Source organism: Adiantum capillus-veneris, chromosome 29 (assembly GCF_014529385.1).
Source record: "Adiantum capillus-veneris isolate H3 chromosome 29, ASM1452938v2, whole genome shotgun sequence".
In the NCBI taxonomy this organism is placed as follows: Eukaryota; Viridiplantae; Streptophyta; class Polypodiopsida; order Polypodiales; family Pteridaceae; genus Adiantum; species Adiantum capillus-veneris.
Genome location: NC_140959.1, coordinates 53,480,672 through 53,612,389, shown reverse-complemented (window position 1 = coordinate 53,612,389; position 131,718 = coordinate 53,480,672). Strand labels below are relative to the sequence as shown.

At 43.5% G+C, this 131,718-nt stretch overlaps 1 protein-coding gene and 1 pseudogene across 2 annotated transcripts; one reads left to right on the top strand and one right to left on the bottom strand.

Moving 5' to 3' along the window:
• Positions 1 to 44,032: 44,032 nt before the first annotated feature.
• Positions 44,033 to 121,064, bottom strand: LOC147419205 (ribonuclease III domain-containing protein RNC1, chloroplastic-like). 2 transcript variants are annotated; one of them, XM_086506039.1, is made up of 5 exons: positions 120,325 to 121,064; positions 119,075 to 119,279; positions 118,781 to 118,984; positions 45,023 to 45,109; positions 44,033 to 44,692 (listed from the first exon to the last, which is right to left on the bottom strand). In XM_086506039.1, exons 1-5 carry the CDS (start codon positions 120,993 to 120,995, stop codon positions 44,372 to 44,374), a joined length of 1,488 nt encoding a protein of 495 aa, XP_086362165.1. In that variant the 5' UTR covers positions 120,996 to 121,064; the 3' UTR covers positions 44,033 to 44,371. The 2 variants fall into 2 exon arrangements, with proteins under 2 accessions (XP_086362165.1, XP_086362166.1); XM_086506040.1 differs by having other exon boundaries at positions 44,036 to 44,692; positions 118,781 to 118,981; positions 120,325 to 121,061.
• On the top strand, positions 110,494 to 111,130 carry LOC147419206 (TLC domain-containing protein At5g14285-like; annotated as a pseudogene).
• Positions 121,065 to 131,718: the final 10,654 nt, after the last annotated feature.

Sequence of the window (131,718 nt, the reverse complement as noted above, 5' to 3'; positions counted from 1 at the left end):
TGTGGTAGAAGATGCAAAGTAGCATATACAAATGTATAGAGGACGACATTGAACTTTGATCCACATAGACCAAGCATGCCCACGTCTTCATACTATCTATAATAGCTTTGTAACTCCTTGCAAAGCGGTCAAGCCCTCTCGATCCTCTACTAATATCCCCATAAGCTTCTTTCTTAGCCACTAATTCCTAACTATTCTTAGATTGCGGGCAAGGTCCTCTTACATTCCTTGAGATTTTGAATACAACACAATATCTAATTCTTTAAAAGCCTCCTAAAAAATGTCTCCATCCAATTGAAGTGATCTAATACAAAGTCATATTACAATACTTTGAATGGTTCCAAAAGTTGCACACCATCATCCACTTCATTTGAGAACTTCCTCCATAATATTATCTTCTATCTTAGAGAAATTTTTTCTATTCTCCCAAATTAGTAAGTTTCATCATAAAAAGATCACACTTTGGAGGCATCCTTTCCCACAACTTCTATTTTGCCCATTTTTTAATGCATAAAGTGAATGCATGCTCTTACATTTCTAGAGTGCTTCCCTGTGTACACACACAACACCCGCACTTATACCACTCAAAAACCCCTCTTATATAGGTGTCATAGTTACTTTGACATTGGCTTGTGTTGTTCTTACGTCCCCTCACGATGTGTCATTACTACTTGTTTTGACTTTGTGGACTCGGGTACGATTACCCATTACATACATAAATGATACAAACCTTTTGGCCAAAGTAGTAAAAATAGTCAATGTTGAAATCTTTTTTGTTGTAGTAATGTTTCAACATTTCCTTTAAAAATTCCTACTTGTTAATGCCCACAAAGCTATTGATCTTCTATTGCATACCCACCTAGGGTCTTAAACTCTTCAATTTTATTGATCTGCTCTACCAAATGACAATAGAGGTTTTTTTGGGTGCGAACCATGTCTTGTCATATTGATCACCAAAATTATTATTCTTTTAAATGTTTCTTTATGAACATCAATTCCAGATGCTCACAAGTGTGGGCCTAGCTATTTGAACAATATTATTTTGAATTTGTGGTTGGGTTTTTTATTGGCCTCATGAGTCATGACTAATTCACACATCATGCCCACCGTCATGGTTTCTTTATCGTAAGATTCTAATTGGATCCTCTTTTATTTGTATTTGAACGTGTTTAGCTCTCAACAACTTCTCCTTCAATTTTTGTGCGCGCTACAAGTATGTATCATGCGCCATAAAGCTATACATTTGTGCTAGCCTCATAAAAGAGTGCATAATCTAAGGTAGCACTCACATAGCACAATGTGAACCTCACCACATCCATGTGTGGCTTCCTGGGAACTTACATAAATTAACTCTCAAGCCCACCATTGAATTCCAATCTAGTCGTGAGATTGTCAAGTAAATGAGGCTACTTGCAATCGTTTTATACATGGTAGCATTCTCAAATACATCACGCTATCATTGTCCATTTGTCCCCAAAGCTCATATACATGATGTATAGGGTATGTAGATGTCTATCATGGCTTCAGATTTGAAAAAAATGCATCTTTGGCTAGGGGTTTGACCTTTTTTATATATATATATAAATCCTTAGCTTGTATTCTCTATTCGTAGCCTCCTCACAAAGTTTGGGTTGATTTAAACTTGTATTTGACACTTTTTGGATTTTAGTCTCGAAAATGATTGATGGGCATCTCTGGCACCTTCAGGCTGCCAAACTCATGTAGAACCAATGATGATAATCAAAATTTTGCTTGACCCCTGGTTGCTCCTTCAGACATCTATCACAATAGATGACTGAACTGTCATTTCTGCCCTTTGGTTCTTGTCAGTACTATTAGTCCCTTTCGTTTGTTAGGCTTCATTAAGTCACATACAAGGTAGAAGATTTACAATATAAAGATCTACTTCCTATATATGGCCTTGTAGTCACATGAAGTGTCTGGTAGACAGCTTTACACTTGATGGGTGTTTTTGTTTAATCGCATCACCAAATTTCTTTGTCCTTGAAGGCCATCCTGGAGTTTTATGACCATTCTCAATCATTTTTGGCCTCATATTGTTGTCGAAGGTTGATCGGCGTTCTTTTCTTACCTTTGATATTATAGCCTTGTGCATATGACTTTGGAGACATACCTCGTGAAGGTTTGTCATTTTCCTGTACCTTCTTCTCTTTGTACTGCTCAAGCATCTCTTCAGTGTTTTCTTCATCTGGATTATGGATTTTTTTCATATTTATATATATCTATATAAAAGAAAATCTCAAAAAATAACTTAACAAAAACCAAAAATCAACTCAACAAAAAGAAAAAATTATTCAAATAGAATTTCAAACGCTATGTACATTGTACACATGTCCCTAGGGGCTCATATATGGATTTTGTTCCCATACTCCTCCTATAACACTATTCTGAGTGCATATACTCTGGATTTTGTCAAAAAATTATCACAATCAAACACAAAAATTCAATGTAGCTTACAAAACATTGCTCTCTAATATTCATAATATTAGGTTCGCACTTAAAATGCCTCCCCCCTCCTAGTTGGAGTCCTCCTAGACGGCAGGGTATCGCGAAGGGTGTGTGTTGTGCTTGAGCAATTAAAAATTCTGCATATGCAAGCCTTCTAATGTAACCCTTTTATGCATACACAGTCAATGCATGGAAAACATTTATGTTGTGCAAGATGTGGGTATAAGCGATTTTCTTATTAGCATTTGCTGGAGAGGCTTCCTATTCTAAGCAACTTGATGTTCTTTGAAGCTCCTATGCGGTTTAATTGATTGAAGGTTGTAGAGATTTTGGACTTCCTCTTTGGTTGCCATTAGTTATTTTGCTTTTGAGATTTTCCCGTGCATTCAGTTCATCTCTTGATCCGTAAGCCTTGTGCAACATGTAGTGGTGAAGTGAGCAACGTGATCTCTTCTAACTGTATTGTAACCGTAGGAGGAATTGAAAGAACTCAACCGGCACTGCAGTGACAGGAGTTGTTTTGTTGATGATACTCGTTTAGGAACCCATACTTGTCCCTGCTTTGTGCGTATTTCAAGAGACTTTTTAGGGATCCACCTTGTCTTTGTGTGAGTCAGCAACGACCTTTGCTTCAGTCCTTCTACGCTTGGTTGAGGACGAGATTCAGACTTTGAAAGTTCATACTTGAACTGTTTTGGAATCCAAATAAACTCTTGACCTCTTTGTGCTTGAATCAACTTCTCTGGAACCCAAATCTGATTTGTGAAAGCTTGCGACTTTGTGATTTTCTTAGTTGTTCTTGCACACTTCAACGATTTTTTTCGTTTTGGCGTTTCTTGTGATCTCTTATCAGAGATCTTCGTCTTGTTGATCCATAACTGTTTTTGGCCGAGCTGACTCTTTGCTATCCAGATTTGTTGAACTTTTTGGCTCTGACTTGTTGTTCTTTTCTTTTGGCCTTCCTTGGTTGTTACGGAAGCTGCTAGCGAGCGTGATGACCTGAGTTCTTGGTAGGGGATGTCACGAGAATCATCATTGTCACTACTATCATCAACAAGGTTGATATTTGGCACTTTTCCTTGGTAGTTTGGCTGGTTAGGGAAAGTTACTATTTGTTTGCTTTTGGATTGCAATTTTTGGGAGGACTTTTCTAGCCAATTGATTAGAGCATTGTCAGCTCGTTGACATGGCCTTCTTCTTCTTGGTTGAGCCTTTTCTTCATGTATAGGATCCACGTATGAGGATGCTTGTTGCAGTTGTGTCACCATCGAGGATTTTGAAACCCGCTTCTGATGCACTTTATTCTTGTAGCAGTGACATTGATTCCTGGGTCTTTGATCTGGACAATCATACAACCGTGCATTAGTTAGAGTGTCGTTCATGTCACCTATTGGGTTGTTTCGATTTCCATTGTCGACATCTTCTTGAAGCTTCAAGTGTTCTATGGAGTCATAAAACTCGTCTTCTTCTTCTTCTTCGTCTTCGTTTTCTTGGATCACACTCACTGCAAAGTAAGGAACAACATCAAAGCCATTTTCATCACAAAATTTTGTTGTTGGACAGTCTTGAATAGCACACACATCCAGAGTAGCCAAGATGTGTTCCCATTTGAGTGGTTCTAAAGCTTTTTCAAGAAATGGTTTTGGGATATAATCCTTATCTTCAATTGCCATTTCTAGCATACATTCCTCTCAATTTAAGCTTCCACATTGTGAAGCTCCACACATCCACAGTTCTTTAGGCTTACCCAACCATGCTGGAAATTCTGATCCTGCTATTGTAGCGGAATCAAACTCCTCCATAGGGTTTCGATTCACATCCTAGTAACTATGGTCCTTAAGATTTATTCTTGTCATGGTTTCCATATGTCTCACGTAGATATGGTCAAAACCCCAATCCTGGACCATTTTCAATTGCCTCATGAATGGTCTTCTTAGAATGATGTCATACTTGTTCTTCTTGCCAAAGTCAACAATAGCAAAGGTGTGCTCATACTCAATGCCACAAGAAGTAACTACTTTTTCTAGCATTCCTATGGGCCTTTCTGTGTATCCGTCTGGAAGCTGCAATTTCATACTAGTAGCCCTCACTACTGGTTTTTTTCATTTTTTCCAGATCTCTTTTTTTGTGATGGAAACGCCAGATCCGTTGTTAAGGATTGCCATGGTTTTTATGCTTTGGAATTCTACAGGAAGAGTGGTATTCCCATCTTCTCCCGCATAGTATTTGCCTACCTTGTTTAATGGCATTGGCCTAGTGTTTAGCTGAGGCATTTCAAACTCTTTGATCCCTTCCTCGATTTGAGTCATTGGTTTTCTTACATCAAATTTCCCTAGGCATTTTTCCATAGTAGTCCACATGTTTGGTCTTATTCTGAGCAACTTGGCTAGTAACGTTATCGTACAAGTGACTGGTGTTGACAACTATCAATCCCCCCTTTTGAATCAATGACCTTGTTGGAAGACGGTCTTTGTGATAGGATTGCAATAACATCTGACTTGGTCTCGTGCTCTCCCATATAGGATGGTAGTGTTCTTAGAAAATGGGATTGACTGTCCATAGAGTGTACATATCCTTTGTCTACCAAATACGATTGCACTTCTAGATTCATTTGAGATCCAATCTCAATTTTCTTTATTGGTGGAAGAGACACTCCTCTTTCATCACCAGTCTGGTTTACTCGTCTGCTTAGCTCACTTGCTTCATTGGCCTCTCTAACTTGTTTCCACAATTTGTCAAGACCATCTATTTCTTTACAACTCTTGGATATAGCTAGGTGAATCCCCTTGGAAGATTTATCCATGGTATTCAACACTATCCTTGATTCTAATGTTGGGTCTCGGGGGAGTCCCTATATATAAAACGTATATATCAGGTGCGTTCAAGGACTATTTATTAAACCCCTTGGCTATGATTTTTTCTCTGATAAAAGAGACCCTTTTCCTATACAATCTGTTAAAAAAAAATCACGATCATGTTTTCAACACCCTTTTTATGTGAAGATGTGAGAACATATAGAATAAAATAATCCCTAATGTTGAACGCACGTGATAGGCAATTTTATTGTAGTGAACCCGCCGAGTGTTGGATCCTTGAGCTTTGGTACGTTCTCGTGACTGGATCTGGCTCTTTTCGTTCCTGGTTTGGTGAGATTACTTGTGTAGGTGGGACAATGATCACATCCTCAGGATTTTCAACTAGTGGTTCCATTAAAGCTTCGGTTGTTTGAATGATTTTCTTGCATATTTCAAGCCTTTGCTTTTCTAGTTCCTCATAGAGATATGTTATCAGGCCTTCTACTATGGCTAGGTTTTTCTTCGAAGGGATTGGTCGTTCTCTTGGAGATTGGTCTATTAGGGAGATTCACTTGAAGAGGCACGTCTGCCATCTTTGTGATCATTTCATCTCTCGTTATTGCTCTAGAAGGAAATCCAGGTGGCTCCCTTTTTGGAATTCTCATAGGAATTCTCGTGTTTGATGGAGGTATCTGTGGCCCTTCATTGACCAAATATCCACCTATTTCTAATGCAATCTATGGATTTGTGCTTTCTACAGCTCTGTATTCTTATCAATAACCATAGATTTTCATTGACAATCGACTCCGTATGTATAGACATATACGAGCTTGTAATTCGTCAACTCTTCTGGGTAGGGCTCTGGGCACCTAAAAGGGTTGACCTCAATAACATCAACGTATCTATACAATCCTTCACTCTGATGATCTGTCATCCAAACTCTCTCAACAAAATTGGTCTTTATCAACTGCAAGTTTGGCAGATGCATTATGGGCGGATTCCTCTATCGTTGGGATCTTGGAGTCTGTGTAAGCTGAGTTTGAATCTAAAATAGACATGATCTCTGGGTTTAACAAATCTAGCTTGATGTAAAAAAACTTATATCAATGTGTTCAAGTGCTTTGGTTAGGGAAAAGTCGAAACTATGCCCAAAACCGCGACCATTTTCTCACAATTCTCTCAAATTGTCAGTTTTAGACACTCCTAACTTCTGGATGCATTTTGAGGCCTTAAATGACATTTTTTTGAGCGCTAACCAACAATGAATGACCCATAAGGTCTTTGATTGTTGTTTAGGGATTACACTAAATCTTGTAGAGCTACTCTGGAGCTTCATTTTGATAATATAAAAAAAGTTTTTGAATCCAATATCGGGAGCTCAAGTTATGCCAAAACAATCAACCTGTGCCTGGAGACTTCATATGTGTATGATGTCTACTAACTCAGAATTTCTCCAAACTTTAATTGTAGACTCTCCTTGATGTACTTTAACCACTCCAAGTCTTAGTTTGTGATTCTGACACTTTTAGTCAGGTATATCACTCCTTTTTCTGTTTGGTTGCTTGCAACTTCCCAGGGAGATTACATAAGCCAGAAGTGATTCAAATTAAATGAAACTTGGTGTCTAGGCCTATTTTGTGATGGTAAACACTTCTGTGAGCTCAGATTTAAGTTTTGACCTCTGATTTGGCACTTGAGACATCATACACGATGTCTTTTGTGGCAAATAAAGTGACTTTTATTCCAAACACTCTTTATCACTTAAACAACTCTCAGCAACTTTCAAAATTCAACTTGAGCACTTTTTGTGCAAGTTATGCTCAATACAAGCATGAACCTTGCCCAATTTCCATCTTTTGGAACTTTTTCGCTCAAATGTGCTCCAAATGCAATGAAATTTTGGTTGGGAACTTCTTTTATGCTTTAGTATATTCAAATGTTTAATTTGACCCAAATCTGACCTCTAAGACATCATACACGTATGATGTCTTTTGGCTCAAATTTCACTTAAATTTCTACCCAAGGTACTCCTTGATGCATACAACAAGAATATATGATCACATCAAATTTTGGATGTCAAAATTGCTCAAAATCACTACTTTTTCACCTTTACCTTCTTGCATCTGCAAAAATCTCCTTAGATTCAAACTTATGTGTCCAAATGAGATGAAACTTTGCAAACAAGCTTAACACATCATTTCCAAACTTCCTATGTGGTCAGAAGTGATTAGACTTTCAGATCTTGACTTGAGACATCGTACGCGTATGATGTCTATGTGCTTAGAATTAGCCAAATTTGGTCTCTAAGCTTTTTTTGATGTGCTTAATACCTTGATATGCTCTGATTTCAACTTTGGGCCCTAAAATTTTCCTTTAGACATCATACACGTATGATGTCTAGCTAGTCAAATTGAAGTGAAACTCACTCCAGAGGTCCCTCACTACATTGGTAACCCACAACAACTTTCAGAATTCAAATCCAACACTTTTTTTGCTAGATATGATCACTTCAAGCATCAATTTTTTAGATCTGTTTCATGGCCTTTACAAGCCCAAAAATGCTTCAAATTCAATGGAATTTCACGTATATGCTTCCTAAATGCTCTAGATCACAAGGGTGCACTTAGATGTATCTTTTGACCTCAGATCTTGCCTTTAGGATGATGATGTGTATCTTGCCTTTAGGATGATGATGATGTATCTTTTGACCTCAGATCAGAATGGACCTCTGTTTCTACCCTAAGTGCCCCTTGGTATGGACAACATGCACATATGCTCACAGCAATTTTTGGAAAACAAAATTGGACAAAAACACCACATTTTTTATAAGGAAATTCCCCAAAAGAGTAAGATCCTCTCAATACTCAATCTATATGCCCAAATGAAATGAAATTTGGTGTATGTGCTCAACACAACATGCAAAACATGGGTGTAAAGTCAAAAGTTAATTTCGGCTGCCAGAATTACCCTTCAAACATCATACGTGTATGATGTCTATTGATAAATTTTTTGTCGGAATTCATTCACAAGCATCCCTGAGTCTCTAGCATTAGTTTTCATCAAACACTTTTACCAATTTTCATGCAATAATACGCCCAGAATCACAATTTTCTCTTCTTTTTTTTTCGACACTCTGTCCTTTGTCTTTTGGGTGTCAAGTGTTGGTCAAAACTCTAGTGTCAGTGTGTACTTGTGGTAAAGCACTCCTTCTGAACACTCTGGTATATTCAAATTTGTCAAATTTGGTCTGCATATGCCTCTTGAGACATCATATGTATGATATCCAAGTTTTTAGAATTTCATTCTTCATAGAACCCTTGCACATGCTCTCTTATATGCACAACACCAACCAATCATGCAAAAATGTCAACAAAAATTTGTTTATTATATTTTTTCCTCAAAAGTAGACTTTTTTGTAATTTTAAATGCAACAAGCACTTCAATAAATTAACTAGTGATGAATAGCTCTAGATCAAAATCAAATCACTTACCTAAAGCTACTCCTACACATCATATGGGATTTTGCATTTATGAGTAGAAAAACGCTCCACTACCACACACACGCACTAGCAAACGCTTTTATCACCTACAAATTACTCGACCACCAACAACTGCTCTAGTCTAAAACTAATACTACAAATCTTAACTAAATCTATCTAGTCGTAGACCCTCGGCAAGGAACACACTTCCTAGTTGTCCACTTGATCTTGAAATAACCTCTTTCGGATCCACTTAAGAAAAATGCTCTCTTTAGCCGAAACTAAAGCAAGCAACCATAACATGAGTGTTAGTAAGATCACCTATTGAAGTCCTTGTGTCCCCGGCAACGGTGCCAATGTTGCGGGAGCAAATCACACCACCTATAAAGTGCATGCAACACTACCTAGATCAACACAATATCAATCAAGGACACAAATGACACGATGGGCGCATGGAGGCAATCTCTTTAGCTTGTCAGACTGAGATCATCCCACACATACAACACTCTGGAAGGCCAATTAAACCACAATCAAGAATCTCCCTACTCTCAACTACACCACCCAATCCACATACACACAAACGGAAGGAAACTCACCAAATCGTACCAAAATAGTATGAAACTTAAGGAACACCATCCCCTCACTAAGATATACCTGTCCCAAAGCCTCTACACTCAAAACCCTCACTCCAGACCCATCTGCAAAAAATGTGTATCAAGATAGAGCAGCATTTTGAAAGTTCCCAAAATTGGAATTTATGAGTATCTATGTGTATCTTATGTCGCCAAGATTCTAATGACTACTTAATGCAGAATACAAACATCGTTTGATACACTTATGGCCACAAATAGCTCGAAAATGCATTAGCATGTGTACTCCATTTTTTGAGGAATGCATGGCGTGTTACGTAGCTCTTGCTGAGCCTAACACAATGGTGCAATCATGTCTCTTGAAAAACCTCTTCAGATTCATTTGTCCATTGTAGAGGATCCAACCTTGCTACTTGTTGTAGAGGATAAAGAAGTTGAGAGGACAAAGGAATGAACCTTGCCATATACTTTAACTTTTGAATGAAAGTACAAATGTTGAATTTCTACTAGTCCGTGCAGTTGTTGAACTTGATTTTGTACATTGTTTTTTTAAAGTATTTGAACCACAAACAAAGCTCTGGCTATTTGACATATTGGTTACTTCAGTTATGCTCTATGGGGTACAAAATATGGGGACCATCAGTAGACCGCCATAGCCAAGCGGGAAAGACTGATGGATGGAGATGTATGGAGAGGCCTCTGGTCTCTATGATTTCTTGAATGATTAAGGCAAAGGCCTCTGTACCGCAAAGGAGTTGCGTCAAGATGAAGCTCACGCTCTCTCTCTCTCTCTCTCTCTCTCTCTTCTCTCTCTCTCTCTCTCTCTCTCTCTCTCTCTCTCTCTCTCTTCTTTGTGGCCCGATGGCTAAAGGTGGACCATTGTGGTCTTTTTCTCTCAAATTGGATGGGGAAGCACTGTTGAACATACATGCATCCTCTACGAAGAATGTTGCTATTATGAAGGTGATGAAGCGGCTTGAGGAGTGGTATCCCGGAGATGCAAACATGGAAAGGAAAACTCAATCTGTATTGCAAGAATCGTCATCAGTCCTCTCAATGGAGAAGGTGATTGACGTAGACCAACTACTTGTGAGCTACTTCTTGGATTGGGAACACGCACAATGTTGCTGCATTGGTGTATAGGAGAGAATGTAAGCTACTCTCCATACATACTATTTTTAAGTAATGCTCTTCTCCACACACACATATGCAAACGCAAGTGTGCACGTGCGTGCATGCACACACACACACATGTTTGTGTGTATACCTGTTCAAAAACTATGTCTCTTGGGCTCAAGTCAATGTTGCAACAATTGGAGCTTAGTTTTCACTCATAAGCATGAAGCTTGTTTTTTGGTGCCTTGCCATGGGCATTCAAAATCAATTATTTTTATGTTTGCTTTAGGTGTTTTTTGTTATGGGCTTAAGCATCTCGTTGAGACACGTCGATGGAGGATAAGCTCTCTCTCTCTCTCTCTCTCTCTCTCTCTCTCTCTCTCTCTCTCTCTCTCTCTCTCTCTCTCTCTCTCTCTCTCTCTCTCTCTCTCTCTTAGTACGAGCACTTGTTCAAGTGGATGTATAAGGCGCATTGTTATATCTTATTCCAAATTTCCTAAGGACATGTAAGTTTGGAGTTATCATTTTGGAGGATCTGCTTTGATGTTTGCGAGTCAAGATAACCAGATGTTTGTTTGCTTGCTAATTTGGTACAATGTGATGATTGAAAAATGCCAGAGGATCGAGAGCATTAGTTGTGGCTTGAGGAGTTACTAGTGAGTTCATGCACAGTTGTGTGTATACGATGAGTGCACATAAAGAGATGAAATTTTCATCTAAATCCGCAGCTCCGCTCTGGTTGAAAATAGCCTAGAGATTCCTGGCCTTATCCATGTTGGACCCACCTTGCAATAATGTGGAGCCGAAGAGAGGACGATGGCATTGGTTGCACTAATAGTAGGTACTGTAAGTAGTGGGGTACGACAATGATGAGATCACTTTGTTAAATGGTTCCTCACAGACTTTCTCTATGCTAAACAAGGTGAAAGTTCACTAAGGCCTACATAATGCTATTGAGAGGAATTTTATAATAAGAAGGTTCTTTGTGAGAGGAAAAATGCGAAAGTGGCACTACCATTTATTTATTTATTGTCACAATAGAGTATTACACATTTTGGAAACAAGTGTAACAATGACTTATTTATATTACAATATATTCCAAAAGCATAAAAAATAATGACTAAACCAATTTTTAATGTCCTCTTTAAAGAGAGAGGTACACAAATGTCAACACCTCTCACAAAGACCTAGAAGAAATATTTTTTTAAAAAAGTTTTTTGCCATGTGGTACTAATTCAGAAGCTTTATCCAATGGTCCAAAATTGCCCCAAAATTCCAACGCTTTCCTAAGGACTCCTTATGTAGTCCAAAAATATCAAATCCAGCTTCTCATTCCCTTGAGTGTGCGAGAGTGCCAATGATTGCAATAGCAACTCCCCCCGTTGTCAAGGAAAGCTACAAGAGATATATCATAGATATAAAAGTTATGCAAGCAATAGGATATATTATAGATATCAAAGATATCATATATATCAAAGGAGTTTTCTCTAAGCCAAAAAAAATATAGAGCTATAGATTCCTCTTTAGTTAGTATGTATACCAAGTGCATTCCACGTAAAAGCTTTTTGTCTGGAATGTCGTCTCTTATTTAGGACTCACTGATTACACAACGTGTGGCACTATACAAGATGTTGATATAGTCCAAAAAAATCACAATGATATTGGTACTCAGGGGCTAGTTAGTATGTATGCCAAGTGCATTCCACGTACAAGTTGACAACCTTTTTGTCTAGAATGTCGTCTCTTAGGACTCACTGATTGCATGACGTGTGGCACTATACAAGATGTTGATATATTCCAAAAAAATCACAATGATATTGTTACTCAGGGGCGATTGTTACTCAGGGGCTATTGAGAAAAACATCGTGCTTGGCATTGCCTTGGTCATCAATGTGCATGCCAAATGTGGTGTACTTTAGAAAGCACAGAAAGTGCTTGGGGACATTCTTCTCTTGAATGATGTGTCTTGGGGGTGCATTGCTTGCATAATATTCTCAACATGGCTAGCCATCTTCTCATGCCCTTGAGTGTGGAATAATTCCAATGATTGCAATATCTAGTGGATCATGAGCATTGGTTGTGAATCAAGGAGTTATTGGTAGGTTCCTACTGGTACTTTCTCTTAGTTTCAATGCTCATTGAAGAGCTCACAAGATCACGATGCTAAATATACTTTCTTGTTCGATATTACCATGCAAATCCCCCCATTGTCAAGAAAAGGTACAAGAGATATATCATAGATATCAAAGATATGCAAGAATTAAAATATATTATAGATATCACAGATATCTTCAATGTTACAGGTATCAAAGATAGCATATATATCAACGTAGTCCATTATATCAAAGTAATCAAATATATCAAATAAGTTTTCTCTAAGCCAAAAAATATAGTGCTATAGCTTTCCCTTTAGTTACTATGTATGCCCAGTGCTTTCCACCTACTAGAGCACAAGGTATATATGCAGGCTTTTTGTCTAGAATGTTCTCTTAGGACTCAATGATTCCATGATGTGTGGCACTATGCAAGATATTAGTATAGGCCAAAAAAATCACAATGATATTGGTACTCACGGGCTATTGAGCAAAACATTATGCTTGGCATTGCCTTGGTCATCATATATGTTGACAACCATTCACAAAGGGCTTATCATCTCTTTAATTGTGGTGCTCATCAGATAGAGTCCTAATCTACCAATGCGTTGGTTTACATCCAAGTCTTTCTCTTGGTTTTTTATACCTTGATTGAGTCAATTGAAGCTTTTATTGAGATGGGAGCTTCCTTTGTGTTGATTATAGAACTACATGCACTTTGGGCATCCCTCCTCTCCAAGATGGAAATCGTATAACTAGAGGATGTTTATGAAGATGCATCCTCCTCCTCTGGGTCATTTGCGATATCCATGTTGAGGTCATCATATGACTTTGACACACTTACTTCAAGATATCTCCCCTTCTTTCAAAAGTTAAGGCACATTCTTGGCCAACTTCTCTTGCAAGAGATTACTCAAAAAAAATTACAAACGTCACCAGACATGGACTTCTTTAGCATCCTTGATTGTGAAACAAGGCCAATACCATGATAGTAGAAAAGAACACAATGTGAAATTTTCACAATTGCCACCTTTGAGAGTTCTCCTAAACCCCTTTGGCATCACATTATTTTCCACAATTACTCACACTAACACACTATTTGCATCTATAAAGGAGGCAATATAGAGACAAATTACACAAATTGATGTAGTTTCGGAGTTGCTTCTCTTTCCCACAATCACTAGTAGTCTCACATGATCTTACATGGAGAGATTATAGAATGTACTAGAGTACACATTAAAATATGATGTAGTTCTCGCGGTCATGAGAAGACGGTGTCAAGAAAACAAAAACTAGGGGCACCTATATAGCAATGTCTCCCAATAGTGCTCAGCATACAAATAAAACCACAAACCATATCAAAATAAACTCCCAAAACCCTCAACACAAAAGAATTTGATCTCTTAGGAACTTTACTGGCAAACACCCACCTAAGAGACCACCATGGAAGCAAAAAAGCACCTGCCTTGGCATGGATTTATAGCACACACCAACCAATTCACTTGAAGAAAAGAGCTTCCTCTTCCACAATTCAACACTAAAAGCCCATAAAATCCAACATATATGCCTCAATCTGCATACATAGGCACATGTAATTGCCACAAAGCCACCATAGAATCAACACTACAAAAAAATGACCATATCTAGGGAATCAAAGCTCCAAATGGACCAATTTAAGGCTTGAGAGAAAATTTATAAAAAATCAACAAGACCTTTGCACATTCCCAAAATTAATTCCACCCATAACTACGTGCATAATTGGCGGCAACAGTGAATTGTCCCAAAATGACTACTTATAGAGGGAGGCGGGTGCACAAGAAGCTTGAAAAAACCTAAATCTTTTTTATAAGACCCAATGACCCAAACTTGAAAAAACCTAAATCTTTTTTATAAGAAGCTTTCCTACTTGCTATGTCAAAAAATTCATGTAATCATAATGGATAGAAGTTTGTTTCTCATACATTTCAGGTTGGTATAGGTTTGATACACCCTTAGTTTTGACGTAGATACTTACTAATCTGGACCTCGCTAGAGAAAAATCTATTGAAAAGGTCTCCCCATCTCTTAAAGAGGAAGGACCAAAAGGAATTCGACTGTACAAGTACAGTCCCAAAGACCCAAAGGTACAATGTCCAAAACTAGCCAATTAGCTAGTATAGAAGGAACGGCTTGCCTTGCATGTACAAATGCATGAAAAAAGAGTTTCCAAGCCCATCAAAATAGAGACCATGTACCATGACATCATAGGTAAACAATAAATTTCCACAATCATTGTTGCATCTACCAAGTACTCCCCATGATTCCCTCTTTAACTATGCATACTTGCATTGGCGATAACTTAGAACCTTAGCCCCAAATCTCACCACATGTAAGTTCCCTTCTTCATCATCTTGTCATATTGCTCACATATACCTTATATAAAGAAGTCAAGGTTTTTTGAAATGCACCCAACATAGTTTTACAACCCCAAAGCCTGCTAGAATATTCATGCTCAGTAGTAACCATGTGACAAGAGATTTTCTCCAACATGTACACCATGCATAAATTCTTCAAAACATACTTCGATTGATGAGCTTGAATCCATAGAAATTATGCTTGATATATCACATCCTAATAAGCCTCCTAATTGAGTCTCATCGGCTCATCAAGAGGAGTTTATGAGGCAAGTGAATGAGCTTGTGAAAAAGGGGATGGTTAGGCTAGTTCATCTCCATTTTGTTTACCCGTTCTACTGGTCTAAACAAAATATGGTACTTATAGAATGTGTGTGGACTATTGGACATTGAATTAGATAACCATAAAGATCTCAAAAGTGGTTATTAGCAGATAAGGATAGTGTCCCAAAATATTCATAAGACGGCCTTTCAAATAATTTTTTGTCTATATGAATTCTTGGTAGTCCCTTTTGGACTTACCAATGCACCAGCTATCTTTAATAAAATGATGGAAAGGCTATCATAATAATCAATATCTAATTCTCCTAAATGATTTTCTCATATTAAACTGATCATTTAATGTGGGGAAGTGCCAAGGGAGAAAAAGCTAGAATATTGGTTAAGCTAGCAGACCGGCCACAGTAGGGATCCAAAGGAGGGAAAATAGGGATCCAAAGGGGGGGCCATCTGCAAAAGAGCCATGTGCAACAATGGGCTAAAAAGACCCTAAGGTTCAGCCCATTAAGACTTCCAAAATGCTAAGGTTCCAAAATTCAAAGGTTGTGTCCAAAGGTAAACCCTAGGGAAAATTGGATGCTTTGTGTGTGCCCTAAAAGTCTTTGCACATCCCTACATGGGAGGGGGCGAGCCCCAAAGGTAGGGGATGAGAGAGAAAGCCACACACACACACTCAGGCTCCCTTTACACAAAGGGAATGAGGGACACATGTCAGCTCCCTAGGTCAGATGCCCACGAGGTGTGCCCAATTCCTATTGGAAGACCCTTGAAGTGGACCAATGAGAATTAAGCTAGAGTAAATGTAGTTTAATTAATTTAAAAACATTTAATAAAAGAAACCAATGAGAATTAAGTCTCCTAGAAGACTATTGGGCAGTCTCCCAAAGGGTCCAATGAGCATTCAGAAGCCCCATGGCTTGCCTGATTTCTATTGGCCAGGAGACAAAGGGGTCCAATGAGAGTTTAGTTTAATTATTTAATTACCTAAAGCTCTCACAAAAGGGAAAAGGGAGACACATGTCAGAAGGCTATCACTTATGCTGCTTAATACCTATTGGCTTGACTTGGGGAGGTCCAATAAGGCAAAAGCCAGACCAAATTAGCAGCTAGGGCTCGCCCAAGAGAGAGAGGGGGCTGATTTTTGCTTGGCATGGACACACACACACTCACACTTGACCATGTGTGAAGGAAGAATACTCTATCTCCTCCCAAGCTTTAATGGAGAGCTCATCACCTACTCCAAGCTTGTGAGATAGAAGCCTACATCAACACTCTCTTGGCATGTGGATGCAAATCCAACCAAGAGCCAAGCTTCAATGCATGCTCATCTCCTCTACCAAGATAATTACTAAGCTAAGCTATGCTAATATGAGTGATTATGTGAGGAGATGTACATCTTTCTCGTAAGATACTCCTTCTTCCTCTCAATCTACTCTCATACCCTGCTAGCTCTCACCATCTTCGAAGGTGTGTGAGGTCTTGGGTCTGAGAACGGGGATAATTCAAGTTGTGTTTGATTAAGTGTTTTGCTTGGTGTATGAAGCTTCCATCTTCATTGCACTAGCTAGTCTTGAAGGAACACAAAGAATTGTATTGTACAATGTCTCTCTTGATGGGAGAAACCATAATACAAAGCCTTTTGGAGGGGGGACCGGCTCCATGCAAATCCGGTCCTCAACTGTTGTCAATAGCTTAATTTCTCTCTCTTTTGAAAGTATTGTCGATGCTACCTAACTAGGTGTTATGCTTTTTGTTGCTCTCTCCACCCAAGCACTCTTGTAATTCTCATTAGGAATCTATTCTAATGAAATGCCCACTATGTTCATGCTAATTTCCGCTACACATAAGTTATTAGGCCATTAAATGTTACATTGGTATCATAGCACAAGGTTTCTCTTTTCTTGCTCAAGAATGGAGGTCCTCAAGCTAGCTACAAATGGTTGGTATTATTAATTTCCTGTGAGTAAGTAGAATAGGGATTTTTCAGCCTTGCATTGCGCCTGCCTTTGTGCAGTTAACGGGGCATCACCGTCGAGAGCTATGGTCTTAATAGTGGAGTCCTATGGGGCTTGCCTACGGCTTAACCACTATTGAGCTATTAGAAGCTTGACAGGAGCCGGTGCTGTTTTGGTGTCGAAAGACCCTCTCTTCTATTCCTTGCAATTAATGGTATTCGAGCCGCGTGTACTGTAGCTTGAGTGCTTTTTCTAAAGGGGTAAAGAGGAGTAGCAACTAGGGCTTGAAGTGCCAAAGTATACCTAAAAATTTTACACCTAAAATTTGTTAGAATGGCTGACAATAGTAAAGAGAGTGAAATTAATGTTGATAACTTTGATTTTGCTCATGAGCAAGCTATTAATGATGCTTCAATGCTTGTTAACTATCTTGTTTCTAGGCTTCAACAAGCCATGGGCAATCCATCTCTCCAAAGTGAAGTGCAACAGCAGCTCCGTGCTCACGGGATTCTCCAAGCTCATCACCATGACGAGAGAACACCTAGGAAGCCTCCTTGTGAGACTACCAAAAGAGGTCTCTCTCCGATTCGGGAAGAAGAAGAGAATCCATATGAAGGGCTCAAGAATTTACTTCTTGATGATGCATCTCCTTCCCAAAGGAGAACTCAAGAGCCTCCACCAAAGGAATGAGAAAGAAGCGAGTCTCCCGCCACCTCGGCGGAGATGGCTCCACGAAGACGGCGGGCTAAACGCTCTCCATCACCACCAAAGCGGAGAAGACCATCGTATTCTTCTCCTCACCACAATTCAAAGAGGGATGATAAAAAGCAAGAGAAGAAAAAGGCGAGAAAGAGGACACCCTCTTCTCCATCTTCTTCATCCTCTTCCTCTTCTGAAAGCTATGGTGAAGACGACAAAGATCAAGACAAGAAAAAGGCGAGAAAGAGGTCACCCTCTTCTCCACCTTCTTCAAATTCTTCACCTTCTGAAGAAAGTGATGGTGCAACTTTTGAACCATCAAAAAGAAGAGGCCATAGGAAATCCTATGCCGCATGGAAGAGGTTATCCAAGCTGAAGAAATTCAAAGAGGGAGGGAAGAGCATCTCTTTCCTTACCTATGATGGCACCTTCGGTGCTACGGACAAAGTCTTGGCCTTTATCCAGCAATTCGATGCGGCGTTTGGAGATGAGGGCTTCACGGAGTCCTCTAAGCTACGCCATGTAGCTATGCACTTTCAAAAGTCCGCCAGACAATGGTGGTCTAGCCTACGAGCCAACGGTGAAGCTCCACGAACATGGAAGGCTTTAAGAGCTTCCATTATGAAGCAGTTTTGGCCACCGATGCCAAAGACAAAGTACTCACCGAATGGCGAAGCTTAAAGCTCTCTCCCAATGAATCCATCCACAAATATGTAGACAAGTTTTGGGACCTACAACTCAAAGCCACTGTCTTCAAAAAGTTGGATTTTGGAGAGCAAAAGCAACAATTTTGTGCGGGCTTAACCGAAGAAATGGCGGAGTATGTCAACTCCCAAAGGCCACGTACCATATCGGCGGTAATACACCATACTATGGTGGCCTCTCGAATCAATTTCCAAACGGGGGGTAAAAGAAATAATAAGCCCCCGGAAAACAAGGGTTCCAATGAGCCTAAGGGGAAGGACAATGTCCAAAAGTCTCCTAAGGGCAATTCCAACAAAGCTAAAGAGAAGGGAGTTTACAAAGGAAAGAATAAACTCTCTTCTGAAGAGCTTGAGCGTTATCGTAAAGATAACCGGTGTTTCAAGTGCGGCGAACAAGGGCATGCGTACCACGCTTGTCCCCAAAAGAACAACCGCCAAGATCCTCCTAGAGCTTCTTTGGTTGAAATCCAAGAGGAGGAGATTCACCAAACTCACCACAAAGGATCTCCTCTATGCCATGCTTGGAGAAAGGTAAGAGAACATGATGCTTTTATTCTCTTTGACCCTGGTTCTACTCACAATTTTATATCTATGGAGTTAGCCACCAAGCTAGGCATACAATCATGAGGATGTAATCCTAGGGGCACCATGGTTTGACCGCCTGGCTGCCAATGTTAAATTTCCTGAAAGGAGAATCTCCTTTAAGTTAAGGGAAAAAGACATGTATATAGATGCTAAGGAGATGGGTAACACCATCCCCATTGTACATACACCAGCTTTCAACAAGTCAATAAAGAGCTCTATTTCCGTGTACATGATTTTTGTTAAAGATTCTCAAAATGAACCTAATGCTTTAGCAAAAGAAAATAAAAGCAACCAAAAGGAATTAGAGTTATCCAATTTTCTCAAGGGGTTTCAAGATGTTTTTATTGACGACATCCCTTGTGAGCTACCTCCTAAACGAGGTAATGATGACCATGCAATTGAACTTCTTCCAGGAAGTTCACCGCCTAACAAACCTCCTTATAGAGTTTCTCAAGCTCAACAAGAGGAGATTATGCGGCAAGTGCATGAGTTAGTTGAGAAGGGCATGGTTAGGCCTAGCTCATCTCCATTTTGCTCACCTGTGCTATTAGTGCAAAAGAAAGACGGCACATATCGTATGTGTGTCGACTATAGAGCACTAAATAGGATCACTATCAAGAATAGGTTTCCCGTTCCACGGGTAGAAGACCTATTTGATAAGCTACAAGGATTGACCTAAAAAGTGGCTATCATCAAATAAGGATAGTTGATCAAGACATTGTAAAGACCGCATTTCGTACTACATTTGGTCTTTACGAATACATTGTCATGTCTTTTGGCTTGACCAATGCACCAGCCACATTCAACCGCTTGATGGAGAAGCTGTTTAGGCCTCATCGAACCTTCACTGGAGTGTTCTTTGATGATATTATCATCTACTCTAATTCATTGGAGGAACACAAGCAACACCTCTAGGTAATATTTCAAGTTTTAAGAGAGAATAAACTTTATGTTAATCGAAAGAAAAGTGAATTTTTCTTGCAAGAGATTCAGTATTTAGGTCACATTATCTCTCAAGATGGCATCCAAATGGATCCATCCAAGTTAGAGGTAATAAAAGGATGGCCTAAACCAAGGAATCTTCATGAACTAAGAAGCTTTATAGGTATGTGTGCATACTATAGACGCTTCATAGAAAAGTTCTCACAAATTGCGGGACCATTACATGACCTAACAAAGAAAAGTGTTAGGTATACATGGTCTGCTAAGGAGAACAATGCTTTCGAAAAGCTTATCTCTCAACCTGTGCGTACACTACCAGATCTCTCAAAACCATTTGAGGTCCAATGTGATGCTTGTGGTGATTGCCTTGGGGCTGTTTTGCTCCAAGAAGGGCACGCCATAGGCTATGAGAGTCGAAGGCTCGACCCTGCTGAGCAAGCTCTAGGCATATACGAAAAAGAACTCCTTGCAGTTCTACATGCCTTAGACTCATGGAAGCACTATTTATTGGGGACTCCTTTCATTCTGCGAACGGATCACCAAAGTCTTAAGTACTTCATGACGCAGACCAAGCTCTCCGACAAACAAATGAGGTGGGCAAATTTCCTTTCGCAATTTCATTTTCATATTGCTCACATTGCTGGCAAGCATAATCAAGTAGCCGATGCACTCTCAAGACGACCGAGAGTGAATGCGGTTTCCATAACAACTCACAATGATCTATCTTCAATGATAGATGAGTATGCTATTGATCCCGATTTTAGAGGTGATTTCAGCCCTTGCATTAGGGAAGAAAGAAGAACCATTTACTTTACAAGATGGTTATCTTCTCTATGGCAATAGACTATGCGTTACTAACTCACTACGTGAGAAAGTAATGTATGAATCTCATGCTCCCCCATATGCGGGGCATAGAGGGATTCAGTCTACCTTAAAGGGAATTGAAACATATTTCTATTGGCCTACCATGAAAGTGAACATACAAGAGTATGTTTCCAAATGTCTGGTATGTCAAAAGACAAAATTTGATAGAGGGAAGCAACCTGGATTGCTTCAACCCTTGCCAATCCCTAATTCACCTTGGGAGAGCATATCCATTGATTTTATCTTTGGATTGCCTAAGTCTATCCATGGGAATACGGGGATATGGACGATAGTAGACAGGTTCAGTAAACAAGCTCATTTTATACCTATCAAAAAGACTATCAAAGCCCATCAAATGGCAACCCTCTTCATTTCACAAATTTTCAAGTACCATGGTTTGCCAATGTCCATAGTGTCGGATAGAGATCCTAGAATGACCAGTAATTTCTGGAAGGGTCTCTTTGAGAATTTAGGAACAAGGCTAAACTTCTCTTCAGCCTATCATCCACAAACTGATGGCCAAAGTGAAATAGCTAACCTAACCATTCTCGATCTACTAAAAGCCTATGTAACGGAAGTAGATCAAAGATCCCAATGGGAGAAGTACTTACCCTTAGTAGAGTATGCTTACAATAACATTGTACATACTTCCACAGGAAAAGCGCCTTTCGAGGTAATTGAGGGAAGATCAAAAAGTCCCTTGCTACTTAAGGTACATGGGAAGATCTTCGCTACAGATGAGTATAGCCGAGACCTACAAGAATCTTTCCAAAAGATTAAGGATGCTATCTCTATCTCACAGCAAAGGCAAAAGGTTGCTGCTGACAAGCACAGAAGAGCCCAAGCTTTTAAAGAAAACGATTGGGTCTTGTTAAAGTTCCCCAAGGCTCGATTAAGGCACATGACAGGCAAGAATCCTACGGGCCACCAAAAGTACTATTCTAAACTAGCAAAAAGGTACTATGGTCCCTTCCAGATTCTTAGGCCAATCAATGAGATGGCCTATCAACTTAAGTTGCCCAATCATTGGCTCATACACAATGCTTTTCATGTGAGCCTATTAAAGCCTTACAAAGGAGAGCCACCTCAAGAACCAACCATGTGTGAAGGAAGAATACTCTATCTCCTCCCAAGCTTTAATGGAGAGCTCATCACCTACTCCAAGCTTGTGAGATAGAAGCCTACATCAACACTCTCTTGGCATGTGGATGCAAATCCAACCAAGAGCCAAGCTTCAATGCATGCTCATCTCCTCTACCAAGCTAATTACTAAGCTAAGCTATGCTAATATGAGTGATTATGTGAGGAGATGTACATCTTTCTCGTAAGATACTCCTTCTTCCTCTCAATCTACTCTCATACCCTGCTAGCTCTCACCATCTTCGAAGGTGTGTGAGGTCTTGGGTCTGAGAACGGGGATAATTCAAGTTGTGTTTGATTAAGTGTTTTGCTTGGTGTATGAAGCTTCCATCTTCATTGCACTAGCTAGTCTTGAAGGAACACAAAGAATTGTATTGTACAATGTCTCTCTTGATGGGAGAAACCATAATACAAAGCCTTTTGGAGGGGGGACCGGCTCCATGCAAATCCGGTCCTCAACTGTTGTCAATAGCTTAATTTCTCTCTCTTTTGAAAGTATTATCGATGCTACCTAACTAGGTGTTATGCTTTTTGTTGCTCTCTCCACCCAAGCACTCTTGTAATTCTCATTAGGAATCTATTCTAATGAAATGCCCACTATGTTCATGCTAATTTCCGCTACACATAAGTTATTAGGCCATTAAATGTTACATTGGTATGTCATAATAATCAATATCTAATTCTCCTAAATGATTTTCTCATATTAAACTGATCATTTAATGTGGGGAAGTGCCAAGGGAGAAAAAGCTAGAATATTGGTTAAGCTAGCAGACCGGCCACAGTAGGGATCCAAAGGAGGGAAAATAGGGATCCAAAGGGGGGGCCATCTGCAAAAGAGCCATGTACAACAATGGGCTAAAAAGACCCTAAGGTTCAGCCCATTAAGACTTCCAAAATGCTAAGGTTCCAAAATTCAAAGGTTGTGTCCAAAGGTAAACCCTAGGGAAAATTGGATGCTTTGTGTGTGCCCTAAAAGTCTTTGCACATCCCTACATGGGAGGGGGCGAGCCCCAAAGGTAGGGGATGAGAGAGAAAGCCACACACACACACACACACACACACACACACACACACAGGCTCCCTTTACACAAAGGGAATGAGGGACACATGTCAGCTCCCTAGGTCAGATGCCCACAAGGTGTGCCCAATTCCTATTGGAAGACCCTTGAAGTGGACCAATGAGAATTAAGCTAGAGTAAATGTAGTATAATTAATTTAGAAACATTTAATAAAAGAAACCAATGAGAATTAAGTCTCCTAGAAGACTATTGGGCAGTCTCCCAAAGGGTCCAATGAGCATTCAGAAGCCCCATGGCTTGCCTGATTTCTATTGGCCAGGAGACAAAGGGGTCCAATGAGAGTTTAGTTTAATTATTTAATTACCTAAAGCTCTCACAAAAGGGGAAAGGGGGACACATGTCAGAAGGCTATCACTTATGCTGCTTAATACCTATTGGCTTGACTTGGGGAGGTCCAATTATAAGGCAAAAGCCAGACCAAATTAGCAGCTAGGGCTCGCCCAAGAGAGAGAGGGGGCTGATTTTTTCTTGGCATGGACACTCACACACTCACACTTGACCATGTGTGAAGGAAGAATACTCTATCTCCTCCCAAGCTTTAATGGAGAGCTCATCACCTACTCCAAGCTTGTGAGATAGAAGCCTACATCAACACTCTCTTGGCATGTGGATGCAAATCCAACCAAGAGCCAAGCTTCAATGCATGCTCATCTCCTCTACCAAGCTAATTACTAAGCTAAGCTATGCTAATATGAGTGATTATGTGAGGAGATGTACATCTTTCTCGTAAGATACTCCTTCTTCCTCTCAATCTACTCTCATACCCTGCTAGCTCTCACCATCTTCGAAGGTGTGTGAGGTCTTGGGTCTGAGAACGGAGATAATTCAAGTTGTGTTTGATTAAGTGTTTTGCTTGGTGTATGAAGCTTCCATCTTCATTGCACTAGCTAGTCTTGAAGGAACACAAAGAATTGTATTGTACAATGTCTCTCTTGATGGGAGAAACCATAATACAAAGCCTTTTGGAGGGGGGACCGGCTCCATGCAAATCCGGTCCTCAAATTTTGTCAATAGCTTAATTTCTCTCTCTTTTGAAAGTATTGTCGATGCTATCTAACTAGGTGTTATGCTTTTTGTTGCTCTCTCCACCCAAGCACTCTTGTAATTCTCATTAGGAATCTATTCTAATGAAATGCCCACTATGTTCATGCTAATTTCCGCTACACATAAGTTATTAGGCCATTAAATGTTACATTGGTATGTCATAATAATCAATATCTAATTCTCCTAAATGATTTTCTCATATTAAACTGATCATTTAATGTGGGGAAGTGCCAAGGGAGAAAAAGCTAGAATATTGGTTAAGCTAGCAGACCGGCCACAGTAGGGATCCAAAGGAGGGAAAATAGGGATCCAAAGGGGGGGCCATCTGCAAAAGAGCCATGTACAACAATGGGCTAAAAAGACCCTAAGGTTCAGCCCATTAAGACTTCCAAAATGCTAAGGTTCCAAAATTCAAAGGTTGTGTCCAAAGGTAAACCCTAGGGAAAATTGGATGCTTTGTGTGTGCCCTAAAAGTCTTTGCACATCCCTACATGGGAGGGGGCGAGCCCCAAAGGTAGGGGATGAGAGAGAAAGCCACACACACACACACACACACACACACACACACACACACACACACAGGCTCCCTTTACACAAAGGGAATGAGGGACACATGTCAGCTCCCTAGGTCAGATGCCCACAAGGTGTGCCCAATTCCTATTGGAAGACCCTTGAAGTGGACCAATGAGAATTAAGCTAGAGTAAATGTAGTATAATTAATTTAGAAACATTTAATAAAAGAAACCAATGAGAATTAAGTCTCCTAGAAGACTATTGGGCAGTCTCCCAAAGGGTCCAATGAGCATTCAGAAGCCCCATGGCTTGCCTGATTTCTATTGGCCAGGAGACAAAGGGGTCCAATGAGAGTTTAGTTTAATTATTTAATTACCTAAAGCTCTCACAAAAGGGGAAAGGGGGACACATGTCAGAAGGCTATCACTTATGCTGCTTAATACCTATTGGCTTGACTTGGGGAGGTCCAATTATAAGGCAAAAGCCAGACCAAATTAGCAGCTAGGGCTCGCCCAAGAGAGAGAGGGGGCTGATTTTTGCTTGGCATGGACACTCACACACTCACACTTGACCATGTGTGAAGGAAGAATACTCTATCTCCTCCCAAGCTTTAATGGAGAGCTCATCACCTACTCCAAGCTTGTGAGATAGAAGCCTACATCAACACTCTCTTGGCATGTTGATGCAAATCCAACCAAGAGCCAAGCTTCAATGCATGCTCATCTCCTCTACCAAGCTAAGCTATGCTAATATGAGTGATTATGTGAGGAGATGTACATCTTTCTCGTAAGATACTCCTTCTTCCTCTCAATCTACTCTCATACCCTGCTAGCTCTCACCATCTTCGAAGGTGTGTGAGGTCTTGGGTCTGAGAACGGGGATAATTCAAGTTGTGTTTGATTAAGTGTTTTGCTTGGTGTATGAAGCTTCCATCTTCATTGCACTAGCTAGTCTTGAAGGAACACAAAGAATTGTATTGTACAATGTCTCTCTTGATGGGAGAAACCATAATACAAAGCCTTTTGGAGGGGGGACCGGCTCAATGAAAATCCGGTCCTCAACTGTTGTCAATAGCTTAATTTCTCTCTCTTTTGAAAGTATTGTCGATGCTATCTAACTAGGTGTTATGCTTTTTGTTGCTCTCTCCACCCAAGCACTCTTGTAATTCTCATTAGGAATCTATTCTAATGAAATGCCCACTATGTTCATGCTAATTTCCGCTACACATAAGTTATTAGGCCATTAAATGTTACATTGGTATGTCATAATAATCAATATCTAATTCTCCTAAATGATTTTCTCATATTAAACTGATCATTTAATGTGGGGAAGTGCCAAGGGAGAAAAAGCTAGAATATTGGTTAAGCTAGCAGACCGGCCACAGTAGGGATCCAAAGGAGGGAAAATAGGGATCCAAAGGGGGGGCCATCTGCAAAAGATCCATGTGCAACAATGGGCTAAAAAGACCCTAAGGTTCAGCCCATTAAGACTTCCAAAATGCTAAGGTTCCAAAATTCAAAGGTTGTGTCCAAAGGTAAACCCTAGGGAAAATTGGATGCTTTGTGTGTGCCCTAAAAGTCTTTGCACATCCCTACATGGGAGGGGGCGAGCCCCAAAGGTAGGGGATGAGAGAGAAAGCCACACACACACACACACACACACACACACACACACAGGCTCCCTTTACACAAAGGGAATGAGGGACACATGTCAGCTCCCTAGGTCAGATGCCCACAAGGTGTGCCCAATTCCTATTGGAAGACCCTTGAAGTGGACCAATGAGAATTAAGCTAGAGTAAATGTAGTATAATTAATTTAAAAACATTTAATAAAAGAAACCAATGAGAATTAAGTCTCCTAGAAGACTATTGGGCAGTCTCCCAAAGGGTCCAATGAGCATTCAGAAGCCCCATGGCTTGCCTAATTTCTATTGGCCAGGAGACAAAGGGGTCCAATGAGAGTTTAGTTTAATTATTTAATTACCTAAAGCTCTCACAAAAGGGGAAAGGGGGACACATGTCAGAAGGCTATCACTTATGCTGCTTAATACCCATTGGCTTGACTTGGGGAGGTCCAATAAGGCAAAAGCCAGACCAAATTAGCAGCTAGGGCTCGCCCAAGAGAGAGAGAGGGGGCTGATTTTTGCTTGGCATGGACACTCACACACTCACACTTGACCATGTGTGAAGGAAGAATACTCTATCTCCTCCCAAGCTTTAATGGAGAGCTCATCACCTACTCCAAGCTTGTGAGATAGAAGCCTACATCAACACTCTCTTGGCATGTGGATGCAAATCCAACCAAGAGCCAAGCTTCAATGCATGCTCATCTCCTCTACCAAGCTAATTACTAAGCTAAGCTATGCTAATATGAGTGATTATGTGAGGAGATGTACATCTTTCTCGTAAGATACTCCTTCTTCCTCTCAATCTACTCTCATACGCTGCTAGCTCTCACCATCTTCGAAGGTGTGTGAGGTCTTGGGTCTGAGAACGGGGATAATTCAAGTTGTGTTTGATTAAGTGTTTTGCTTGGTGTATGAAGCTTCCATCTTCATTGCACTAGCTAGTCTTGAAGGAACACAAAGAATTGTATTGTACAATGTCTCTCTTGATGGGAGAAACCATAATACAAAGCCTTTTGGAGGGGGGACCGGCTCCATGCAAATCCGGTCCTCAACTGTTGTCAATAGCTTAATTTCTCTCTCTTTTGAAAGTATTGTCGATGCTATCCAACTAGGTGTTATGCTTTTTGTTGCTCTCTCCACCCAAGCACTCTTGTAATTCTCATTAGGAATCTATTCTAATGAAATGCCCACTATGTTCATGCTAATTTCCGCTACACATAAGTTATTAGGCCATTAAATGTTACATTGGTATCTTAGGTGTTCTCTCGTCATGGTGATGAGCTTGGAGAATCTCGTGAGCACGGAGCTGCCATTGCACTTCACTTTGGAGAGATGGATTGCCCATGGCTTGTTGAAGCCTAGAAACAAGATAGTTAACAAGCATTGAAGCATCATTAGTAGCTTGCTCATGAGCAAAATCAAAGTTATCAACATTAATTTCACTCTCTTTACTATTGTCAGCCATTCTAACAACTTTTAGGTGTAAACTTTTTAGGTATACTTTGGCACTTCAAGCCCTAGTTGCTACTCCTCTTTACCCCTTTAGAAAAAGCACTCAAGCTACTGTACCCGCGGCTCGAATACCATTAATTGCAAGGAATAGAAGAGAGGGTCTTTCGACACCAAAACAGCACCGGCTCCTGTCAAGACATGCTTGGGGAAAGGTAAGAGAACATGATGCTTTTATTCTCTACCCGCTAAGAAAAGGACTCATGAATATGCTTTATCTTCTCTACACCATAGTCGAGGACGACTATGATTTCAAGAGAGAGGTAATGTCATAATAATCAATATCTAATTCTCCTAAATGATTTTCTCATATTAAACTGATCATTTAATGTGGGGAAGTGCCAAGGGAGAAAAAGCTAGAATATTGGTTAAGCTAGCAGACCGGCCACAGTAGGGATCCAAAGGAGGGAAAATAGGGATCCAAAGGGGGGGGCATCTGCAAAAGAGCCATGTGCAACAATGGGCTAAAAAGACCCTAAGGTTCAGCCCATTAAGACTTCCAAAATGCTAAGGTTCCAAAATTCAAAGGTTGTGTCCAAAGGTCAACCCTAGGGAAAATTGGATGCTTTGTGTGTGCCCTAAAAGTCTTTGCACATCCCTACATGGGAGGGGGCGAGCCCCAAAGGTAGGGGATGAGAGAGAAAGCCACACACACACACACACACACACAGGCTCCCTTTACACAAAGGGAATGAGGGACACATGTCAGCTCCCTAGGTCAGATGCCCACAAGGTGTGCCCAATTCCTATTGGAAGACCCTTGAAGTGGACCAATGAGAATTAAGCTAGAGTAAATGTAGTATAATTAATTTAAAAACATTTAATAAAAGAAACCAATGAGAATTAAGTCTCCTAGAAGACTATTGGGCAGTCTCCCAAAGGGTCCAATGAGCATTCAGAAGCCCCATGGCTTGCCTGATTTCTATTGGCCAGGAGACAAAGGGGTCCAATGAGAGTTTAGTTTAATTATTTAATTACCTAAAGCTCTCACAAAAGGGGAAAGGGGGACACATGTCAGAAGGCTATCACTTATGCTGCTTAATACCTATTGGCTTGACTTGGGGAGGTCCAATAAGGCAAAAGTCAGACCAAATTAGCAGCTAGGGCTCGCCCAAGAGAGAGAGGGGGCTGATTTTTGCTTGGCATGGACACACACACACTCACACTTGACCATGTGTGAAGGAAGAATACTCTATCTCCTCCCAAGCTTTAATGGAGAGCTCATCACCTACTCCAAGCTTGTGAGATAGAAGCCTACATCAACACTCTCTTGGCATGTGGATGAAAATCCAACCAAGAGCCAAGCTTCAATGCATGCTCATCTCCTCTACCAAGCTAATTACTAAGCTAAGCTATGCTAATATGAGTGATTATGTGAGGAGATGTACATCTTTCTCGTAAGATACTCCTTCTTCCTCTCAATCTACTCTCATACCCTGCTAGCTCTCACCATCTTCGAAGGTGTGTGAGGTCTTGGGTCTGAGAACGGGGATAATTCAAGTTGTGTTTGATTAAGTGTTTTGCTTGGTGTATGAAGCTTCCATCTTCATTGCACTAGCTAGTATTGAAGGAACACAAAGAATTGTATTGTACAATGTCTCTCTTGATGGGAGAAACCATAATACAAAGCCTTTTGGAGGGGGGACCGGCTCCATGCAAATCCGGTCCTCAACTGTTGTCAATAGCTTAATTTCTCTCTCTTTTGAAAGTATTATCGATGCTACCTAACTAGGTGTTATGCTTTTTGTTGCTCTCTCCACCCAAGCACTCTTGTAATTCTCATTAGGAATCTATTCGAATGAAATGCCCACTATGTTCATGCTAATTTCCGCTACACATAAGTTATTAGGCCATTAAATGTTACAAAGGCTCTTCAGACCTCATGAAATCTTCATGGGAGTGTTCTTTGACGACATTATTATCTAATCAAAGACTAGTGAGAAACACAAGAAGCATCTATAGATAATATTTCATGTTTTGAGAGACAATAAGCTTTACATAAATCAAAAGTAAAGTGAGTTTTCTTTAAAGATATTCAATATTTAGGTCATATTATCTCTCAAGTAGGAATCTGAATGGACCCTGCAAAGTTGAGAGTAATAAAAGAATTGCCTATACCAACAAATATACATGAATTGAGAAGCTTTATAGGAATGTGTGCATATTATTGATGCATCATAGAGAAATTATCATTCATAGCAGGTCCACTGTATGATTTCACTCAGAAGAATGTTAGGTTTTTATGAATTGAAAAATAAAATGAATCTTTTGAAAATTCAAAGGTAAAGCTTATCTCTCGACCCGTTCTAATGTTACTAGACCTTCCAAAGCCGTTTGAAGTCTAGTTTGATGCTTGTGGACAATGCCTTGAAGCTGTTTTGCTTCAAGAAGGGCATGCCATATCATACAAAAGTCAGAGATTGGATGACCAAGAAAATAATCTAGGAATATATGAAAAAGAGATTTTAGCTATCTTACATGCCCTAGATGCTTGAAAGCATTATCTCCTAGGCACTCAAGTTTGTTTTGCACATAGACTATCAAAGTCTTTAATACTTTTTTCACAAACTAAATCGATTGATAAGAAAATGAGATGGATAAATACTCTCTCTCAGTTTAATTTTCATATTTCTCATGTAGCTGGTAAGCACAACCAAGTGGCCAACACTTTCACAAAGGCCAAAAGTGAATGTTGTATCAATAGCTACTCACAAGGATCTATCCACTATGATAGATGAGTACGCTATGGATCCAGACTTTGAAGACGTAATGTCGGCTATTGCACTAGAGAAGAAAGAAGAACCACATAGGTTTTGATTGAATGAATAGATGCTGGAAAGCTCTAGTACTTTATGGAAGTCAGTCTTAGGGCAAGTTCCAACAGAACCATACAATGTGCAAGCTGGTTATCTTCTCTATGGAAATAGGCTATCTGCTACACATAGTCTATGTGAAAAGGTTATATATGAATCTCATGTTCCACCTTATGTACTTAGAAAAAAACTGGCTTCTCCTCATCCAAGAATCGGGGGGGGGGGAACCTTCTTGTCTCCTAAAAGACCTCTCGGATTCCTACGAAAAAGCCCCACTAAATGCTTCCCAATCCTATTTATATTTTTCCAACCATCCACTTGTCTAATGTTTTTTTGCCACCTTTGCATGGGAATATCACTTGGAGGACAAGCTACCGTTTTTCTCCTCTCTCTCTCTCTCTCTCTCTCTCTCTCTCTCTCTCTCTCTCTCTCTCTCTCTCTCTCTCTCTCTCGCTCTCTCTCTCTCTCTCTCTCTCACACACACACACACACACACACACACACATGAGAAAAAATCCCCCCCCCCCCCCCCCCCCCCCCCCCCCCCCCCCCAAATCCCTATCACTAATGATATCGCTAGTGGTGTGGGGTTTCTCTCCAACAAAAGGGGGCACACTTTGGCACCTATGTGAAACGGTCCTAGGTGTGCCGCTTGTCAACACCATCCCAAACAGCGTCACCAATGCCCATCAACTCCAACCATAGCACTCATGATTGTCTGTGTAAAGAGGGAGAGAAAGATGCCATAGCCGATGCTCCCAAGATCTCTCTCTTCCTTTCATACCATAATGGGGGCACCCATTTTGGATTTATATCGTGCTACGTTGGCCTTGCAATGTGAATGTGGGTTTAACCCATCAGCTAGGTGGTGGTGGATTCACAATCCCCACACCCTCAAAGGGTTCAAAAATTCCCCTCAAACCTCAAAAAAAATACTCTTTTTGTGCTGCTTAGAAAGCCCCATATGTTTTGACTCCCTTATCAGGTGAACTTCATGTAAAACACTAGCAAGCCTTCATACTTGGAAATCCCCATATCTTTTGACTCCCTTATCAGACAACTTTGTGTAAAGTCCAAGCAAGCCTTCATATTTCCAACTTCAAAATTCCACATCTCCTTTGCATTTTGTTACTTTTGAGGCCGTGAACAGTCGCTCCAAAGAATGGAAAAAACCATCAAAATCTCCAATTGCCATTATAACTTGTCAACTTCAATCATACATATCTCCTTCCTCAGAACTTTGATCGGCCTTCTGTAACTTGTAGTGTGCTTTACATGCTACAATGATCTACCAAAGGAAGGAGGGAGTACTTACTCACATCAATCATTCACTTGCTTCCCTCTTAACTTTCCTCCCTGACCTCTTAACTTCCAACTCTTAAGGAATGTATATATATATATACACACACATATATATATATGCTTATGCTCAAACCAAAACAAAAACAAAAAGTGAAGGAGCATGAGCCATCTATCAATGAGAGTGATACATACAAGATCCAACCCATAGCCCAAAACTCACAATGTCACATCACCCACAATGAAACAACCTTTATTTTATTTGCAGCCTAACAAAAATATATTTGTGTTCACAGATATGGCTAGTTCACTAGAGTCGTACACTTTTACTTTTGGTGAGAAGTATACTTTTTACTTTCATAAAGTGTTTCACATTATCTACCCTCTACTTACGTCTAAATGGGATCTGATAGCTAAACTAGTGTGTGAGGAAAATTTGAGGAGTAGGAATGGATGAATTGTCTATTGACCATGAATGATCTCTATCTAGTAGAGAACCTCTCCCCAATTACACAGGCTTTTCCTTTTGGGTAAGATGAGTACCTACTACGTCAAGTAATAGGTAGGTTAGTGTTCTCCAATTTGTTTTTAGTTTTTCTTCCATTGAACAAATAAATTCTTTTCACACTAATGTGCCTCCTCAAGGTAAAATTTTTTGTTTGGTTATATTTTTTGCAGAGTATAAGAGCATGGAGACTAGCTTTGCCATCCATTGTCATGCGACTTCTAAGAGGACATTTCCATCCACCCAAGGACATCCTGAGTACACGAACAAGTTTAATTCTTCCATGCCTTGCTTTCTTGTTTGATCTTATTGACATGTCAATCATTTGTCTATGTTACTAACATGGTATGTGTGAGATCATCTTGTTTTGTTTGCATGCTTTGCTAAGTGGACTAGTATAAATTGAGGACCATTAGTAACTCACATGCCATAACTAGATTAGAGTCTAATTGTATTAGTTTTTCCTTTAAAAAATGGTATGATTTTAGGTCAACTTTTGATCTTTGACCAAGTGGTCTTTTGCATGAAATCTATTATTAATGGTAGAGACCTTTGCGATGTTTGGAGGTAGAAGTTGACAGTAGTCTAAAAATAAAAATAGGCTCCAATCTAATGCTAAAGAAATCTGTGGCAGGTTTTCAAGGGTTGTCGCGTCACTTCATGTGTATTCAAGGTCTTGTCAATTTTGCATGTGCATTGATTGAGTGATCGTTGATGATAGCCACACCACATGATTCAAGAGATAAGGATAGCATGTTTTGACCGGTCAAACGTGGGCACCCATATGTGAATGGACGATGCATATAAAAGCCTTGTGACCTATTTTTTCTTCATACTCAAAGTACTAATGTAGTGCTCTTGCTCTCCTTATCTCTCACCTTATCATCTTTTTGTCTATGAGTGTGAGTGTGTGTGAGCACGAAAGAGAGAATATGGGCAATGGTGGTCGTACAGCTATGGCAAGGCGGGTGACAAGCCATCTCCTTGCACATGTATCAACACCAAAAAAAATGGAGGTCAAATCCCCCCATCATTCACATGGATGTGGATGATGAGAGTGCTCTTTCCTTGGTTTTTTTAATACCCAATGGGAGCTTAAGCTCGTATTACAGACTTCAAAGATCTAAAGAAGCTAAAATTCTCAATGGCCTTCATAAGACACACACACACACACACACACACATGTCAAGTGTTCCACCGGATTTATAGTGAAACATGATCCTACTCGCAAGGTTGTCGCAACATCCTTCACCGTTGATGGTGGCACACCAACATGGCATCTTAATTGTTTGCAAACAGTTATGAAATCCAAAAAAAAAGGGGGAGTGGAGCCCTCCATTGTCCACGTCAATGTGGATGATGGTCCCCCTTTTTTTTAATTGGTGTTGAAATCAAGACATTGAAAATACACAAACAATGCTAGACACCCACTTCCAATCAAGTTTGATTATCTTTACTGTCTATTATGCTCCTGTCTATCTTTTCAATAGCTCAAATCTCCATGTGTGAGAGTTTCCACAATCAATTATGCACTTTTAATTTCCAGCACATACTAGCTTTCAAGAACCAAATGAATGCATGTGCCTAAGAAAAATCCTAAAAATGGACTTCTGAAGCTACTTGAGGAAAAAATCGCACTTTTTTTGCTATAATTGCCCAAAAAGACTCTTTTTTTTAATTCGATGGCTCCTTCAAACTCTATTAAGCACAATGAATAGTATTGTATGCTTCTCCTCTAATGTTAAAGGGTCACTTGTTTTTTTTTTTTAATATATTTTTATGTATTGTTTTATTTGAAGCCTTTGTTATGGATATAATCAACTTGCTTCCTTCTTCCTGTAGATTTTAGAATGCTACCAAAGTTTTAGTATGTTGTGTAGTGTGTCTATTAGCTCTTGAATTCAAGAATATTGGATAGATCTTTGAGATATGTTGTGTAATGTGTCTATTAGCTTACTAATTAGATGTATGCCGCAAAGATGCAAAGACCGCATTCCTTTGCGAACAAAGTCATGTGACAGCAACATGAATTGTGAGAGTTAACCTTATATAAGCATTGCACACCTCTTTATGGACTACAACAATCACCTTATCAATAGTTTTCTAAATATAAGAACTATATGTTGTCTCATGGTTGTACACAATTCATTTCAAGTGTGAATGTCTATATTTGTACTCGCAAAGGACTATTATCTCCTCATAGACTTATATCTGAATTACATTACACTAGAGAACACCCCCTTAGGCCATCATAGTGTTTCAACATGGCTAATGCTTTTCATTAACATATGAGAGAGTAAAACCACAACTAGCTCTTCTCAGTAACTCGTATGCTAGCCAAGGCCTTCAAACGATAGGATAAAGCCACTGAATCAGGAAACAAACCCTCATTTTTCATTTGCTCAAAACAATTCCGGGCATGTGGCACTATGCAAGATGCTGATGTGGGCAAAGTAGTTCATGTTGATCTTGTTAGTCAAGGGCTGATGATTAACAGACTTGATTCATTTTCTCTTTAAGCACCACTAGATTTGCGTTCACAGAAAGGAGCAATATCATTTTCTTTTGTGAGCTCACTTAAAGACTATACAAAGAAGAAGGATTTTTACCAACGCAGTAGGATACATACATGATAGTGGGTTACTTCAACATAAATGTACATAGGCAAAAGGTTTGTCAATATGTATGCAAGTGCAATGCACTTCTTCGAGTCCAAAACTTCCTTAACAAGCTTGCTATCTGAAATATCTTTTTTTGGAGTGTACTTATTGTGGGTGTTGAAAAAAGATGTCAAGTTTAAGGTTTCCTGTTCGAAATGTCGTCTTTTGGAACACATTCGTTGTAGGATATGCCTACCAAGATGGAGGTAGGAATCGATGGGCTAGTTTTAGTGGATGTAAAGTGAGGGTATCTCTCTAGATGCAATCATCTACAATTGCATCTTGAAGGCATGTGGCATTGTGCAAGATGTTGATGAGGGCAAAACAATTCATGTTGATATTGTTAGTCAAGGACTGTTGAATAAAGATGTTAAGCATAAGGAGATTCACGTTCACAATTTCATCTCTTGGAGCACACAAATTGTAGGATATGCCGGCCCCAAAAAAATGTAGCACTGGCGAGGGCATCTCTCCTAATCCAATCGCCTACACTTGCATCTTGAAGGCATATGGCACTACACAAGATGCTAATATGGGCACGTAAAGCTTTGCCCTGCGTTGGTTGACATGTATGCAAAATGTGCTTTACTCCAAAAATCACAAGAAGTGCTTAAGGAGCTTCCCATTTCAAATGTCGTCCCTTGGAATGCACTAATTGTAGGATATGCCCATCAAGGCAGAGCTAGGGAGTGTCGCGCTATTTTCAATGGATGCAAAGCATGGACATCTCTCTAGATGCAACCATCTATGCTTGCATCTTGCATCTTAAGGAGCTTCCCACCCAGAATGTCAACTATTGGAACGCACTGATTGTAGGATATACGCTGGGTTGTTTTCAATGGATGCAAGAGTGGGCATCTCTCCAGATGCAATCAGCTATGCTTGCACCTTGAAGGCATGTAGCACTATTCAAGACATGGATATGGGCAAAAAAATTCATGTTGGTATCGTTAGTCAAGGGCTATTGCTATTTTCAGTGGATGCAAAGCGAGTGCATCTCTCCGAATGCAATCATCTGCGGTTGCATTGTGAAGGCATGTGGCACTATGCAAGATGCTGATATGGGCAAAACATTTTATGTTTATATTGTTACTCAAGGCCTATTGAAGAAAGACATCAAGCTTGGCAATGGACATGCATGCCAAATGTGGTGCATTGCTCTTGCTACTAGTATGAAAATAGATTCAAATTACATCTTGGGCTAGAAGATTGTATGGTTATTGATACAGCATGACAAACTTGCAAAAATTTTCTACCTTGTTGTTGCTCGTGGGCTTGCTCCGATTGTGCTCGTCCTAGTGCTAGTGATTGTCGTCATGCTCCTGGTAGTTCTCTTCTATTGCTCTAGTGCTTTTAACTCACACAAGGTCTCTTTGCTTGGGCTTATATTCATGTTGAAAGCACAAGGTTCTGCTCGTGTCAAAAAGCAGTAGATATGGGTGACACGTGGCTCACTCGACTTTTCACCATTCAGCGGAACGCCCTTATAGAATGGTCAAGATCAAGCAAGAACAATGCAACTCAACTAGAAGCAAAAAAAAATCAAGGCTTCAGAAAAATTTGTATCAAACAAAAAAACTCCCTGGAAGCCCATTACCAAAACCAAAATTAAGTACTAAAGTTAAAAAGCTATGTTCAAAGTGAAGGGGATCGGGGAGCACCACAGACGGAGAGTGAGAGAGAGAAGGAGACACACGACACACAGATATGGGTGGGGAGACTCAAAGAGTGAGCAGCCCCCTATACACTTATGCTATGTATAAGGTATACAAGTCAGTGGGCGCCCAGACTCTGGGCGGCCGGGCAAGGCACAGACGCCTATACCCCAACAACCTCCCACTTAAAGGCGACTGTGCCTTTAAGCAAGAGAACCTAGTCTAAAGACTACAAAAGGCGAGAGAAAACCGCTCTCAACCGATGCGCACTGGCTGGCTGTGATCGTGTGCATCCGGCTGTCCTGCTCCCGTGTAAGTCCATACACCACCAGACGTACCGCACACGTACTGCAAGTATGTACGCAATACTTGCATATCTCCCTCGTGCACTATGCCATCATCAGTCAACAAACGACTGACAACCCCAACTGCAAATGCTCCCACTGCAGCTGCGATATCCGGTCTCAAGATCAACATCTCATACATGAGACCACCGAATGCCGATGCAATGCTAGCGGGCCCTGCTAGCTCTACGGAGCATGCATCAACATATATATCCCTGGCAATAGGCATCTCTGACTGACAAGGCATGTCAGCCACATGCATCTCCTGACTGTCCGCAAAAGATGCATCAACCTGTCGTGCAACCTCAGAGCAAACCAGCTGCTCTAGGTGTCTGCTGGAAGACATATCCTGCACAACTATATCCCCATGCTCACTGTCGAGCATAGAAAGGAATGATTGCATAATCGCTGACGTCTCAGCCTCCTCTGCAATCATCCACTGCAAACATGACCACTCAATCTGCTGTGACTCACTAGAGCTCTCATGCTCTAACTCCATATGCATAGACTCTTGCACAACGTCCTCCTATCGTGACTCACTAGAGCAAGACCGCTCTACCTGTTTATCCTGCATAGAAGTATCTCACACAACTGACTCTCTGCTTTGCTCAGTCACTAGCAAAGCATGCATGTCTGACTCTGTCACCTCTCTGTGTGACTGCTCAAGTCGTGCCCCAACTGTGTGCACAACGAGCTCACTACTCTGCACTCCATGCAAAGCATCCTGCAACCCACAAGAAAAAGAGACTCGCCTGCTCTCTCGCTCTCTACCTCGCTGCATGATCACAGAGACAACACCGTCTCTCCCGTGATCCACATGCAATGGGTAACCTGTACCACTCCTGGCACCTCTCGCAATCACTAGCGAACCCAAATGCATCACAAAATCTCGCTCTCGTAGCGAAATGTGACATCCACTATCCCGTAACTGTCTGACTGAGATCAAATCCCATCTCAGATCTGGCACATAACGCACATGACGCAGGGTAAATCTCATACCACTGGGCAAGGACAAACATACGTCTCCTGCACCCTCAATGTCATACACAACACCATCAGCCATGTGCACACAACCAAGTCTCCCACTAGAAAATGTGCTAAACCACTCACGATGCAACGTGACATGGAAAGTAGCATCTGGATCTAGTAACCAATGTGAAGACAATGTGCAATCCGATATGCAATCCGTAGACATAAGATCGTCTGAAGACAAGCTAGATGTAAATGTGACATCACCATCACAAGCATACTCAATAACCACCGTACTGATCTCACTAGCATCTGTCATGCCCAAATCTGCATCACGTATCTGTCGCCTCTGTTGTCTCAAACGCCTGAAACATCGACGCCTAATGTGCCCTCTATGTCCTCAATGCCAACATGTCAAGTCTCTATGCCGTCGAGACTTGCGTGTGGAATCAATCTCTCCCATGGACATAGAAGTGGGACTAAACTCCCCTGTAGACATGGATGTCGCGTACATAGCATGTAAACTCTGCCATAAAGCATGAGTTGTAGTCTCCCTCGAGACCTGCCAGTCAACAGACTCAACCAGATGCAAACGAATCGTAGACATTGCCAACTCATCAAGATCCTGTCAATCATCATCACGCATAGACTTGGGCTTCCCCGATAAACCACGCAAGGGTTTATCCTGCCCCAAATCCGTCAATGCAACAAGCATATGTTCCTTCCAAGCAACAAAATCTACACCATCAAACTATGTCAGACCATAACACTGGAAGTCAAATGAAAAATCAGCCATAATGCTCGCAAAAGAGCAACCAAAAATGAGTAGCAAATGTCAACCAAATCAGCCCTAAACTGGCTCGAATCGCATCAAAAAAAGTCTGCAAATATGGCTGTAAGATATAGCTGCAAATCAGCCCCAAAACAGCCCCAAAATTCAGCTCTTAAACAGTTGCATAAACAAGTCACAAATGTGTCCCAAATCAGCCCACAACTGAGCCATACATGGACACCTGCAAAGAGGAAACAATGGCTGAAAATTCAGCGCCCAAATAAGCCCCCAAACCTGCCTGTAAACTTGTAAACCTGTAGCTGAAACCTGCTGAAAAATCTCAAGCCATTAGTGCTCGAATCCGGCTACCTAGCTCGTAGCCACACAAGCATACATCAGAATACTCACTCCTGTGAGTGTGCCAAGATAACTGTACGCCTGTCAAACCCGTGAGCTAATCACCAAGCCCACACTGTGCGGTATCGATGCATACACACGCACAAATCTCCCACCTGCAGAGAACACCACACGCAAATGCTGAGTGCAACCCGCAATCTCTACCTAGATCGCATAAATGATACGCATAAAACTCCTGGGAAAATTTCGCCAGAGTTTCGTCAGTAAAACGGCTACAAAACCAGTAACCAAACTGACTGCACGCTCAAAACCATGAGCAACCAAAGCACATCAAACCGTACTCCAAATGCATGCACCAATCTCCACACTTTGCATACATCATTGCAAACACCTACAAATCTAGTACACAAATATCTGCTCTACCTGTGACTGCCAAAAAACATGCTCGAGGCATACATTGCCGAGCTCAAAATGCAATCACATTAGTCTCCCTGAGCATCAAACCACATAAGGCATACATCGTATCCTCCCACCTGTGAGAAAACTTGCAGCAAATATCACTCTCACATCTGAGAGCAAACCATGTGTGGAATCCTCAACACACAATAAACAACTACTGCTGCTGCAGAAAATTCAGCATTCAGAATTTTAAAATTCTGATATGACAAGCGCGTCCGGAGAGTGCCAAAACCCCAAGGTAGACTCCTGGATCACATGTATCCGAGTCCGGGTGTGAAAACTATGCCAAAAAACCTCCGTTTCTACCCAAAAACGCAACATAAACTGCCAAAAGAGGGCTGAAAAATGCAGCTCCTCAACCGTAGCTCGAATGAAGTTTTTGATGGCTCTAATGGCTTCGAAAGGGGGATAAAAAACCAGGACGCCTAGTGCAAACGCTCTTGAAAAGCTGAATTTGCCGATGCCGAAGTCGAAACCCTGTTTGCACTCTTGAAAGTGCGCGCGCGGACGCGATTTCGGGAATGAAACTGGCTCTCCGCTGTCGTCGTGACTGTGCACACACGTGCTCCCTCCGCACCTACGCTCTGATACCAATTGAAGGGGATTGGGGAGCACCACAGACGGAGAGTGAGAGAGAGAAGGAGACACGATGTGGGTGGGGAGACTCAAAGAGTGAGCAGCCCCCTATACACTTATGCTATGTATAAGGTATACAAATCAGTGGGCGCCCAGACTCTGGGCGGCCGAGCAAGGCACAGACACCTATATCCCAACACAAAGCTACATGGTAAGCAATAGTCAATCCCCAAGCAAGCCATATGTGCGAGATCAAAGAGTATTGAGGCTATACGTTGATGCGTGGGCAAGAAATTCAGACTCCACCAACAAAAAAATTAGAGAGAAGACCGTGGACAACGACGTTGGCATAAATGGCACTAGATACTTATGAATGTGGAGAATTTGTTCATTTTGCTTGAACTAGGTTGAGCCTTGGCTCCATCATATTGATAATTTTGTTGTTCTGGTTTGATCTAGGCTACACTCAAAGCTGAAGGCACAACTTTAACAGCCTTATGTGCATGCTGTGGATAAGTTTATGCTCTGTGTGTCTAGTTTTTGGACTCACTACTAAAGTAAGGCTATGGTCACACGAGGCTTAGTTTTGCCAACAAGCTGTGACAAGGGCGTGGTGGGCCTCCTCTTCTTTGCCAGAACCCCCAAACCGCTTTATGTGTGCAGCCCGAGAGAGCGTCTCGGTCCAGGAGGCTCGATGCAATCTCTCTCTAGCAATACGAGAGAGAGAGAGAGAGAGAGAGAGAGAGAGAGAGAGAGAGGACTAGGACTAGGAGGCTTTGGCGAGCAAGAGCAATGTTACAAAATCACCGAGTTCTATGTATTTAGCTAGCTGAAATTATAGAATCTTGGTTAGATTTTGAGCTTGTCTAGAAGAAAATCAAGAAATTTAGACAAGTTTTAGTGTAATTGCAGGCAAAAGCTTCAAATTTTGACCTGAAAACCATGAGAATTTCAAGTTAGCCCAAATTTTCACCGGTTAGGAAAAATGTTTTTTTCTAGCCCTGAGCGAGAGAGGGCAAGAGAGAGAAGTGCCACTAAAAGCAAGAATGAGAATTCTTTGACAAACATGCATATGGCTATGATCTTTTCGGCAAGAGCATATTGGCATTAAACCTATGAGGCCATATATTTATCCAACCTACTTCCATGATATCATGCTTATATTCTTGCATCCTAAGTATAGGCTAACATATAAAAAAATAACTAGACAGATTTTTGGTAGTGGAGGGACATGTCCTTCAAGTTCTGAATATACATTTTCCTTTTGAATGTCCACCGTGGTTTAAGAACATCGATTAACTTCATCATATTGGCGAGTGAAGCTCAACATTTAACAAAATGTGTCGGAATTAGATAGAAACACGTGAATTAGATAGAAACACATACTTTCACCCTCATATTATGATTTTTAAAAGTAATGAAAACACCCTCAATGCTCTATATTATTTTTTTTATTTTTTTTGCCATGTTTTGCTCAGTTTAGGGATTGCTCGAGAAAAATCGCTCGGGGTTTGGGTTTCTTCCTATAGACAAAGCTAAAGCTAAAGTGGATTCAAACGGCTATTATAAAAGATACGACATCAAATGCCTCTACATTAAAGAACCCTGCTAGATTAGTTCCCTCAAGCAATTCAAGCTTTAGGAGTTATTTATTGAACCAAACGAAAACTCAATAAAGAACTCTAGAAAAGCAAAGGTATATCAGGCCAAGTACTCATTAAAACATGAGAAAGGCAAAACCGTGATTGTTCCGAGCAGTTTAGTGAAAGCCAACGATCCAATGTGGATTGTAGACGAAAGATCAACACATAAAGATAAACACATGGGTGGAATATCACCACAGTACAGTGTAGAAAAACAAGACAAATATGGGTATACAAACCAAACATTACAAGCGATCAAGATTGAATAAAGCTAACGCTCAAGCTGAAAGAGTTGAGCCTAGCTAAGTGGTGTCTCATGCTAGAAGAAATAAGCATAAGTTGAAGTCTATTAAGTTAAAAAAGGTGAAGTGACGTAGAGTCCTACACTCACGCACAATGCACAATAAGATGGGTGCGCATATCCTAATCCTTCTTAAAGGGGTGCCCAACTTGTAAAGCCATGGCATATGCTTTTATAGCTACACCTAGTTTTTGAAGAACCCCTCAAGAATCTTTCTTGCATAGCATATTGTTTTCCATGAATTTCTATGTATGCATATATGATATCCCATCATTGAACATATGCATAAGCTGCTCTTTTTCCCTTCCACGTATGCACCTTAAGTGGACTACAACCAACAAACCAACCTCCCAAATTACTTCTCTTATATTACTTGTCATCTTGTTTTTATAATGATCAACATATAATCCCTTCAATACTTTATTAATATTCCTCGTGCTAATGATAAGTACTCCAATAATGTGTGCATCCTAAAAGCACTTCTCTGCCAATGGATTTTTTCTTTTGTGGCCATCCAAGTAATAGACCCTAATTTAGATCCTCACTTCTCTTCTACATATTCTCAATAAATAATGAGCAAACCTCGCCATTCTACTGCTACAACGGACAAGGCAACATCATTGACTCACACCAAAGATATCGAAAACACTAAAATTAGAAGGGAAAAATATTCAATGAGCCGATGTCGATTAACATGATCTGCTAAAGGCCCAAGTCTATTGATAAATAAAAGATGAATACAAAGAAACAATGAATATTGGATTTACACAATTTTCCAATATAGCAATAGCTTAAGAGAGTTGAAATTCATAGAATATAACCCATCAACAACCTTCCATCCTCCACAAACACTTCTCAACAATGCCCAAGGACGAGCACTAAAATTAGAAGGGGAAAATGTTCAATGAGCCTATGTCAATTAACAAGATCTGCTAAAGGCCCAAGTCTAGTAACAGATAAAAGATGGAGTGGCATGGATTGTGCACCGACTAGGATTTGAGTTTGTCGATATTTGCATGCTTATTGAGTTACGTCAAACCTCCTAACTCTATCATCTGTGTGGCTTGCCTTGCTTGCCTTACAGATTAGTTTGTTTACGCAAGGACGATAGAGTTAGGCCCCTGTCACACAAGGGCAGCTGGACAAGGCAAAAAGGCCATTTTTGGGCACCCTATGTGGCACGTGAGCGGCGGATAATTAATATATTAGTGTATTTTTCCAAAAATAGTGTCGAATCAAAGTAGCACGGCTATAACAACCTGCACCTATAACCTAGACAATGGAAGTTTGCATCCACTCAGTTGCATTCGCGCGCCTTGTAGTTTGGTTGTCTGTCGCTTTTTTGTTGTGGGCGAGGGGGCAACCCCGGTTATCTTTTGCCTCTGGCGGACAGCACGCTGAACCAATGGAACTCTGCCAACTCAAAGTCGCACACATCCGTCTGGACGTGTGACGAGGACCTTAGTAGGTATGACTTAACTCAAAATGTGGCAACCCCACAACCTGGATGCCTTCGGCAACGTAAACAGCATCGTTGCAACCACCCTCACTGGTCTTTTGATTTTTATTTTTTTTTGGGGGGGGGGGGGGGGGAGTTGCACGTGCACGCGAGCCAGAGAGAGAGAGAGAGAGAGAGAGGTCCAAGTGAGCCATGGAGGCAGCAATGCTCGTCATGGGGCCAACATACAGCCCACATCATTACTGCTACTCGAGCAAACAGAGAAAGAGAGTGAGAGTATGCCGCCTGCCTCCCCAGCTCTAATAACACCATCGAAATAGCACCTTCTATTTTTTCCAAAATAAAAGAATATGCTAAAGCACCGAAATTGGTATCATAAAGAAATATGAAAGATGCGATATAGTTCTACAGAAACTATGGCAAACTCTCTTTACAATTGAAGCAAAATTGTAGATCACTCTTGGTAATGAAGCTATATTACTGCTAGCAAAACTCTACTACTCGGAAAAGCTAGCCCATGTTGTAAAGTTCACAACAAGAAATTCAAGCGAACCGGAACCAAAAGCCTCCGCAACCACCAACATCAACCACAGATGGAAAAACAAAGAAGGCTTGTTTCTCTTGACATAAAATGGCAAGCATCACACTAACTTCAAAAATGTCAGAAAAAAACCTGCTAAAAAATCATCTCTTTCTCTTTGCCCTGTGCCTCTCAAACTTGAAAACTTTGTCCATCAAGCGCAGAACTTCTGCCTTGCCGTATACAACATAGCCAAGTCCATGCAATGCCTGCGACACTCTATTACTTGCAAACTTCTCTGAATTCTTGCCCCTAAAAATTTGTTCCTCCGATGGATCTCTGTATATAATATGAATCTGCAACTTGAACTCCCGGAAGTATAAGCCACAGACTCTGTTGAAGAGAAGCCTCCGATGCTTCTCGTGTAGCCATGAACCAGGTGCATCCAAATGTCTAGTCACCAACCTCTCAGCCATAACAAGATCCTGTAGACAAGGTTCCTTGCAAGATTGGAGTTAATGGCTTAATGCACCTTGTAGTCTTTTATACATCCATCAGTGTACTACCCATCTAAGCTAACACGTAGCTCATCACTAAAATCAATCAAAGTACAAAAGTCCACACAAAGACGCATCAAACCAATAACGTTAATGTATCTTCTTTTGTAGCTATAGAGAACAGGAGCAAAGCAAAAATGCATGAACGCCCATCAAACATATGACTTAACTCTTTGTATGTCTTACAAAAAAGATGCTTCAAAACGAAACCGATTAATTTTTGGAATTTGACAATTACAAGAAGACAGCACCGCTCACCTGAATACGTTGGCCTAGGTACTCAAGCCGCTCATTGCAAAACCGGGGGTGTTCCATCTTGTAGGCTAAAGGATCACAAAAGCAAAGCTGCAACCAAGTTTTCCAAAAATATATGGTTCAGCAAGAGCATGTACATCCCTTGCAAGTTTTTATAAAAAAGAACCCCAAAGCAGCTCACAGTATAAGCATAACCCACACTCCATGTCCCAACTCAACTTTTCAAAAGCGAAGCACCCGAACAACTCCAACCCGCCAGAACTGACAACTACAAGCTCCACTGCTGGTTGTTTATCTACCAAATTAATACTTGACTACTGTTGGAAACCAAATAATCAATTAAGTCATTGCTCAGAAAGAGATAAGTAATGTAGAGTGGCCATCCTGACGCATGGTAAGATTACTGGATAGAAAGGACTTAATGATAAGCTTTCCAATCCTATTTTTTGTCTAAAGCAGATCAATATTCATAAGACTATCTGAAATCAGGTTGCACTGGCTGATTCTTGAATCAAAAGGAGCACCTATGAATGAAACATTTAACTATTTACAGCTTGTGTAAGGCAACCAAGAATATTTTCAAGAGGTATTCATTAGTGACATACTAGTTACAAAACAGAATTGCTGTTTTCACTCCCCTCAGCGTTCTAAGATGCCTTAAACGCCTTTAACTGTTGCGAGCTTTCAGTCATGTGCAGTCTCCTTCTCAATCACCACTTGTTACTTTCTAACACCTTATTTGTATCCCTAGCAACTTTTATGTACAATTCGCTAAGTTTCATCCTTCCCCTTTGAATCCTTTTCTCCATCATAATCACACAACTATGTAGTCATACAATAAATTCAATTTATTGATGATATCTTTAAATGGGAGCACTCTTTAACCATGTCTACTTGCAGATTCCAAATCTAGTCCCAGTTCCCAATCCAATGTTTCTATGGTCTACAAAAATCTGCAGCGCTATTGAGCGGTCCAGTGTGGCGGCTGTTGGCTGGTAGATCATGCGCTGCTAGATCATTCACACTCAGATTTGGTGCTCATTTGGAGTAGTACGGGCTAATTTAGAGCAAGTTTCCTACGAGTATATTCTCTTCACAGAAATATTTCAATTCTAGCTAAAAAAGGTATGAAACGTTGATGATCGCTTGGGGGAACACACCCACATGCATACCCTCTTGCCTGCCTCTCTATAGCTTAGAGCCCACTCTTACTCTAAGTCTTTCATAGGGCACCTTCCCTTCACTCTCTCTCTCACTCTCTCACATAACCAAATGTTATGCCCCACAGGGAGATCTCAAGCTCCCACTCAAAGCAGCTGCATACAATGAGGCTCTACGAGCCGTGACACAATAAAAGGCCGGATCTATAGTGGCCGGCTGTACCTGAAAACTGATACAATAAATATACACCCCCGTACAAAAGCAGTCCGCCTCTGAAATCCCCAAAAAACAACAGCACGTGCTGGCCAGATGGCGATGAGCGCGCCTCCCAAACAGCCCGCTCACGGAACGACCATACTCAAGAGTCAAAACCTGGCTGTACTCTGCTGCATACCAACTCACGGCCCTGCGTAACCAGCTCAACCAAAGGAGAAGCTCTACCACAACTCACTGCGGGCGTCTATACTCACTGCAAAGGAGGGCAAGGGACTGTTGCCCCACGCCTCTGAACCTGCTCAATATCACACAGGTCGCGGCCATTGTGAGGATTAGTGGTGCTAATCCTATAATTAAGACTTAAAACTTCATACTTAAGATCAAACTGAGACTCAAGAGACTGAATGTGTGTTTGATTGACTGAATGATTGCTTGAAAACTGAGTACAATAGGCTCCTTATATAGGAGACGAAGAGACACAAATGAAAAGACACGTCTCATGGTGAAGAGACGCGACTTTAAACGTAAAGACACATCCTTTTGGCGAAGAGCTGCAACCATTGGACGAAGAGTCGCAACCGTAGAGCTAAGGGGTGTGACCAATCGTTGAAGGAGTGTGGCTTTTGGCGAAGAGGCATGTCTCTTCAGAGAAGGGTCGTGACCATCCAAGCGTAGGGGTTCTCCTTGGCATGGCACTTTGCGTATCTGCAACTAGGAGTAGATGTAATAATGCAACATAGTCACAATCATGACATTCTCTCCCATTTAAATGACAGCCCGTGTCAAAGAAATGACTTCTGATGTTGATCAAACTCTGGAAAAGCATTGAATCGTCGAAAATCTTCAGTCTTTGAGTTATCCGAAACCTTTGTCTTGAACCTTTGCTTCTTGCGAAACCTTTTTGCTTTGACTACTAAATCCCATGTCATTGCATCGTTCAAAGACTTTTTAGAGGAATCTGGCATACTCAGGTTGACTGCAACAAGAGATTGATCTTCAAAATCCTTCATGCGATGTAAGATTTTTGGTTCAAAATCTTCCAATGTGAAATATTGAAGAGGAAATCTTCTCAAGGCATTCTTCGAAGGGAGTAACTTCAACTTTACTAATCATTGGAGAGGATTTTGGCTTGAGATTGTAATCATCTTCCAATAATGAATCCCAAAATTCTTTAGAATCATCATCGAAAACTGTCACTTCATGACTTGCGATTGGCATATCATCGTCCAACAAAGAATCAAAGAAAGCATAATCATCTTCTGACTCAGAATCTACAACTATATCCTTGTCTTTGTCTGGTAATGAAGTATCACTTCGAAAAACTTCTTCATCAATAATAATTTCTGCATCCGCATCAAAAATCATATTCGCTTCATAATCCACTGTATTATGCTGTTTGACTTGTACACGTGAAGATTGAATCACTCGATGCATGATAAAGCCCGTGTAAAATTAGTTCACGTCCATTTTTTAACAAATTGATAGTATGTCCTCAAAAGCTAATTGTTGGATCATATTGGAATAGCCAATGCTAACCAAGAATCATGTCGTAATAAGATAAAGGCATTACTTCGAAATCCAGTTGATCTGCATAATCTTGAATATCAAATTGCAACTGTCGAACTGTCTCATCACAAGTTAAAACTGGTCCATCTGCTAATTCCACATCATATAAGTGAGATGTCTTCCGAGGTTGCAAACCAAGCTGTTGAACTATCTGAGTACTGACGAAATTATTCGAGAATCCGCTGTCCACCAAAATGTTGATGGAGCGACCATTGAGAGTTTCAAGAAGGCTCAAAACTTGCTTTGAGAGAGGCTCCAAAACTAAAGAATCACACTGAGCATGCTTCATAAGAATAGTCGTATCTTCTGAGACACGAATTATGTTGAACACTGATTTTCCTTTATCTTGAGCAGCAGTCGGTTGTTCAGAATTCGATGACGTTTCCGCGTTGGAATTTCTTTTCAAATTAGATAGATTTGGTCTCTTTGGACATTGATACCATCTATGGTCACCACCGCAAATTGTACATAAACCATCCTTCTTTGAAGTCGAAGATGCATTTGAGGAAGAGCCTTGCTGAGTATTAGAACGCCGATCTTGAGAAAAATCACGTCCCTTGCCACGATCGAGTGGAGCTGTAACCGGCCTGTACTTTCAAAAAGGGCGGTAGACTTTAGACTTTAACCTTATTTGCTTTCACCCATTTAATTTGTCGCCCACTTTACCTGTACTTTCAAGACACAACAAAGGGAAAGGGATACAGGCTGCTAGATTGCACCTGTATGAGTAGACCGACACCAGATTGGCCCCTAACTTAGGCGCCCCTTTCGGTATTTCTTTATTGTTTAAAAGAGGGAATAAACGTTGTGGTTCCCTACAAGATGCCCCGCACAAACTTGGCTGAATTTCAACTGTTCCGGTCCGATTTCGGCAACATAACTGTACTAGGACCCTTCACAGTCAATATTCCCACGCATTGAATGACTTTCCCGACGCATACGGGCACTTTGCAAAACCTGGCGAGAATCTGCAACGCGCTGAATTCTCTGTTTTCAGCCCCGAAAATGCACCAGATCATCTGTACAACAGTCCCCTCGCATCCCCAAACCTCCTGGGGGTATTAGGGACCGTTTAGGGCCAAAACCCTAAACCTGCAAAAATACACAACAGGCTGTAATTTACTGTTTCGGGCTCCGTTTCACGTGCCGGTCGCATCTGTAGCAAGTCCTCGAGCTCTCGCACCTGTAGGGCTACTTGCCCTTTGAATCGGACAAGATTTTTGGCATGAAACCTCTCCGAATTCACCTGTACCTGGGTGATTAGCCGCTAGCTAATCCAGTACCTGTGCAAGAGGCTCTTGCCTCGGCAATCGCGCATGAACCCACACAACTATACATTGGTCAAATGAAAAGCCCACTAGAGGGGCATAACATACTGCCATAGGGGAGAGAGAGAGGGCAGTGCGTAGCGTGCAGGGCATCACTCCTGGCACCGCACTGTACATAGGAGGGAAAGGAAGCACTCCATAGCTCTTAACCTGTGACAAAATCTACAAATGAGCCTCTTCTCCCTTCAAATTCAGCGCCACTTCTTCATGCATGAAGAAAGTGCACAGAAATGTGCCACTTGGCACATTTACAGCCTATTTCCCGTTTCGGGGTTGCCGCCTAAAAGTCTCCCAACCGGTTGCCCAGTTGACTTCACGGCAGAGTAAGAAAATGTTCCCCTTGTCATTCCGGAGGTAATGACGCAAACACATTTTCAGGTCCCAAAATAGCAGTTCCCTAAATTTTAGGAGATGCTGCCATTGTATCTTTCTAGGTCATCTGACCCACTTTGTACACTGCAGCCACACCCAGAACTGAAATGTAGCCTCTGTAGCAAAGGATTCCACTTTGGCTAGTCAATGACCCCACTTTGGCTAACCATAGTCTTTGTCCAACCTTAGTGCTCTCTTACCCTCAGGCCTGGATTCCCTTTGGACAGTTCCACACCACCTATGCAATGCAAGGCAGTTAGATTTCCCGAGGGGTGTTTCCAAAAAGTGAAAATAAATAAATAATAAGAAAGAAATCAACAAAAAGGATAGATAGTAGTCACACGCTGGTGACATACCCCCCTCTTGAAATCTCAAACGTCCTCGTTTGCATCTATGTCGTACATGCTCACAGTCAACACTGATGTATTCAACACCTGTCGACATATGTACGACACATACATGCTCATTGTCAACCCTCGTGTATTCAACACCTCGTCGACACATGTATTGCCTGCGTGTGAACCCAGTCTCAATGACATAGTGGTAGCTTCGCACTCTGCCATTGCTTTGAGTCACTAACTTTCCAATGACAAAATGGTAGCTACACATTTTGCCACTGTCTTATAGTACACGTTGGATCCAGTAACACTTTCGAGCATACCCAAACCGACAGTTTAAGAATGCAATTACACATGTACCCTTTAATAGAAGCAATTACTGTATCCTTGACAAACTGACAAGAAATACTCACTTCTATAGCACTAACCAAACTTTTGGACATTCCATAAGAGCAATTGCCAAACTGACAATCTATACAACTCTAACATTCATGTAACATGTACTTGATTTGAGCTCACTTTAAATACCATGTACATCATTTGTTTCAGAAGCCATTGTCACACTGACAATCCATGTAGCTTTGAAACTCAAGGGGTCAAGGTAGGTTGCAAATCGAAGGCTTCAAGGTAAAGTGATAACACAGTTGGTGACTCTGCAAGTTCACCTTCTTCCATCCACTTAGCATCCATTGGTGGATAGTTTCTGAACTTTACCAAGTACCGCCTAGCAACCTTGCCTTTAACTTTTCTTTCTTTGTGTGCCAAAATCTGTTCCAAGACCAAGATCTCATCAAGTTCCTCGACTTCCGGATGATCTTCAGCTGGCATATCCTCTGGCACATCACCCACATAGGGTCTGAGAAGACTCACATGAAACGCATTGTGAATCTTCCAACTGTCAAGCAATTTCAGCCAATATGCAACATCACTGATTATGTCGCACACTTGAAAAGGCCCATAGTAACGCATGCCGAGCTTTGGAAATAGTCTTTCCTTGCCCTTCATCTTCTTTAACCTTGCCTTTTCAAAGCGTAAAAGCACCCAATCACCCTTTTCAAAGCGTAAAAGCACCCAATCACCAAGTGAATATACCACTTCACGACGGTGACGATCAGCTGCTTTCTTTTGCTTTGCCCGAGTCTTTTCTAAGGCCACTTTGACCTTCTTGTACATTTCATCTATGTCCTTAACATACTTATCTGCTTCAAATATCTTGTCCTTTGTATGCAGTATGGGAGAAACTTTCTTGCCACCTGCAACTATCTCAAAAGGTGCCTTGCCAGTTGATGAATGCACTATATTATTGTATGCATACTCCACCAATGGCAAATACTGCTCCCACTTTCCTTTATGCTCTGACACATAGCACTTCAGCAGATCTAGGACAGTAGAATTTGCCTCTTCTGACTGCCCATCTGTTTGAGGATGAAATGACGAAGAGAATTTGAGCGTTGTGCCCATATTCTCAAACAAGCCTCTCCAGAACAAACTTGTCATGCGTGGATCACGGTCGCTAACAATCGACTGTGGCATGCCATGATACTTGAAAATATTGCTCATAAACAAGCGTACTATCTGATCTGGCTTTATCTTCTTCCTGACAGGAATGAAATGAGCCTGTTTGCTGAATCTTCAAATGATGGTCCAAATACCATCGTTTCTTGTCTGCGTTCTCGGAAGATCAAAGATAAAATCCATAGCAATACTTTCCCATGGTTTATCTGGAATAGGTAGTGGTTGCAATAACCCTGGTGCCTTTTGCCTGTCAAACTTGACCTTCTGGCAAATTAGGCATTCTCGCACAAAGGCATCCACATCTCTTCTCAATGTAGGCCAGTAGAAGAATGTCTCAACCGCTTTAACTGTAGCATCGATTCCACAATGCCCTGCATACGGTGGGACGTGACTCTCTTCCATAACTTTGCATCGCAATGGCTTTGTGACACAATCTGCCATGCATCATCATGAACCCATCTTTGAGAAGATAGTGTTCATGACGTTGTCCATCCATTAGCTGCTCGAAGACCCTTGCAAAATCTTCATCATTTGCATACTATTCCCTCATATCATCAAGTTCATGATGATAAGGAATTGACACAACTGAAATTTGTGGCTTCCTTGACAAGGCATCAACCACAACGTTCTTCTTGCCTTCCACATGCACAATCTGAAAGTGGAACATGGACAAGATATTTGCCCATCGCATATGCTTCTCAGATAACTTTGCCTATGTCAAGAAGTATCGCAAGGTCTGATGGTCCGTTTGGACAACAAAGTCTGCACCTAGCAGGTAGTGTTTCCAACTTAAGAGCGCATGAATCATGGCCTGCAGTTCTTTTTCATAGACTTGCATAGTCTTTTCTGGCCCTTGCAAAATTCTGCTCTCATAGGCTACTACCCTACCATCTTGCATTAGCACTGCACCAATGCTACTACCGCAGGCGTCACACTGGACCACGAATGACTTACTAAGATCTGGCAACACAATGACTGGATCTGAAGTCATCTTTTCCTTTAAGAGATTAAAACCTGAAATCTCTTTCTGTGTCCATCTAAAGGTGGCTGCCTTCTTTTGAAGAGCATGTAAAGGTGAAGCAATCTCAGCGAAATTTCGAATAAACCTTCTGTAATAGGAGCATAGTCCCAAGAAACTTCGGACATCGTGCACCACCTTCAAATCTGGCCATGACTTGATCCCTTCAACTTTTGCAGGATCCATTATGACACCATCCTTTGAGACAATGTGTCCGAGAAAATGAATCTCTTCCAAAAAAAAATCACTTTTCTTTGCATTGATGAGCAACCTATGACTGCGTAGCTCTTTGAACACAATGGCCAAGTGATGCCTATGCTCCTCTTCATTCTTTGAGTAGACTATCATGTCATCAAAGAATGTACCAACAAACTGCTGGTGTGGATGGAAAATTCTGTCCATCATCCTATTGAACGTAGCAGGAGCATTTGTGAGACCAAAGGGCATCACTAAAAATTCGTAAAGGCCAAACGTCGTTCTAAAAGCAGTTTTGTGCACATCCTCTGATCTAATGCGGATCTGATGGTACCCACTCTTTAAATCTATCCTGCTAAACATAGCTGCTCCTTCTAATTTGTCCAGAATATCATCAATTCTAGGTATAGGGAACCTATTCTTGATGGTATTCTTGTTCAGTGCACGGTAGTGGATGCACATACGCCATGAGCCATCCTTTTTCTGCACCAACAACACTGGAGAACAGAATGGGGATGAACTGGGCTGAATCAGCCCCTTTTCTAACAGCTCATGTACTTGGCTCATTATCTCTTTCTGCTGAGCCGCACTAACCCTGTACGGAGGCTTATTTGGTGGGCTACTGCCTGGCACCAAACCTATCGCATGGTCCTCGGGTCTCTCTGGAGGTAATTGAGACTGTAATGAATCGGAAAAACAGTCACTATACTGTTGTAAAAACATTGACCTTTCTTTATCTAGCACAGATAAATTTGATTCATCACAATCTGACACTTCACGTGCAAAAACCAAGTACGCAGAAAGATGCTTTTTCATTACAGAAGTAATAGCAGAAGCTGATACAATGGGAATAGACTCCCCTTTAAGCTTTACATCCAAAATGTGAGTCTTTCCCCCGCTTTGTACAGTGATCTTTTTGTTGTAGGCATCCATGATTCCCTGTACACGAAATAACCAAGGAATACCTAACAACACATCACATCCGTCCAGTGGCATGATGTAAAATTCTTCAGCATCTACATAGGACTGGATATGTAGGCGCAACTTTCCGATGATGGGTGTCACAGCCTCTGTATGGCCAGGACATGCCAAACCTGCCTCTGTTGTATACCCCATCTCTTCAGGTCTGATTCCCAACTTTGAAGCCAATTCTGGGGAAATGAAGTTGGCTTTGGCACCTGGATCAAAGAAGATAAGCATTGTTTGATCCCTGACCTTTCCCCATGCTCTGCAAAGCTCACTTGCATCTGAATTTGGCTTGTCGCCCACCATATCTGGCACTAGACCAGCCATGGGCTTCTTTCCTTTCCTGTCCTCCTTGTCTTCAGAATCAGCTGGCCTTTTCTTTGTAGGGCAATTGTAAGCAATGTGGCCAGGCTGCTCACAGATGAAGCATTTGTTCTCTGACCTCAGGACCTTCTTTTGCTCTTCCGACTTGCGAGGAAAACGTCTTTTCCATTTCTTCGCTGGTCCCTTTTGTGATTCAGCCGTAGCTTTGTCTTTCCCTGCGTTGGCTGGCTACTGAGTCACTTTAGGAACCTCCTTGGAAACATACTTCTTCGCTGAATTTTTATTGGCTGATCCTTCCTTGACGCCAGTATTGAATTCACAATCTTCTCCCTTGAGCAAACCATTGCCAGTGTTTGCTAGCTTGATGAGCTGTGTCAAAGTAGTGACTTTGGTCTTCGTGCAGTACTTTCTCAATCCTTTAGGTAGGCCACAACAGTATTTTTCAATCTGTTCTGTCAATGGCACAAACCTATAGGAAGTTACTGGAAGTAGAGCTTTCCAAAACTTCCGATTGTAGTCCTGACATCCCTAAACCTGCAAAAATACACAGCAGGCTGTAATTTACTGTTTCGGGCTCCGTTTCGCGTGCCGGTCGCATCTGTAGCAAGTCCTCGAGCTCCCGCACCTGTAGGGCTACTTGCCCTTTGAATCGGACGAGATTTCTAGCGTGAAACCTCTCCGAATTCACCTGTACCTGCGGGGGATTAGCCGCTAGCTAATCCAGTACCTGTGCAAGAGGCTCTTGCCTCGGCAATCGTGCATGAACCCACACAACTGTACATTGGTCAAATGAAAAGCCCACTAGAGGGGCATAACATACTACCATAGGGGAGAGAGAGAGAGGGCAGTGCGTAGCGTGCAGGGCATCACTCCTGGCACCGCACTGTACATAGGAGGGAAAGGAACCCACACAACTGTATATGAACCCACACTACTGTACATTGGTCAAATGAAAAGCCCACTAGAGGGGCATAACATACTGCCATAGGGGAGAGAGAGAGGGCAGTGTGTAGCGTGCAGGGCATCACTCCTCGCACCGCACTGTACATAGGAGGGAAAGGAAGCACTCCATAGCTCTTAACCTGTGACAAAATCTACAAATGAGCCTCTTCTCCCTTCAAATTCAGCGCCACTTCTTCATGCATGAGGAAAGTGCACAGAAATGTGCCACTTGGCACATTTACAGCCTATTTCCCGTTTCGGGGTTGCCGCCTAAAAATCTCCCAACCGGTTGCCCAGTTGACTTCACGGCAGAGTAAGAAAATGTTCCCCTTGTCATTCCGGAGGTAATGACGCAAAAACATTTTCAGGTCCCAAAATAGCAGTTCCCTAAATTTTAGGAGATGCTGCCATTGTATCTTTCTAGGTCATCTGACCCCCTTTGTACACTGCAGCCACACCCAGAACTGAAATGTAGCCTCTATAGCAAAGGATTCCACTTTGTCTAGTCAATGACCCCACTTTGGCTAACCATAGTCTTTGTCCAACCTTAGTGCTCTCTTGCCCTCAGGCCTGGACTCCCTCTGGACAGCTCCACACTAGCTATGCAATGCAGGGCAGTTAGATTTCCCAAGGGGTGTTTCCAAAAAGTGAAAATAAATAAATAATAAGAAAGAGATCAACAAAAAGGATAGATAGTAGTCACACACTGGTGACAGGAGCATTTGAAGAAGATCTCCTTTGAGATTGTCGATCTTGAGAGTAGAACCTTGAAGTTGAATAAGACGTTGTGGCTTGCTGTCTAAACTGAGATTGTTGCTGTTGACTTCAGCTATAGTTTTCTCTACGATCGCGCTGTGAAAAGCAAGCCTATTTGAAGATCTGTCACCAGGGAAAAAAATCCGTATAGGGCGTCGATTATCGCCAAGACGCTCCACATAGGCTATTGCAGCATCCAAGGTGGTAGGGTTGTATTCGTGCACATCGTCCTCCAAGTTGGGTTCGAGTCCGTCGATGAGACTATGAAGTTTATCAGAGGGACTGAGGGTCTCTATCTCCAGAGTTAGCCTTTGGAACTCTGTGATGTACGCGGCCAAGGAACCTGTTTGGTTCAGGCGGCAAAGAGAGGGCCGGGCATGAAAATCCCATTGGCAGGTTCGAACGCCTTGCGAATAGCACGCCAGAATTTATCCCAAGAAGATGTATGTTTACCATCCGCAACCCGTCGTTGCCACCAAAGAAATGTTGTGTCCTTGAGTAGAGAACTAGCAAGGCCAACTCTTTTACTCTCGACCAAATCTGTGTTTGATAAGTAAACCTCCATTTTGAATAGCCATTGGTCCAACACGCGCTTGTCGCGGTGACCATTATAGGGCTCAGGCAATTTAACATCCAATTTCTTCTTCTGTGCAACATTAAAAATTCTATAAAGTAATTGAAGTTCACGATTATCTACCTCATCAATTGAATCTAGTTCATTCAGTTCGTCCACCGAAGCTTCAGACGAAGGTGTTGAATCAGTATGTGTAGACCGAGAAGTTGTAGGATGATTCCGGGAAATGTTTTGCAATCGCATCTGATCCAAGGGAGTGTGAAGTGATGCGAGGCTTGCGGAAAGTGTGGCCATCTGCTCTTTGATGAGAGCGAGGGCGTCTTCCGACTATTCTACACCGTCTTGTGATGTCAGCATGGTGATTCCTCAACAAGAACTTGAACAGGTAAAGGTTCTGCTTCGAGAACAAATTCTGGGACGGGTACAGCTTCTGGGACGAGAGCACCTGCGAGAACTCCATTATAGGGAGAGGATTCGCCGGTACTTCTTCTTCAGGAACTTCGTCTATATACAAAGTTTACGGGAGAGATGCCCACGGGTTCTCGTCGGCTATTGCTAGGAAATGTACCGCGCGCAGGAGATACACAGTAGGCAAATGCTGGGTGACGGGGTGAGAGCAACGTGCAGCAACAATTTGAATCGCTAGCTGGCTGGCATTTTGTTTGTTAACGTAAGTTTTAAGTTTTAAGTTTTAAGGTTTGTTCACATTGGGAATAAGTGAAGCTGGCTGGACACTTTAATTCAGTAAAATTAAAGGGCATAAAACTTATACGTTGCTGCTGCTGGCTGATAGCGGTAAAAAAAACCAGCGAGGAGGTGCAAAGCAGCCAACGCAGCGTTTCAGGGCATGCCTCTTGGGGAAGGGTGCTGCCTGTGTGGCTGTTCGCGTGAAGGGGTGCGAGAGCAGAGGTGCAATTCAGGCCAGCAAATCAGCCAGCGCTAAATTCAGCAATCAGCCCAGCGTTTCCAGAATTCAGGCCAGCGCTGCAAATTTCAGCCCAGCGTTTCCATAATTCAGCCCTTCGGGTTGTGTGGGGAAGGGTGCCGCGAAGAGGCACATTGCCTTGGGAAAAGGTGCGAGCAAGGGAGAGGTGGGTGGCCTTTTGCCGGGTCACTGCCCTTTCGCATGAAAGGGTGGACGAAGTTCTCCGGGTACACCTTGCACACACATCTTTGTTCTATCTTTGAGATATATAATTGCACAGAAAAAAAAAATCAAGTTACCTCATGCTCGTATGCACATGTGTACCACCTTTCTTCTGCTTCCATACAACTCCGGCAAAGGGGGGAGAGGGTAGCGGCGAGGGTGAGAGGCTCACAACCTTCAGGTCCTGGGAAAAAAATTCGCTCTGATACCATTGTGAGGATTAGTGGTGCTAATCCTATAAATAAGACTTAAAACTTCATGCTTAAGATCAAACTGAGACTCAAGAGATTGAATGTGTGTTTGATTGATTGAATGATTGCTTGAAAACTGAGTAAATAGGCTCCTTATATAGGAGACGAAGAGAGACAAATGAAAAGACACGTCTCATGGTGAAGAGACACGACTTAAGACGTAAAGACACATCCTTTTGACAAAGAGTTGCAACCATTGGACAAAGAGTCGCAACCGTAGAGCAAAGGGGTGTGACCAGTCGTCGAAGGAGTGTGGCTTTTGGCGAAAAGGCACGTCTTTGAGCAAAGGGTCGTGACCATCCAAGCGTAGGGGTTCTCCTTGGCATGGCACTTTTGCGTATCTGCAACCAGGAGTAGATGTAATACTGCAACATAGTCACAATCGTGACAGCAACCTCACTGGTTAGCTCGCGGCTTCAACAAGCCCACCCCTGGGTACACTTGAAAAACATCCCCTTGATGAGCGAACTGCATCCCCACAGGGGAGTGGTCTCTGACCAGCGCGCAAAACCCTGCTGCACTGAGAACTCGCGACCTACTCCCTCAACTCCACTTCTCGGCCGCCCCTTTACGTGCCCAGAGATGGCTCCCCTTTTTATATGCCCATGAGCTACCCTCTTTCTCCTTCCCTTTTCCTCGTTCGCTGCTCCTCCACGTGCAAGGAATGGCCTCCCCGTCGTTCCCCCCAATTAGCTTTTCTTTCCCAACACTACTGAATCTCATTTATCCTTGCCAATTTGGCGTACTTCCATGTTGTTCCAACTTGCAGGCTCCATTGTTAAGTCACTTGTGAAAAGGTCCTCTAAGACCTCTTTCCCACAGCTTTATCAAAATGCCTAGTCCGCCCAAAATCACCAACCATGCAAGTGTATTGCTCCTTGTCGGGCATTATTCCTTGTATCTTCCTCATGCTATCCAAAAGCATTTTCCCCTCTTCCACAAGACCCAGGTGATTAGAAGCATTTAGTACACCCACACCAGGGTTGGCCGTTGACGAGGTACCCTCGTGTTGTGCTTGTGCTACGTCCTCTCATTGTGAATATCCTCAAGGAGGACCAAAAGGCATCACACATGGCTTCAAGCTAACAAGTAGCAACTTCGAAGAGCGTACAAAACACTCAGCATCAACGTGATGTTTTTTGGAGGTCATCTCTTAGGGCTCCTCCATGTCTAGATCTAGTAAGTGAGGGCTTCTTTGCGGCTGTGCCTAGCCTTGTGAGGCTTTTCAAAATTCTAGGCATGTGGGGGGTGCCCTATTTTTATGCTTTATCTCCATATTATTGAATGATGGCGTGCTTGGAGGTGGGTCAAACATTTTGTGTAGCCCCCTATATACGGGAGGAGGACCAAAATCTGCCATGGCATTTTCGGAAATCCGTACAACTTGCCACGTCAACAATGTAAGCGCAAATCACGGAATTCCGTACAACTACCACATCAAATATTTTTGGGTTAAATCCTAACCCCTACCAACTTAAAGAACTTATGAGCACTAGCTGACGGTGGACATTGGCTTGTCCATAAGATAGGTCAATGACATACCAAAACCTTGCTTGGCATGTCCCGTAAGCCTTTGAATGGGGCAAGCTTCTTCTGCAGGTAAAATTGACGTCTCTTTGGGTAGACCGCAACCAAATCGCTTAATCTGGTCCTTCAAAGTGATCCTTCGCAACGACGACTGTAACCGGCCCGTAGGGCGGTAGACTTTAACTTTAACTTTACGACACAAAGGAACTTCATGGGTAAACCTATGATTAGAACTTAACACTTCAAACGAACACATGACTTGGCAACTAGAGCGCTTCCAAGCGAACAACGACACCCTGTAGGCCCCAAAGATTGGCGCCCCTTTAGTTATTTCTTTATTCTTATTGCAAATAAACTATCCGAGCACTTTCACCTAACTCTCACAATGCTATCCATGGCTGTAGTTGCAGGTTCTTAACCCAATTTTGCCAACATAACGACGCAAAAATCCCTGTAGGTCAAAAGTACACGTCAAGGACACTTTCCCTTGTGATCTGGAAGCTTTCCATTGAGCTGGAGGTCGATTTCAGTATGCTGTAATTCCCTGTTTTGTCACTGTCAGGTGCCCAAAGCCCTCTTTAAGCATCCCACGGCTTTCCCGAGGCTCCCTTGGCGATGTCCTGCGGTTCAGGTACGAAACCCTAAACCTGCACAAAAACACAGCAGGCTGTATTTCTGTTTTGGATCATTTTAAGCGGAGTGAACACGTCTACGTGTGTCTAAGACGCTTCCGCACGCAACGGGACAGTTCCCCTGTAAATCGCACGAGTTTTCACGCAAGAAACTCTCCATTTTCGCATTCCTTTGCGATGGAATTGTGCGTACCTGAAGGGGATTAGAAATTAGATAATCTAGTTCCTGTACAGAAGGCTCTTGCCTTGGCAAACGCACATAAAACCCACATAACTGTACATGGTCATCTGAGAAGCCGAACTAGAGGGGCATTACCATATGTGCAAAGGAGAGAGACAGATGCGCGAGAGTGAATCATCGCGCTACACAGAGCAAGGGAGAAGGCAAGCTTTCCATTAAAGCTATGATCACCTGCACCCACTACTCACCCACACTGTGTAGCACACTTATGAAGTCCAAATATCAGTCCCCCACTCAAAAATGGGTGCCCCCTCTTGGATGAGGCTTTTGGAAAGTGTATGTTGGCCTGCATGCAGCTTCCCTACTGCCAAGTGTCCATTTGACTCCCTTTGGTTTAAATTCCTAGTACCTACCAACTTAAAAGTCCTGCCGAGGGGCCTAAATGACTTTGAACTAAGCCTAGCCAACCTTTAGGCTTTTACGGCTCGGATTTTAGTGCCGACCGGCCCGACCATCTCGTGGCGACCTACCCTTCCCGAGTGCGGGTGCCATGCAATGTCTGGGCATTTATGATTTCAACAAGAGAGCCCCAAAAATTAAATAAAACTCAAGGGAAAGAAACCAGCAAATATATATAGTGATTGTCACAATCTCGTGGCATACCCCCCTCTTAAAATCGCAAACGTCCTTGATTGCATGCCATATATACATGCCATAAATAATTGAGTGTGGTTAGCACCCTTTTATCATCGCATGTATCCGCAAGAAAGAATGTCAAACATGTGTACAAATGACTTAATGAGACCTTCATACTTTTGTCAGACGATGTACACTACCACTGCACTGAATCCTTACGTACATGTAAAGTGCTAGCTCTATCATCACCCCTCTTTTGAGCACGTGCCAATCCCTTTGACCTTTGCTCTACTGAACTGACGTGAGTTGGGGAATATGTGGGTTGTAAACCAAAAGCTTCAAGGTAACAATGCAATGCGTTTGGTGATTGTACGTGCCATAGATGATTTAGTGTGGTAAGCACCCTTTTATCATTGCACGCATCCGCAAGAAAAACTATCAACCATGTGTACAAATGGCTTAATGAGGCCTTGATAATTTTGTCAAACAATGTACACTTCTATTGCATTGAAACCCTTGCTGGATGCCAATGTTACCATACATGGGGTTTGGCATCATGCCTTGCATATCCCCAAAGACAGTTCCTGTCACAAACTGCTGACGTGGCATCACCCTACAGATAAGCCTTGCTAACGTGGACAACACTGTACGGACAGCATTGTACGGGCAGAGTGCAACATGGCAGACAATACGGCTCTCCACGATTTGCCCTGACTTGCTGACGTGGCAAAATGTATGGACTTCCGCTTTTGACGCTGGCTGCTGACGTGGCCTGGCTGTACGGATTTCCGCAATTGGCGCTGGTGCTTTTGACAGCTTTTGAAGACCAATTGCTTTTGGGATTGAATTGCTTTTGAGCTTCACGCTTTTGGGGTTTTGCTTTTAGCACCCCTAGTAATCTCTATAAGTGACCAAGGGGGCTCACTTCTCAGAGCATCTGGATGCAGAATCTGAGAGGGAGCACCCATGGAAATTTGTATTTTGCTCACAGATTAATATAAAAGAAATACCGAAAGGGACGCGAGTCTTTGGGGCCAATCTCTCTTGACACGGAACTACGTCGGGCCGTGTGGACTCTCTTTATTGTGAATTGTTTTTAAGTGAATCTCTGTTGTGTCGCGACAGAATCTAGACTTGGGGTGTCCAAGTTTGTTACAGTGGTATCAAAGCACGGTCGATTTTTCTTCTACCGGGAAATCCGATCCTTTTCTCGCGATCGCGACGCCTATGGATTCCGAAAAGAACCAATCGACCTCTTCTGCAACCGCTGAGGTGCGAGGAGGCAATATGGCAAATTCAAGCGACTTAGCAGAAGATGAGTACGGGCCACCTCGGCCTACACAGTATGAACTTTTGGAGATGCAACGTCGACAACAGGTTGACGAATGCACAAAGCAGATGCTTCAATTTGCTAAAGATCCCTAGTTTGCAAAACTTTTGACTCAGCAGTCCATGGGTGAAGTGCATACTCGGTGGCAGAAAGCCACCGAACCACCAATCAAACCGGAAATCAAGAAACCTCCTAGTCCGAAGATGTTTACTGAAGAAGAACTTCAAGTGGTGCTCCAGACCCAGATCAGTCAGCTTTTGGACATGAAGAAGCAACTGAAGAAGCGCAAGAAGGGGACTGACTACCCCGATTACTTGGGCTGTCCATCTTCTTTTGCATCTGCAAGAAAGCAAAAGAAGCATGTGCATTTTGAAGGACTACCCAGTTCTTCTTCCTCTTCTCTAACAGTTCTTCTAGCTCTTCCTCTTCCGACTCGAGCGAGGAGGACAGAAAGGGCAAGAAGCGAAGCAAAAAGAAAAGCTTTGGAAAGAACAAGAAAAAGGCAAAGAAGATCAGATTCCGACCAGTTTCTGATAGTTCTACGGAGGAGTCATCCTCTAACATTTCGGACTCCGACGATCACATGTTTTATACGAAGAAGAAGCACTTTTACAAAGCCAACCAATACGATTTCCTCGAAGATAAGAGCAAGAAGACAAAGGAATTTAAAGATGGTGGACAATCAATAAAATTTGAATCCTTTTCTGGATTCCGAGATTCTCCGAGACTTTGGCCTTCATTCAACAATTTGACATAGCCTTCTTTGGAGGGCATTACTCAGAGCACTCCAAGATCAAGAGGGTAGCATTGTTTTTAAAGGAAAATGCTCAAACATGGTGGTCCACTCTTCTTTTGAAAAAAGAAGCCCCGATCAAGTGGTTGAAGTTCAAACGGCTCTTTATTTCTTCTTGGTTGACTCAGAGTACGAACGAGATGTAAGAACCGCTTCGAACCATCTTCGGATGACCAAGGGTAATTCTTTCGACGCATATTGCGAGAGGTTTTGGGATTATTTTCTACCAACCTCTTCGTTTAAGAAGGTCACTTTTAAGGAACAGATTGAGCGGTTTTGTTGCGGACTACCTACAAAGATCCGAGATTACTACCTTGAACAAAAGTCTGAGTCTATACAACAACTAATGGAACATGCAAAATGGGGATTCTCGATACATTGGGAATTTGACCTACCCCAATGATGAGATTTTGACTCAGAGGACCAGACAGACCTCGAACAGTGAATATAGAAAGAAAAGGAATCCCCAAGAAAAGAAAGATACACGACCCCGATTGACTCTTAGAGAGAGAGACAACTATCTCAAAGAGGGGAAGTGGTTTGGTTGCCATAAACAAGGCACATCTCTGCAAAGTGCCCCAAAAAGGCACAACGAGGACAGACTCAAGACAGACTAGAGAATTCTAGAGCAACAGAGGAACACGGCAGAAAAGGCAAGATGAAAGCAGGACTGGTACCAAATTCCATGGGAACCGACCCAAGCCAGATGGATGAAAGTACAAAACTTTGCCGCGCATGGGGCAAAGTAAAAGATCAGAAAGCCCTTATCTTTTTTGATGGAGGAGGCAAGGCCAACTTCATTTCACCTGAATTGGCAGCGCGGCTCGAGATTACGCTCGACAGGATGGGACCACTGGCAGAGGAAGGTCTAGCGACGCACGGACGGGATATAGCCATTATGCCTGTCATTGGCAAAGTTGCAAACTTCGCTTGCATTGTCAGGGGTATTTAGGGCACGAGGACTTTTACATCATGCCTTTGGAATGATGTGACGTCCTCCTAGGAATCCCTTGGTACCATAACAACAATGCCGTGATTGACTATTGGACCGAGAAAGCGACTTTTGACAAATGAGAAGGGCAGGAAAATTATACTTGATGTGAAATTTAAGGCCGAGTCCGTCCTTACTATATCGGCTTCGCCCATCTAAAATTAATGAAATCTACTCTTTTTGTTTACCCCATCTATTTGAAAGAATTAAACGATGAACATCGAACAAACATGTCTGAACTAGACAAAAAACGATAAGATTTTTTGCACACGCATGCTGACTCTTTCTGAGAAGGCATGCCAGGCGAGTTACCCCCATCTCGTCCTAAGGACCATACTATTGATTTGATTTCCGGAACTACACCACCGAACCGGCCACCTTACTGTGTTAGCCGAGCCCAAAATGAAGGAATCATGAACCAAGTGAAAAAGGGTCTCATCCAGCCGAGTACTTTACCCTACTGTTCTCCGGTTTTACTGGTACTAAAGAAAGACGGATCTTGGAGGATGTGCATTGACTATAGAACTCTCAATAAAATCACTATCAAGAACAGATTTCCGATTCCAAGGATCAATGATATTCTTGACCGACTTCATGGATCCTCTTGTTTCAGCAAGATTGATTTGAAAAGCGGATATCACCATATTAGAATCGCTCCGGGAGATGTCTACAAGACGGGCTTTCAGACAAGCTTTGGTTTATACGAATTTTTGGTGATGCCTTTTAGACTTACCAAAGCTCCAGCGACTTTCAACCGAATGATGGATAGGATTTTCCGAGAGCATCGATCTTTTGTGGGCACTTTCTTTGATGATATTATAGTTTTCTCCAAGGATGAAGCGGAGCATCGACACCATCTGCTACATGTCTTTCAAGCACTGTGTGATCACAAATTAGTTATCAATGCCAAAAAGAGCGAGTTTTTCTTGCCGGAGATACACTTTTTGTGACACATCGTCTCAGCAGCAAGAGTACAGATGGGCCCGGCCAAGATTGAGACTATCCACGATTGGCCATACTTGAAAAATGTTCATGAAGTTATAAGCTTTTTCGACTTGTGTTCTTACTACCGGGGTTCATTCGGAAGTTCGCAGAGGTAGCTTGCCCTTTGCACTTGACTCAGAAAGGAGTCCCTTTCTCGTGGGGACCGACAAAGGTGACTGCCTTTTAGACACTTAAGGAAAAACTGACTATTGGACCACTGTTGGCTTTGCCACACTTGCAAAAGCCATTCAAAGTTTATTGTGATGCTTGTGGTCGTAGTCTGGGAGCCGTCTTGATGCAAGAAGGCCATGTGATTGCTTATGAAAGCAGAATGTTTTCAAGGCCAGAATTAATAGCACAGACTTATGAGAAGGAGCTATTGGCAGTGATCCATGCACTTACTCAATGGCGACATTATCAGCTCGGAGCCGATTTCACGGTCTTTATTGATCATCAGAGTGTACGCTACTTCTTGTCACAGAAGCAGCTTTCAGAAAAGAAGATGCGGTGGGACAACCTCTTGTCACAGTTTCACTTCTAGATTGTCCAAGCTCAGGGACAGAACAACTTAGTGGCAGATGCTAAAGCCTCTCATCTTGGCTATTTCCGTGATCCATCATAGAAGCTTCGAGGATATGGTTGATTAGTACGCCACCTGTCACGTGACACATCCAACCCTATGTGTCCGTGGACAAGCTACAGCACGATCAGGGTTTAGTCAGTCAAGTCAATCTACAATAGGAAGTGATCTGGCACTTTTGTGAGTCTGTTCGCAGACCGTGCATGTCTAAACACTTAGAGTAGACGCATATCCTCTGGTTGCACATAGCATGATCATCAGCATTACCATCAGAACCCATCAGGAGCATTTTTATAGTGCATAGACCTATCTTCCCTATTTTTGACATTTTTCACTTATTATTTTTAAGTGACTTTTGTTGGAAAGTAGGTAGGGCAACTTTGCTAAGTTTGTATATAAGCAAACCTAGCGCTAGCACTTTCTGGCAGAAGAGGCAGCAGGACCAGTTTGTTCAACACGCAACTTCTCAGCAAGACTTCCCCCCACGACAACTCTGGCGCTTTCTCTCACCAGAAGGCCTAGCGTTTTTGCATCAGATCAGCCAGCGTTTTTGCACTTGGCACATTCCCGGCGACAGTAGACAGCAGATCAGCCCTAGCGTTAGGAGATTCCCCAGAAGACAACAGATTCCCAACGTTAGCAGATTTCCACCGCAGGAACCAAATCCGCCCTAACGTTTTTTATTTGCAAATCAGCCTCGGCGTTTTGCAATTCCATCGCAACAGATTCAGCCCTAGAACCAGCGTTTCAGTTTTCAGTAGTCAATTACCACAGAAGAAGTCATGAACCTCCCAGATCTCACCTTCCCGCAGCAGATCCTCGCGCATGGTCAGATCTAGCGCAGTTTGCATATTCAGCCCGAAAACACAGATTTCAGCATCTGCGTTTTCAGCGCATCGTCGTCGCATCGTCATCATCGACATTGTCACCGACATAGAGTCAGAATTCAACAGATAAAGATTTGCAAATTTCAGCCCCTTACAGTTTTCATCATTTCAGCCCTGCTCATCGTCGTCCTCGTCGTCGTCGTCGACATTGTCAGCAAGTCCAAGCATTGTAGAGATTTGTGCAATCATAAGTAGACCGCTCTCGCCATAGAGAGTGGGGCCTTCGGATGGTGTCGTATTCTTCTCTCTCTATCTCTCAGTCTCATACAGTCTCATGCACACTGTCCATTCACTTTATTAGTGATCATTGCACTCTCTCATTAAGAACGGAAGGCTTTCCCTTCCCTAAGAACAAAAGAAACCTTGAGCACATTATGGAGCACTCATCTTGAGAAAGAACAACATTCATTCCGCTACACCTTACATTGGTATCAGAGCTTTGGCAGTGTTCGGTATCACTCAAGGAAAGAACCACAAGAATTTTTTTGCTTGTTGCGGTCGCACGTAACCCAAGTCCTCTTGGGCATGTCGATTCCTAATCGTGTTTTTGAAGAGTGACAGGAAACCCAAGAAAGAAGGGCTTGTCAAGCCTCCCCTTGTGCCTCTTTTCACTCATTGAGAGCGGATCGTGCACTTAGCGGCCGGCCAATCGACGTGAGGTGGGAAAAAGCAACCTTGGTGTGAGCGTAAGGCAGCCAAGGGGTGTGCCCGCGGCAAAGAGCAGAACTCGGGTGAAGAGAAGATCCTTCTCTAACACAGATTGCAAGCGAAAGAAGAACCGCAAGAACCTCAAGAACCACAAGAACTCAAGAACCTCAAGACGCCAAGAACCAAGACCCCCAAGAACCCAAGTTCCTCGTGAACTTAAGAACCCAAGACCACAAGAACCCACAACTTCGATGGATGGTCATCGCTCGCAGCGGAATGGATACTTCGCTTGGAGGTGGTGAGCATGGGAGTGGCGAAGAAGAATTGTCCCCACCAGGAGGTTTTTCTGACCCTCCCCCTTCTCCATCTACGCCACGAATTGTACCAAATTCCATGGAGGCGATGGTCAAGTCGATGTTGGACAGAAGCGAATAGCGAAGCCACTCGCCTTGCGCTGGCACAACAAGAAGCGAATCGAGTTGAGTTGGCACAACAAGAAGCGACTCGCATTGCTTTGAAACGCGAGCACGAGAAATGAAACGAAAGAAATGCAATACAACAAGAAGCGACTCGCATTGCTTTGGAACGCGGGCGCGATGAACGAAACGAAAGAAAAGCACAAAGAAAGGAGGAAGCCGAAGCAAGACGAGCGGCCTTGGAGGCCGATCGTGAGGTTCAAAGAGACCTCCGCACTCAAGAATTGGTTCGACAAGTTCTTGCCTCGAAGTCTGAACCAGCCAAAGATGTTGGTAGTTCCTCAAGTGGCGCAAGCCGGGATGCGGACTCCAACAACCCAGCCACAAAGAAGTTGACTTTCAGTAAGTATGATGGTAAGATGGATGCTACGGTTATTCATTCTTGGTTGCATCAATTTAATACTTATTTTGCGACAACTAAGAAGACAAAAAATAGCAAGGTTTTGATGGCAGCTATGTACCTTGCCGGTGATGCCAACAATTGGTACCACGCATGGCAAGAGGCACAGTTAGCAGCGCACCTAGAGGAAGCCGACAAATTCACGCCCCTTTCCTTCAATTGAGCTGATTTCCAAGACAAGCTTAAGGCGCGATTTATGCCACCTCAGTACCTCGCACGATTGAAGGACGATTGGCAAGCTCACAAGCAAAATGGTATGCCGGTTATGCTTTCTCTAATCGTGTTTTGTAGCTAGGTACCCAATTACGTAAGTCGAATGATGAGCACAAAGAGGCATTCCTTTATGGATTGGACGAGTAAATCAAGTACAATGTCGAGGTGCTCGATCCAACCGATCTCAACAAGGCGGTAGCGATTCCTCTCGCACAAGAGATGAAGCACAACAAGGGAAAGCCTAAGGAGAACAACACTTCCGCAAGTATCTCTCAGACTTCTAAGAACCCTCAGAACGGTAAGAATGGTAAGAACGGTAACTCTTCTAACCAATCTTCCAATAGTCTCTCAGGAAAAGAACTCTCCCAATGAATCGAAAGGTAAGGCTAACACAATTGCTAAACCTAAGCTCACTCCATATGAAAAGGTAGCACAAGGAATTTTAGGAGGATACATCACGTCGGAAGAGCAAAGCACTTATTCTAAGGAAGGTCGTTGTTTTCATTGTCACATTAAGGGTCACATAAAAAGAACATGTCCTAAGCTTGACTCTAATGAATCTAAAGAATCCACAGAACCCACTTCCTTTGTCAATGCAATTAATGATAACACGAGTGTGCCCCAAATTTCCCCTGACCCTCATTGATGAGTCTCTCATTAAATGTTATGGTCATATGACAGGACAACGTTTTGTCATATTGTTTGACCTAGGTAGTATGCATGATGTGATCAATCCCTCTCTTGTCGAGAGAGCCCGCCTAGAGGTTAGTCAGAAATCTCCTCTCGAGGTCTCTGGCTTTGCTCCCGGTATGAACTCTCTCATCACGAAAGAGTACCTTGATGTGTTGTTTACGGTTCAACAAGCTGCTTTCCGAACAAAATTTTTAGTCTCTCTTCTCTCAAGATGTGATATGATTTTGGGATGGTTGTGAGCATAACCCTCTCATTGATTGGGCGGAAAATACGTTCACTTTCAATGCCAAAAGTGACTCTCCCATTGTCATTCGTGGAGAGCAAGTTGTTCATTCTCCCTCTCTCATTGCTAATGTGCAGGCGAAGATTGAACGGATTCAGGAAAGGGAGACTCTCTCAATCTCTTCTTCTCCAAAGCATGACACACATAACTTGCATGATGATGATTTGAATGACAATGATAAGCATGATGATTTGGATGATAATGATGAGCATGATGATTTGCTGATCAAGATGTGATTTCTCACAAGCATGATGATTTGCATGATCAAGATGTGATTTCTCACAAGCATGATGAGTTGCATAAAGATGATGTGATTGTTCACAAGGATGATGTGTTAGTTGATACTTTCTCTAGTGAAGCAAACCTCATTGCAAATTCGATCAATCACGAAGAACCGATCTTGGCTCTCGAGCCTAGGTCCAAAGAACCCTTACAAGAAACACTATGTGTTCGAATGATTTGTCAGCACCCATTGTTCGAGTGTTCCATTCGTGATCGTTTCTTGTATTTTAATCACCGTCCTTATGTGATCCCTTTTCTTAGGCAAGACATATTGTACGTTGAGCACGTTTCAATTATGAATGAGCACGGATGTATGCGGGTTATTCATGAAAAGCTAAAAAGTATACATTCAAGGAATTCACATACCATGTCTCTTCCATGGCATGACACAGTCGTAGAGAGAGCACAAGAAAGTTTGAGCATCAAGCATCGCCATTTCCATTTTGATTTGCCACAGTTGATAAGGATAGATCAGAAAAACAAGATTAGATCTCATTGTTTGCGTGTGTTTGATCAACGGATTGGCACTCCAGCTATATGTTCATCTACATTGCATGCACAGGCTCTACAGAACAGTAGTATTTTTCCAGTCACTTTACATGGAATGGGTATGTTCATGTTTTTGTGTTGGAAGTGGTTTCAGGAATTTTCAGCCTCGGAGATTCTTGAAGAAGGTAGACGCATGACTCTAGACGAAGTTGAAGCTTTGAAGAAGCCACAGAAGACTTTGTGTCGCTTTCAGCGCGGCCCATAGAAGCAAGCGTTGCAGACCTTTATGAAGTTCAAGTATCACACGACCCACGCATCAGAGTGGGCCGACGATGTCACGTGACACATCCAACCCTATGTGTCCGTGGACAAGCTACAGCACGATCAGGGTTCAATCAGTCTAAAATAGGAAGTGATCTGGCACTTTTGTGAGTCTATTCGCAGACCGTGCATGTCCAAACACTTAGAGTAGATGCATATCCTCTGGTTGCACATAGCATGATCATCAGCATTACCATCAGAATTTATCAGAACCCATCAGCAGCATTTTTATAGTGCATAGAACTATTTTCCCTATATTTGACATTATTCACTTATTATTTTTAAGTGACTTTTGTTGGAAAGTAGGTAAGGCAATTTTGCTAAGTTTGTATATAAGCAAACCTAGCGCTAGCACTTTCTGGCGGAAGAGGCAGTAGGACCAGTTTGTTCAACAAGCAACTTCTCAGCAAGACTTTCCCCTGCGACAACTCTGGCTTTTTCTCTCACCAGGAGGCCTAGCGTTTTTGCATCAAATCAGCCAGTGTTTTTGCACTTGCAGATTCCCGGCGACAGTAGACAGCAGATCAGCCCTAGCGTTAGGAGATTCCCCAGAAGACAGCAGATTCCCAGCATTAGCAGATTTCCACCGCAGAAACCAAATCAGTCCTAGCGTTTTTGATTTGCTGATCAGCCTCGGCATTTTGCAATTCTATCGCGACAGATTCAGCCCTAGAACCAGCGTTTCAGTTTTCAGCAATCAGTTACCGCTGAAGAAGTCCTGAACCTCCCAGATCTCACCTTCCCACGGCAGATCCTCGCACACGGTTAGATCGAGCGCAGTTTGAAGATTCAGCCCGGAAAACGCAGATTTCAGCATCTGCGTTTTCAGCGCGTCGTCGTCGCATCGTCGTCATCGACATTGTCACCAACATAGAGTCAGAATTCAGCAGATAAAAATTTGCAGATTTCAGCCCTTAGAGTTTTCAGATTTCAGCCCGTCTCGTCGTCGTCCTCATCGTCGTTGACATCGTCGGCAAGTCCAAGCATTGTAGAGATTTGTGCAATCATAAGTAGACCACTCTCGCCATAGAGAGTGGGGCCTTCGGAGGAGGGTTTGACAACATTCTGGTGTCGTATTCTTCTCTCTCTATCTCTCAGTCTCATACACTCTCATGCACAGTGTCCATTCACTTTGTTAGTGACCATTGCACTCTCTCATTAAGAACGGAAGGCTCTCCCTTCCCTAAGAACAAAAGAAACCTTGAGCACATTATGGAGCACTCATCTTGAGAAAGAACAACATTTGTTCCGCTGCACCTTACACCACCTCCGATGTGTTTACTCGGATATAGAATGGGGAGATAGTGCCAGCAATGTTGTGTGTTACACAACCGCTGAGGAAAAAGGTTTTGACTGAGTGTCATTGTCCACCTTTTACGGGTCACCGCGGCATTGACACCACCTTGAAAGGTGTGGAGCGATATTTCTTTTGGCCGAGACTCAAGAAGGATGTGGACGACTTTGTTCACAATTGTTTAGTATGCCAGAAGGTCAAGTTTGACAAGCATAAGGCACAGGGATTACTACAACCTTTACCCATTCCCACCCGCCCCTCGGAAAGTATTGCAATGGATTTCATCTCTGATCTCCCGAGGACACAGAGTGGGCACGATGGCATTTCGACGGTCATTGACAGATTTAGCAAGCAAGCTTACTTCATTCCAATAGGTTCCACCCTTTCTCAGCACTAAAGACAAGATTTTTGAAGCCGGCCAGTACACGAGGGACTTGGATACTGCTTTTGCCAAGGTCCGCGAGGCTTTAAAGAAATCTCAAGAACGACATAAGAAGGCAGCAGATCGACATCGACGAGATTTGAAATTAAAGGAAGACGATTAGGTGCTCTTACGTTTTGAGAAGGCACGCCTACGGAAACGAAAGGGAAAGGAACGGCTTTTTCCAAAGCTTAGCATGAGGTATTATGGCCCTTTCGAGATTAAGGAAAAGATAAATGATGTCTCCTTTCGCCTCAAGCTGCCCGATACTTGGAAGATTCACAATGCATTCCATGTGAGTCTTGTGAAACCTTTTGAAGGTGAGGTGCCAATTAATGGGGAGCCTGATGAGCAACCCGAAGTGGAAGAGAGCGAGGAGATACTTGCTCTTGAACAGATTTTGGCACACAAGGAAAGAAAGATGAAAGGTAAAGTGATTCGGCGGTTCCTGGTTAAATTCAAGAACTATCCGACATTAGATGCGAAGTGGATAGAGGAGGAGGATCTAGCAGATACTCCTCACATTTTGGAACTTTACCTTGAAGCATTCGGTTTAGCATGGTCTACTCCGATAGAACCCCGAACTCAGCAATGTTGAATTTGGTGCAGAGGGATTGCACAAGAGAAAGTCACTCCGTTCCTTTGTCAACAGATTACCTTGATTGAATAAGGTCACTGATGTCCCCTTTGGGTTTCAAGGATACTGATGGGCTAACAGCATTCTGCTGTATGACTTTATGAAACGGAATTCTCGAAATTGAATATGATTGATTTTACTCTCTCATTTGACGTGTTTTGAGTGCAAGAAATGAAAGACAAAATCACTGCAGCATTTCGGTCTCATGAATCTCTATAGACATGATCGCAATAAGGATTAGTTTATCCGGTATCAATGAGGTCCGGGATGGATCTAGATGCGGTTACTAAATACGTTGTTGACAGTCATGGTCTAAGATTTGGAATGAATTTTTCTCTGATTGATTTGTGATATAATGTCCTGTGATGTGAGTGTCGTCTTTGTACAAGTGCTAGATGTGTCATGTTTAGTGCATCGATACTTAGAGTCAATGTCTATTGAGCTGATTTATGGCCTCTATCTGTTTTACATGCGTAATCGAGGGCGATTACAATTCTTTCAAGAGGAGGGTCTGTCACAAACCGATGACGTGGCATCACCCTGCCGATAAGCCTTGCTGACGTGGACAGCACTGTATCAACAGAGTGCCACCTGGCAGACAGTACGGCTCTCCACGATTTGCGCAGACTTGCTGACGTGGCAGAATGTACGAACTTTCGCGTTTCACGCTGGCTGCTAACGTGGCCTGGCTGTACGGAGTTCCGCAATTGGCGTTGGTGCTTTTGTCAACTTTTGAAGACCAATTGCTTTTGGGATTGACTTGCTTTGCTCTACTTTTAGCACCTCTTGTAATCTTTATAAGTGACCCAAGGGGGCTCACTTCTCAGAGAATCTGGACGCAGAGTCTGAGAGCGAGCACCCACGACAAGTTGTACTTTGCTCACAGATTAATATAAAAGAAATACCGAAAGGGGTACTGTCACAAACTCGTGACGTGGCTGTTGTACACACATGGCTGCCCACTGTACACACACACTCCCGTCCTTGCTGTCGACTACAGTGACACGTGGCAGCGGACCATACGGACAAGCCCGTGTTTTGCGGCGCAAACCACGGAAAAGCACCGACGGCGTGGCAGGCAGCGTACGGAAACCTGCTGTTTTTCTTTATGCAGGACTGGCTACGCTGGAGCTTTTGGGAATTGCTTTAATTCCGTAATGAGGGCTTGTGACAGGAAAATTAAAGATGCTTTATTTTGAAAGCTTTTGATTTACAGGCTCTGCTTTTGGCATCCCTTCTAAACCCTTTATAAGTGTGGGCAGGCTCCCCACTTTCCAGAGCATCTAGACATAGAGTCTGAGAGTGAGAGCCTCCCACTCCCTTGTACTTTGAGTTGCACATTAATACAAAAAGTAATACCGAAAGGGGCGCCAATCTTTCGGGCCAACATCTCTAGGCACGGAACTCCGTCGGGCTAGTGTCGAATCAATTGTTAACAGTGAACTGTTTTGAAGTGAATTCTTGTGGTGTCGCGGTAGAATCTCGACTTGGAGTGTCCAAGTTTGTTACAGTGGTATCAGAGTGTGGCCGATTTCTCTCCTACCGGGAAATCCGATCCTTTTTACGCGGCACTTATGGATTCAGACAGAGATCAGTCAACTTCCTCTGCATCTGGAAATGAGAGAAGAGATCACGAAAAGGATTCACGCGAGTACGGCCCGCCTCGGCCTACTCTGGCGGAGCTTGAAGAGATGGAGCGTCGATGATTGATCGACGATGCAAGGAAGATGATGTTAAATTTTGGGAAGGACCCGAAATTTGCAAAATTTATGACCCAGACCTCCTTTGATGAGGTGTATACACAGTGGCAGCAAACCATAGAACCACCCCCCAAACCGGTACTCAAGAAACCTCCTACTCCAAGGATATTTACTGAGCAAGCCCATTAGAAGAGGTGGTTGATGCACGGCTTTCTCAGCTTTTTGACGCGCAGAACAAAACTTATAGCACAACAAAAAGCAAAAGAAAGGAACTGACTTCCCGGGTTATTTGGGTCGTCAATCTACTTTTGCCTCAGCAAGAAAGGAGAAGAAGCGTGTGCGGTTTGAAGGATTACCTAGTTCTTCTTCTTCTTCTTCTTCTTCGAGTTCTTCTAGCTCTTCCAATTCAAGAGAAGAAGACAGAAAAGGAAAAAGCGAAGCAAAAAGCAACACTTCGGAAAGGGCAAGAAAAGACAAAGAAGTTTAAATCTCGCCCAATTTCGGACAGTTCTACAGACGACTCATCTTCGAATAGTTCGGATTCCGATGACCGCAGATTTTATGCAAGGAAGAAGAATTTTCACAAAGCCAACCAGTATGACTTTCTGCAAGATAAAAGCAAGAAAGTCCGAGAGTTCAAAGAAGGTGGACAGTCGATTAAATTTTTCACATTTTCTGGTTTTCGAGATGCTTCGAAGGCTTTGGCCTTCATACAACAGTTTGACATAGCTTTCTCTGAAGGGCATTACTCAGAGCACTCCAAGATTCGGAGGGCTACCTCTTACTTTAGGGGAAATGCTCAAACTTCGTGGTCCACGCTTCTATTGAACAAGAAAGCGCCACTTAAATGGCTGAAATTTAAAAGGCTTTTTATTTCTTCCTGGTTGACTCGGGAGTACGAACTGCTTGGAACCATCTTCGGATGACCAAGAGAGATTCATTGGACGCATATTGTGAGAGATTCTGGAGCTCTTTTCTACCAGCCTCTTCATTTAAGAAGATCTCGTTCAAAGAACAAATTGAGCGGGTTACCTTGGAACTTCCTACAGAGATCCGAGATCACTGCTTAGAGCAAAAGTCAGATTCTATTCAAGAATTGATGACTCATGCGAAACGGCAATATGCCATTCACTCAGGCAGTTTGACCTACCCCACAGATGAAATCATGACGCAAAGGAACGAACAAACTTCGAACAATGAAAGTAGAAAGAAGAGAGCAACCCAGAAAAGAAAGAAAAGGATGCACGACCCAAGCTTACTCTTCGGGAGAGAGCTCTCTACACCAAAGAGCGGAAGTGCTTTGGATGCGGGGAAACTGGGCATATCTCCGCTAAGTGCCCTATAAAGGCACCGAAAGAACAGAACAACAAGGACGAAAACAAGCCTGAGAGTTCGAAAGCAGCTGAGGAACCTGGACGAAAAGGCAAGATCAAAGCAAGACTGGTTCCAGATTGCATGGATACTGACCCAAGCACGATTGATGACAGTGAAGAACTTTGCCGAGCTTGGGGGAAAGTGAAAGACCATGAAGCCCTGTGTAAGGTGCAGCGGATGTGAATGTTGAACTTTGCTCAAGATGAGTGCTCCAAACTATGCTCAAGGGTTCCTTTTACTTACGGAAGGGAAGGCATTCCATTCCTATAGCGAGAGAGTGCAATGGACACAAACAAAGTGGTGAACACTGTGAATGAAGGTGCTGAGACTCAGAGATAGAGAGAGAAGAATACGACACCAGAATGTTGTCAAACCCTCCTCCAAAGGCCCCACTCTCTATGGCGAGATAGGTCTACTATTGATTGCACAAACCTCTACAATGCTTTGGACTTGCTGACGATGTCGACAACGATGAGGACGATGACGAGACGGGCTGAAATCTGAAAATTCTAACGGCTGAAATCTGCAAATCTTTATCTGCTGAATTCTGACTCTTATGCCGGTGACTATATCGATGGCGACGATGCGACGACGACACGCTAAAAACGCAGATGCTAAAATCTGTGTTTTCCGGGCTGAAACTGCAAACTTCGATGCATCTAACCGTGCGGCGAGGATCTGCTGCGGGAAGGTGAGATCTGCGAAGTTCGGGACTTCTACTTTTGTATCTGACTGCTGAAAACTGAAAACGCTTGTGCTATCTGTGGTCTTGTCGCGATGGAACTGCAAATTGCCGAGGCTGATCTACAAACCAAAAACGCTAGGGCTGAATCTTGCTTGATGCTAAAACGCTAGATGTTGCACTGTCCTGCTACTGCCGATTGTCCTGCAAATACAAAACGCTAGGCTTCTTGATCTGTCTGTTGTCGCCAGGCTACTACAATGCAAAAACGCTGGAGGCTCTGCAAAGCTGAAAGCGCAGGTTGTCCTGGTGGCTGAAAACGCTAGGAGTTCCGCCCCGGGGGGGGGGGGGGGGGGGGGGGGGGGGGGGGGGGGGGGGTCCTTGCTGAGAAGGTGCCGGATGAACACAAGGGTTCCTAGTGCCTCTTCTGCCAGAAAGTGCTAGCGCTAGGTTTCTTTATATACTTGCTTGCTAAAATTGCCCTACCTAGTTCCCAAAAGAAGTCACTTAAATATAATAAGTGAAAATTGGCTAAATAGGAAAAATAGGTCTATGCACTGTAAAAATGCTGCTGATGGGTTCTGATTGGAAATCTGATGATCATGTTGTGTGCAACCAAAGGATATGCATCTACTCTAAGTGCCTGGATATGGACGGTCTACGAGCAGACTCACAACAGTGCCAGATCACTTCCTAAGCTAACTGAACTGAACCCATGTCATGAAGTAGCTTGTCCATGCAAACAGAGGGTTAGATGTGCACGTGACATCTCCTCCTTTTCAAAGTGAGGTACTGGTACCGAACTGTATGGCGTGGACGGAGATCGCCAACAATGTCTGGAATCCTGGAAAGGACTCTTCGTTGGCCCACTCTGATGCGTGGGTCATGCGATACTTGAACTTCATAAAGGTCTGCAACGCTTGCTTCTTTGGGCCGTGCCGAAAGCGACACAAAGTCATAAGTGGCTCCTTCAATGCTTCAACTTCGTCTATAGTCATGCGTCTACCTTCTTCAAGAATCTCTGAGGATGAAAATTCATAAAACCACTTCCAACACATAAACATGAACATACCCATTCCATGTAAAGTGACTGGAAAAATACTATTCCTTCGAAAAACTGTGCATGCAATGCAGATGAACAAAGTGACGGAGTGCCAAACCGTTCATCAAACACACGCAAACAATGGAATCGAACATTGACTTTCTGGCCTAAATCAATCAACTGTGGCAAAACACAATGAAAATGCCGATGCTTGATGCTCAATCCTTCTTGTCCTCTCTCTGATACTCTCTCATGCCAAGGAAGAGACATGAAATATGAATTTCTTGGGTGCAAACATTTCATCTTTTCAAGAGTAATCCGCATACATCCGTGCTCATTTAAGTGAATCGTGTCCAATCGTGCAATATGTCATACCTATGAAAAGGGATCACATAAGGACGATGAAGAAAATACAGGATAGGATCACGAATGAAACACACGAACAATGCGTGCCGACTAATCATTGGAACACAGAATACTTCTTGTGGGGGTTCTTTGGACCTAAGCTCGAGAGCCAAGATCGGTTCTTCGTGAGGGATCGAAACTTCCTGAGGCGGTTCTTTGGACCTCGACTCGAGAGCCAAGATCGGTTCTTCGTGATTGATCGAATTTGCAATGAGGTTAGCTTCACTAGACAAAGTATCAACTAAACCATCATCCTTGTGAACAATAACATCATCTTCCTACAAATCATCATCCTTGTGAGAAATCACATCTTGATCATGCAAATCATCATGCTCATCATCATGCTTATCATTATCATGCAAATCATGAGAGTCATGCTTTCAAAAAGAAGAGACTGAGAGAGTCTCCTTTTCCTGATTCTGTTCAATCTGTGCCTGCACATTAGAAAAGAGTGGCAACAACTCTTGCATGTGTTGGTTTCCTTGTTCGGCTGCCAAGCGCGCTTGCTCACGCTTGCTCGCACTCACGCTCAAAGGGTAACCGTCTTTGTTCGCGCTCGCGAGACAATTCTGCTTTTCTTTCTTGGTGCGCGCGATCGATTTCTGCTCGTATTGCTTCGGCCACCAAGCGTACTTACTCGCGCTCACGCTCTATGGCTGCTATTCTTTCTTTGTGTTCTGCCTTTCTTTCTGCTTTTCTTGCTTCGCGTTCTAACTTCCTATCCATCATCATCTTGTCGAAAGCCTCAATAGGAGTTAGTGCAATCCTTGGCGTAGATGGGGAAGGGGGAGGGTCGAAATAACCTCCTGGTGGGGAAAACTCTTCTTCACAACTACCATGCTCACCACCTTCATGCGAAGTATCCATTCCGCTTCGGGTGATGACCATCCACTGAAGTCTTGGGTACTTAAGGTCACGAGGAACTTGGGTTCTTGTGGGTCTTGGTTCTTGGGTTCTTAAGCTTCTTGAGTTCTTGAGGTTCTTGAGGGGCTTGAGGTTCTTGAGGTTCTTCTGTAGCTTGCAATCTGTGTTAGAGAAGGATCTTCTCTTCACACGAGCTCTTCTCTTTTCCGCGGGCACACCCCTTGGCGGCCTTGCGTTCGCACCAAGGTTGTTTTTTTCCCACCTCACGTCGATAGGCCGGCCGCTAAGTGCACGGTCTGCTCTCAATGAGTGAAAAGAGGCACAAGAGGAGGGTGGACACGCCCTTCTTTCTTGGGTTTCTTGTCACTCTTCAAAAACACGATTAGGAGTCGACACACCCAAGAGGATTTGGGATACGTGCGACCGCAACAAGCAAAAAAAATTATGTGGTTCTTTCCTTGAGTGATACAAAACACTGCCAAAGCTCTGATACCAATGTAAGGTGCAGCAGATGTGAATGTTGAACTTTGCTCAAGATGAGTGCTCCGAACTGTGCTCAAGGGTTCCTTTTACTTACGGAAGCGAGGGCCTTCCGTTCCTTTAGCGAGAGAGTGCAAGGACACAAACAAAGTGCTGAACAGTGTGAATGAAGGTGCTGAGATTGAGAGATAGAGAGAGAAGAATACGACACGAGAATGTTGTCAAACCCTCCTCCGAAGGCCCCACTCTCTATGGTGAGAGCGGTCTACTATTGATTGCACAAATCTCTACAATGCTTTGGACTTGCCGATGATGTCGACGACGACGAGACGGGCTGAAATCTAAAAATGCTAATGGCTGAAATCTGCAAATCTTTATCTACTGAATCCTGACTCTATGTCTGTGACTATATCGATGGCGACGCTGCGACGACGACACGCTGAAAACGCAGATGCTGAAATCTGCGTTTTCTGTACTGAAACTGCAAACTTTGATGGATCTGACCGTGCGGCGAGGATCTGCTACGGGAAGGTGAGATCTGCGAGGTTCGGGGCATCTACTGCGGTATCTGACTGCTGAAAACTGAAATCGTTGGTGCTATCTGTGGTCTTGTCGCGATAGAACTGCAAATTGCCGAGGCTGATCTGCAAACCAAAAACACTAGGGCTGAATTTTCCTATCAGATGCTAAAACGCCAGATGTTGCGCTGTCGTGCTACTGCCGGTTGTCCTGCAAATGCAAAAAGCTAGGCTTCTTGATCTGTCTGTTGTCGCCAAGCTACTGCAATGAAAAAACGTTGGAGGCTCTGCAAAGCTGAAAACGTTGGTTGTCCTGGTGGTTGAAACGCTAGGGATTCCGCCCCGGGGGGGGGGTCTTGCTGAGAAGGTGCCTGATGAACACAACGGTACCTACTGCCTCTTCTGCCAGGAAGTGCTAGCACTAGATTTCTTTATATACTTGCTTGCTAAAATTGCCCTACCTAGTTCCCAAAAAAGTCACTTAAAAATAATAGGTGAAAATTGACTAAAATAGGGAAAATAGGTCTATGCACTATAAAAATGTTGTTGATGGGTTTTGATGGAAATCTGATGATCATGTTGTGTGCAATCAGAGGATATGCATCTACTCTAAGTGTCTGGACATGCACGTTTACGAGCAGACTCACAAGAGTGCTTGATCACTTCCTAAGCTAACTGAATTGAACCCATGTCATGAAGTAGCTTGTCCATGTACACATAGAGTTAGATGTGCACGTGACATGCCCTCCTTTTCAAAGTGAGGTACCGGTACCCAACTCTATGGCGTTGAGGGAGATCGCCAACAGTGTCTGGAATCCTGGAAAGGACTCTTCGCCGGCCCACTCTGATGCGTGGGTCATGAGATACTTGAACTTCATAAAGGTCTGCAACTTGCTTCTCTGGGCCGCGCCGAAAGTGACACAAGTCATATGTGGCTCCTTCAATGCTTCAACTTCGTCTTTAGTCATGCGTCTACCTTCTTCAAGAATCTCCGAGGATGAAAATTCTTGAAACCACTTCCAACACAAAAAACATGAAGATACCCATTCCATGTAAAGTGACTGGATAAATACTATTTCTTTGAAAAAACTATGCATGCAATGCAGATGAACAAAGTGACGGAGTGCCAAACCATTCATCAAACACACGCAAACAATATAATCGAACCTTGACTTTCTGGCCTAAATCAATCAACTGTAGCAAAACACAATGGAAATGCCGATGCTTGATGCTCAATCCTTCTTGTCCTCTTTCTGATAATGTGTCATGCCAAGGAAGAGACATGGAATGTGAATTCCTTGGGTGCAAACATTTCATCTTTTCAAGAGTAATCCGCATACATCCGTGCTCAAACATGAGTGAATCGTGTCCATCGTGCAATATGTCATGCCTATGAAAAAGAATCACATAAGGACGGTGACTAAAAGACAAGAAAGCATCACGAATGAAACACTCGAACAATGCGTGCCGACTAATCATTCGAACACAAAATACTTCCTGTGGGGGTTCTTCGGACCTAGGCTCGAGAGCCAAGATCGGTTCTTCGTGAGGGATCGAAACTTCTTGAGGGGGTTCTTTGGACCTCGACTTGAGAGCCAAGATCGGTTCTTCGTGATTGATCGAATATGCAATGAGGTTAGCTTCACTAGACAAAAGTATCCACTAAACCATCATCCTTGTGAACAATCACATCATCTTCCTGCAAACCATCATGCTTGTGAGAAATCACATCTTGATCATGCAAATCATCATGCTCATCATCATGCTTATCATTATCATGCAAACCATGTGAGTCATGCTTTGGAAAAGAAGAGACTGAAAAAGTGTCCTTTTCTTGATTCTGTTCAATCTGTGCCTGCACATTAGCAAAGAGTCGCAACAACTCTTGCATGCGTTGGTTTCTTTTGTTCGGCGGCCAAGCGCGCTTGCTCACGCTCCAAGGCTACCCTTCTGTCTTCGGCCGCTAAGCGCGCTTGCTCGCGCTCACGCTCAAAGGCTAACCGTCTTTCTTCGCGCTCACGAGACAATTCTGCTTTTCTTTCTTGGTGCGCACGATCCACTTCTGCTCGTATTGCTTCGGCCGCCAAGCGTGCTTGCTCGCACTCACGCTCAATGGCTGCTATTCTTTCTTTGTGTTCTGTCTTTCTTTCTGCTTTTCTTGCTTCGCGTTCTACCTTCTTGTCCATCATCATCTTGTCGAAAGCCTCCTTAGGAGTTAGTCCAATCCTTGGCGTAGATGGAGAAGGGGGAGGGTCGAAACAACCTCCTGGTGGGGAAAACTCTTCTTCACAACTCCCATGCTCACCACCTTCATGCGAAGTATCCATTCCGCTTCGGGTGATGACCATCCGCTGAAGTCTTGGGTTCTTAAGGTCACGAGGAACTTGGGTTCTTGTGGGTCTTGGTTCTTGGGTTCTTGAGGTTCTTGAGCTCTTCAGGTTCTTCTGTAGCTTGCAATCTGTGTTAGAGAAGGATCTTCTCTTCACGAAGCTCTTCTCTTTTCCGCGGGCGCACCCCTTGGCGGCCTTGCGCTCACACCAGGTTGCTTTGTCCCACCTCACGTCGATTGGTCGGCCACTAAGTGCACGGTCCGCTCTCAATGAGTGAAAAGAGGCATTAGGGGAGGGTGGACAAGCCCTTCTTTCTTGGGTTCCCTGTCACTCTTCAAAAACACGATTAGGAATCGACACGCCCAAGAGGACTTGGGTTACGTGCGACCGCAACAAGCAAAAAAAATTATGTGGTTCTTTTGGTTCTTTCCTTGAGTGATACAGAACACTGTCAAAGCTCTGATACCAATGTAAGGTGTAGCGGATGTGAATGTAGAACTTTGCTCAAGATGAGTGCTCCGAACTGTGCTCAAGGGTTCCTTTTACTAACGGAAGGGAGGGCCTTCCGTTCCTTTAGTGAGAGAGTGCAAAGGACACAAACAAAGTGGTAACACTTGTCACGTGACACATCCAACCCTATGTGTCCGTGGACAAGCTACAGCATGATCAGGGTTCAGTCAGTCCAGTCAATCGAGATTTAGAAGTGATCTGGCAGTTTTGTGAGTCTATTCGTAGACCGTGCATGACCAGTCACTTAGTGTAGATGCATATCCTCTGGTTGCACACAGCATGATCATAAGAATTCCCATCAGAATCCTTCAAAGGAATTTTCCAGTGCATTTAGCCTATTTTTAAGTGACTTTTGGTGGAAAGTAGGTAGGGCAAATTGAGTAAGTTTGTATATAAGCAAACCTAGACTAGCACTATTTGGCAGAAGAGGCAACAGGAACCAAGCTCAACAGGCAACTTCTCAAGCAAGACCTTGGTGGATTTTCCTCCAAGCAAAGAAGAACCTTCCCCCATTGGCGTTTTCTCCAGCAAGTAGCCATCGCCATCAAGCCCTTGCCCTAGCATTTTGCATCAGCAAAACATCGCCAACAGAATCCTTTGCACCTAGCGTTTTTCCCTCAACTAGCGTTTTTGCAACAAGTAGTCACCGCGGCAAAGCTGCAACACATCAGCGTTTTCAGCCTTTCCATCGCCAGCAGAACCCCCCATACCTAGCGTTTTTGGTCATAGAAGATTCAGCCCTAAAGAGTAGCAGATTCAGCCCCTTAAGAACCTCAGTTTTCAGCCATAAGACCTGCAGAATTTCAGTGACAAAGACCTACAGAAACAGCCCCCAAAATCAAGGTCTTTGGACTTGTAGCAGATTTCAGCCCATAGCGTTTTTGAACAGCAGATAAAAGATTGCAGATTTCAGCATTTAGAGTTTTCAGATTTCAACCGTCTCGTCGTCGTCCTCATCATCGTCGACATCGCCGGCAAGTCCAAGCATTGTAGAGATTTGTGCAATCATAAGTAGACTGCTCTGGCCATAGAGAGTGGGGCGTTCGAAGGAGGGTTTTACGTCTCTGGTGTCGTATTCTCTTCTCTGCCTATCTCTCAGTCTCATACACTTGCACGCACAGTGTCCATTCACTTTGTTTGCGATCATAGCATTCTCTCATTAAGAACGGAAGGCTCTCCCTTCCATAAGAACAAAAGGAACCTTGAGCACAGTTCGGAGCACTCATCTTGAGCAAAGCACAAACATTCATTCCGTTGCACCTAACATTGGTATCAGAGCTTTGGAAGTATTCTGTATTACTCAAGGAAAGAACCACAAGAATCACAAGAATTTTTTTTGCTTGTTGAGGTCGCACGAACCCAAGTTCGCTTGGGCGTGTCGATTCCTAATCGTGCTTTTGAAGAGTGACAGGAATCCCAAGAAATAAGGGCTTGTCCAGCCTCCCCTTGTGTCTCTTTTCACTCATTGAGAGCAGATCGTGCACTTAGCGGCCGGCCAATCGACGTGAGGTGGGAAAAAGCAACCTTGGTGTGAGCGCAAGGCCGCCAAGGGGTGCGCCCGCGGTAAGGAGTAGAACTCGGGTGAAGAGAAGATCCTTCTCAAACACAGATTGCAAGCGAAAGAAGAACCTCAAGAACTCAAGACCCCCAAGAACCCAAGTTCCTCGTGAACTTAAGAACCCAAGACCACAAGAATCCACAAGAACCCACGACTTCAGTGGATGGTCATCACTCGAAGCAGAATGGATACTTCGCTTGGAGGTGATGAGCATGAGAGGCCAAGAAGAATTTTCCCCACCAGGAGGTTTTTCCGAACCTCCCCCTTCCCCATCTACATCAAGGATTGCGCTTGGAGGAGTTGGACCAGTTGTTTCTGGAAAGAAATTTAGAACGCGAAGAGAGAGCAGCAGAAAGAAAGGCCTACGAAGAAGAAATGGAAGCCATAGATCGTGACTACGAAGAAGAAATGGCAGCCATAGAGCGCCAGTACAACTTGGAAGAAAAAGAAAGTCAAGCAAGATTTGATCGCGAGAACAAAGCAAGAATGCAAGAGATGTTGCGACTCTTTTCTCAAGTTCAAGCACAGATGCAAGAGATTCGGGAAAAGGAGACTCTCTCAATCTCTTCTTCTCCCAAGCATGACACACAGGATTTGAATGACAATAATTTGCATGATGATTTGGATGACAATGACAAGCATGATGATTTGCATGATCAAGATGTGATTTCTCACAAGCATGATGAGTTGCATGAAGATGATGTGATTGTTCACAAGGATGATGTGTTAGTGGATGCTTTTTCTAGCGAAGCTAACCTCGTTGTAGATTCGATCAATCACGAAGAATCGATCTTGGCTTTCGAGTCAAGGTCCAAAGAACCCCCACAGGACGATTCGATCATTCAGGAAGAATCGATCTTGGCTCTCGAGCCCAGGTCCAAAGAACCCTCACAAGAAGTATTATGTGTTCGCATGATTGATACGCACGTATTGTTCGAGTGTTTCAGTCGTGATCGTTTCCTGTATTTTAGTCAGCATCTTTATGTGATCCCTTATACTAGGCATGACATATTGTACGTTGAGCACGTTTCACTCATGAATGAGCACGAATGTATGCGCATTTCGCATGAAAAGCTGAAAAGTATGCATTCAAGGAAGTCGCATTCCATGTCTCTTCCTTGGCACGACAGATTCATAGAAAGAGCACATGAAAGTATGAGCACCAAGCATGGGCATTTCCATTGTGCTTTGCCACAGTTGATTGATTTAGTCAACACAACAAGATTCGATCTCATTGTTTGCGTGTGTTTGATGAACGGTTTGTCACTCCGTCTCTATGTTCATCTACATTGCATACACAGTCTTTAGAGAAGACAAGATTTTTTCCACTCACTTTACATGGAATAGGTATGTTCATGGTTTTGTGTTGGAAATGGTTTCAGGAATTTTCAGCCATGGAGATTCTTGAAGAAGAAGGAAGCATGACTCTCGACGAAGTAGAAGCATTGAAGGAGCCACAGAAGACTTTGTCGCTTTCGGAGCGGCCCAAAGAAGCAAGCATTGCAGACCTTTATGAAGTTCAAGTACCGCACGACCCACACATTAGAGTAGGCCGGGGAGCAGTCCCTTCCAGGATTCCAGATTCTATTGGCGATCTCCCTCGACGCCATACAGTTCGGTATGTCTCACTTTGAGGTACCAATACCTCACTTTGAAAAGGAGAGCATGTCACATGACACATCCAACCCGATGTGTACGTGGACAAGCTACAGCATGATCAGGGTTCAATCAATCCAGTCAATCTAGATTTAGAAGTGATTTGGCAGTTTTGTGAGTCTATTCGTAGACCGTGCATGACCAGTCACTTAGTGTAGATGCATATCCTCTGGTTGCACACAGCATGATCATAAGAATTCCCATCAGAATCCTTCAGGGGAATTTTCCAGTGCATTTAGCCTATTTTACCTATTTTTAACATTTTTCACTTATTATTTTTAAGTGACTTTTGTTGGAAAGTAGGTAGGGCAAATTGAGTAAGTTTGTATATAAACAAACCTAAACTAGCACTATTTGGCAGAAGAGGCAACAGGAACCAAGCTCAGCATGCAACTTCTCAAGCAAGACCTTGGTGGATTTTCTTCCAAGCAAAGAAGAACCTTCCCCCATTGGCATTTGCTCCAGCAAGTAGCCATCGCCATCAAGCCCTTGCCCTAGAGTTTTGCATCAGCAAAACATCGCCAGCAGAATCCTTTGCACCTAGCATTTTTCCCTCAGCTAGCGTTTTTACAACAAGTAGTCACCGCGGCAAAGCTGCAACACATCAGCGTTTTCAGCCTTGCCATCGCCAACAGAACCCCCCATACCTAGCGTTTTTGGTCATAGAAGATTCAGCCCTAAGGAGTAGCAGATTCAGCCCCTTAAGAACCTCAATTTTCAGCCATAAGACCTGCAGAATTTCAGCAACAAAGACCTACAGAAACAGCCCCCAAAATCAGCATCTTTGGACTTGTAGCAGATTTCAGCCCGTAGCAGATTTCAGCCCATAGCGTTTTTGAACACCAGATGAAAGATTGCAGATTTCAGCCCAGTTTTCAGATTTCAACTGTCTCGTTGTCGTCCTCATCATCGTCGACATCGTCGGGAAGTCCAAGCATTGTAGAGATTTGTGCAATCATAAGTAGACTGCTCTGGCCATAGAGAGTGGGGCCTTCGCAGGAGGGTTTTACAACGTCTCTGGTGTCGTATTCTCTTCTCTGTCTATCTCTCAGTCACACATACACTTGCATGCACAATGTCCATTCACTTTGTTTGTGATCATAGCATTCTCTCATTAAGAACGGAAGGCTCTCCCTTCCATAAGAACAAAAGGAACCTTGAGCACAATTCGGAGCACTCATCTTGAGCAAAGCGCAAACATTCATTCCGCTGCACCTAACAACACTGTAAATGAAGGTGCTGAGACTCAGAGATAGAGAGAGAAGAATACGACACGAGAATGTTGTCAAACCCTCCTCAGAAGGCCCCACTCTCTATGGCGAGAGCGGTCTACTATTGATTGCACAAATCTCTACAATGCTTTGGACTTGCCGACGATGAGGACGACGACGAGACGGGCTGAAATCTGAAAATGCTAATGGCTGAAATCTGCAAATCTTTATCTGCTGCTGAATTCTGACTCTATGTCGGTGACTATGTCGATGGCGACGACGACGCGCTGAAAATGCAGATGCTGAAATCTGCGTATTCTGGACTGAAACTGCAAACTTCGATGGATCTCACCATGCGGCGAGGATCTGCTGTCTGCAGGAAGGTGAGATCTGCGAGGTTTGGTTCTACTACTGCGGTATCTGACTGCTGAAAACTGAAATAGCTGGTGCTATCTGTGGTCTTGTCGTGATGGAACTCCAAATTGCCGAGGCTGATCTGCAAACCAAAAACGCTAGGGCTGAATTCTGCTATCTGATGCTAAAACACTAGATGTTGCGTTGTCCTTCTACTGTCGGTTGTCCTGCAAATGCAAAACGCTAGGCTTCTTGATCTGTCTGTTGTCGCCACGCTACTGCAGTGCAAAAACGCTGGAGGCTCTGCAAAGCTGAAAACGTTGGTTATCCGGGTGGCTGAAAATGCTAGGAGTTTCGCCCGGGGGGGTCTTGCTGAGAAGATGCCTGACGAACACAAGGGTTCCTGTTGCCTCTTCTGCCAGAAAGTGCTCCCTGGTACCATAAGAACAACGTTTGGTCCTATCGGGCGAGAAAAGCGACTTTGACTACAAAAAAGGGCCAAACCATTGTACTTGATGTGAAACTTAAGGGCGAGTTTGTCCCTCTTGTATCGGCTTCGGCCGTTTCAAAACTAATGAAATCCAGTCTGTTTGTTTACTCGATCTTTTTGAGAGAGTTGAGTGATGAGAATAGGACAAATATGTCAGAACTTGATAAAGAACGCCAGAATTTTCTCCATACTCATGCCGATTGCTTTTCAGAGGGATTGCCAGGCGAGTTACCACCCGCTCGTTCTGAGGATCATACCACTGATCTGATCCTTGGAAGCACACCACCAAACCGGCCAGCTTACCATGTGAGTCGAGCCCAACACGAAGAAATTATGAACCAAGTGAAAGACCTCTTGGAAAAGGGTCTTGTTCAGCCTAGTACTTCACCGTATTGCTCTCCAGTGTTGTTGGTTTTGAAGAAAGACCGATCTTGGAGAATGTGCATCGATTATAGAGCTCTCAACAAAATCACTATCAAGAACGGATTTCCGATTCCTAGCATCGATGATATTCTTGACCGACTACAGAGATCCTCGTGCTTTAGCAGGATCGACTTGAAGAGCGGATATCATCAGATCAGAATCGCGCCGAGAGATGTCTACAAGACAGCTTTTCGGACGACTTTTGGGTTATTTGAGTTTTTGGTGATGCCTTTTGGCCTAACCAATGTTCCTCGGATGATGGACTGGATTTTCCGTGAGTACAGACTATTTGTTGGGCACTTTCTTTGACAACATCATTGTTTTCTCCAAGGATGAGGCAGAACATAGAGAACATCTACTACAGGTCTTTCAAGCATTACAAGATCACAAGTTGGTGATTAATGCAAAGAAAAGTGATTTTTTACTACCAGAGATACACTTTTTGGGACACATCGTGTCAGCAACAGGAGTGCAGATGGACCCGGCCAAGATATATCCGTGATTGGCCCAATTTGAAGTCAGAAGCTTCTTGGGCTTGTCTTCGTACTACAAGCGGTTCATTAGAAAGTTTGCAGAGATTGCTTCCCCTTTGCATATTTTGATACAGAAAGGAGTCCCTTTCTCGTGGGGACCCACAGAGGTGACTGCCTTTCAGACATTGAAAGAGAAATTGACTACAGGACCACTTTTGACTTTGTCGGACTTGCAAAAGTCATTTGAAGTATATTGTGATGCTTGTGGCCGTAGTCTGGGTGCGGTCTTAATGCAAGAAGCCCATGTCATTGCCTAAGAGAGCCGATTGTTCTCAAGGCCGGAATTGACAGCACAGATTTATGAGAAAGAGCTTTTGGCAGTTATCCATGCTCTTACTCAGTGGAGACATTACCTACTCGGAGCGGAATTTACTATCTTTACAGACCATCAGAGTTTACGCTACTTCTTGTCACAGAAGCAGCTATCGGAAAAGCAAATGCGGTGGATGCACATCTTGTCACAATTTCACTTCGAGATTGTCCATGTGCAAGGACAGAAGAATTTGGTGGTAGATGCTTTGTCTCGGAAGCCGTTGGTTCTGGCTATTTTTGCAATACATCATAGGAGCTTCGAGGATATGGTCGATCAGTATGCCACGGATACAAATTTTGCAGATATTTTCACTCGGATACCGAATGGGGAGATAGTAGCGCGATTTTCCATTCGGGATGGCTACTTGATGAGGAAAACCATGTTGTGCGTTACACAGTCGTTGAGGGAAAAGGTTATGACCGAATACCACTGTCCACCTCTTACGGGTCATTACGGCATTGCTACGACCTTGAAAAGGGTAGAGAGATACTTCTTTTGGCCGAGACTCAAGAAGGATGTGGACGAGTTTGTGCGCAGTTGCTTGGTATGCCAGACGGTCAAGTTTGACGGGCATAAAGCACAAGGATTGTTACAACCTTTGCCCATACCCACCAGCCCCTGGTAAAGTATTGCAGTGGATTTCATTTTTGATCTCCCGAGAACACAGAGTGGTCACGATGGTATCTGGACTATTATTGACAGGTTTAGCAAGCAAGCTCATTTCATTCCAGTGAAGAAAACAGTCGAGTCGGATCACTTAGCGAGATTGTTTGTGGTCCAGATCTTCAGATTACATGGCATGCCCGAACGATTGTCTCCGACAGGGACCCCATATTTACGAGTTTGTTTTGGAAGGCTATTTGGGAGAACATTGGCACGCGGTTGCAATTCTCGTCATCTTTCTACCCGCAGACTGACGGGCAATCTGAAATTGCCAATTCAGTGGTACTAGATTTATTGAAGTCTTACATCTAGGATCAGAAGACTTGATGGGAAAAGTATTTACCTTTGGTGGAATTTGCCTACAATAACACGATACACTCTTCGACCCGGGGAAGGCGCCATTTGAGATTATTGAAGGTGCTACAAAGGTTCTGTCACGTGACACATCTAACCCTATGTGCACGTGGACAAGCTACTTCATGACATGGGTTCAGTTCAGTTCAGTCAGCCTAGATTAGGAAGTGTTCTAACACTTTTGTGAGTCTGTTCGCAGACCGTGCATGTCCAAGCACTTAGAATAGATGCATATCCTCTGGTTGCACACAGCATGATCATCAGATTTCCATCAAGAGCATTTTTACAGTGCATAGACCTATTTTCCCTATTTTTGACATTTTTCACTTATTATTTTTTAGTGACTTTTGTTTGGAACTGGGTAGGGCAATTTGACTTGGCAAGTATATAAGAAACCCTAGCGCTAGCACTTTCTGGCACAAGAGGCAGCAAGAACTCCGGTAAGACCCCCCTTGGCGTTTGCATTGCAAATCAGCCTTGGCGACAGCAAGATAGCAGATTCCCACAGCAGTATAGGAGATTCCCTAGCGTTAGCAGATTTCCCTCGCAGAACAGTTTTCAACCCTAGCGTTTTTGCATCAGCATGGCAGATCGGCGTTTTGTAGTTTCTCCATGACAAGATCCACAGTAGCACCAGTGTTTTCAGTTTTCAGCAGTCAGACATCGCAGTAGGACCCCCGAACCTCGCAGATCTCACCTTCCTGCAAAAGATCCTCGTCGCACGGTCAAATCCAACGCAGTTGTAGTTTCAGCCCGAAAAACACAGTTTCTGAAATCTGTGTTTTTAGTGCGTCGTCGTCACATCGTCGCCATCGACATCGTCACCGACATAGAGTCAAAATTCAGCAGATAAAGATTTGCAGATTTCAACCTTTAGCGTTTTCAGATTTCAGCCCGTCTCGTCGTCGACATCGTCCGCAAGTCCAAAGCATTGTAGAGATTTGTGCAATCAATAGTAGACCACTCTCGCCATAGAGAGTGGGGCCTTCGGAGGAGGGTTTGACAACATTCTAGTGTCATATTCTTCTCTCTCTATCTCTCAGTCTCATGCACCTTCATTCAAAATGATTATCCACTTTGTTTGTGATCATTTGCACTCTCTCACTAAAGGAACGGAAGGCTCTCCCTTTCGTAAGTAAAAGGAACCCTTGAGCACAGTTCGGAGCACTCATCTTGAGCAAAGTTCAACATTCACTTCCGCTGCACCTTACATTGGTATCAGAGCTTTGGTAGAGTTCTGTATCACTCAAGGAAAGAACCACAAGAATTTGTTTTGCTTGTTGCGGTCGCACGTAACCCACGATCTGTTGGGAGTGTCGATTCCTAATCATGTTTTTGAAGAGTGACAGGAAACCCAAGAAAGAAGGGCTTGTCCAGCCTCCCCTTGTGCCTCTTTCCACTCATTGAGAGCGGGCCGTGCACTTAGCGGCCGACCAATCGACATGAGGTGGGAAAAAGCAACCTTGGTGTGAGCGCAAGGCAGCCAAGGGGTGCGCCCGCGGAAAAGAGCAGAACTGGGGTGAAGAGAAGATCCTTCTCTAACACAGATTGCAAGCTAAAGAAGAACCTCAAGAACCTCAAGAACCCAAGAACCAAGACCCACAAGAACCCAAGTTCCTCGTGAACTTAAGAACCCACGACTTCAGTGTATGGTCATCACCCGAAGCGGAAAGGATACTTCGCATGGAAGTGATGGGCATGACAGTAGCGAAGAAGAATCTCACCACCAAGGAGGTTTTTCTGACCCTCCTCCTTCCCCACCTACGCCACGGACTGTACCAAATCCTAAGGAGGCTTTGGTCAAGTCAATGATGGACATGATGGCACAACAACAAGAAGCGAATCACATTGCGATGGCACAACAAGACGCGCAGCGTGTTACCTTGGAGCGTGACCGCCAAGAAAGACGAGCATCCTCAAAGGAACGGATGATTCGGGAGCGTGAACAAGCGCACTTGGCGGACAAGGAACGAAAAGAAAGAAAAGCAGAAAGAAAGGTAGCTTTGGAGCGTGAGCGCGATGAAGCGCGCTTGGTGGCTGAAGCAAGATAGTCAACTATTGAGCGTGAGCGTGAGCAAGCGCGCTTGGAGGCCGAAGCAAGACAGGCAGCTATTGAGAGTGAGCGTGAGCAAGCACGCTTGGCGGCCGAAGAAAGACGAATGACCTTGGAGGCGGAGCGTGAGGTGCAGAGAGACCTACGCATGCAAGAGTTGGTCCGACAGGTTCTCACCTCGAAACCCAAGCTAGCCAAAGAGGTTGATAGTTCATCAAGTGGCGCAAGCCGAGATTTGGACTCCAACAACCCCGTCACAGAGAAGATCACGTTCAGTAAGTATGATGGTAAGATGGATGCTAGTGTTATACATTCTTGGTTGCATTAATTTGATGCTTATTTTGCGACAACTAAGAAGACAGGGAATAGCAAGGTTTTGACGGCAGCTATGTACCTTGCCGGTGATGCCATCAATTGGTACCACGCATGGCAAGAGGCACAGTTAGCCGCGCACCTAGAGGAAGCCGAGGATGGCGCGCCCCTTTCCTTCAATTGGGCCGACTTCCAAGACAAGCTCAAGTCGTGGTTTATGCCACCACAGTACCTAGCGCGGTTGAAAGAGGATTGGCGCAATCTCAAGCAGAATGGTATGCCAGTCATGTCTTTTTCTAACCGTGTTTTGCAACTCGGCACCCAATTACGCAAATCGGATGATGAGCGCAAAGAGGCTTTCCTTTTTGGATTGGACGAATACATCAAGTTTGATGTAGAAGTCTTCGACCCCGCGGATCTCAACAAGGCGGTAGCAATTGCTCTCTCCCATGAGATGAAGCACAACAAGGGCAAGCCTAAGGAAAACAAGACTCCACAACAAGTACCTCTCAGACTTCTCAGAACCCTCAGAACGGTAAGAATGGTAAGAACAGTAACTCTTCTAACCAATCTTCCAATAGTCTCTCAGAAAAAAGCTCTCCAAATGAACCTAAGGGTGAAGCTAGCACAATTCCTAAACCTAAGCTCACTCCATATGAAAAGGTAGAACAAGGAATTTTCGGAGGATACATCACGTCGGAAGAGCAAAGCACTTATTCTAAGGAAGGTCGTTGTTTTCATTGTCACATCAAGGGTCACATAAAAAGAACATGTCCTAAGCTTGAATCTAAAGACACTAAAGAACCCACAGAACCCATTTCCTCTGTCAATGCAATAAATGAGAAAACGAGTGTGACCCAAGTCTCTCATGATCCTCCCACTGATGAGTCTCTCATTAAGTGTTACGGTCATGTGAAGGGACCCAGCAATATGCATGATTTGATTAGTGACTCTCTTGTCGAAAGAGCCCGCTTGGAGGTTAGCAAGACATCCCCTTTCAAGGTGTCATGCTTCTCTCCCAGTATGGACTCTCTCATCACACAAGAGTGCCTTAATGTTTTGTTCACTGTTCAACAAGTGTCCTCCCACAGAAAATTTGCAGTCTCTCCTCTCTCAGAATATGATATGCTTTTAGGCATTCGATGGTTTCGTGAGCATAACCCTCTCATTTATTGGGTAGCTAATACGTTCACTTTCAATGCTAAAAGTGACTCTCCCATTGTCATTTGTGGGAAGCAAGTTGTTCATTCGTCATGTCTCATTTCTAATGTGCAGGCGAAGATTGACAGGATTCAGGAGAAGGAGACTCTCTCAGTCTCGTCTTCTTCAAAGCACCACACACATGATTTGCATGATAATGACAAGCATGATGATGATAAGCATGATGATGAGCAGGATGATTTGCATGATCAAGATGTGATTTCTCACAAGCATGATGATTTGCAGGAAGATGATGTGATTGTTCACAAGGATGATGGTTTAGTTGATACTTTGTCTAGTGAAGCTAACCTCATTGCAAATTCAATCAATCACGAAGAACCGATCTTGGCTCTCGAGCCTAGGTCCAAAGAACCCCCATAGAAAGTATAATGTGTTTGAATGATTAGTCAGCATGCATTGTTCGAGTGTTTCATTCGTGATGCTTTCCTATATTTTAGTCGCCGTCCTTATGTGATCCCTTTTCTTAGGCCTGACATATTGTACGCTGAACACGTTTCAGTCATGAATGAGCATGGTTGTATGCGGATTACTCATGAAAAGAAGAAATGTTTGCATTCAAGGAATTCACATTCCATGTCTCTTCCTTGGCATGACACAGTATCCGAAAGAGCACATGAAGGATTGAGCATCAAGCATTGACATCTCCATTGTGATTTGCCACAGTTGATTGATTTAGATCAAAAAGTCAAGATTCAACCCCATTGTTTGCGTGTGTTTGATGAACCGTTTGACACTCCATCACTTTGTTCATCTGCATTACATGCACAGTTTTTTCGAAGGAATAGTATGTTCATGTTTTCGTGTTGGAAATGGTTTCAAGAATTTTCAGCCTCGGAGATTCTTGTAGAAGATAGACGCATGACTATAGACGAAGTTGAAGCATTGAAGGAGCCACAGATGACTTTGTGTCGCTTTCGGTGTGGCCCAAAGAAGCAAGCGGACCTTTATGAAGTTCAAGTATCGCACGACCCACGCATCGGAGTGGGTTGGCGAAGCATCCTTTCCAGGATTCCAGACGCTGTTGGCAATCTCCCTCGACGCCATACAGTTCGTTACCAATATCTCACTTTCAAAAGGAGAGGATGTCACGTGACACATCTAACCCTATGTGCACGTGGACAAGCTACTTCATGACATGGGTTCAGTTCAATTCAGTCAGCCTAGATTAGGAAGTGTTCTGGCACTTTTGTGAGTCTGTTCGCACATATCCTCTGGTTGCACACAGCATGATCATCAGATTTCCATCAGAACCCATCAGGAGCATTTTTACAGTGCATAGACCTATTTTCCCTATTTTTGACATTTTTCACTTATTATTTTTAAGTGACTTTTGTTGGGAACTGGGTAGGGCAATTTGACTTGGCAAGTATATAAGAAACCCTAGCGCTAGCACTTTCTAGTAGAAGAGGCAACAGGAACTCCGGTTCAACAGGCAACTTCTCAGCAGAACCCCCCAACAGCAAACCTAGCGTTTTTGCATCAGCAAGAGGCTAGCGTTTTTGCTTTGAAGACCCACCTTGGCGTTTGCATTGTAAATCAGCTCCGGTGACAGCAAGATAGTAGATTCCCACAGCAACACGGGAGATTCCCTAGCGTTAGCAGATTTCCCTCGCAGAAAGTTTTCAGCCCTAGCGTTTTTGCATTAGCATGGCAGATCAGCGTTTGTAGTTTCTCCGCGATAAGATCCATAGTAGCACCAGCGTTTTCAGTTTTCAGCAGTCAGACATCGCAGTAGGACCCCCGAACCTTGCAGATCTCACCTTCCTACAACAGATCCTCGTTGCACGGTCAGATCCAACGCAGTTGCAGTTTCAGCCCGGAAAACGCAGACTCTAAAATCTGCATTTTCAGTGCGTCGTCGTCGCATCGTCGCCATCGACATCGTCACCGACATAGAGTCAAAATTCAGCAGATAAAGATTTGCAGATTTCAGCCTTTAGCGTTTTCAGATTTCAGCCCATCTCGTTGTTGTCCTCATCGTCGTCGACATCGTCGGCAAGTCCAAAGCATTGTAGAGATTTGTGCAATCAATAGTAGACCACTTTCGCCATAGAGAGTGGGACCTTCGAAGGAGGGTTTGACAACATTCTGGTGTCATATTCTTCTCTCTCTATGAGTCTCCTGAAGCTTTTAAAGGCGATGTGCCTGAAGATGGGGAGCCTGATCAACAACCCAAAGTGGAAGAAAACGAGGAGATCCTTGTTCCAGAACAGATATTGGCACATAAAGACAGAAAGAGTAAGGGTAAAGCGATAAGGCAGTTCTCGGTTAAATTCAAGAACTATCCTGCATTGGATGCGAAGTGGATGGAGGAGGAGGACCTAGCAGATACTCCTCAGATTGTGAATCTTTACCTCGAATCATTTGGATTAGCATAGTCTATTCTAAATGGAACCCCAAACTCAGCTTGGGCGGAATCTGGTGCAGCGGGTATGCACAAGAGGAGAGTCGCTCCACTCCTTTGTCAACGGATTGCCTCGATTTTTGAAATTAAAGTCACTGATGTCTCTTTTGAGTTTCAGGGATACTGTGAGCTGACAGTATTCTGTTGTAATGTCTTTATGAACTGGAATTCCCGATAATATGATACTGATTTGTTCTTGACTTGTTTAAGTGCAGGAACTGATAGACGAAATGACTGCATCATTTTGGTCCGAATGATCTTGATAGACATGATTGCAATAGGGATTAGTCAATCGGGCATTTCTGAGGTCCTGAGTGGATCTAGATGCAATTGCTAATTGCATTGCCGATAAATCATGGTATGAGATCCAAATGAATGTTGAATGTGATTTGTCATGTGATGTCAAGTGATCTTAGTGATGTCCTGTGATGTCGTGTGATGTGACAGTCGATTGGTACATGTGCTAGATGTGTGTTCCTAGTGCGTCGGTACTAACAATCAATGTCTGCTAAGACAGTTTATGGCTTCTGTCTGTTTTGCAGGCGTAATCGAGGGCGATTACAATGCTTTCAAGAGGGGGGTATGTCACAAACTGGAGACGTGGCTGTTGTACACACATGGCTGCCCACTGTACACACACTCTCCCACCTTGGTTGCCGACTGCAGTGACACGTGGCAAGTGGACCGTACGGACAAGCCCGCTTTTTGCGGCGAAAATCGCGGAAAAGCACTAATGACGTGGCAATCAGCATACGGAAACCTGTTGTTTTTCTTTACGCAAGGCTGGCTATGCTGGAGCTTTTGGGAATTGCTTTAATTCCCTAATGAGGGCTTGTGAGAGGAAAATTGAAGATGCTTTATTTTGAAAGCTTTTGATTAACAAGCTTTTGGGGCTCTGCTTTTGGCATCCCTTGTAAACCCGTTATGAGTGTGGGCAGGCCTCCCACTTCCTAGAGCATCTGGACGCAGAGTCTGAGAGTGAGAGCCTCCCACTCCCTTGTACTTTGAGTTGCAGATTAATACAAAAAGAAATACCGAAAGGGGCGCCAGTCTTTGGGGCCAACATCTCTAGGCACGGAACTCCGCCGGGCTAGTGTCGAATCAATTGTGAACTGTGAACTGTTTTGAGTGAATTCTTGTGGTGTCGTGGTAGAATCTCGACTTGGAGTGTCCAAGTCTGTTACAGGTGCCTATCTTTGGGGCAAATCTCTCTTGGCACGGAACTACGCCAGGCCACGTCGACTCGCTCTCTTTATTGTGAATTGGCATGTGGAACTGGCGTCCTAACCACCTGTTCGTGGACAAAAGGCATTTGTCTTGGAGCCCCAACTGACTCCGCAACATGCGAGAGCTCCTTACCTTGCTAAGACGCATCAAGAACCTTGGCTTGAGCCTCAATGGGCTGGCTAAGTTGCCTTGCCTGCTGTGACACCGGTGGCGCTTGCAGAAACTCCATAAACCTGGGGTTCTGCACCAATCGAGTGAACACATTCACAATAGCAACCAATTGTGTCCTGGACGCATCATCTTCAAGTTGCCCAATCATAACCCTTGACTGGGGGAGCATTCACATCAACAAAAGGTACCGACAAGGGTGGCCGTGAACTCGCACCGCGCTCGAACATTGGAGGAGGAACAGCATGTCTGTCCTGTGAAGAGGAACCCTCTTCCCTGGCGTCGTTTGACCTGTCAACTATAGTGTAATTCCAAGTTTTTGTGCTCTGTGTCTTCGCCACAAACCAACCAAGGAAAAAGTGATTATGTCCCGACAACGGAACCATGAATCCAGCCTGTAGGGCGGTAGACTTTAGCTTTCAACCAATCATTACTTTAACTTTACAACAAAGAGGAACTTCACACGTAAACCTGTGATTGGAACTTAACAAATTCAAACGAACACATGACTTGGCAGCTAGAGTGTTTCCAAGCAGACAGCGACACCCTATAGGCGCCAAAGACTGGCGCCCCTTTCGGTATTTCTTTATTCTTATTGCTAATAAACGATCCGAACACTTTCACCTAGCTCTCACTCAGCTATCCAAACCTGTCCATGGCTGTAATTGCAGGTTTTTTACCCAATTTTGCTAGCATAACGATGCAACAATCCCTGTAGGTCAAAAGTACACGTCAAGGACACTTTCCCTTGAGATTTGGAAGCTTTCCAATAAGCTGCAGGTCAATTTCAGCATGCTGTAATTCCCTGTTTTGTCACTGTCAGGTGCCCAAAGCCCTGTTTAAGCATCCCACGGCTTTCCCGAAGCTCCCTTGGCGATGTCCTACAGTTTAGGTGCAAAACCCTAAACCTGCAGAAAAACACAGCAGACTGTCATTTTCTGTTTTGGATCGTTTTGGGCGGAGTGAACACGTTTATGCGTGTCTCAAACGCTCCCGCATGCAATGGGACAGTTTCCCTATAAATCGCACGAGTTTTCACGCGAGAAAACTCTCCGTTTTTGCATTCCTTCGCGATGTAACTGTGCGTACCTGAAGGGGATTAATTGCTAATCCGGTTCCTGTACAGAAGGCTCTTGCCTTGGCAAACGCACATAAAACCCCCAGAACTGTACACAGCCATTTGAGAAGCCCAACTAGAGGGGCATTACCATATGTGCAAAGGAGAGAGAGAGAGAGATGCGCGAGAGCGAATCATCACGCTACATAGAGCAAGGGAAAGGCAAGCTTTCCATTAAAGCTATATGATCACTTCCACCCACTACTCACCCAAACTGTGTAGCACACTTATGAAGTCCAAAAATCAGTCCCCCACTCAAAAATGGCCACCCCCTCTTGGATGAGGCCTCTGGAAAGTGTGTTGGCCTGCATGCAGCTTCCCTACTGCCAAGTGTCCATTTGACTCCCTTTGGTTTACTTTCCTAGTACCCACCAACTTAAAAGTCTTGTCAAGGGGCCTAAATGACTTTCAACTGAGCCTAGCTATAGCAGGGCTACAGTGTCACTTTCACATGACACACAATTAGTACAGTTGGTCTGGTCTCGTTCACACTAGACGGACTCTTTGGGCTGGACAGCGACACGTGGCAGGGATACAGACGGTGGTCTAGTGGACATCGTGGCCAGGTCACTACCACCACTCAGTTTGGAGATAAGACTTAGATGGCTGACATTTATGCGCCGTTGGTGGCTCTTTATGGTGGTACATGTGAGTAGTAATTGTTGGGTAGGCTTATCATCTTCTTCATATATGGTCCAACGTCGTCGTCTAGAGTAGCGAGTATGTGCACACAACACGTCTGCACCATCTCTGCACATCTAAGCTTCGACACCCCCATTGTACCTATGAGTTCTGGGTTGGAGCTGAGTGTGTTGCCACGCCAGAGTCTGTATCGGTTCTTTGAGATAGTCGAGTCCATTATGTTTTCGTCTGTGTCATGTGACACATCCAACCCTATGTGTCCGTGGACAAGCTACACCATAACACGGTTTCCATCAAGTCCAATCAGTCTAGATTAGAAGTGATCTGGAACTTTTTGTGAGTCTATTCGTAGACCGTGCATGCCCAGTCACTTAGCATAGATGCACATCCTCTGGTTGCACACAGCATGATCATGAGTATTCCCATCAGAATCCATTAGAATCAGTTAGGGGATTTTTCCAATGCATTTAGCCTATTTTCCCTATTTTTCATTTATTAATTTAAGTGACTTTCCAACAAAAGTAGGTAGGGCAATTTGGGTAAGAAAATATATAAGCAAACCAAAGTTAGCACTAAATGGCAGATGATCAAGGAGCACAACAGGCCTTTGGCAACAGGTACTCCCCTCTCTCAGCAAGAACCCCTCAAGCACCCATCGCCTAGCGTTTCCAATATTCAACAGCCTGGCGTTTTTGGTCCCAGCCTCATCGCCAGCACTTCAGCCCTAGCGTTTTGTAGCATCACCAGCCATCTCTTGGCCTTGGCGTTTTCAGCCCAATCCGGACCGCAGTGTTCCCTTGCAACTAGTGACTTCATCATCATCAGCAGGCTGCAGTTTGACAGCGTTTTCAGCCCTAAGGACAGCAGGTAAACCTGCGTTTTTTCAGCCCTTCAACCCTGCAGACACCAGCGTTTTGTCAAGTCATTTCAGCCTCCAAAAACACAGCCAAACCTGTGTTTTTTCAGCCACCCAAAACAGCCCCAAACTTCAACAGATTTTCAACAGATAGTGTTTTTTGGACAGCAGTTAGAAGCATTCCATTTTCAGCCCTATTGTCGTCATCGCCATCCCGGTTGTCGTCGTCGACATAGCCTAGATTTGCCTCAGCTTTTATGCATCGTCATTGTACCCGTTTGTGCAATCAATCGTAGACCACTCTCGCCAACGAGAGTGGGGCCTTCGGAGGAGGGTTTTACATCTCTGGTGTCGTATCTCTCTTCTCTCTATCTCTCAGTCTTATACACTTGCACGCACAATGTCCACTCACTTTGTTCGTGATCATAGCACTCTCCATTAAGAACGGAAGGCTCTCCCTTCCATAAGAACTAAAAGGAACCTTGAGCAAATATGGATCACTCATCTTGAGAAAGAACAACACTCATTCCGTTGCACCTTACATTGGTATCAGAGCTTTGGCAGTGTTCTGTATCACTCAAGGAAAGAACCACAAGAATCACAAGAATTTTTTTTGCTTGTTGCGGTCGCACGAACCCAAGTTTGCTTGGGCGTGTCGATTCCTAATCGTGTTTTTGAAGAGTGACAGGAATCCCAGGAAAGAAGGGCTTGTCTAGCCTCCCCTTGTGTGTCTTTTCACTCATTGAGAGCGGACCGTGCACTTAGCGGCCGGCCAATCGACGTGAGGTGGGAAAAAGCAACCTTGGTGTGAGCGCAAGGCCGCCAAGGGGTGCGCCCGCGGAAAGGAGTAGAACTCGGGTGAAGGGAAGATCCTTCTCAAGCACGGTTATGTCTTTCTCTAATCGTGTTTTGTAGCTCGGCACTCAATTACGCAAATCGGATTCGGAGCGCAAGGAGGCATTTCTTTACGGATTGGACGAGCATATCAAGTATGATGTCGAGGTACTTGATCCAATCGATCTCAACAAGGCGGTAGCGATTGCTCTCGCACACGAGATGAAGCACAACAAAGGAAAGCCTAAGGAAAACAAGACTTCTCAAGGAGCCCCGCAGAATTCTCAGAACACGCAGAATGGTAAGAACGATAAGAATGGTAAGAATGGAAATTCTTCTAGCCCTTCTTCCTCTAATTCCTCGGAAAAGAACTCTAACAATGAATCTAAGGGTAAAGCTAATGCACCTGCAAAACCTAAGCTAACCCAGATGAAAAAGCTGCACAAGGAATTGTAAGAGGATACATCACGGCTGAAGAACAAGTGATTTATGCTAAAGAAGGTAGATGTTTTCAATGTCACGTCAAGGGTCACATTAAGAAGACATGTCCTAAGACAGCCCCACCTAAAGAACAAAAGGCACCCACAACAACCACAAGCACTATCACACACCAACCTGCATCTTCTCATGACTCTGACACACACATTAATGAGTTCCTCATGAAGTGTTATGGTCATGTAAAGGGTCAGCGTTTTATCATATTGTTTGATCCAGGCAGTATGCATGATGTGATTAGTCCCCCTCTTGTTGAGAGAGCCCGCCTAGAGGTTAGTCAGAAATCTCCTCTCGAGGTTTCTGGCTTCGCTCCTGGTATGGACTCTCTCATCACGAAGGAGTGCCTTTATGTGATGTTTACCGTTCAACAAGCTTCTTTCAATAGGAAATTTCTTGTGTCTCCTCTCTCAGGATTTGATATGATTTTGAGCATAAGATGGTTTCGTGAACTCAACCCTCTCATTGATTGGGAGGCTAACACTCTCACTTTACATGCCAAAACTGATTCCCCCCTCATCATTCGTGCTAAGGAGGGCTTGCATTCTTTGCCTATCATCTCTCATGTACAGGTAAAGCGTGAATTACGACGAGGAGCACAAGCAGCATTCATCTATGCTGCTCCAATTTCCCAGAGCATTCCAAGGTTGCATCCGTACGTACGTACGGATCCGTACAGTACGGTACAGCCGTACGGTACGGTTCCGTACGTACGGATAGAAAGTGTACGGGTCCCCCCCCCCCCCCCCCTTCCACAAATTTATTTATTTTTTCTTTTTTCTTTTTTTAAGGGGCATCTTGCCATTGGGCAATGGACTAAAGTTTATTGTATTATATAGTGCATTCCCATTTTTCTGTCTTTTTGATGGTAGAGTATAGACTGGTCACTATATTATGATGTATCCATCTTTGTATGAGGATTGATAATCAATCCTCAATCTTGACTCTTGATGTTTTATGTATTTTGATTCCAGTATCATGGCCTGTTGAAGTTTTAAGTTTTAACTTTTCGCAATCGTGACTCATGTTTAGTGCTATTGAAATTTGACTAAGTGATGTATTCTAAGAGTTAAGTACGAATAACATTTGAAGCAGTATCTAATGGACATTGAAGCAGTATCTAATGGATGCTTGAAGTAGTATCTATGTCTAGACTCTATGTAGTTCCTAGTATGTATAGGCTGAAAAAGGCTAAAGTCACTATTCTTTTTGTTGTTACAAATGTTACGTACTGGTCATGTACCTTAAAGGCTGATCCGTACAGAAGTACGTACCTTACGTACTTATTACGTAACGTACACTCTGTACCTTTCCACCTTGGAGCATTCAGGCTCCAGCTAAGTATTCACAGTTGTTTACGAAGTTTAAACATCTCTTTTTGCAGGATGATCCTTCACCTTGTCTCCCACCCGAGCAGCCGGAGGACCATCGCATCGAGCTTATGGAGGGAGCACCACCTGTCAGTAAGGCTCCCTATCGATTGAACAAGACACGGGAGGAAGAGTTAGAGCGACAACTCACAGAGTTGGTGGCTAGAGGTTTCATACACCCTAGTGTAAGTCCTTTTGCTGCTCCTATTTTGTTTGTTTGCAAGAAGGATGGTTCGTCTTATTTGTGTGTTGATCACAGGGCATTAAACAAGATGACTGTCAAGAACAAGTTTCCCATCCTCGCATTGAGTATATCCTTGATAGGCTCAATGGGGCAAAGGTCTTCAGCAAGGTCGATCTCAAAAGTGGATACCATCAGGTACGGGTATTCAAAGGCGACATTTTCAAGACCGCCTTTCGCACCGAGCGAGGGCAATGGGAGTATATTGTTATGCCTTTTGGATTGACAGGTGCCGTGGGTACATTCAATCGTCTCATGGTAGGTCGCTTCGGCGATATGGTCGGTGTATGTGTGTTCATCTTTTTAGATGATATTCTCATTTTTTCTGTATCGTGGGAACATGAAAGAGATGTTAAAAGGGTACTAACTCGTTTGGATGAGTGTCAGTTGTACATTGCAGCTAAGAAGTCTGAATTTTTTCTTACTGAAGTCACTTATCTGGGTTATATCATTTCTGCAGAAGGCCTCAAGCTAGATCCCACAAAGGTGGAACACGTTCGTAATTGGGATTTGCCCAAAACTGCATATGATGTGCATTCTTTTCTTGGTTTATGTCAAGCATATAGTTCACACATAGAGAATTTTGCACGCATTGCTGCACCTATGACTGATGTTTTGAAAGGGGTAAAGACTCGTCGTCAGCACGTAGACTTGCCCGAGGCAACCATTGAGGCTTTCGCAGCTCTCAAGGTTGCGGTGACAAAAGCACCGTGTCTTATCCTTGCCTCTTGGGATGATCCCTTTGAGGTATGGACGGATGCGAGCAATGTCGCCATAGGCACTGTGCTTCAACAGCATGGTCGCCCTGTAGCTTTCCTTAGCTGAAAGCTCAATAGTGCGGAAAAGAATTATTCAGTTTATGATAAAGAACTTTTGTTTGTCATTAACTCTCTTAAGCATTGGAAGCATTTTCTGTATGGTAGAGAGTTTACAGTGCACACAGATCATCAAGCCCTCAAGTGGCTCCAGTCTATGCCTAGTGCACATTGGAGTGATCACCAAGCACGGTGGTCACAATTTTTTGAGCAATTTGTAGGTTTGATTGAGTATGTGCCTGGAAAAGCTAACCATGTTGCAGATGCGTTGAGTCGCAAAGGACAGATATTGGCTCTTGAGCCAAGAACCACATTTTCTATTCAGGGTGAGTCTTTTGACAACATGAAGAATCAGTATGCGGATTCCGAGTTTGGTAAGCATTGGTTGCAGGCTCTTGCTTCCCAAGGGCCAAGCAACTATCTCATTCATGATGGATTGTTGTTTTTTCGTCAACGTTTATGTGTGTTACCCTCTCTCAAGCCAACCATATTGCATGATGCACATGATTTTCTCACGAGTGGGCAGAGGGGAATGAACACCACATTGGAAAAAATTGAACGATTTTTTTTTTGGCCTAAAATGCGAAAAGATGTGTTTCGTTATGTCACACAGTGCACTATATGTCAAAAAGTAAAGGCTCCTCGGGGTAAGCAACAAGGCCTCTTGCTTCCGCTGCCTATTCCCGATGGACCTTTTCAGGATATTTCTATGGATTTTGTGACTAACCTACCACCAAGTTTGCATTCAAGGAACACTCAATGTTTGACAATTGTTGATCAGTTTTAGCAAATTTTGCATGTTGATTCCTTGTAAGGCCACAGTCGCGGCACAAGATGTAGCACAGTTGTTCATTAAGCATTGGTACCCCCTCTGTGGTTTGCCAAAGTCAATTGTTTCAGATAGGGATGTTAAGTTCACGTCCAATTTTTGGCACGCACTCTTTGAAACTTTTGGCACTAAGTTGAATTTTTCATCGGCTTTTCATCCATAGTCAAATGGTCAAACAAAAATTTACAATCAGTTTGCTTTTGATGTTTTAAAGTCATATGTGCATGATCAGCAGTTTCAGTGGAGCTCTATCTTCCATTGGTTCAGGCTATTTTGAATGACTCTTTTTCTTCTGCTATTGGTCGAACTCCGTATGAGGCAGCTTTTGGCCGTCCGTTCCAGTCACTTTTGACTCGCTCGGTCAGTCAAATGCCTGATGCCAATGCTGAAAGTGAGTCATTGGATGAGATTTCTGAGAGTGTGAAGCTTCGGCTAAGCAAGGCTCGAGAATCTTATTCACGGCAAGCTAATAAGCATCGTCAAGATGTTTCGATCAAGGAAGGAGATTGGGGGTATTTAAGAATCATGAAGCAACGTCTTAAGCAAGTTGGAAAGAAGTGTCCAAAGTTGTCTTTTCGTATGTATGGTCCATTTCCAGTCATTAAAAAGATAAATGAGATTTCAATGAAATTACAGTTGCCTAACTCATGGTCAATGCACAACGTTTTCCATGTTTCTTGGTTGAAAGTGTTTCAAGGAACACCTCCAAAGGACATTTCGGCATAGGAATAGGAAATGGCCAGTTTTAGGTCTCCGTTCCCCGTTCCCATCCCAATTTCCCGTTCCGGATTTTCGTTCCGTGTTTCAAACGTGAGTATTCGAAACAGGGAATGGCATTTCATGCATGTTGCCGTTCCCCGTTCCGATTTCCCGTTCCGGGTAACTATGCATTTCGGAAGAAGAAGAACCGGAGATCATCGATGAAGCTGAAGTCATGGAGTCGGAGCAAGTGTTGTTGCATCGGTTTCGCCATGGTTCGAAGAAGCAAGTGCGACAATATTTTTTGAAGATCAAGGATCGAGGAACCCATGAAGCGGTGTGGGTAGACGAAGAGTTCTTCAAGGATTATCCAGAGTTGTTGGCAGACTACAAGGAAGCCATGCAGCTCGGTACCAGTACCTCACTTTAAAAAGGAGGGAATGTCACGTGACACATCCAACCCTATGTGTCCGTGGACAAGCTACACCATAACAAGGTTTCCGTTAAGTCCAGTCAGTCTAGATTAGAAGTGATCTGGCACTTTTTGTGAGTCTATTCGTAGACCGTGCATGCCCAGTCACTTAGCATAGATACATATCCTCTGGTTGCACACAGCATGATCATCAGTATTCCCATCAGAATCCATTAGAATCAGTTAGGGGATTTTTCCAGTGCATTTAGCCTATTTTCCCTATTTTTGACATTTTTCACTTATTAATTTAAGTGACTTTCCAACAAAAGTAGGTAGGGCAATTTGGGTAAGAAAATATATAAGCAAACCAAAGTTAGCACTAAATGGCAGATGATCAAGGAGCACAACAGGCCTTTGGCAACAGGTACTCCCCTCTCTCAGCAAGAACCCCTCAAGCACCCATCACCTAGCGTTTCCAATATTCAGCAGCCTGGCGTTTTTGGTCCCAGCCTCATCGCCAGCACTTCAGCCCTAGCGTTTTGTAGCATCGCCAGCCATCTCTTGGCCTTGGCGTTTTCAGCCCAATCCGGACCGCAGTGTTCCCTGCAACTAGCGACTTCATCATCATCAGAAGGCTGCAGTTTGACAGCGTTTTCAGCCCTAAGGACAGCAGGTAAACCTGTGTTTTTCAGCCCTAAAACCCTGCAGACACCAGCGTTTTGTCAAGTCATTTCAGCCTCCAAAAACGCAGCCAAACCTGCGTTTTTTCAGCCACCCAAAACAGCCCCAAACTTCAACAGATTTTCAGCAGATAGTGTTTTTTGGACAGCAGTTAGGAGCATTCCATTTTCAGCCCTATTGTCGTCATCGCCATCCCGGTTGTCGTCGTCGACATAGCCTAGATCTGCCTCAGCTTTTATGCATCGTCATTGTACCCGTTTGTGCAATCAATCGTAGACCACTCTCGCCAACGAGTGGGGCCTTCGGAGGAGGGTTTTACGTCTCTGGTGTCGTATCTCTCTTCTCTCTATCTCTCAGTCTCATACACTTGCACGCACAGTGTCCACTCACTTTGTTCGTGATCATAGCACTCTCCATTAAGAACGGAAGGCTCTCCCTTCCATAAGAACTAAAAGGAACCTTGAGCAAATATGGATCACTCATCTTGAGAAAGAACAACACTCATTCCGCTGCACCTTACAGTCTGCTGCTGTGTCTCTGTGTTGATCAACTGTTATCTATTGTTTCCTTTGTTTTCATTCTGTTTTGCGTGATATGTCACGCACATTGCACAGAGGAGCACCCACTGTAGAGAGCATGACACACTATCCGCGCTACAAGTGCTCATTTTTGGCACGCCCGGTGGGACCTCAACTGAAGTATCACTCTCTGTTGACGTACAAATCGAGGAGCCCAAAGCTTGGTTGGGTTTGTGGTCACTGCATGACACATACAAGGCGGTCATTAGAGCGTCAAAGCGCACTACTGAGTCCTCTAAAGCACAACAGAAGACCTCAACCCTTGGTACCTAGTAGAAGTCCACCAACCTCATGACCCATACCTCCACATATGGCATCATCCATTCCTCCATCCGGTTCTAGATCTTCCAACTCACCTTCCCCAGTAAACCTCTCTCTCATTTTGTTACAGCAAGCTATTGAGCAACGGGCTCTTGAGCAAGAGGCCATGGAGGCGTTGCCCAGTGTTTTGGCCAAGGTAAACATCAAGTTTCCTACCTTCAAGGGACTCTCTCCTCAGAAGATGCAGACAACCATGCAAGGAGATTTGTATCTCTCTGTAGAGGTCGTGGTCTTAATAGAGAAGATGCTTATTTGGTACTCTTTCCATCTACCTTGGATAGCTTAGCAGACAAGTGGTACAGTCAGTTTGCAGAGAACCATTTTGCAACTTGGGCAGCTTTAAGACAACAGTTTTGTGCAGCATTCAGGCCAGGTGACTACCAAGAAAAGGTTTCGGATGAGTTGGCCAACATGGTGCTCCAACCACAGGAGACTTTTGCAAAACTCATGACTAAAACCAAGTCTCTGGTTGCCAAGCTTCCTCAACAATCGGGTGAATTCATGGTCAAGAAATGGGTAGAGAAGGCTCTTCCAAAGACTTCTCAGCAAAAACTCACAGAGAATCTCTGGCTCGATGCCACCTGGGAGGAGTTTGTTGCGGCTGCTACTAGGATAGAGCGGGCAAGGAAGTTGTTTACCGACTCTCCTAAGGTAGAGCCTGCCTCTGTACTCTTGGAGAGTCCATCTGACCCTTTGACTTCTTTACGTAGGGAACTGGAAGCCCTATAACTACAACACGCTCTTCAAGAGGAGAAATCAATCTCTCTTAGATAGGAGAAGCCCGCACATCACGAGGCTTTGCATCAAATCAAGAGAGAGCTAGAAGAGCTTCGGTCTCAACAGGAGACTAAGGCTATGGTACGGTGCAGCTCGTGTCGCTCTCCAGGACCCCCTCCACAGGACTGTCCCCTTCGGGCTTATTGCCACTTCTGCGAAAAGTCTGGGCATGAGGACAAGGATTGCTACTACCTCAAGAGATTGCGACAAATATAGCAAAGTCTTGGTCCTACTCTTCAACAAGGGCTAACACCTGCATCCAACATGGTTTCTCCCTGTGGCCATCCACACAACATGCCACCTTTATTGTCAGCCCCGCCTATGCAAGGTATGCACAGCACTTCACCCTCTCAGAGCTTTTATCACACCCATGCTCCCTCACCACCTCACAACTTCTATGCCTCCACCTCCAACTCCATGCACCAGGAGCAAGGACCACCTCGCCCTTCGACTCGCCCATGGAATTGGCCCATTTTGTGCTACAGATGCGAGGAATATGGTCATTACCAAAGCAAATGCCCTCTGCCCGAAGGGTCCCCTCCCTGTTGTCATTGCCTTGAAATGAAGGATCACTATTGTAAGGATTGCCCTAAACTTCGTGCATCCACGGCTTCGATTCCAAGTCAAAGTTAGAACGAGTTTATCTTTTCCAAGCTCAATCTGATAGCAGTTAGCACCATTCCTCAACCGCCCCCTTCTACCCACGTGGTTACCCCTTAAAATAAGCCACTATAGTTGGTTGAGGAGCCATCGGGTGTCCTCACTCAGGCCCAAAGAGCCGCTCTCAGTCTTAGCATTCCAGCAAGTTCATCTCCCCCACACATTCTCACAACAGGGGATACCCTGCCTTCAGCTGTTGACAAGCCATCCCCCAGTGCCAAGAAAGGACCCAAATCTTTGCTCTCCGATATTGATGAAGCTTTCTTAGAAGCAATTTCCGATCTACAGAAGATCAAGGTACCAGAGAAACCACTTGTAGAACAAGAAAAGCTTACAACAGCGACAGTCTTGAAGAAGACCTTCCAACAAGTGTCCCTCTATGACATGATGCGGCTAGATGTGAGTTTCAGAAGTGACACCCTTGCAGTTATTCAATCTCTTTACCCCGGAGCAAGTCCTAGTGGCGGGCACCTCCCAGTGCGACCATCAAAGTCCTATATGATATCCAATCCCGCTGCTCCCCTCACTGATTATAGAAGCCCTCGCCTGACAGTGTCCGTTTTGGAACGGCAATTCTCAGGAGTGATAGTGGATGATGAACCTAGCATCAACCTGATGCCCGAGTTCACTATGTTAGCTCTAGGTCTACAGCCTACTCACCCTGCTGCATTCACAGTTACATTGGCCGACAAGTGGACAGTCTACCCAATGGGCATAGTGGACAATGTGCCTCTGCAGGTACAAGACTTTACTTTTAATTTGGATTTTGTTGTGGTTCGTCTTCCCCAGATTGAGGGCGGATTTCCCTTGCTCATCGGTAGACCATGGCTGCGACACACCAAAGCACTTCATGATTGGGGAAAGGATGCCATGTGGATACATACTTTTGGCTCCCCGATGCAACCCATTCGCCTAGAAGGAGGCATGGATCCCGTCGGGCAACATAGTTCTTTGTCCCTAGCAACCAGCCTTGAATTGGAACAGCGTACTCCATCTGACGGGTCAGACGAGGATCTGTTGGAGTGGTTGGATGCTACCAAATCTATGCCCAGTTATGGAGTCTCTATTCACTCTTTACCTGAAGGTACACCCTCTTCCAATGTTTCCACAATAACTAAAACTAATGAGCCACCTGAGCCAGCTCAAAGGTTGAAGGTCATAGAAGCTACTCATGATGCGTCCTTGGTGGAAGCCTTTGAATTTGGTGAGCCTATGAAGAATCTTAGAAGCGGACAAAAATCTCCTCTACAGCAGTTCACCCCCCTTCAACATCAGCCCCATTGGTGTCTGCTTCTCCGACCAGAACAAAGCTCTCCTCTGTGTCTAGCGAACTCCCTTCCCAAAGCTTCCTCAAGACCGGATACAACAAAAACCATGTTGATTTCAAGCTTGATATATTCCCTAATCATGATATTTCTCCACCGTGAGTGCCATCTCCCCTCACTACCCCTCCCTCCCTCCTCGCCCTTACCCCTCCCCAACTCGTCCCCCTACCCCTCCCAACTCGTCCCCTACCCCTCTCCCTACTCGCCCTACCCCCTCCACAATTCATCCCTCCCTCTCACCCAACTCGCCCCCTCCCCCTCCCCAACTCGTCCCTCCCTCTCACCCTCGCCCCCCCTCTAACCAGCCCTCGCCCCTTTCCCCCTACCCACTCTTCGTCCCCCTCTCTCTCCCTCGCCCCCCTAACTAGCCCTCGCCCCTTTCCCCCTACCCACCCCTCGTCCCCGTGCTCTCACCTCGCCCCCTACCCACCCCCCCCATACAGCCCTCGCCCCCGACCCACTCACCCTCACCTCACCACCCCCTCTCTCTCCATCGCACCCCTACCCACCCATCGCCCCCCTCTCTCTCCCTCGCCCCCAACCCTCACCTATCCTTGCCCCAACCCACCCCCTCCCTCCCCCCGCCCTACCACCCGGCGCGCCATGCTGCTTCATGTCTCTGTTGTCTGTGCTACACAGCTCACTCGTCACTCTCCTTACTACATGGGATGTCGCTCTCCACTTCCACCAGCAATCCTTGCAATCCAAGCCATGGCAGCAGTTGCTAAAAGTGCGCAACACTCCCTTCCAAGACGTCGTTGTCGAGTTCAGCGTAGCCTCCTTCCCTGCCTACAACTGCATTATGCGCTCTTCATCCCAGAGGATGCCCTCTTCATTCTCCACCTATCGCCAATGCCAGCTACATGCGCTCCTGCCGTTACTATACAAAGCACGGTGCACTCTCCATCATGCTCCTCTTGGGTCTAGCCGAGTGCACCAGTTTCATGCAGAATTTCTGGACCCTTGCTTCCCTTGCAAGAGCCACATGAACTTTCCACTACCTCAATGTGGTTTTTCTTCCCTTCTTTACTTTTGTTAGAGGCTTCCTTGGGCCTCTACTAACATGGCACATCTCTGTGTATTGCTTCTCCGGGCAAGCAAATTCGATTATCCCTAGGTGGCTTTCCTTCTATTGGATGCTTGTTGTAAGTCTAGCTAGCATCTTTTGGGTGGCCAAGCTGTAGGCAAGGCTTTTTGCTGCTCGTAGAGTGATAGCTCTTGCAAATGCTAAATCAACGAGGTTAGATTGAGTCTAAATCCGTATTACATCGATCATGTACACGTTGAGCTCTTCTGGATCAATAGAATCTCGGGCTATCCCCTCTCCCCTCCCTTACCTACTCCTTCCAGTCTAGACAACTGCAACTAACTGCAAATTCCTCCACTTCGGGTGCTTTGTGGGCTTCGTTAATCTTGGCAGTCTTCAGTCTTCTGTTTCTACTTTCTAGTCAGCTTACCTCATTGCGCCGGGGGGGTCATTACTTCTTCGGTATATCTTGCAAATATCGACATTGCTTCATTGGTACTTCTTTCTGGGAACTCAAATCTTCTCCAAACATCACCTTCTTCAGTCAGAGGGTACTGCGTTTTCTCCCGTTTTTCTTGGTGTTTCAAATGTTCTCTCTAGTCTCACTATTTTGTCTCACCGAGATTGTGAGTGGTTTTGTGGCGGGCAACCTAGCAGGGCTACAGTGTCACTTTCACATGACACACAGTTAGTACAGTTGGTACGGTCTGGTTCACACTAGACGGACTCTCTGGGCTGGGCAGTGACACGTGGTAGGGATACGGACGGTGGTCTAGTGGACATCATGGCCAGGTCACCACCACCACTCAGTTTGGAGATAGACTTAGATGGCTGACATTTATGCACCGTTGGTGGCTCTTTATGGTGGTAAATGTGAGTAGTAGTTGTTGGGTAGGATTATCTTCTTCTTCATATATGGTCCAGTGTCGTCGTCTAGAGTAGCGAGTCTGTACATAGCACGTCTGCACCATCCTTGCCGTCTGAGCCTCGACACCCCCATTGTACCTGTGAGTTATGGGCCGGAGCTTAGTGTGCTGCCACGCCAGAGTCTGTATCGGTTCTTTGAGATAGTCGAGTCCATATGTTCTGGTCTGCTACTATGTCTCTGTGTTGATCAATTATTATCTATTGTTTTCTTTGTTTTCATTCTGTTTTGATTGAGATATCACGCACATTGCACTGAGGAACCCCCACTGTAAAGAGCACGACACACTATCCACGCTACACTAGCCAACCTTTTACGGCTTGGATTTCAGTGTTGACTGGCCCGCGACCATCTCGTGGCGACCTGCCCTTTCCGACTGCAGGTGAAACCCTCAACCAACGGCCGTTTCACACTGGCCAAGCAATGTCCGAACATTTGTGATTTCAACAAGAGGGTCCCAAAAATTAAATAAAAATCAAAGGAACGAACCAGCAAATATATATAGTGATTGTCACAATCTCGTGGCAAGGACACTGGCAAGTAGGTATCCCAAAACCTCTGGCAATAGTCATCCAAAGTGTCTTCCTTCTTCATTCTCAAATGATGCCAAGCCGTAATGATATCTTCTTCATATTCTTTCGTGAACCAGGTAGACCACCATGTCTGTGTGTTTCCTTTCAAATAAGATGCTGCCCTTCATACCTTGGAGCGTTTTGAGAAACGACCTTCGAAGAAGGCGATGTGTCCCTTGCACACTTCTTTTGCGCTACGTGGACATGCTTCTGCCATAGTCTAGCATCAATCATAGCCTAGCTTAGGACTGAGCCTGACACTTTGTGAGCCTCTAGCAAGACGTGCATGTCCAAGCCGGTCATAGTTGCATACCCTCTCTTGCACAAGAACAATCATTTCATCATGCAAGCATTTTACCGCGTAAACCACCTCTTATAAGTCATTTTATTAAAAGTGACTTTTGGAATTCTTTTTTGTAAGTTTGTTGGAAAGCTCGCCCTACCCAGCATATAATTCCTATAAAAGAAACCCATTGGGCACTCAGTAGAAGCACAAGAAGCAGGGACACAGAAAGGGCAGGCACCACAGCAGACTGGCAGGCACCCTCAGGCTCCCCAGCGTTTTCTTAGTAATTCAGCCCAGCGTTTTCAGCATCAGCAAATCAGCATTTTCAGCCACCAGCGTTTTCAGTTCAGCCCTTAGCTTTGCGGATCCTCCCCATTCTGTTGCAGATCCTCGCCACATCGGCGGAACCCAGATCAGCCTAGCGTTTTCAGTTTCAACCACATCAGCCCAGCGTTTTGCAGATCCAGTCAAGACAGCTTGGCGTTCTTGCATTTCAGCATTAGTGCGACTTGGTGGTTGCAGATCCAAGCCGCAGTGCCGCAGCAGTAGCAGATCCCTAGCAAAGTCTAGCGTTTTCAGTTTTCAGCCTTGACGCCGTCGTCATCGACACCATCGTCGTCGTCGACAACGTCATCGTCATCGCAGTCCCTATCTTGACGACAACACCTTTGTCATCGTCATAGCAGATCCCCATCTTGACGACGACACCTTCGCCGCCATCGTCGCAAATCCCGGACTTCAGGACGACACCATCGTCATGATCTCCATCGTAGTCGTCGACATAGTCGTCAGTAAGCACCACAGCATCAGTACCCCTTAGCATCAGCATCACAGCACTTAGTCATTGTAGTAGCATTTGTGCAAGAATAAAGAAAGTACTTGCTCTAGCAACAGAGCAAAGGGGCCCTTGAGGGTTGGGACTCGACATCCCTGTGTAATCTCTTTTCTCTCTCTTTCTTTCAGTTCAGTTCTTCCAAGTGAAGTAAAGCAACCCTTGTGTTTATGTGCGGAGCACTAGATCCGAGCAAAATTCTTATTCTCTTCCGTTGCACCTGACATTGGTATCAGAGCTTTGTGCGTGCTTCTGCTTCGCGAACTCAAGGGAAGAACCCCGAGAACCCAAGTTGAACCAAAGAACCTAAAGAACCTCGCCCAGTTTTTTTTTTCCTGAAGAATCTTTGAGCCCCGACCATGGACTTACCAGATCCTATCTTTATTGCCATGCCTTTGAAGGAAGATCGACATCAGATACACAAAAACCCTGATCTTGAGTACCAAGATCTACTCGCCTTGTATGCGGATATGGAAGGAGTTGGAGACAGGATCCCTAACCTCTTCTGCATTCGCATTCGCATTCGCATTCGCATGTAGCATGCATGCATTTCCCTCGTCATTGAACCTTTGGAAAGGACTCCGGAACCAAACCTCAGTCCATCAGCACCGGTAATGTTTTCACCACAATCAGTGTTCGGGAAACAGCTCTTGCTACAGCAGCTAGAGTCAGCACTATCTGGTATATAGCCCAGGCTGATATTCGGCAATCGTAGTAAGGCTGGACAGTGACCCTTACACGGTGTTTGCATCGCCAACAGTACCCACAACAACCGTAGTACCATCAGTCACTGGTTTCGGAGGAATCTACATTGGTTTGTGCATCCACAGCATCAGGAGCATTCATCAGTCAGCATCATAAGTATAGATAGAAGTTCGGCAATTGTGCCTCACTTTTAACAGGGGGGATGTCACGTGCGCACTTCACTTGCGCTACGTGGATATGCTTCTGCCATAGTCTAGCATTAGTCATAGCCTAGCTTAGGACTGAGCCTGGTACTTTGTGAGCCTCTACCAGGACGTGCATGTCCAAGCTAGCCATAGTTGCATACCCTCTCTTGCACAAGAACGGTCATTTCATCATGCAGGCATTTTATCGCGTGAACCACCTTTATGAGTCACTTTATTAAAAGTGACATTTGGAATTCATTTTTGTAAGTTTGTTGGAAAGCTTGCCCTACCCAACATATAATTCCTATAAAAGAAACCCATTGGGCACTCAATAGAAGCAGAAGAAGCAGGGACACAGAAAGGGCAGGCACCGCAACAGACCGGCAAGCACCCTTAGGCTCCCCAACGTTTTCTCAGCAATTCAGCCCAGCATTTCAGCATCAACAAATCAGCGTTTTCAGCCATCAGCCACCCACGTTTTCAGTTCAGCCCTTAGCTTCGCGGATCCTCCCCATTCCGTTGCAGATCCTCGCCGCATCGGCAGAACCCAGATCAGCCCAACGTTTTGCAGATCCAACCAAGACAGCCTAGCGTTTTTGCATTTCAGCATTAGTGCGACTCGGCGGTTGCAGATCCAAGCCGCAGTGCCGCAGCAGTAGCTGATCCCCAGCAAGAAGGCTAGCGTTTTCAGTTTTCAGCCTTGGCACCATCGTCGTCAACATCATCATCGTCATCGCAGTCCCTATCTTGACGACACCTTCGTCATTGTCCTCGCAGATCCCTATCTAGACAACGACACCTTCGTCGCCATCGTCGCAGATCCCGGACTTCACGATGACACCATCGTCGTCGTCGTCATAGTCTCCGTTGTCGTCGTCGACACAGCCGTCATCAAGTACCACCACATCAGTACCCCTTAGCATCAGCATCTCAACACTTAGTCATTGTAGTAGCATTTGTGCAAAAATAAAGAAAGTACTTGCTCTGGCAACAGAGCAAGGGGGCCCTTGAGGGTTGAGACCCGACATCCCTATGTCATCTCTTTTCTCTCTCTTTCTTTCAGTTCAGTTGAGTTCTTTCAAGTGAAGTAAAGCAACCCTTGTGTTTGTGCGTGGAGTACTAAATCCGAGCAAAAACCTTACTCTCTTCCGTTGCACCTGACACGATGTCAAACTGCTCTATGAATTCAAGGGCTCAATGGGTGTCCTGATAGCCCGCAAACATGTCAAACTTGACTGCTTGATCCCCATCCTTGAACTCTTTGGTCTTCTTATTATGTTTCTCATTGTTTGAACTATCAAAAGAGGATGAGGTCTCCTCCTTTGAGTTGCTAGATGGTTTCCTAAGCCTTCTAGACTTTTTCAAGAATCTACTTTTCTTACTTTTTTGGCTTTTTCTCAGCTGCTTCCGAATTTTCTCATCTTCGCTCAAACTAGAGGAAGACAAACAGTCAGAACTTTCTGAAGACGAAGAAACAAACGAACACGCTTCTTTGATCTGCTCACTACCTCAAAAGTCAATTTTCAGCCCAAATAACTGGAGAAATCCGATGATTTTCTCTTATTCCGAGAGTTCTTTAGGCTTTTCCTCAACTGGTTTGTCTTCTTTCAAGAGCTTTGTCAAACTCTTTTTGCAAATACAGTTTCTGCTTTTCTACACTCGACTTTGCTTTTTGCTTCATTACCGACTTGAGAGGAGAGTGGATAGCCTCTCGCCATCTAGAGTGAACCTTGTCAAGTGGGTAATTCTTCACGTCATTCACAGATTTCGGGTCCTCGTAGTACTTGATTAACATAATCTTTTCATGCACGTGTTAACCTGCAGTGGACATATGCAATCCATTCTGTCAAGATTCCCCGCCAGAAATTTGCCAAAATCTCCAAACTCCTCAGAAAAATGCTTACTCCCATTGTTGGTTTTCTCTGCTCCCCCGCAAGGCTTTTACTTTTCACCATCTCTCGGCAGACTAAAAATCAAAGGGGTGTTGTTTCTATCAAATTCTCTGTGAGAACTCGTGTACTGTAGAAAGGGTCAAATCCTCCGTAGAAGAAGAATCGTCTGAGCTCTAATACCACTGTTTACAGGCTTAGACACTCCAAGCGAGAAATCAATAGCAACACACAACCAAAATTTGCAAATAATTGAACTTGACTAGAGCGAGAGAGAGAGAGAGAGGAGAGTCAACATAAAACGACGGAGTTCCATCCCCAAATGCATTAACTCCAAACCCCTTCCGGTATTTCTTTATTATTGCTTTCCAAAGGTACAACTCCCTTAGGATCGAAATCTCCCAACACTCTGCGTCCATATGCTCTCTCACAGTGGCCCTCAAGACACTTATGCAGGGGATTAACCCTAAAAAGCATGCGCCCAAAAATTGCCATCCGTACAATCCTGCCACATCAACATGGTATTAGCGCGAAACGCGAAACATCCGTACAATCATGCCACATCAGCTACAGCCTAGTAATTGCAGAATTCGGCCAGTCCTTACATCATCACTTTGCATTATTAGGGTTTAGGCACCTCGGCCATTATCTTCAAGTTGGCAGGGGTTAAAGTTTTTAACTCTTAACCCTATGTTTTAACTCTTAACCCTATGGTCCTCTTGGCCGTTCTTTTTAAGTTGGGCATGCCACATCACCAACATGTGACACAAGGCTTGTCCACTCTCTCTTCATCTCTCTCTAGCGTTTTTCTTCCTCCTCTTCTTTTCTCTCTCTCACGCATGTTCCACCATTCTGTTGCACTTCAATACGAGATTCATCTCAAGAATTCTCCATGGAGTACTTCTATCACTGAGATACCTCAAAACCTTGTGAAGGTACCTACTTTTTTCACATTTCCCCTTCAATAAGAGCTAGATGCTACAACCATAGCATTTGGCCGATTATGATGATGGCAATGTTGATTCATGATCTTGCAACCTTCGTGACCGAGAAGATTGCCAAGCCGTCATTAACTATCAAATAAAGATAGAGTTGATTTCGATCGAACTTGTTTCTCATGACTTGAGTATTCTGAAAGACACGAGCGTCTTACAACCAAACCAAGCTCACATTATACATAGCATAGCCTGCGTTCGATTGGGGAACCATAGTTCCAGATGCGACTGAGCTCGGTTGACGTATGACTGAGTTTTTCAGACTCACCCATCTACCCTGGTCCCTCCCCCCTACCTATGTTTTGGAATTTGTAGCCTTCACTCTACCAAGTTTTTGGCTTGCTTCAACTGGTGTTTCATTGCATTCTATGGTTTTTGTTGTCATATGTAGACTGTTTTTGTATTGCCCTGTGGAATCCAGCACATGGAATCCTAAGGGGTCTGATCCGCACTTCCATACCCGTCCACGTCCGACGTATGGTTGATATGAAAAAACTCTTACAAAGAACTCCGATCTGCGTAGATGACGGTTCAGCAAAGTGCAACAGCTCAGTAAGGAGTCACCCTTGGTAGAGGAGAGGCTCTTTCTTTGTCCCATTGTGTGATGTAGCCACTATATGTTCTATTTCCATCTAGGAAGATCTCCCCTCTTCATACATATTTCCTCACGCTAGCGATTGATGTAGCCCATTGGGCAGTTTTTGAACTCATAGAAGAGTCTACCTTGTGCAAAAAAGGCATATCCTCCACTTGAAGAGCAATTGACCTCAGCCATAGTCACATGGGATGAAAGACCTGCAAGGCCATGAAAGACGTAAACGGCTTTCTCTTTTCACCAGATGGGTTTAAAAATGGCTTTTTAAAAATACATTTAGTATGCGATGTTTGGAACTTTGTGAAGAAACAGCAAAACAGAAACAAGAAAAGGGGACTTTGGAAACAAAGTTTCCAATACGATAGGGCCTGAAACAGCATTTCCTTGTAACTATGACCTCAGCTGTACTACCTCAATCGGAGGGCTAAAAGAGTCTACTTTATGCAAAAAGGACATAACCCCCACTTGAAAAGAAATTGACCCCAGCTGTACTGCCTCAATCAAAAACTGTTTATGTACCCGGTATTATATATACCTTGATGAATCCAAGATTCAGCTTTTAAGGAAAGTGCAAGATTAAGACTTATGGTAGTATTTACTTCATGTAGATTGTGTTTTGTTTTTTTGGTTCTTCTTGCCTACTTATAATAAAGTCTTATATTGCCAATTGCATCCCATCTTTCTGCCCTTGTATTCTTACCCGATACTTTGCAAGCAACCAAATAGTAACCGTCACGTCTAATTGTTTGAATGTTGAGTGACTTAAAACTGTGGCCACCTTTTGATGCATATTTATTAACCTCAACTTGTTCTTGTGACTAAAACTTTGTAATCAAGCATGTAGGATATAGCTAATACTGATAAGAGTCAAGAGTGAAGCATTGAAAACCTGAAGACCGAGCTCTAACTCAGCATTCCTGGATACTGCCAAGGCCGTTCCTTCATCTTCGAATTGCAATGGGTACCCAAGAACTTCCAACACTCTAGGAAGACTGTTTATCTCCCACATGTTGCCTCTGAAACGGGTAATGCCAGGAGGAACACATGCCCTAAAAAGCATTTTCTTTGTGAAAAGAGAAATGCCTGAGGCCTGCTGTAATGACAAGCACAAAACACAAGATTTTACAGCAATTTTTTACTAAAACTGGAGCTTACAGCCAAATAATACAGGACAAAACCATACCGTGCAGGCTGTAACATCCTTCCAATGTAGGCGTTCTTGCTCAAACTCTGGATACACTTTGTCCACATCCTTATAACGAAGCCTGGGGCTTGGCTGGCATTGCTTACAATCAGGGTCCAAACCAAAGACTTCAAAAAGAACACGATAAACTTCATGCATGCCCATGTAGAGGTAGGACACACCAAGTATAGCCCAAAATACATCCCTGCAGAGCAATCAAGTTGATGTAAGCGCAGTAAGAAGGCAGGCTTAACTACTTCTCAAATACCCCTTCAACACAAACACTTCCCGTTTATCTCTTTCTGTACCAAAAAATGTAGCGAACCATCATCGAACAATACACAATGCTGAAATTTATTTCCTTTTAGAAACCTTTTTGGCTTCCTCATGTTTTCTAAGCAATCCTATGTGACTTTACTACCACTATACAATGTCGCTCACAAGGCCAGCCATAATCCTCAATGCTAATTATAACGCATACACTCCCTCTTGAGAACCTGTTGGCTTCCTCACGATTTTCTAGTTCTCCTTAGCAACTCTTCAAACTCAATTTATAGAACACAATATTGCCTACAGCTTAGTCAGATACAGTATAGAAAACTGTCGATTGTGAGAAAATTAAGAAACAATGTTATAAATGTTAACAACTGTATCCGGGTAGCTTTTCCCATGAATCTTTAGTGAAAGCATTTGAGATGGGAGTTGGCACGGCTCCTTCTTTGCGGTTTGCTTTTCAATAGCACCATGCAATAGTTCTAGTTTAGTCCTCTCACAGACCAAACAATCCTGATGTTGATTTTTCTTTTCATTGTTTTCTTAAAGAGGCCGAGAGTCTTTGATTGTTTACGAGGTTTTGACTAGACAAAGGATGTGCCGGCGGTCACCCTTCCTTTAGTCTTGTGAATAATGACTAATCATATTGTACCTCTGGCACCATATAATGTAAAAATAGCTATGCTGCCACAAAGTTCACAAAGCTCAAGACAGACAGCCAAAAAATACCTCCTTTCAGCATTGAGCACAATTTCGATTTCATTCATGGCACAGTTGCAAGGAACTATTTGCTTTAAAAGATGTCTTCTATATGCTTCAATACCCTACGTGCCATGGGAAACCTCTAAGATTCCACACGTAAATGCAAGTTCTTTAATCAAACTACAAACTTGCTACAATGTCTTCTTCACAAAAGGCTTTGGATGTAGATGATAGGCAGCTATATAAACAAAAAATGCAACAAAGAGGATGACTACCTGCAAATTTTGAGTTTGGTCCGACTGTCCACCTCTTTCATATGATTGGCCGCAAAAACGATTCCATGGAGGCCAGCAGACTCAATCCAATGAGGTAAGACTCTTTTGCTCGTCAAACCAAATATGCGTTCGCGGATGGAAGCAGTTACATCTCGGGGGTAACGCAAAAGGAAGTACTCTACAAGAGCGAGCTCTAAGACAAACTGCCCAAGAAAGGCAAGCCTGGAGTGCCCAACTTTGACATATTTGGCATGCGCACTTCTATGAGTGCCCATGTGCTGGAAGGCGAGGTAGAGGAGGGAGTCCAAATGGAAGAGAGGGTTTTCTTTGTCTGCAGAAGAGGCGACGCTCATCGTGCAAGGGGCATAAAGCAAGGACTCTTTGATAGGGGACAGGTTCTCTTTGATCCATGTAAAATCTTCTGTGCAGAGAGGTGAATGGGGGATGCAAGAACTCAGCAAGGGGAGGGACTTCACAGAGAGTTGGGGGCTCTGCGTGAGCTGGCGCACAAGCTCCTGGTTGGGCTCCAGTAGAAGTGCAAGAGGGCCCCTGCGCTTGAGTTCCTTAGGGGAGCACTCTTCTACGAGGGCTGGAGAGCAGGTGCTGAAGAGCAATTGCTGGTGTCTGCCACGCACAGCTCGAAGTTTAGTTAGCAGACCTCGGCATACCATTACGAACACATTTGAAACATGCACGATGCTCGTTAGCCGGTGTTGAAACGAAATGGGCACTCTAAGGCGCGTGTCACACTGGGACGGGCGCCCATGGGGATTTTGCAGGCAGTGGCAGCCTTTTCATGTCACACTGGGGCAATACTAAAATGTTGGCTATAGGCTTCAGTGACGAGGCATTGGCCAAGTGGTTTGACGAGCGCGTTTCACGCTGCAGGGTCAGGGCTCAAGGCCTCTCTCGTGCTCTCCCGCCCTCACTTTTTCAATTGTCCACCACTTTGAGAAGATGGCCAGGCAAGCGAGGCCGCCCCTCTGACAATACCTCGCGGCCAACTTCGCTTTTTTTCACCGACGAATAACGGCGCGCCATCTCAACTTGGACCGCATTTGCCTGCCCCGGTGTGACACGGACCTAAGGGTGCATTCAGACTGCGCGTCTGCAGCCCAGCACCCGTCACCTTTTCCAAACATCTCCATTCACACTGCTCTACATTCCGCGCACTCATTGGAACAAGTTGCATGCATTTGTGTGTTATAAATCTTGGTAATCATCTCTCTCTCTCTCTCTCTCTCTCTCTCTCTCTCTCTCTCTCTCTCTCTCTCATACCTCGAGTAACATAACAGATATATTATAACTTGACCGCCATAGAGGTTTGATCCCCATATCCATAAGATATACACTCACATACGAAAACTATTTCTTGGTTCTCAATTCTTGACGTATACATGTTCATCAAGACCAAGAGGTGGATCCTCATCTCACAGCCATTGGAATCCAAACTACAGGTCAACAATATCCTCATCAGGCTCTAGTGAAACAGGTGGTATAGTTGTTGACAAAGATGAACTTGTGGAATAGGATCCCAGTGTCTATAGACCTATATAATTGGAGGCACGCCTCTCTAGCTCTATCACCTTCTCCTCCTTTCTTTGATTCCCTTCTTCTAGTTGTCTCTACCTTTGATGTTCTAGTCCCTATAGATACCAAACCCTGACTCTCCTAGACATCTATATGTTGTCTCTGTTGTGGACATTCCGCTCTTTGTTTGCATCTATCTGCCATATGTCGTGCTCTACAACATACAAAACAATGTCCTAGCAGCCCCATGACGAAGACTCTGCACTTAATATCACCTCCATGGATCATGGGAAGAGAGATGAACTAAGGAGGATTCTTCCAAGAGATGGATGAAGAATTAGTCGAAGCGTGGGAGCGTAGATACCATCCTAAACTACTATTAATCTCTAAAAATATGCGATCGAAACTCTGGTAATTCCTCTCTCTCTCTCTCTCTCTCTCTCTCTCTCTCTCTCTCTCTCTCTCTCTCTCTCTCTCTCTCTCTCTCTCTCTCTCTCTCTCTCACACACACACACACACACACACATACACATACATACTTTAGAGAATGCACCGCACGTTGGTATTGAGGTTCTGGCCCATCACAAGTGGCATTAATGTGCTATGCACCATTTAGAAGCTGGGAAGAGAGCATGCTATACATTCAAGCACATGTGTAACGCTAGGGATGTCAAATGTTGGGACTTTATGACACATTGGTAACAATGGTTCTTCTTTACGGAGTTGAAGTGTGGGGAGGGAGCATCTCAAAGTCTACTTGGAAAGAGTTTGAGAATGTCCAAAAGCACTTTCTTACAAAGTTTCTCCAAGTTAAGAGCAAACACCATATATGCTAATACTACTTGAGGTTATTGGCATAGAAAGGGTTGTGAAGTACGGGATAAAGATGTGTCGAAACCCTTTGCTTTGACTTCCTACCATTGAATGGGAAGCAAGCAAAAAAGTTCAAAAGACACATAAGAGCAAGGACTTGAGCACATGATGGATGCAAGAAATAAAGAAGTGGTTTGGGAAATGGGATGCGTTCCCTTGCTACATGAGGCCTCCATAGACCTCCAAGTTAATGAAGCTTTTCTACAATGCCCATGTACTACAGCTTGGGAGAAATATGGTGGGTCACTCTTCATACATTACACCACCCATATTGCCCCCCAACTACAAAACCATGTTCTTCGTCGAAAGAGGAAACATTACTCACCCTACTTGAGCCTATCCCCTTGTTAGCAATACACTCTATTGCAGCCATGTGGCTTAGCTCCCACTCTCTTCGATGCGAGTCAAGACTTTGGGACAATGGAGAGGAGTCCCATCGACTATGGACATTATGCTCACTACAATTTTGAGAGCCTGAGTACCAAACACTACTAAAGTTCTCATCTTTTGCTAACATTCAAGCTTGCTTTTCTCACATTTTTAGCCATGACTTTAGACCTACACACTTTCCTCTCTTAGCCATAGTGTGGGCTCTCCGTTGTGATTCTCATCACCACGATCCTTGAGCATCAAGAATTGACCCCACACATAGTGCATCACATGTATCTTTGGTCCCATATGTCATATTTGTTACCATACATATGTGGTAGTGATGTGTGTGCACTTAGGACAGCCAGGGCATTTTTTCCCTCACTAGGAGGTTTTTCCCTCACTAGGATTGTGAGAAGGAAGGCCTACACCAACAACTCTTTGTGATGCAAATCCAACCAAGAGCCAAGCTTCAATGCATGCTCATCTCCTCTACCATGCTAATTACTAAGCTAAGCTATGCTAATATGAGTGATTACGTGAGGAGATGTACATCTTTCTCGTAAGAATACTCCTTCTTCCTCTCAATCTACTCTCATACCCCGATAGCTCTCACCATCTTCGAAGGTGTGTGAGGTCTTGGGTCTGAGACTGTGAGGGGATTGATGTTGTGTTTGAAAAGTGTTTTGCGTAGTGCATGAAGTTTCCATCTTCATTGCACTAGCTAGTATTGAAGGAACACAAGAAATTGTATTGTAAAATGTCTCTCTTGCTGGGAGAAAACATAATACAAAGCCTTTTGGAGGGGGACCGGCTCCATGCAAATCCGGTCCTCAACTATTGTCAATTGCTTAATTTCTCTCTCTTTTGAAGTATTGTTCATGCTATCTAACTAGGTGTTATGCTTTTTGTTTCTTTCTCCACCCAAGCACTCTTATTATTATCATTAGGAATCTATTCTAATGAAATGCTCACTATGTTCATGCTATTTTCCGCTACACACAAGTTACTAGGCCATTCAATGTTACATTGGTATTAGAGCACAAGGTTTCTCTTTTCTTGCTCAAGAAGGGAGGTCCTCAAGCTAGCTATAAATGGTTGGTACTATTAATTGCATGTGAGTAAGTAGAATAGGGATTTTTTAGCCTTGCAGTGCGCTTGCCTTTGTGCAGTTAACGGGGCATCACCGTCAAGAGCTATGGTCTTAATATTGGAGTCCTACGGGGCCGGTGCTGTTTTGGTGTTGAACGACCCTGTCTTCTATTCCTTGCAATTAATGGTATTCGAACCACGGGTACAATAGCTTGAGTGCTTTTTCTAAAGGGGTAAAGAGGAGTAGCAACTAGGGCTTGAAGTGCCAAAGTACACCTAAAAGTTGTTAGAATGGCTGACAATAGTAAAGAGAGTGAAATTAATGTTGATAACTTTGATTTTGCTAATGAGCAAGCTACTAATGATGCCCCGATGCTTGTTAACTATCTTGTTTATAGGCTTCAACAAGCCATGGGCAATCCATCCCTCCAAAGTGAAGTGCAACGGCAGCTTTGTGCTCATGGGATTCTTCAAGCTCCCCACCATGACGAGAGAACACCTAGGAAGCCTCCTTGTGAGACTTCCAAAAGAGGTCTCTCTCCGATTCGGGAAGAAGAAGAGGATCCCTATGAAGGGCTCAGAAATTTTCTCTTGATGACGCATCTCCTTCTCAAAGGAGAATTCAAGAGCCTCCACCGAAGGAATGAGAAAGAAGTGAGTCTCCCGCCACCTCGGCGGAGATGGCTCCACAAAGACGGCGGGCTAAACGCTCTCCATCACCTCCAAAACGGAGAAGACCATCGCATACTTCTCCACACCATACTTCAAAGAGGGATGACAAAAAGAAGAGAAGAAAAAGGCGAGAAAGAGGACACCCTCTTCTCCATCTTCTTCGTCCTCTTCCTCTTATGAAAGTGATGGTGAAGACAAAGAAGATCAAGGAAAGAAAAAGGTGAGAAAGAGGTCACCCTCTTCTCCATCTTCCTCAAATTCTTCATATTCTGAAGAAAGTGATGGTGCAACCTTTGAACCATCAAAAAGAAGAGGCCATAGGAAATCCTATGCCGCGTGGAAGAGGTCGTCCAAGCTCAAGAAATTCAAAGAGGGAGGGAATAGCATCTCTTTCCTTACCTATGATGGCACTTTTGGTGCTACAGACAAAGTCTTGGCCTTTATCCAACAATTCGGCGTTTGGAGATGAGGGCTTCATGGAGTCCTCTAAGCTACGCCATGTAGCTATGCACTTTCAAAAGTCCTCCAGACAATGCCTACGGGCCAATGGTGAAGCTCCACGAACATGGAAAGCTTTAAGAGCTTCCATTATGAAGCAGTTTTTGGCCACCGATGCCAAAGACAAAGTACTCACCAAATGGCGAAGCTTGAAGCTCTCTCCCTATGAATCCATCCACAAATATGTAGACAAGTTTTGGGACCTACAACTCAAAGCCACTGTCTTCAAAAAGTTGGATTTTGGAGAGCAAAAGCACAAATTTTGTGCAGGCTTAACCGAAAAAATTGGCGGAGTATGTCAACTCCCAAAGGCCACGGACCATATCAATGGTAATACATCATACTATGGTGGCCTCTCGAATCAATTTCCAAACAGGGGCTAAGAGGAATTCTAAGCCCCCTGAAAACAAGGGTTCCAATGAGCCTAAGGGGAAGGACAATGTCCAAAAGTCTCCTAAGGGCAACTCCAACAAAGCTAAAGAGAAGGGAATTTATAAAGGCAAAAGTAAACTCTCTCCTGAAGAGCTTGAGCGTTATCGCAAGGATAACCGGTGTTTCAAGTGCGGCGAACAAGGGCAGGCGTACCATGCTTGCCCCCAAAAGAACAACCGCCATGATCCTCCTAGAGCTACCTTGGTCGAAATCCAAGAGGAGGAAACTCACCACAAAGGATCTCCTCTATGCCATGCTTGGGGAAAGGTAAGAGAACATGATGCTTTTATTCTATTTGACCCCGGTTCTACTCACAATTTTATATCTATAGAGTTGGCCACCAAGCTAGGCATACAAGCCTACAAGATGGGAGATGTCCTACCCATAGACGGTGCTTTCAAGGGGCAAGAAGCTTCAGCCACTCCCTTAATCGGCAAATTGAGGCTCCATGTCCAAAGCTATGTGGACAAAGAGGACTTCTTTATCTCTCCTCTCAAACATGAGGATGTAATCCTAGGGGCACCATGGTTTGATTGCATGGCTGCCAATGTTAAATTCCCTGAAAGGATAATCTCCTTTAAGTTCAAGGAAAAGATATGTATATATATGCTAAGGAAATGGGTAACACTATACCCATTGTACATACACAAGCTTTCAACAAGTCAATAAAGAGCTCTATTTCCGTGTACATGATTTTTGTTAAAGATTCTCAAAATGAACCTAATGTTTTAACAAAAGAAAATATACACAATCAAAAGGAATTAGAGTTATCCAATTTTCTCAAGGGGTTTCAAGATGTCTTTATTGATGACATCCCTCGTGAGCTACCTCCTAAACGAGGCAATGATGACCATGCAATTGAACTTCTTCCAAGAAGTTCACCGCCTAACAAATCTCCTTATAGAGTTTCTCAAGCTCAACAAGAGGAGATAATGCGGCAAGTGCATGAGTTAGTTGAGAAGGGCATGGTTAGGCCTAGCTCATCTCCATTTTGTTCTCATGTGCTACTAGTGCAAAAGAAAGACGACACATATCGTATGTGTGTCAACTATAGAGCACTAAATAGGATCACTATCAAAAATAGGTTTCCCGTTCCACGGGTAGAAGACCTATTTGATAAGCTACAAGGCTCCACCTACTTCAGTAGGATTGACCTAAAAAGTGGCTATCATCAAATAAGGATAGTTGATCAAGACATTGTAAAGACCGCATTTTGCACTACGTTTGGTCTTTATGAATACATTGTCATGCCTTTTGGCTTGACCAATGCACCAGCCACATTCAACCGCTTGATGGAGAAGCTATTCAGGCCTCATCAAACTTTTACTGCAGTGTTCTTTGATGATATCATCATCTACTCTAATTGATTAGACGAACACAAGCGACACCTCCAGGTAATATTTTAAGCTCTAAGAGAGAATAAACTTTATGTTAATCGAAAGAAAAGTGAATTTTTCTTACAAGAGATTCAGTATTTAGGTCACATTATCTCTCAAGATGGCATCCAAATGGAGCCATCAAAGTTAGAGGTAATGAAAGGATGGCCTAAACCAAGGAATCTTCATGAGTTAAGAAGCTTTATAGGTATGTGCGCATACTATGGACGCTTCATAGAAAAGTTCTCACTAATAGCAGGACCATTACATGACCTAACAAAGAAAAACGTTAGGTACACATGGTCTGCCAAGGAGAACAATGCTTTCGAAAAGCTTATCTCTCAACCTGTGCTTACACTAGCGGATCTCTCAAAGCCATTTGAGGTCCAATGTGATGCTTGTGGTGATTGCCTTGGAGCTATTCTGCTTCAAGAAGGGCACGCCATAGGCTATGAAAGTCGAAGGCTCGACCCTGCTGAGCAAGCTCTAGGCATATATGAAAAGGAACTCCTTGCAGTTCTACATGCCTTAGACTCATGGAAGCACTATTTATTGGGGACTCCTTTCATTCTGCGAACGGATCACCAAAGTCTTAAGTACTTCATGACGCAGACCAAGCTCTCTGACAAACAAATGAGGTGGACAAATTTCCTTTCGCAATTTCATTTTCATATTGCTCACATTGCTGGCAAGCATAATCAAGTAGCCGATGCACTCTCAAGACGGCCGAGAGTGAATGCGGTTTCCATAGCAACTCACAATGATCTATCTTCTATGATAGATGAGTATGCTATTGATCCCGATTTTAGAGATGTGATTTCAGCCCTTGCACTAGGGAAGAAAGAGGAACCATTTACTTTACAAGATGATTATCTTCTCTACGGAAAAAGACTATGTGTTACTAGCTCACTGCATGAGAAAGTAATGTATGAATCTCATGCTCCTCCTTATGCGGGGCATAGAGGGATTCAGTCTACCCTAAAGGGAATTGAAACATATTTCTATTGGCCTACCATGAAAGCGAACATACAAGAGTATGTTTCTAAATGTGTGGCCTACCATGAAAGCGAACATACAAGAGTATGTTTCTAAATGTGTGGTATGCCAAAAGACAAAATTTGATAGAGGGAAGCAACCTAGATTGCTTCAACCCTTGACAATCCCTAATTCACCATGGGAGAGCATATCCATGGATTTTATCTTTGGATTGCCTAAGTCTATCCATGGGAATACGGGAATGTGGACGATAGTAGACAGGTTCAGTAAACAAGCTCATTTTATACCTGTCAAAAAGACTATCAAAGCCCATCAAATGGCAACCCTCTTCATTTCACAAATTTTCAAGTACCATGGCTTGCCAATGTCCATAGTGTCGGATAGAGATCCTAGAATGACCAGTAATTTCTGGAAGGGTCTCTTTGAGAATTTAGGAACAAGGCTAAACTTCTCTTCGGCCTATCACCCGCAAACGGATGGCCAAAGTGAAATAGCTAACCTAACAATTCTCGATCTACTAAAAGCCTATGTAACGGAAGTAGAACAAAAATCCCAATGGGAGAAGTACTTACCCTTAGTGGAGTATGCCTATAATAACAATATACATATTTCCACGGGAAAAGCACCTTTTGAGGTAATTGAGTGAAGATCAAAAAGTCCCTTGCTACTTAAGGTACATGGGAAGATCTTCGCTGCTGCAGATGAGTATAGCCGAGACCTACAAGAATCTTTCCAAAAGATTAAGGATGCTATCTCTATCTCATAGCAAAGGCAAAAGGCTGCTGCTGACAAGCACAGAAGAGCCCAAGCCTTTAAAGAAAATGATTGGGTCTTACTCAAATTTCCCAAGGCTTGATTAAGGCACACAATGGGCAAGAATCCTACGGGACACCAAAAGTACTATGCTAAGTTAGCAAAAAGGTACTATGGTCCCTTCCAGATTCTTAGGCCAATCAATGAGATGGCCTATCAACTCAAGTTGCCCAACCATTGGCTCATACACAATGCTTTCCATGTGAACCTACTAAAGCCTTACAAAGGAGAGCCACCTCAAGAACCAGCTATTGAAGACCCACCGGAGATCGAGGACCAAGAAGAGGTGCTGCATCCCGAGTCCATTCTCCGACACGAAGACAAGGTACTAAGAGGCGGTAAGACTATCCAACGACATCTTATTAAGTTTAAGAATTATCCTTTTGAAGATGCTAGATGGATGCAAGGCATACAATTAAAGGGTAACCTAAACCTTGTCAATGCTTACAATGCTTCCCAAGAGTAAGCAAACGTACAAATGTTAAAAATGAACAAAGTTTTTGTCTTATAAGACTCTCTTTTTCTTTATTGTGCACAAAAATGAAGTAGTATGCATGCTTAGATCAAGTTTGCGGAGACGACGTCTCTCGAATACCAAGTAGAGCTTGTCACTCTACTATGGAAGATTGATAGGACTAATGTACAGACATGCTTGCGGTAGCCTTAGGCTCTCAAGCGCCAAATGGACTAGTCATCCATTTTGGAACGATGTCATAGGGTAACATAGGGATCCTCTACCGGCTAAGAAAAAGGACTCATGAATATGCTTTATCGTCTCTACACCATAGTCGAGGACGACTATGATTTCAAGAGAGAGGTAATGTCATAATAATCAATATCTAATTCTCCTAAATGATTTTCTCATGTTAAACTGATCATTTAATATGGGGAAGTGCCAGGGGAGAAAAAGCTAGAATATTGGTTAAGTTAGCAGACTGGCCATAGTAGGGATCCAAAGGAGGGAAAATAGGGATCCAAGGGGGGGCCATCTGCAAAAGAGCTATGTGCAACAATGGGCTTAAAAGACCTTAAGGTTCAGCCCATTAAGACTTCCAAAATGCTAAGGTTCCACAATTCAAAGGTTGTGTCCAAAGGCCAACTTTAGGGAAAATTGGATGCTTTGTGTGTGTCCCAAAAGTCTTTGTCAAGCCCTACATAGGAGGGGGCGAGCCCAAGAAGTAGGGGATGAGAGAGAAACTCATACACACACACACACACACACAAGCTCCCTTTGTACACAAGGGGAAAGAGGGACACATGTCAGCTCCCTAGCCCAGATGCCCACAAGGTGTACTCAAATCCTATTGGATGGCCTTGGAGGTGGACCAATGTCAATTAGGCTAGAGTAGATCTAGTTTAATTAATTTAAAAACACTTAATAAAAGAACCAATAAGAATCAAGATCTCTAGAAGACTATTGGACAGTCTCCCAAGGGGACCAATGAGCATTCAGCAGCCCAATGGCTTGCACGATTCCTATGGGAGAAATTGTATTGTAAAATGTCTCTCTTTATGGGAGAAACCATAATACAAAGCCTTTTGGTGGGGGGGACCGGCTCCATGAAAATCCAGTCCTCAACTGTTGTCAATTGCTTAATTTCTCTCTCTTTTGAAGTATTGTTCATGCTATCTAACTAGGTGTTATGCTTTTTGTTGCTTTCTCCACCCAAGCACTCTTGTTATTATCATTAGGAATCTATTCTAATGAAATGCTCACTATGTTCATGCTATTTTCCGCTACACACAAGTTACTAGGCCATTAAATGTTACAATCACTTGTGCCAAGAACGCGTCTTATCCGGTCCAGGGAATTGGAAAGATTGTGTTGACTACTACGAACGGCAGTCCTTTCACACTTGTTATTATCATTAGGAATCTATTCTAATGAAATGCTCACTATGTTCATGCTATTTTTTGCTACACACAAGTTACTAGGCCATTAAATGTTACAATCACTTGTGCCAACAACGCGTCTTATCCGGTCCAGGGAATTGGAAAGATTGTGTTGACTACTACGAATGGCAGTCCTTTCACACTTGTTATGCACTTTATGTACCTGGGATAAAAAAGAATCTTTTTTTTATAAATGTACTTGCTAGACTTGATCTTGTTGTGAAATTTGTGGATAACAAATGTACAGTTCATGATCTCTATTTTGGTGATGAAATTGTTGCATCTAGCATTATGTGTCGTGGGTTGTATAAGCTCACTTTGTATGACAAGTGTGGATAGAATTTTTCAAATACAGTTGTGAAGGCTGTTTCAGATGCAAAACTTTGGAAAGCACGTTTTGGACATTTGAATTTTGCCACTGCATTTGCAAAAAATTGATATGGTTGCTTCTTTGCCGCCTCTTGAAGCACCTATGAAGCATATTTGTGAAGGCTGTATTTTGGGTAAGATGTAGCGTTCGAAGTTTTCAAAGGATGGTTCAGTTAGGGCTACATGCAGATTGCGACTTGTGCATAGTGATGTTTGTGGGTCTATGCAAACTCCGTCCTTAGGCAATTACCTATACTTTATTACTTTTATTGATGATTACTCTAGGCATGCATGGGCGTATCCACTTAAAGCTAAGGCCAAAGTGCTTATGTGCTTCAAACAATTTCTGGCTATGACTGAAAATGCCTCTAAATGTACTATGAGCACCCTCCATTCAGATCAAGGGGGGGAGAATATGTCTCATGAGTTTAATGCATTTCTAGCTAGTGGTGGGATAAAACACCAATGTACATTGCCATAT

What these genes read in the sequence shown, in the direction of transcription:
- LOC147419205 (XM_086506039.1), bottom strand. Translation starts at nt 120,995, where the DNA reads ATGGTATGCCGAGGTCTGCTAACTAAACTTCGAGCTGTGCGTGGCAGA. An exon ending in ACCAAACTCAAAATTTGCAG is followed by an intron (nt 119,280 to 120,324) that starts GTAGTCATCCTC and finishes ATTGCTCTGCAG; the next exon opens with GGATGTATTTTGGGCTATAC. An exon ending in AGGATGTTACAGCCTGCACG is followed by an intron (nt 118,985 to 119,074) that starts GTATGGTTTTGT and finishes TTGTCATTACAG; the next exon opens with CAGGCCTCAGGCATTTCTCT.